The following is a 101578-nucleotide window of genomic DNA, read 5'->3' as shown; positions in this document are numbered from 1 at the left end:
TACCCTATTGAGTCCCCTCGGAATCTTGTATGTTTCAATAAGATCTCCTCTCATTCTTCTAAACTCCAGTGAGTATAGACCCAACCTGTTCAATCTTTCCTCATAAGACAACCCTTCTATACCCGGAATCAACCTAGTGAACCTTCTCTGAACTGCCTGCAATGCAAGTATGACCTTCCTTAAATAAGGGCACCAGAACTACGCAGTACTCCAGGTGTGCTCTCACCAGCACCCTGTACAGTTGTAGCATAACTTCCCTGCTTTTATACTCCATCCCCCTACAAATAAAGGCCAATATTCCATTTGCCTTCCGGATTACCTGCTGCACCTGAATGTTGACCTTTTGTGTTTCATGTATGAGGACACCCAGATCCCTCTGTACCGCAGCATTTTGTAGTATTTCTCCATTTTTTTATTTTTCTTCCCAAAGTGGATGACTTCACATTTTCCCACATTATATTCCATCTGCCAAATTTCTGCCTATTTGCTTAACCTGTCGATATCCCTTTGCAGACCCTTTGTGTCCTCATCGCAACTTGCTTTTCCACGTATCTTTGTATCATCAGCAAACTTGGCCACAAGACACTCTGTTCCTTCATCCAAGTCATTGATATTTATTATAAATAGTTGAGGCCCCAGCACTAATCCCTGCGGCACCCCACTGGTAACAGATTACCATTTTGAAAATGATGCTTTTATCCCGACTCTTTGTTTTCTGTTAGTTAGCCAATCCTCCATTCATGCCAGTATATTACCCCCAACACCATGAGCTCTTGTGCAGTAATCTTTTATTTGGCACCTTATCGAATGCCTTTTGGAAATCCAAATATACTGCATCCATTGGTTCCCCTTTATCCACCCTGCCCGTTACTTCCTCAAAGAACTCTAATAAATTTGTCAGACACGATTTCCCCTTCATAAAGCTATGTTGACTCTCCTTGATTGTATTATGAGTCTCCAAATGTCCTGCTACTACTTCCTTAATAATGGATTCTAGCATTTTCCCAATGACAGATGTTAGGCTAACTGGTCTATAGTTACCTGCTTTCTGTCTTACTCCCTTCTCGGAATAGGGGTGTTACGTTTGCGGTTTTCCAATTTGCTGGGACCTTTCCAGAATCTAGTGAATTCTAGAAGATTACAACCGATGCATCCACTATCTCTGTAGCCACTTCCTTTAAGACCCTCAGATGCAAGCCATCAGGTCCAGGGGACTTGTCAGCCTTTAGACCCATTAGTTTACCCAGTACTTTTTCTCTAGTGATAGTGATTGTTTTTAGTTCCTCCCTGCCCTTTGCCCCTTGATTTTCTACTATTATTGGTATGTTATTAGTGTCTTCTACTGTAAGGACAGATACAAAATATCTGTTCAATTCCTCTGCCATTTCCTTGTTTTCCATTATTATTTCCCCAGTCTCAATGGGACCAATGTTTACTTTGGCTACCCTCTTCCTTTTTATATACTTGTAGAAGCTTTGAGTGTCAGTTTTTATATTTCTTGCTGGTTTACTCTCATAATTTATTTTCTCTCTCTTTATTATTCTTTTAGTCATCCATTGCTGGTTTTTAAAGTTTTCCCGATCTTCGGGCTAACCAGTAATCTTTGCCACGTTGTATGCTTTTTCTTTTAACCTGATACCATACCGTACATTTGCACAATTTAGGTTTACAATGTATCTCACTTAATATTTTTGGATTTTGTCATTCGTATGTGAATGTGAGGAAAATGATGACATATAACAAACCTAAGTAGCATGCATAAGTGTCAGTTTGACTTAGGTGGTAGTACAGGCCTCTAAGCCAGATGGTTGGGGGTTCAAATATCACTTTCTGGAAATCTATAAAATGAACACCAAAAGTATGTTTTTAATATGGGAAGTTTACTTTTTCACTTGTCTCTTCTAACATAGAGGTTCACTTGTGTCTTATGACATAGAAGCACAATGGAAGGTTTTCATCAGCAACCATTAGAATATAGGATACGCAACTTGAGCCATCTCTCGGAAATTCTCTCCGTGCTATTTCACTCTGCGCGGAGGGATTTCCTGTACGGGCTGCTCCTGCGCCCTCTCCACTTCCTCGCCCTCGTCTCTCGCCCTGGCGTACCATCCTGCCGTCCAGCGGAGGCAGGGGTCCCCAGTGGAGGGCTCTCTACTCGGGGATCCTCCCATGTGCCATTGGGGATCTGGGGTGGAGAGTGTTGCACGGAGCAGATGCGACCAACAGGCATTTACGCCATTTCACGAACTCCCAGGCTGCCTGCAATTTCTGCGGCCTGGATGAGTCCGTGTTATCATTCATTCACAGGGTGTGGGAGACTGCAACCCCTGTTCCACTATTTAAGGGGGCTGCTCCTCAAGTTCTGGCTGCACTTCAGTCCCACGCTCCTGATCTTTGCCCGTGGGGGCGGTCGATCCAACTGTCTGCCTCTCTTCCGCGGCATTCTCCGCGCTCGGGGTGGCCCTGGAGAGGGAGCACGCGGTGTCTGCCGGTACGCTTGAGGCTTTCCGCGACCGGCGGGCAACGCAGGGACTGCAGTGCATCCTCGACTGATATAATAAAATTAGAATTTGACACTTATTTTGGTTTTATTGAGTTGCTGCACATAAACACACCCTAACCCCCCTTATAAAAGGGGGGGCTAAAAGGAAGATAGAATTGTATAACCTGTCCCATCCTCTGTCCAGTTTCAGACCTGATAAAAGATGAGAAAACTAATAACAGGTCCACCTGAAGGTAGTTCAGCCAATTTGATCCCTGCTTGGAAAGTCTACACAATTACATTTTGAAAAGGATAAGTTGGACTGCCAAATGTTTGATTCATTTCCAATGCACAATTCAGGCTGCTGGCGGAAGTGACGCACGGCGGGCGCCTGCGCAGTCTCTAAAGGGATAGTCGGCCGTCGCCTTACGGGAGAGGGTTGGATGTCGCTGGAAGGAGAGAGCCAAGATCAGCACGTACTCCGGGAGTGGGAGAGGTAGACTTAAACCCTTCCGCTTTTTAAAAAAAAACACAAGGGATAAAATCACACTCACTCACTCACACACAAACAGAGCGCCCGACAGCTGACGGTTACCGCCCCGGGGCATCACACGCACCAACCGTCAGTTTGACGGGGGGGCGGGGCCTTCGATCGCACTGCATCCTGGGAGCTGTAGGCAGGGAAGCGCGAGAGTGAACTACAACTCCCGGAACACCGCGCGACATCAGCCTGCATCCACTTATTGACCCAGCTGAGCTGGTTGCAGATGAGAATCATAGGATGATGCGGCACACAAGGAAGGAAGGAGGGAGGACAGTCGCGCCAATGCAGGCTCTTTGCGAGAGCCGTCCAATTAGTGCCCACTCCCCTAATATAAAATTAAAACTGGAAATGCCCAGCAAAGGCAGGCAAGCATCTGTGGAGAAAGAAGCACAGTTAACGTGGCCCATCGTCAGAACTGGAAGATCTTGTAGATTAAACAGTTTTTAATCAAGTATAGAGCCAGGGAAAGTGTGGGGAGGAGAAAGAACAAAAGGGAAGGTCGCTGATCGGTTGGAGAGCAGGAGTGATTAAATGACAAAAGGGATGATGGTGCAAGGCATGGAGGGTGGGAATGGGACAAGTACAGAAACAAAAGGTGCATCTAGAGGAGCTGTAAATGGCAACGTCAGAACCATTAATAGCATTTGCTGTCCGAAAAAAATGGGAGCAGTGGTTATGATCTGAATTTATTCAGTGTTGAGTCCAGAAAGTTGCCTAATTGAAAGATGAGGTGCTATTCCTCGAGCTTATGTTTAGCTTCATTGGAACAGTGTAAGAGGTTGAGGTCAGAGTGGGAGTGGGTTGGGGAATTAAAATGGCAAGCGACCGGCAGGTCAGGGTCAGGCTTGTGGACTGAGTGGAGGTGTTCAGCAAAGTGATCACCCAATCTGCGTTTGGTCTCCCCAGTGTAGAGGAGACCACATTGTGAGCAGCGAATACGATATACTAACTTGAAAGAAGTTCAAGTAAATCACTGTTTCACCTGGAAGGAGTGTTTGGGGCTCTGGACGGTGGGAAGGGAGGAGATGAAAGGGCAAGTGTTGCATCTCCTGCACTCGCACAGGAAGGTGCTGTGGGGAGGAGAGCGGATGTTGGGGGTGATGGAAGAGTGGACCAGGGTATCGCGAAGGGAGCGGTCCGTTCGGAATGCTGAAAAGAGAGGGGAGGGGAAGATGGTGGGATCGTGCTGGAGGTTGTGTAAATGCTGGAGGATGATACGTTGAATGTGGAGGCTGGTGGGGTGGAAGGTGAGGACAAGGGGGACCCTATCATAGTTCTGGGAGGGAGGGGAAGGGGTGAGGGCAGAAGTGTGGGATATAGGATGGACATGATCGAGGGCTGTTCGCCATACAACAACACGGGAGTCCCACTCCCCTGCTCTTTTCCTCATAGCCCTGCAAATTTTTCCCCTTCAACTGGGATGGGATCCAAGGGAATGTGGCAAATTGGATCCAAAATTGACTCAGTGGCAGGAAGCAAAGGGTAATGGTTGACGGGTGTTTTTGCGACTGGAAGACTGTTTCCAGTGGGGTGCCGCAGGGTTCGGTACTAGGTCCTTTGCTTTTTGTAGTATACATTAACGATTTGGACTTAAATGTGGGGGCATGATTAAGAAATTTGCGGACGATACAAAGATAGGCCGTGTGGTTGATAGTGAGGAGGAAAGCTGTAGACTGCAGGAAGATATCAATGGAGTGGTCAAATGGGCCGAAAAGTGGCAAATGGAGTTTAATCTGGAGAAGTGTGAGGTAATGCATTTGGGGAGAGCAAACAAGGCAAGGGAGTACACAATAAATGGGAGGATACTGAGAAGTGTAGAGGAAGTGAGGGACCTTGGAGTGTATGTCCACAGATCCCTGAAGGTAGCAGGACAGATGGATAAGGTGGTTAAGAAGGCATATGGAATGCTTTCCTCTATTAGCCGAGGCATAGAATATAAAAGCAGGGATGTTATGCTGGAACTGTATAAAACACTAGTTAGGCCACAGCTTGAGTACTGCGCACAGTTCTGGTCACCACATTACAGGAAGGATGTAATTGCACTAGAGAGGGTGCAGAGGAGATTTACGAGGATGTTGCCAGGACTGGAGAATTTTAGCTATGATGACAGATTGGATAGGCTGGGGTTGTTTTCCTTGGAACAGAGGAGGCTGAGGGGTGATTTGATTGAGGTGTACAAAGTTATGAGGGGCTGAGATAGAATGGATAGGAAGGACCAATTCCCCTTAGTGGAGGGGTCACTAACCGGGGACATAGATTTAAAGTGATTGGTAGAAGGATTAGAGCGGAAATGAGGAAAGAAATTTTCACCCAGAGGGTGGTAGGAGTCTGGAACTCACTGCTTGAGAGGGTGGTAGAGGCAGAAACCCTCAACTCATTTAAAAAATACCTGGATGTCCACATAAAGAGCCGTGACCTGCAGGGCTACGGACCAAATGCAGGAGAGTGGGATTAGGCTAGGTAACTCGTTTCTCAGCTGGCGCGGACATGATGGGCCGAACGGCGGCCTCCTATGCCGTAAATTTTCTATAATTCTAACTATTTATCTAATTCCCTTTTGAAAGTCATTATTAAATTTGGTTCCACTATACTTTCAAGCAGTGCGTTTAGAATGGATTTAGAATTTCCCAAGCTCTTTGGGCAAAGCCTTTCCTATGTCTAGCCTGGTCAAAATAGGGTGCAGGGCTTATATATTACAAGGTTTGCCCAACACGGTCTGGTTTGGCCCACCACGCCTCGTGAGCTATGGGTGCAGGAGTACCTCCACCTTGGGCATAACCCCATTTTCACAAGAGCGGCAATCAAGCACGTTTTCACGTAAGGCCAGGAGTGCTGGAAACCTGAAATGAAAACATTGCTGGACGTGCTCAGCAGGTCTGCATCTGAAACAGAAAAAAGACAAAACTACAAACGCTGGAGATAGGAAATAAAAACAGAAAATGCTGGAAATACACATCTAGTCAGTCAGCATCTGTTTTAAAAAAAAAAGGCGGTAAATTTTTCCATTGTAAAGTTCTGAGTGTCTTATACCTCAAATGTTAACCTGCCTTTTTTTGCAGATGCTGACCAACCTGCTGTGCACTTCCAGCATTTTCCATTTTTGTTTTGAAAGAGTTGGATTAACGTCTCCTGTGGGACCTTTCATGTATTTGCTTGTTCCCACAACACATTTTCTTGTCATCATCCATCTGAAAACACAGTAGTAGAAATATGAAAATAATGACATTGCAAGAATGTTTTCTAGATAATAAAAAGAATGCCCAAACACTTAATTGCCTCACATCATCATTGGGTGACCCATGTGATTTGTGGCATCATTCTGCAATTGGCAGAAAAAACAAGCTTCCAAAATTCCCTGATTATGTATCTTTTATTTCCCAACTACAATTCAGATCTCTTTCACCGTCCCCCCCCGCCCCACCTTGTGAGATACACAAGTCCATATAGTTAATGAAAATCTGTTGATTTGGGAATATTGAGCAAAACCAACAACTATTTTGTATATGACAGAACATTCCCACATGTTTGCTTATATTAAGCTGAATACATGTAAAGTCAGCTGGCCTGTATTAGAAGTTTGTTTTTAACATTTTTTTAAAAAGGAAAAAGTTAATTGTGAGCCATCACAATATTTTCTGAAATGTTCTAATTCTTGTGCTTCAGTGCCATTCTCATCCTGCAGTGTTCTGATTTTCAGATTCATGTGCCCAAAAAAATTCTGAAATATGTCCTCATATTTTGTAAAGAAAAAGTCCTCCGTTCACAGTTACAACAGCACTTTCCTGCCAATGAAGCATATACACTTGCAGCATTTAGAGATTTTATCTACACCTTTTTTCTTTTAACTTCAGCCTGCACAGAGCATTTGCTCAGCTGGCATCAATGAATGCTGTGTAGTGGCATCGAGGTTACAGGCCTTTGCTAATACATTGGCTGCCTTCTCCAGATGGGCAGCAAGGAGCAATCAGGAAGAGGGCTGCAAGCAAAGGGAGTGGAATGCTGTTGCATTATTAAAATTCATCACTCCGCATATCTGAGTGATTAAAAGAACCCACAACACCACACATGCAACAGGAGCTAAGCTGCTCTGCATTGGCTTGTACTGACCCATGGCTGTATTGGTCCACCAGTTTTGGCAAGTTTCTAAATCCATCATGTAATTTTTGATTGAATTTGTTATCATGAATTATTTATGGTTTTCCTGTGTTGCTTAAATATTGACCGTGACTTCCTTCCAACAGCCGGCAGATAGAGCTGAAGCAGCAGATGATTGACCACAACACTGAGGACTGGCAGAGTAATGAGGGCTTTGAAGGTTTAGACCGTGTCGGAGGTGTGGATTTATCTTTCGTCAAGGGAGATGAAGTCAATGCTTGCGCCTCATTAGTGGTTCTCAGTTATCCTGATCTTAAGGTAAAATCAGACAGAAAACTTGGAAAGTCCATAGCTGATTTATATACAAAATTTAATAAGTGATGATAGCCACACGCAAAGACCAGTCTCATTCACTTTGGTAAAACAAGTAACTTACAACAGCAACTTGCATTTATATAGCACCTTTAATGTAGTAAAAATCCTAAGGCACTTCACAGAGGAGAAGCAAGTGGTGAAACTTAGTAAAAGATTTAGGGGAACTTGGTAAAGATGAGAAGAAAGGTGGTGGTTTTGAGAAGGCTTTTAACCACATATTTCTGTGTACAGTCCCATGGCGGACCACAAATTTTCAAACCCCACCCTGCTGGCCTGGTACTATTATGTTGTCAGCCCATATTGAAGTACGCAAAATTAGAAGACCATGCTAGAGGGGCAGTAGTTTTACCAATGAGCGTGGGCTGTAGTCATTAGCCGTGTGTTCCTCACACATCCGGTATTGACTGATGTAATACGTGAAGATATACCAAGTCTCACTGATTTTTAGCAAATCACAGAGTTTGATGCTGTTCTCTTTAAAAATATACCACAGTTATGTGGATAGACTGGAGAAGCTGGGGTTGTTCTCCTTGGAACAGAAAAGGTTGCGAGGAGATTTGATAGAGGTATTTAAAATCATGAAGGGTCTATTGATGGAGAGAAACTGTTCCTATTGGCGGATGGGTCAAGATCCGGCGGACATAGATTTAAGGTGATTGGCAAAAGAACCAAAGGTGACATGAGGAAAAACTTCTTTATGCAGCGAGTGGTTAGGATCTGGAATGTACTGCTGGAGGGGTGGTGAAGGCAGATTCAATTGTGGCTTTCCTTTCCTTGAAAGTAAAAAATTTGCAGTGCTACGGGGATAGGGTGGGGGAGTGGGACTAGCTGGATTGCTCTTGCATAGAGCCAGCACGGACTCGATGGGCCAAATGGCCTCCTTCCATGCTGTAACCTTTCTATAATTCTAAGTCTCACTGATTTGTTAACATATGACACTGTTTTGTCCTTGGAAGTTCATCTTTGTGTTATAAAACTGTGAATATATACTGTACAATTCAGAATTTTCCCTGCCTGAATTAATGCATTTAAACAACAATTTAATTCTTTCTTGTGCGGTGAAGATAAAGATCAACTGGGAGAAGAGGAATGTGGTCCAGCAGGCTCAGTAATTTTCTTAAAATGAACTCCTGGGAATTGTTCTACTTCCTGTGCTGTTAATCAGGTGCATGTACCTACCACTGCGATCTGTGACGTTTTATTTATTTTATTATCCAGTCACCCAGATCTGCATTGTATAAACAAACTAGCTGTATCAGTTGTACCTGTCGAGTTAAAAGCCTTCAGTATGAGGACAAGTGGCTTACTGGTTGCAGAGGCATGAGCACTCACTTCACAGTTAATAAGGCGATGAATGTTTTATGTTTGATCGGACCACAAGATGCAGTATTTACAATGGTACTTTACCGCAGTGGAGACTTTTGTCAGGCACCTCTGTGTGCACAGTTCCAACTAAACAATCACAAAGTAGTTTTAGTGCAGTCATGCGGAAGCCATCATCTCAAATTGCCCTGGCCTGTGATCTGTAGCAGACTGTATGGAGGAGAGCAGCTGTACATGGAAAATCAAAGAAACAATTTTTAAAAAACGACTGCTCATGAGTTCTTACAGCTCTGCAACAATGTATAAACTCAGTCTGCTACAGCAGCAATAACTTGTATTTATATAGTGTCTTTAACATAGTAAAACAATCCAAGGTGCTTCACAAGAGCGATTATCAAACAAAATTTGACACCAAGCCACATAAGGAGATGTTAGGACATGGTCAAAGAGGTAGGCTTTAAGAATCATCTTAAAGGAGAAGAGAGAGGCGGAGAGGTTTAGGAAGGGAATTCCAGAGCTTAGGGCCTAGACAGCTGTATAGGGGATGTGCAAGAGGCCAGAATTGGAGGAGCGCAGAGATCTCGGAGTAGGGCTGGAGGAAGTTACAGAGATAGGGAGGGGCAGGGCCATGGAGGGATTTGGAAACAAGGGTAAGATTTTTAAAATTGAGGCGTTGTCGGACGAGGCGCCAATGTAGGTCAGCGAGCATAGGGGTGATGGGTGAAAGGGACTTGGTGCGAGTTAGGATACGAGCAGAAGAATTTTGGAGCAATGTGTTGCCCAAGGATTACATAAATGATTTAAAAGTTTGTTTTATTCCTAAAGAACAGTTTAGCAGCTGTAGTTTAAAGAATGTGGAAGGGCTGACAGCTTTAGGGAAATGTTAGGTGTGAGATTGATGATCAGAAAGAGAGAAGTGCATGTGAAAGGGTCACAGTTTTAAACCAAATGAAGGCCATCACACTCCATTTTGGGCAGATGTTTCTAACATCAACCTTTTTACCGATTGGCTTCATTTGCTGAAGACCCTGATTAAAAATACTTACTCACAGGTGACAGCTCTAAAATCCATGTTTAGCTTTTCTAGTTCAAGGGCATACAGCGGTCATGTTAACTCGCCCTGTGTCAGTACCAGGAAATGTTATGCAATATGTCAATTAAAGAGGATCACGGACAAGCTAACAGAATTGGACCACATGTTGCTGTTTCTCTGTGACTTCTTGTGATATTATATTGGTGGATATCACTCAGACTATATGCAAGTGATTCAGAAATAGCAGGAAAGGGAGATGATGAAAAATACAATTAGCTGACTATAAACTAGGTAAAAAATTGATGCATATAAAGTATAAGCGACAGTATAAGCAAAAGTGATATAAATAAACATGATGTTTCATGGGAAAGAAGGTAATTCATTTCAAAGATTCAGATGCAAACAGAGCATGCAATAAAATGGCCTGCTAATAATTGAGTTACTGTAATTACAATATGCATGCATCAGCATTATTGGTCAAATATCAAGAAAATCATGTGCACTATTTCTTAAGAGACCACTGGTGTCAACACTTGCAACTGGTGCTGATATCAGTGTTTACATTAACCTTTGTTTCTCGTCACAGTTGTAGTTTTAAATCTCCAGTTTCATCTTAGCCAGCAGCAGATGGTGCCAAACATAGAAATGTTGCGCATTTCATATATTTTCAGTGGGGGTTTTTTGTGCAAGTTACTGGTCTCCATAGAAACTATTGGTTCCAATTTCAGAGTCACTGGTTCAGATGCAGTAAATACAAAATAAACACTGATTTTTATTTGTAAATATTTCAGTTAACAAATTATTTTTTTTTCTTATTTTAATTGGTTCACTCCAACCAGTGCTAAAACTCAGCAGATTCAAAGCAAGCTTTTACTAAATATTTCTACCACTCATATCGCAAGATAATTACTTTGGAATGTTTTATTACCATATAATAAACTCAAAAACAGCTAACATCTGTAAAGAGAAAAGGCAGGCTGTGACATTTTGTTTGAAGGTGGCACACCCAAACGTGATAGCCTGTCTTTTCTCTTTATAGTTGCTGACTGACCTGCTGTGTATTTCCAGCTTTTTCTGCTTTTATTTCAGACTTCCAGCATTTGCTGTTTCCCTTTTTATTATGACATGCCCTTTAGCACAGATTTTAAAGATTATATGAAACCACGAGAAAATAAACTGTTTTTCTTTTACACCGCCACTGCCCTACTGCGTCATTGTTAAAAGGCGCCGTCATCCTGTGAGAATGAAACATCGAAACTCCTGCATGAGGTGCAAACCCAAAACAACTAGAATGCATCATATATACGTATATCATACCCTGCATAGCATTACAGACAGAGAGAGTATGCAGCTCTGCTCTCATCCAGAGTTGGTGCTTGGTACAGAGAAGAGAATTATTTTTTAAATGAAAGATAATAAAACAAGAAAATGTCTGTATCTTGAAAGCTGTAAATAACTTTAAGTACTAACAGGGTTGATCGCCATTTGCTTCTTATAGGTCCTCAAATCTTCAATAGGCTTTCTGCCTTCAATGTTTTAAAACTGTCTAATGTAAGGAATCTTACAACACCAGGTTATAGTCCAACAATTTTATTTTAAAATCACAAGCTTTCGGAGATTATCCCCTTCGTCAGGTAAGACTAATAAGCCAATATATGCATTGTAAAATAAAATGCAGCAAGAATCTGTTCATAAATTCAGTTCTCATCATTCATGTTTCCAGTGTTTTTTTTGCTTTGCTCAGGTTGTCCATGAGGAATGCCAGATGGTTTGTCTGAATGCCCCTTATATCCCAGGATTTCTGGCATTCCGGGAGGCACCCTTCCTGGAAGAAGCTGTGAGAAGACTGCAGCACAAGGACCCCAGTCTTCTCCCTCAGGTAAAAATATGAAACTGCCCTTGCAAACGTGTGAATATGCTTGATTAAATTGTCTGGAGTAGATCTCATTAGCACAATTGCAGCCTTTCCAAGATAGTGAAGCTGTACAATGTCATTTTAAAACGACTGGTGTATTCAATGCTTAGTAAAACACTAACCACAATCAAAACCGAATTTTCAAAATGATAAAATCAAACCATATTCATTTATTTTACTTTGAATGACCCATAGGTTCTTCAACATTTGGAATAGCTACTAACTCTTCTTTTCTGAATGTAATTAAAAATGTTGATTTTGAAGCTATTCAGGAAATTATGCCGTTTTTACTGTCAATTTCATGTATCCATTCATTCTAAATCATCCTTTCAAAAATCAAAATTACATATGATAGCTTACTTAATAATTAAGAATTAAGTTTTGAGAATTCCTAGAAAAACAGTGCAGTGACCTCAAGCTCACAAACATGTGGCGTCAGTTGCAAAATGTATTTTAGTGGCATGGGTTTTGTCAATATGACCTCTGTCAATAGCACTAGTACTTGGTTAATTTTTTAATAGTATATATTTTTTATGTGTGCATCTAGGGCACACAAAGTGAGTCCTCACTGATAAAGGTCTCTAGTGCTTTAACTTCTGAATGGAAATGGACCCAGAGTCAACAAATTAAATCAAAATCATTTTAAACAAACAAAACAGTAACATGCAAACAAACTAAAAAAAAGTGTCCAGTAAAGCTCTTGCTAACCACAGGAAAAAGTTGGTAGATAGAAAATAATGGAAAATGAATTAGAAGACACTAAGGCAATTGAAGGGTTAACACAATGTGATTAAAATATAGGATGAAAGCTTGAGTGGTTTGTGAACGTCATTTGAACCCTGAAATTGGATTAGTGCCTTAAAGTCACCTAGAGGTATGTGTCATTATTTATAAAAAATGTAGAAGACAGTGACTTTTTCTGGTTTAAATTCGTTTTCTTGGTGATGTGAAGCTGTCCAGCAGTCCATTTGTTTGATGTGGATGTTTTATGATGCTGTTTGAAGATGAAAGTAATGACATGTGACAGAAGGCTATTATTGATTTCATGACATAGGACCTGAAGGTGTAATGGATCCTGCGAGGAGGCCTGCAGTATTACCACATTATTTTTAATAATATATATATCGCAGGAAAAATCATTGTGTTGTACATATTACAATACAGTGATACAAGGCATAAAGATTTCATATGTGATCAAATTATAACAAAAATAACAAGAACATTCTTTTTGGAAAAGTTGATCTAAAGAGTAAAATTAACTGTTTAAAAATACCTTAAATGTGCAACATTAAGTTTGGTTATACTTATTGAAGCTCACAGGTCCAAAGTATATTTAAAAAATAATTTGTTTCAGTATGCAAGCTTACCTCTTGTAAATTTTTTAAGGCTGTTAATATAAAATTGCAGCAGTGCCCTGTCAATCTATTTAATTAACATTATTTATTGATATTCCAGGTTATTTTTGCAGATGGAAATGGGATTTTGCACCAGCGAGGTAACCAGTCCACTTCTCGTGAATATGTATTAGTTATTTACACATCATTATATTGCGGTACCAGCTATATGTACATCCATCTGAACACTAACCTCACCACTTTAATGATTCGACAATTATCCAGATTTTAAACAAATTTCATCACTAAAATTCTTCTCACAATGACAGTGGGTTTCTTTTAAAAGTGAACATGTTAGGGCCTGTGTGAATGTCGCTTTCACATATCTGTAAAATATGAAGTGTTAGCCCATTAATTTCAAAACTAATAATGGTATTTTTGCCATGCTTGCCAATATATTTCCATTAACCTCTGCATGCTGGGACTCATCAATCTGTTTCGGTGCGTTTAATCAGTCCTTTTTTTAAAACAGCAATTAGTAGATCTCCCATGATGTTGCTCACTGATATTCTGGAGCCAGAAGCACAGTTTCTGATGATTACAGTTCTCCTGAGACACCAGAACTCCCACTCCTGCTTTGAAGCAGCAACCCCATGTGTCTTTGACTCAGGTGCTTCCTTGATTGGTTCTGAGCCGAGGACTGGGAGGGAGGGAGCAAAATGAGAGCAGTCAACATTTGTCATGCAGAGACTGACTAAGTCCCTGGCCTCTCTTTCTGGTCTAATCTCTCATGAGCCAGTTGTGTAGTTCTACTTCCAGAAAGAGCACCAAGGCAGCTCCAGTATAATAGAATTGTGCATTGAATTGGCATGTTGCATGCTGGGAATTGTAGTCCCGCCTCTTTAAGGAATTAAAGTAGTGAACTGTTGAGTTACGGGTGATTGAGCTGATCCCTAGCGCTCAAATTGGAGACCAGTGGGAGTTGGGGCTGACGGGTACTGACTATGGGGGAGGCTTGGAATGAGAATAACTGTCATTTTTAAGGATATATAGTGAGGCGGATGAGAAACCGTCAGCAGTTTTTTTTCCCCGGAACATGAATGGGTAGATTTTTTTGATGGAATGTGATTGGAGAGAACATTGAAAGGTTTTACACAAAGATTGGTGAACAGCAAAGTAGAAAATAAGCAATGAACAACGAAAAAAACATTGAGCGTTACCCAGTGAGGAAGAAGCAAATTGATAAATGTTGAAAAAAGAAAATTGCTAGCCACTCATGACAAGACAAAAACCTTATTATATAGAGTAGCCTCAGTAACTTAAAATTGTTCTATTGAATGTGTGACAAATTTATTGTTACTTCCTATAAATAGACTCTCGGGGAGAAAGGTTCAATTTATGGTAGCCTGTTTTGCGCCTGTAAAATGGGCATTAGGCCTCCGATGCCACCTGTCATGCCCAATCTGGACCAGAAGTGCGCAAGCCGTGTATTGGTTCGTATGATCTTTAGTGGTACAGGATGCCTGCCTGAAACAGGTGTTAGGCTCCTTAAATATGCAAATTTGGGTCCTGTGCTGGTTGTCGGACCCCTAATGCAAAATTCTGGTAATAAATGAGCGGGGCGTGCTCTGTGCATACTTGGCCTAAATGTACTAGGTCTTGAGCGGCCTAATCAACTCACTGAAAGTCAAATGAAAGCACCAGACACTGAATCCCTACTGTAGTGTTGAGCCAAGTGATGAATTTGTATATATATATATGTATGTATATGTGTGTGTGTTTTCCCAATAGACATTCCAGTTACACTTTTAATGTTTTAGGAAGGAGCTACTTGCCTGTACTTGATTGGTCTGTATTAAAACTGTAAGTAAAAGTAATAACACTCCTTGCCTTTATCATGCAACAGCATCAACATAACTGTTTCCAACTCAAACCTTAAAGTGTTGGGAGTCCAGCTATGTGTGTGAATGTAATGGGAATGCATTCAGTTTGAGGCATGTTGGCCTGGAACTTGTTTTTAAAAAGTCACACTAAGAAAAAGCAAACGTGAAAGAAATCTTAAGTTTGTACATTTTACACAGTCATCTTTTATTATGCAATGAGATTTTGGTATCGGCATACATTTTATTCAGGTTATATTTTTTAAGGACTTTCCAAAATACCTCTGTTCTTTAAAGGTTTTTTTTAGTAAACGCATAAACACATGAATTAAAATTATTGTGTACAGGCATATACTTCTAACTCCTCAGACAGCAATCTCTGCTTGGGGCATCATGAGGACGTCTAAGATGTTGGCTAGGTGCTTCCCCATAAAAATAACAGCTCATTCTTAACTCCTTGTGCCTGATAATAGAGCAGTGGGAGAGTACCAGAAGATAGTTACCAGCCTGCTATTGCCATCAGAGAATGATGTATAAGAGTGAGAGAGAGAGACTTAAAGGAAGAGGAAACTTCATTCGTCAGAATGGGGACTGTGAACAAGAAGTTGAACCAGAATGGGGACTGTTAACAAGAAGTTGAACCTTTAAAGTTTAAAAAAATGTCAACTTTGTATATCCACAGATGTTAGGCATCCTCACTGTTAGGCTGCCCTGGTAACATTCCCCCTGAAGCCATGATTTCAGTTTGGCCTCCGAGCTAAATCAAAGCACCCTGTTCCTGGGAAACCACAATTGTGTGTGGTGGGTCTCCACAGAACTGATAAAATTGATGTCTTTTTTTAAAAAGATCAAAGACTATTTTTGAAGGGTTATTTTTTGCAATATGTAAAATGAGAGAGTACTTTGAAAAGAAAAGCATCGTCCCTGGATTTTTCTTCTGTACAGGTATGTAATTGCAAAAGTCAGAATCCTCTCCATTTCTTATATAAAAATGCTAGGTTGGTGGCGAGCAGAAGGCTACAGTGACTCACCCTCCTGTTATATGCTTACGGCCACAGTGACTCCAGTTACACGTATAAAGCCAAGTTGACTCACCCTCCATTTGCTGTTAGTGTACTCCTCGTGAGAGCCACCTGATTGTTTTTGTCAAGGCTTGAAGTGACATGACTTTGATGGCCTGATTTGTAATCAGTAGTTTATGCTATATCTTAGTACTTTCAAGGTGTATAGTATGCTCTAATGACAACTAAAAGGGGTAGTGCTTAGTTACTCACAGATAGTATTCTACATAACTATAACATTACATAAGTTATTTATTACCTTTTTGTTATTTTTGAACAACAGAATTTGGCATGGCCTGCCACTTGGGTGTACTCACAGACTTGCCCTGTGTTGGGGTTGCCAAGAACCTCCTGCATGTGGATGGTCTGGAAGAAAATAATCTGCTCAAGGAAAAGGTAAGGAAGAACTATCCACCTTGCACCTTGGAGTTCAGCTGCATTGAAACATCACATGGATCAGCTTTATACAGCTCTGAAGTTAGATACCCTAAAACCATCTAGACAGGAATTTCAATTTGAATTCAATCTGACTGTTACATTTTTTATAGTTACAAAAGCAATGCAGAAGAAAGTAGTTCCTTGAAAAGAGTGACAGCATTGATACCCATAAGGAACAATAAATCCAAATACTGAAGGAAGGATTTCAGCACCAACATTAATAATATAATCACACTGCAGTTTTGCAGTTTATTCTGAGAATATAATAAATGAAGAAATCTTCTAACGTTCTTTATACCACGCCTGTGGTTTGGAAACAGCAGAAATAAATGTCATATTTCCCCACAGATGAGGTCCGAATTATTCAGCTACAGAGACTGAGGCTGCTTTCCTACTATTTCCTCAGTTCCCATAGCTAAATACCATTTTGTTTCAAAATTTAGTGTTGGCTGCTATACAGAAATAGAGCTTGCTCTCTTCCTACATCAGGCTACAAGTATGTCAACGGTCGATGCCTTATCTCCAAATAGAACCTAAAAGTAAATTGGAACATCTGTTTAATTTGTTTCTATTTGGGTCACAGAGCTAAAAATTCACATTAGCTCCTGGTTCACTGCTAAATAAGTTGTATTTGGAACTGTAAGGTTGGGTGTTGCAGCAGATTAATACACTGTCCTGTTACCTGCTGGATCTTTGTTCAAATCCAGTCCAGGCTGATGAGATGACAATTGCCTCTCCCAACAGGTTGCAGTGATCCAATGTGAAATGAATTTGGGCAGTTTCAAACTCTCAAAATTGTCAGGCTCACTCACAAAGACAATCGGCCACTTCTATGGCAATTGAACATTCTGCTGCAGCAGGTTGGGACTGAGTTAGGATCGGCCTAGAAAAGGAACTTTGCTCTGCGTCTGTTAGATAAACGGAGTAATAAACACCCGATGAGATCAAACCGGTCACATGAAGTAACAGCTGAAAGCCAGAAGGAAGTCTAGAATACGATACGCGACCTTCTGTTGGCAAGAATATCTGCACTGTAGGAGCTTAAAAACGTTCAATGAGTTTTTTTTATTTGCATTGTGGATGCTACATTCGCGTATCTTTGTAGGAGGGATATGCATAACAGCTGAATTTTCATTTTTACTGCCAATGGAAACAAAAAATCAGGAGTTATGTAAAATGGGCAACCAATGTGCCAACATCTGTTTTCCGCTTGGTGTAAAAGTGAACACTCACCTCTGTGTTTTGGGAGACATATTGGAAACGATTTGGATTGAACTTAAAAAAGATGTTACAGACTTCCTAGACAGCAGGAGAAACTAGAGCAAGAATTTTTTTTTACAAATATAAGGCAGGCCTGTGAAAAGACCAGACCGTTAGTCACCAGGATTTCAATTACCTACAAATTGACTGGAATTACATGAGAACACAGGATAAAACTGCACCAACCAGTGCCGTATGAGGAATATATTTGATTAATAACAGCGTGAGCACAAGCCCAACAGTACTGCCCACTGAGTGGAGAAAACAGAGCTCTATCCATCAACCTTTGACTGCCAATGTGGGCTCAGGGAAAAGGCTGACTATCCAGTCATTTAATGATGACACAGAGACCATTCACTGTACACTGTAGACAAAGCATAAAAGAAAGCATAGCTCATTTAAAAAACTATAGCCTGGTCAGTGAAATTGTGGGATTAGGGCAGCAAAGTTGTATGGAGGAAAAGTGTGAAGATGTGCTTAAGTCTGGGATCAGATTTCCAAAGACAGCAAGGAGAAGCTTGGCACTGTGTGGATGATACAGAAATTATTCTAAATAGATCAGGTGTTCTTAAAAAAGATCTACACCAGTGAGTTTTATGGGATCTGGGGATAGTAGTAATCGAGGCTTTAACTAACATGTTTTAAACTTCATTAGATTTAGGAGAGATCCCTGAGCATTGGAAAGTGACAAATATAACTCAATAATTCAGAAAAGTGTGAAGAAACATACCAGGAAATTACAGGCAAGTCAGTTTATCATCAGTTGTAGGGAATATTAAGGAACTGGTGGGGGAGCATGTGGGATATCTATGTTCATTAAAGTAACCAAGCGTAGATTCAGGAAGGAGTATTCTAGCTTATCTAACTTCCTGGAGTTATTTTTAAAGATATTACTGCCATGGAGGACAAAAGAAATTCAGTGGATATTAAATATAGTTAATTTTTCAAAAAGGTTTTGACAAGATCCCACACGGCATTATATCGTTCCTCCTGCAGCCTCCTCTCCATATAGGTGTAATCTGTTAGCAGTGCATGACATGCTAAAGAAAAGAGTGAAGAGGAAGAAAGAGGTTTCCAAAAAATAAACTTAAAAAGCATCTATTTAAATTTAAGCTGTTTTGCTTAACTTTTTTTCCTCTCTCCTTTTAATTTCTGCTAAAATTGCACTATAATGGATATTTTAACAGAATAATTTACAAGTTGTAACCAGGATTGTAGGCCTCATTTGTGCCTATCGACATAAACATATGGTTTACACATATACCACCTGTAGAACCCACATTACACAGCTTTCTCCAAAACTCTTGCTGAGCATTACCTCACTGAAATGCATTTTATAACACACGAGGCATATTCATTATTTATTTAACGTATTGGACTTTTTGTTTATTTTCGCTTTTTTTGTCAGGATAAATCAAAATGAGCTAAGTGCTAGTATTCGTTGGCGTGTTGACAGCAAGGTTTTTAGAATATTATTAACATTACACTTTAGATAAACCAGATTAATACTTAAACCCGAGATACATAGAATTACATAGGAATGACAACATAGAAACAGGCCATTCGTTTTGCTGTTTATCCTCTACTCAAGCAATAGTCTTGTCCCATAGTATGGTAGTCTTGTCCCTACCATAGTCCCTTTTCCTTCAACCACCTATCGAATCTATTCTTAAATGTTGACATGATCTCTGCTTCAATTACTAACTCCGGTAGCGGTAGTGCATGCCACAGTCTCACAACCATCTCACATTTGCTGACATTGAATTCCATCTCCCACTTTTTTGCCCTTTCCACTATCTTATCAGTAACTCCATCCTTTTGTTCCTCAGAACTATTTTCTATACCTTCTATTTTAGAATTGTCTGCATATTTGGAAACCGCTCCCTCCAGCCATAGGTTCAAATCATTGATGTACACAGTGGACAGAAGTGATCCCAGAACAGAATCCTGTTGGACACTGCTACCCGCTCAAACCACTGAGAAACTGTCCTTAACTTCTACTCTGTTTGCTCCCTTCTAACCAGTTTCTAATCCTCGCCCTAATTCTATACCCCTTAATCTTCACCAATAGTTTCCTGTGCGGTAACTTGTCAAAGGCTTTCTGAATATCCATTGAATACCGCATAAACTGTATTTCCCCCATCCACAATATCTGCCACCTCCTCACAGAATTCTATTAGCCAACACAATCTTCCTTTCTGAAATTTGTGTTGGCTGCTTCTGATTATTTTCTCTTCAATTAGATATTTAATAATTTCATCTTTAATTAACGATTCTAAATTTTTTCCTGCCACAGATGTTACCTAGGTTAGCTCTGTCTCCCTTTTTGAAAAGGGATATTACATTGGTTACTGTCCATTTTTCCCGGAAGGACAGCAGCCTCTGCCAGTTTTCGTAAACTGTTATGCTGTTGGACAGGGCCTTAATGAATAAAGTAAGCTAGTGTTCAGAGTGAGTAAGTGAGTGGTAGTGATAGATCTGAGTGGGCTTTTTCTACAATACCTTTAGCCAAATAAAAATAGATAAATGTAAATGTAAAGGAAAAAGTCCACATGCCTTAAGGATTTACAAAGTACCTGGCAATTTTCATCCTCGAGCCACTTCGTAATAAGATCTTGTGTTTTATTTCCCATGTTTTTTCCAGTAATGAGTTTCTTTACAAGCCCGTTGGCTGGATTGTTTAATTTAGTCTTTGTTGAGAAGTAGCAATATCTCTGAGCTGTTGATTACAAATCATGATTGCCCATAAATTTACTGTCGCCCTTTAGTAAAATCTTACTTTAACGCTGTTATTACAGCAAGGGAAATGGAAAGAAAAATAGGTTACGGTGAAAAGAATTTTCAAAAATTCAGAAGCCATCTCAACTAGAACACACACACATCAATTATACAAAGCCATTTATGTACCTAATAGTTAATCTTTAAGGACATATGAAATGAATGAGAAATGACTTATTTTGCCATGGTGGACAATCTTAGAGGCACAACATTTTTTTTATTGTGCTTTTTCACATTTCCTTTCCTTCCTTCTCACCCACCTGCCTGCACAATTAATGTATTTGTCTCATATCTTTTTAGGTTCCCCATTGACCAACCATTGGAGTATGTCGACTCCCTGGCCCCCTGTCTCAACCAGTGTTGCCTTCCTTTACCAGAGTGGCCCTTCTCTTGGTTCTTTCCTGGTCTTGATTGGGTTGTTGTCAAGGGAGACACTGGACTGTAGGGAGGAGAATTTGAATTAGAGTCACCAGGTCACCCTAGCTGACTTTATGTATCTATCGACTGTGATTGAAGACCAGCATTGGCAGGGACCGAGGATCAGTTTATCTGTTTTCCCTCTTAGCCGGGAGAAGGTATCACTGTAAACCTAAATTGTACTCCTTTTAGAAAAAGGAGTTGCACTTTCACCCTATTCTTACCTGGACCATATTTGACTCTGCACGTATAAGTTTTGTAGTTATTACATCTCATGGAGATTGCTTATCCCCACCCCCTCCCCTGGCCATAATGGCCATTTCAGGCTTGGATATTAACTCCTCCCATTCCTAATTCACTTTTTTTTCTTCTGTGATTTAAAGCCAGGCCAGAAATTACCTGGACACATACTCCTGCCAATAGTGTGACAGGACTCTTGGAAAATAAGTGACGCAGTCGTTTGGGAAAAAATATCCATTCAGTCGGATATTGGATAGCTCTTTCAAAGAGCTGGTACAGACACGATGGGCCGAATGGTGTCCTGTGCTGTAACATACTGTGATACTATAATGCAATCACATTTTGAAGCAGTGAATGAATAATAAATATTCTGTTTCAGACAGGAGAATGACAAATTGAGATACTAGAAGATTCAAAGCTAGTGGTATTAGTGCTATGAGAAGAGAATTTATCCATTGTTGCTTAAATCAGTCAGTAATGTAATTATGAAATAGAAGTTACTTACTGTAAAACCTTGCTTTTATTTTAACATATTTTTGTTTTGTAGGTCAAAGACCTTCAGCAAGGAGGAAGTACGTTTTCACTAACTGGAAGCTCAGGGAAAGTTTTAGGCATGGTAGGTCTGTGTTTATAAGCTGCAATGTGCAGTGCAAATTTTAAAAAATCTTTTTTTGTGTACTGTAGTTCCGTAAAACCCAGATAAAACAAAGCAAAAGTCACTCTTAAGTTCATCTTATAGTTTTAGAAATTGTTGTGGAATGCTTAGAAATGCAAGGCAGTCATCTTGATGATGTCTCAGGAAGGGCCTTTGGCATTTTGATAAGCAGAAGCATTCATGTATAAAAACAGAAAATGCTGGAAACACTCCAGGTCTTTTCCAGTATTCCTGAATTATCAGCAATCACTGATCGGATCTTTTATTTTATTACAGTTCTATCACATGGTCCCCTGTAGCAAAAGTGATGTACTGCATTGGTGCGTCAGTCCACTATGCCATGTAATGGATAGGATGTGGAATTGCATCCATGGTTCGCCACATGGTCTGCTCTTTTCTGTACTCAATCATACAATCAGACTGGGCCATGAATGAAACTTAACTGTTTCTTCACCTTTTACTGGTTGGTCACTGAGCAATATTCACCTCGGAAAAGATGCCTTCCCACTTTCCCTGCCAGAAAAAAGTGCATGCTTCTAAGAGAAAGGAGATTTTAAAATAATTTTAAAAGAAAGAAAATATTAAGTGATGTATTTTAAATCCACAAGAAGAGTGTAGAAAAGTGAGGCTGGCAGTTACAAAAAAAGATCAGGATAAACTAAGTAGGGTTAGCAGTCGCAGGCCACTGGCCTCTCAGAATACTTTCACATGTTTGATTCTAAGTCTGACTGACTTTCCCACTTGCCTACATGCACTGGGTTACATTGATCAGCAATCAAACAACCTCTCAGCTGTAGTAATATACAACACTCGGGTCCTGCATGTAAGTACTACAGATCAAGTATCATATAACAATGCCTTTGTGGTGAATATGAAACAGCCCTTTGGCAGACACTTCTTGCTAAAAGAGGAAACACGATGTACATTTTACATATTTCTGCATTTATTTGTGATCAAGTAACTACTAATACAAAATGTACAGATTAGATATTTTAGTACTTAATTCAGTTAATGGGATTACTCTAATTTTATATCTTTATTTACTTGTGGCAGGCTCTTAAAAGCTGTGAGAGAAGCACTAAGCCCATTTATGTATCTGTGGGTCACAGGATTAGTCTGGACACTGCCATACGCCTGACTCATTCCTGCTGTAAATACAGAATACCAGAACCAATTAGGCAGGTATGTTTTTATAATTCACTGTTTGGTTTGCATATCAAGGAGTGATGCTGTGATTATAAAGATTACATAACTTTCATATAATAACGCTAACTTATTATTGTGATAATACATTTTGTGAAAAGAAAAATTTGCAGTTATATAGCTGATTGTCATGTTGAAACATCTCAAAGCATTTCACGCAATGAATTATTTATGAAGTGTAGTGATTTGTTACATTGGCCAATGTGACATCCATTCCAAACCATCAATATTCTGAAAAAAGGAATGAAATGAATGGCCAGTTAAATTGTTTGTGTGGTATTGGTCAAGGGAGGTATGTTGGCCAGAGCACTGGAAGAACCACACAAACAGGTCTTTGGTTTAACAACTCATTCAAAGAAATAAACACAGATTTTAAAGACCACGTGGAATAGCGTAACAGAAAATTTTAATGCAAATCTATGTTTATTTTATACAGTCCGCTGTCCTTTTTACCCAAGTCTAAATATACACAAATTTTGTACTTGCAAAAGATATACGTGAAACACAAAAAGTCAACATACAGGTGCAGCAGGTAATCTGGAAGGCAGACGGAATATTGGCCTTTATTTCTAGAGGGATGGAGTATAAAACAGGGAAGTCATGTTACAACTGTGCAGGGTGCTGGTGAGACCACACCTGGAGTACTGCGTACAGTTCTGGTGCCCTTATTTAAGGAAGGACATACTTGCATTGGAGGCAGTTCAGAGAAGGTTCACTAGGTTGATTCTGGGTATGGAAGGGTTGTCTTATGAGGAAAGATTGAACAGGTTGGATCTATACTCATTAGAGTTTAGAAGAATGAGAGGAGATCTTACTGAAACATACAAGAGTCTGAGGGGACTCAATAGGGTAGATGCTGAGAGGATGTTACCCCTCATGGGGGAATCTAAAACTAGGGGGCATAGTCTCAGAATAAGTGGTCGCCCGTTTAAGATGGAAATGAGGAGGAATTTCTTCTCCCAGAGGGTCATGAATCTTTGGAATTCTTTACCCCAAAAAGCTGTGGAGGCTGAGTCATTGAATACATTCAAGGTTGAGTTAGACAAATTTTTGATCAGCAAGGGAGTCAAAGGATATGGGGAAAGTGGAGTTGAGGTAAAAATCAGATCAGCCATGATCTCATTAATGGCCGAATGGCCTACTCCTGCTCCTATCTCTTATGGTCTTATAACAGGAGCTAACTTAAAAAGCAGGACCTCGAGGGTGGTAATCTCTATTCGGGGTACACCACAGACTACCGAACAGTGAAAAGTAAGTAGAGGGAGAAATATGTGGGAAAATCTATGGAACGAGTAAAAAACAGTATAGTCATGGAGGATTTCAAGTACCCCCAAAGGCAGAGGTAGTGAAAGACGAGAAGAGACTGGAGTTGTTAGTGTGTACATGACTCCTTTCTGATCCAATATGTAAGAAGCCCAACAAGGGAGGAAGCATTGCTAGACCGAGTAATGGGAAATGAACCGCAGCAGATAAGAGAGTAAGTGTAGGAGGACATATAGGGAGTGGTGATAGCATTATAATAAGGTTTAAGATAATGATTGAGAGAGAGATAGATATTACAAAGACCAAAGTAATAGATTGGAAAAAAGCCAACTATGAGGGAATGAGGATGAAGCTAAGGGAGGTAAACTGGAGAAAAATATTGACAGATAAAGAAGTAGAACAACAGTGGGCAATATTTAAAGGAGAGATCAGTAGAGTTCAGGAGAAATATATTCCATTAAAACATAAGAACAAACTAGCCAAGAATGTAATGTCGTGCATGATACAATTGAATCTAAAGAAAAAGGCATATGCAAAGGACATAAACAATAAAGAAGAGGATGGCCAGAGGGAATATGACGAGCAAAGTAAAGAGGTTAAAAAGACAATTAGGAAAGCAAAGAGGACATTTGAAATGAAAATATCAAAGAATATAAAAAGATATAGCAATGTATTCTATAGGCACATAAGTAACAAAAGGAGAATTAAGATGGGGATAGGTTCGCTGAGGGATGAGCAAGATAAACTCACGAGATGATACTGAAAGTGCAGGGATACTGAATACTAGAGATATAGGCCTTGAAATGTGCCCCCCCCCCCCAACCCAGCAACCGATTCTCCCCTCACTAGCTATCGTACCCCATCCCCCTCCCGTCAACTGATCCCACCTGCCACCAGTCGCACCCCCCGGCCACCACTACCTCCCGACCCAGTTGCTCCTCTTACTCACTTACTTGAGGGCCTCTTACTCTCCGCAGCTGCCCGCTTCAGGGAAAGGAGGCCCGGGGCTCGATATCAGGGGCGCCACAGGCCTCACCGTTCAGGTGCAGGGAATGAACCCTGCGCCCCCGCACTCCTTTAAAAAAAAATTTGCGCGCCAAATTTCTAGGCCATAGTATTATTATTTGCAGACGATACCAAATGGAGGGGGGTATAACTAATAATGTGGACGACTGCACCAAAATATAGGAAGACATTTACTGGCTTGCAGAGTGAGCGGATGAAATTCAATTTAGCGAAATGTGAGGTGGTTTATTTTGGTAGAAGGAATAAGGAGGCCACTTTCATTGTAAGGCAAGAAATTAAATGGGGTAGAGGAGCAAAGTGATCTGGGAATACAGATATATAAATCGCTAAAAGTAGCAACACAAAGGAATAAATATCGGATTGCCACTAGCGGATGAAGAATTTAGGAGTAATTTCATTACACAGAGAGTGGTGAGAACTCACTGCCACATGGAGTGGTTGAAGCAGATAGCGTTGATGCATTTTAGGGGACGTTTGATGCATACATGAGAGAGAAGGAAATGGAGGGATATGGGAGCAGGGTGGGAAGAGGTAATTAGGGTGGGAGGAGATTCATGTGTTTAAACACCGGCATAGCCCAGTTGGGGCGAATGGCCTGTATCTGCGCTGTATATTCTATGTAATTCTATATTTATCCAGAATATGCAGCCAAAGATCTCAAACCACACTCGAGCAGTAAATTAGCTGCAGCTTTGGCACAGTGAGCTAATCTTTCCTCTGTTATAGTGAGGGTTGGCAGTGTTGAAGCATCTAACACTCAATACTGCCAGAGGCCACTTTCTGTCCCTGGCAGTATGAAATGCCACTGCATCCTCCATCTTGTAGGCAGTAATACAACTAGAAATAGGTTCGACAAGCTGGGCTAAACCAGTGCTTAACTCAAATGTCTTTCTGTTGTGTTTCTTTTGCGGAAGGGGGGGCTCAGGACTGGACTCGAAAGCAAATGCCATTTTCCATGTGAATTTAACAGCTGCCATTATATGATGAGCTTTGTTTTCTGAGCTAAACTGAGAATCTGTTTCTATTGGTGAAAGTGAGAAGCATTAAGTCGCTGCCTGGCGCTCCTTCCATTACGTGCTGATATTTAGTAATTGAGTAATAAATTATTTTTTAGACAACATGTCTCTGCTGTATAATTTAAGCATTGCTATTAGTTTGATCTACAGTTATCGTCTAGAATACTGCAAAGAAAGAAGAAAGCCACAAATGACTGTGATCAGGAGTGGTCTTAATCAGTGTAGGTTGTATCTACCTCTGACATTAACTGTGCTAGAAATACATTTATTGTAATCTTTACTAAAAGGCACTTCCAAGTACTAAGCAATGCTGAAACATTACAATCAGTAAGTAAAAGGACAACTACGTATGAATGAACAACACTAAATAATTTATGAAAATGTATGTAATGTGCAATAACGTGTACAGTAATTTCAAAGTGAAAAATAGTATTTTTTTTTAACTTGAGTCTTAGCTGAAAATATACGTGGGAAAAAACATCAGATTCAGAGCAAAAGGACTCGAGTAGTAGTGAGCATTCCAAATGACTGTACCTATCATACACACTCAAGTATACACCACTGTTTGGGAATAAAATTAAGGGTCATCTTGCTCGGAGCCTGGGCTGAAGCCTGGCATTAGGAGCGAAAGTTGCTATTGAAATGTCACAGTGGTGTCAGAGCAGAGTGATGACTGTTAGGAATGCACTGTGCTCTGCTGTGATATTTAAATGGAAAATCTCCCTCCCAACTTCAGTCTGGGTTCTTCTTGCAGTTTAAAATTGAAACAGCCAACAGGATAGGTACCTAGAAAGGAGATTTAAAATCAGCTGTGGAGCCTGGACTGACGTCGAGAGAGTGTTGCCATTTAATTATTGGAGCACTGGGAAAGGGGAACATGTTAGTGTCAGCTATTGTTCCACTTCTCCATTAGAGTTCGCATTCCAGGGCCTTTCTGTGCTGTAATCTGCCTCCTGCAATTGGATTGAATTTTTTTTCAGTTCTTTTCTGGGCCACTTGCAGTTAATTCCTTGCAATAGAGGCAAATAAAGAGAAAGAAAAGAGGGCAAGCTGGAGAAACACATGAGGGAGAAAGGAATAGAAGGTTATGCTGATAGGGATATATGAAGAGAGGTGGGAGGAGGCTTGTGTGGATCATAAACACCAGCATGGACCATTTGGGCTGAATGGCCTGTTTCTGTGCTGTACATTCTATGTAAAACTAAAGAGGTACTCAAGAGAGCACTTTCCTGCTTTTCTTTCTGCTCTTGTGCCCCTCCTGGTGATTTCAAATCAGAGACACCCCAGCAGGATTGAGATGATTTCAAATCAGCGATAGGAGTCAAGCCTGAAGTTGGGAGAGAGAAGAGCCATTTAATAACACAGCACCAGAGGAGCCCAGCTCAATATCTGACAGCAGCAGGTGAACAGAATATGCTGGTTGAAATAAGAAAGAACAAAGAGGAAATGTATTTGTGGATGCCAGCCAGCATGAAAATGAAAATGTTGGTGGATGAGAAGGTTTGTAATGTTGACCCTCTTTTGATGTGAGAGTTATGGATTCTTTGAGTGGAATTAATGGCTTCAGGATGGTGAATTATGGATAACTTTATATCACACTATTGTAGAACAAATTAAGTTCATCATTTTTGATAAGCTATAACTTTGATGTGAAATAACTGGATGAAGACTGAAAGAGTCTTCCCATCTGGACTATTTTAATAATGTTAGGGAAGCTCAGAAGGGCCTGTTCTTCCGAATTATTAAATAGTGCACCGTGGCCAAATTTCGTCCCTGTTGAGAACACAGTGCATCCTTTCTTCAATTTGATGTTCAGAAGTGATGAACTAATATAGAAATAACCAGACTGAGAGATGCCAGTCCTTCTAAAACAGCCCTTAGACTAGTGAGTGCAGTTTTTGGTTCAAAGGGTAGTGGGGGGTGGGAATTATCAACAAGGACATATTGATGCAGTACAGTGTAAGCTAAATCACAATAAAGAGTTACCTATAAGAGGTGTAACTTTATAAAATTTTTACAGTGCTAGAGCAGGTTGAGAACCTTATGGTATTCTGCTGCTTTACAAAAGAGAATAAGTACCAGTACTGCCTTTGTTGGTATTCTGTATAATAAAACCCTGCTAGCTCTACATATTGTGCCTGCAGTAATATTTTGAATGTTTCAGCACAATACCTGTTTTGATACTCTGTATAACTTACACAACTGCTTCTAGTCCTGCAAAGGAAAACTCTGTGCTTCAAATAATTGCCATTAATACACAGAACACTTCGATATCAACTCCCACCTCAAATTAATTTTCATTGTTTTATCCATACATTGAAAGGATATTTTCAAACTGCACGTTTTCCAATTCCCAATAGCAATCATCAACTACCCTGGAGAAATCATTAGCAGCTTATAGGCACTATGTGATAATGATGTCAGGATCTTGGCTGTTATTGGACATGGTAAATTACAAATGTCAAAGTAGGTGGCATATTTATTAGACTTCATAAAGATTATTTGTTTTGCTTGTAATTGAACCGAAAAGGTTGGTGTTTTCTATGCGCAAATACTGCAATCCTACGCTCTAATGAGAAAACAAACATGATTTAAAATGCAGTCACTAATTTCCCATGTATTTCTGACAGCTGAAGTTGGCTTCTCGAAATTATTGGGAATGTGAATCATATTAAAAAATACATAGGTTAATACAAACCTGGTCCACTCGCATATAGTCAATGATTCACTCAAAGAGAGCCCTGATGTACTGGCCTAGTGGGAGTCTTGCGATCGCACCAAAACAGAGGTGAGGACATCAAAAGACTCCTGCAGCTCTGTTTCAGTACTACATCAGTGCTCCTCCCACGTGGATGTTGCATCAAGACTCCCTTTCAGTGAATCATGAGTATTGTTGACAGTGCTGCTGGGAGTAAAAAGCAGGCATGAATTTACCCCTGCCCACATGGGATTCAGGAGGGGGGGAAATGCCCGCTGCTTTGCCAGGCCTTTGACACCATCTCAAATAGCCAGGGCGGAGTCTTTTCTCAATGCTCCACCCTAGCAGACAGTCATATCTGGGTAGGTTCTCACCTTAACCCATTCTTTTGTTTAGTTTGAAATGAAGAGAGTTTATATTGAAGCTCGCTGTCTGACCAAGACAGCCATTTTTCTTTGCCAAAGTGCATAAACAGTATGTATCCACAGAGTATTGCCTTGGCACTGACCCACACTAGCTCAAGAGAAATCTCCCACGAAACATTCATTGCTTGGAAAAGCTCCAGCTTATCCTTAGTAAGGGAAAGAAAATTGGGCTTTCTTAGCGGTGATGCATTTGTCCACCTAAGTGACAAGTTGCTGACCTATATTGTAAGACATACTTAAAGTAGTGTTCAAAAGCATAATACATTTTGTAGCTTAATGCTGAAGTCTGTGTAAATGTTCATGGGAATAAAAATATAATCAATATATGAATATATTGGGGAACAAAATCGGCTGTGAGGGGAGAAAAAACATGAATGTCCATTGAATAGTGTGCACTACAAAATCTCTCGCACTAGCTTTGAACGTTTCAGAAGTAGACCTAAATATTGTATTATTTAAACTTATGAAAAATTGGTTACATTTTTATTAAGCCATATCGAAACAAATGCGATGGGATTTAAAGACTCTGGGGTTAATTTTCACCTTCACCACCTGGGCAGCAATCTGGTGGAGCAGATCGCTCATCTCATTTGATTTCAATGGGATGAAAGTCGGATGGGTTCAACAATGCTGGTGAATGTGAAAATTGCCCCCACTGAATATCAGGCAAGAGATAGGATTGTACTGACTTACTCTGGCTATTCACAATTCTTAAAATTTAGCAACAAAAAATATAGCTTGGAGTTTTTAACAACAATGAACCAGACACAATTATACTTTGTAAAGTATAATCTTTAATCACAATGAAGTGATGCCATACCAACTGATAAGAGTGCATTCTGCATTTCTTTTACAATTCCTGTTCACAATATCTGTCATATCATCTTCCGCTGGAGAATAGATTCTTAACAGAAGCAGTTAACCCTGTCTTTCAAAAATTCAGTACCAAATTTGAATTCATTCATTACAAAAATGTTTCTTTGTTACCGTATTTCAGTCCATGGTCCCACAAGGCACTGTGTGATGTTACTGTATCTTTGCTGAGTGGGATGCATGCTAAGTGATTAAGTGATTTGTACTATAAAAGTAATATGAAAGATGTTAGAAGTGTTGAGATCAATTAGAGACTCCAATGACAACCTCAATGTGTCTGTCATTTTAATATTTTTAAAGATATTTGGAAAAACAACCAACAGTGCTGATCAGATGATAGATGATTTCATACAGCGAGAGTTTACTGCTACAACCCTAGGCACAGGTTGCCAACCTTATTAGCTGGGGACAATGAATGCAACAGGGATATCCAAGAATGAGGACAGGGAGAACATATCTTAAAAAGTAGGAGGCTCACCTCAAAAAAAAAAGCTCGGCTCTTGCCTGCTGGATTTATAGTCACTATAACTAAAAAAAACATGTCAGCTTTTCTTACCAGCTGATGTGTACAGTGCCAACTGTCAAACTAATCTGTGTTTCCCTCTTCCATATTACTTTTATAGTACAAAGTAACATTTGAACACCTAGCAACTGCATTTGTGACACAATAATGCAATGAAATTACTATATTTTCTTTGATATATAATATCATTTGTATCTTAATCACACCTGGGATTGTAATGTTCATTATATAAATTGCACAGATTACATTTTGCGACAGAACTGTAATAATGCAGCAATTTAATATATGACTCTGCCATATATTCAAAGCCGCTGTTGAATTTGACTGCCTTAAAAGCGTTCATATTATTCAAATAGATGTATGTACTGTTGGGTTCAATCCAGATCCAGTAAAGTCAACTGGCAAAACTGGTTTGAACCAGTCCTACGTTGTAAAGACTGGAATCCATAGCAAACATCGCATTTTACATCCGTCCCTTTATTCCAAATCAAAATGCTCAGATTTGACATTTTCATGAGTTTTATAATTTAGTGGTGCTTTAAATAATAAATTTGCTCCAACGTCATTCTTGGCCCTGGATTCGAAGGTCCTGATTTGTGCTTCCCACCTTATCGCACAAAATAAAGGGCTTTTCTACCCTGGTAGAAAAATTAATTTTTTCACTAAACTGTGCAAAACCCGTACTTTAATCATATAAAAGTCAGAAGACTGTGTAGTTCTACTTTCTCCATGGTGTTACATAGGAGAAATGGCTTCAAGACGCCAATCGCAACAGAAGTAGAATAAGTGAGTTGTCTCAGTCTGACTTTCTGTGACCAGTTTGTCCGTGCAGGGTGATTTTAACCCCGAATCACTTGATTTTCTGAAAGAGTCTCAAAGCCAGTGAAAGTGACACTTTCCAGTACCCTTTCCTGTTGTGGCCACTCCCGTCAGTGATCTGGCAATTAGTTCATGATGTAGGCACGCTATTCCTTGGTGCTCAAATCTGGCCAATAAAATGTTAGCATGCCAGATTCTATACCAGGTATGCGCACCATGGGAGCAACTTGAACATGAATTGTGCACTTACATCATGAATCCTGGGCACTTTCCAGTAGCAAATCAGGTGCAAATGGCAATAGACTTGTTGATCATAATTTAGAAGCAAGTAAGAGTTTAGTGTGGCGCAGTAAGAACATAAGAAATAGGAGCAGGAGTAGGCCATACAGCCCCTCGAGCCTGCTCCACAATTCAATAAGATCATGGCTGATCTTCTACCTCAACTCCACTTTCGCACCCTACCCCATATCCCTTGATTCCCTTAGTGTCCAAAATCTAACAATCTCATTTTTGAATATACTCAACGACTGAGCATCCACAGCCCTCTGTGGTAGAGAATTCCAAAGATTTACAACTGTCTGAGTGAAGAAATTTTTCCTCATCTCGGTCCTAAATGGCCGACCCCTTATCCTGAGACTCTTCAGCCAGGGGAAACAGCCTCTCAGCATCTACCCTGTCAAGCCCGCAAAGAATTTTATACGTTTCAGTGAGATTACCTCTCATTCTTCTAAACTCCAGAGAATATAGGCCCATTGTTCTCAGTCTCTCCTCATAGGACAACCCTCTCATCTCAGGAACCAATCTAGTGAACCTTCATTGCACCCCCTGTAAGGCAAATATATCCTTCCTCAGGTAAGGAGACCAAATCTGTATACAGTTGTGTACACACTTGTCTGCCCCAGCACCCAAAATGGTGAGAGTCCACGATTTATACTCTCAGACCTACTGCCTGTATGCGTTTGGTGTACATAGTGAATAGGTGCTTCACCTGGAAGATATAATTTGATACATTCCTATTTTGTTATCAAAACACTACAAATAGTCAATAGCATTCATCATTATTTGATATGCATCCTTACATTCATTTTTGTGGATCTTGAAATTCCCCACCACTATGATTTTTGGCATGTTTCACCATGACAAATCATTTACCCTCAACATAAGCAGCAGTCACTCCTAATTTCTTTGTTGGGGGAGGTGGGCTTTGTTAAATCATCAAACCAAGCTTTGCAATCATGATTCGAATTCAGTCTCCATGGGAACAGGTTTCCAAGGTTTAATTTTTTTCCCCCTTGATTGCTGAATTGTTTTTATAACTGTGCATCTATCAGGCTATCTTTTCAGATAATGGTCAGATCATCAAGACCAGAGATGTCTGTACGGGGAAAAAGGCACACTTTTCAAATTTTTGGATCCAGTTCTAGCGCCAGGCCAGCTTTAGCACGGGAAGTAAAGTTCCTTCTATTCTGTCCCAACAGCATGCCTTAACTACAATCTCTGAAGATCACCTATTTCACTGCACTTACGTTAGTATTTTCTTTTTCCACACTAGCCATTCTGTTGATTTATCTTAAGGGTTTTGATTTCAGCTGCAAGAATACCTTCATCCCATCAGTCTGGGTGGATATATATGCGGGTCCCAAAGATGAAGGGTCAGTGTTCTAACTTTCTGTGCTACTCAGTTCTGCCTCTTTCATTTGTCTTACCTGCATGGTTTTTTATTTTGCCCTTTTTGTTGAAAGGAAAAGAGCTAACCGCTGGAAAGACAGATATGACCCAATTATAACCTCTCCGTAATGCCACTGCGTTGCTGTCCGAGCAGCTGTGTTAGCCTCAGGGAGTTAAAGTTTCAAGAACACGGTGATGGGCAGAAACCCTGTGTCAGAGGTTATGTTGGGGGGGAAAAGCATTTTGCATGAGTACAAACAGTTTGCATTTATGGTAAAATTGGGCAATATTGTACAACCACGCATCCATTACACAGATATCATTTGCTAGTTAGGTTGATGGTTCCATGTAGGAATTTCAAACATAGTGTGCACTGCAAACACCTCTTAATTCGGATTTACCAAACACAATTATTCACCAGACATTTATCAAAACCTTAATGGAAAAGATTGCGCTTAGTCAACATTTAGGGCCAGAAATTGGATCACCCGGGCCCATTTTTCAGGCGTAAAATGGGCTTCTAAGGTTACACTATGAAGGGTGGCCTGCAGGCAATTGTCCCGCTCTGGAAGTGCGCCCCCTGCCATATTGGATTTAGCAGCTCCACATGTGTCTGGGGTGCACGCCCGCATCATTCATGAATCTATAATATTTAAATAAGGGTCCCACGCTAGTTGTAAGAAATTTGTCTGCCTCATCACCTACCTCGCCATATGATAAACTCGCGCAGCAACTCATGGCGCTAACAGTCATCAGGGACCCTGGAGGCACACAATTTAAAGGGCTCCCCCCCCCCCCCCCCCCCCCCCCATACAGGTTAGTTCCTGTTTTCTCCTCTTAGGCTGCCAGTTAGCTTCTGAGTCTTTTATTGGCTATTTTCTGCATTCCACAAATGAATTCTGACCCACTAACACCTTTGTGTTGGTGCTGGACTGCTTTTGTCTGCTTTGGAAAGAGTTTATTCCAGTCATGGATGGCCCGTTAGGTCTATCTATGGGGCTGGAGGAGGTGGGGGCGCAACAACGAAGACAGGAGAAAGCATGAGCAGCTAGGAGAAGAGTGTTGAGGAGGCCATACCCACAGCGGGTACTCAGGGAGCACTTCTCATACTTCATCTTCAACAAGGAACAATATGAGGCTTCTGCACGTCACCAAGGAGGCAATCATGGAACTATGTCACCTGCTGCAGCCAAAGCTGGAGCCCCAAACCAGGTGCATGGACAGCACTGCCTGTGGCTGTTACGGCCACCGTGGCCATTAACTTTTACTTCACAATGTCGTTCCAGGATGTGCGCTTCTGTATCAGGTAGATGACCGAGGCGCTCTACACCAGGAAGAACACATACATCACATTACCCAAGGACAAAGGGAAGCAGGACGAGAGAGCACTAGGCTTCACCCACATTGCAGGCTTCCCCACGGTCCAAGGCGCGTCAGACTGCACCTATATGGCCCTGGGTGCTCCCCATCACCAGCCTGGCCTCTTTCTCAATAGGAAGTGATACCACTCCCTGAAAGTGCAGCTTGTTTGCGTCCTCAGGCAGTACATTGTGCAGGCCCGAGCCCAATTTCCTGGCAGCAGTCACGATTCAGTCCTCTGTGCCGCCTTTATTCCAACCAGGCTGTCAGTTCACAGGCTGGTTACTTGGTGACAAGTGATATCCCCTCCGGTCATGGCTCATGTCTCCTGTCAGTAACCCGGGAACAAACGCAGGACTCGCCTACAACGAGAGCCATGCCACCACCAGAAATATCATTGAGCATACCAACGGCGTACTTTACTGAGTGACCAGTCCTTACCACCACCTGGGCAACAAGAAGTGGAAGAGAAGGAGGAAGAGCAGCTTGGAGAGGAGAAAGAGCAGGAGCAGCAGCCTGGGTCCTCAAAGTCAACATCTGAGTCCTCTACAGCAGAGTAGTATATGATCTCACCCTCCAGCAAGCTGGCACCTGTGGCATCCTATCCTCCTGCACACTGGTGCCCAGTGACTCACCTCGTGAATACCCCTCCTCTAACCTAGCCTCTAAAGTACACACAGTGCCAGTCTCTAACGCTGCATGTCCTGGAAGGTTGCTGTACTGCCCCTGCACTGGCACAGGGGCCTCGACATTTTCAGGACCTGAAATGAAAGAGAGGGACAAGGGCTGGCCTTTAGAAGGGAGAGCAGAGAGAGATGAGTGAGATGATGCTAAAAGCAGCTGCAGTTTGTCATGCATGGAAAGAGGGTAGGGTGTGAAGACACCCAATGCAACATCTCCTCCACCATTGCCACGCCCCACGAGCATGACTCACTCCCTGCCCACGATGTCCTGCGTGTCCTCCTCCAGTGCGGAGAGGGTATGCAGGCGATCGCCATCTGCTGCCTCATGTCGTGTGTGACCTTTTCCTGCACGAGAGAAGGAAGTGTGTGAGTGACCGCCTTATGAGCTGTTTTGAGAATGTGCCTGTCATGATAGAATAGTGCAGCTGTTGTGTGCAAGATGTGAGGTGTGGAGAAGGGAGGGTTGCAATGCGGGTGAGAGTAGGAGTTGCAGAGTGTGTGAGTAGGAAAAGGAGGTGGAGTGAAGTGTGGTGCATTGACTGTAGGAGAGTGAAGGGAAGCGGGGGAGGAGGAGGAGGAGTGTTGTGAGGAGTGGGGTTGCCAGTGGTGCAGGTGTGAGGAGAGCATAGTTGAGCTGAGAGGTAGGATTCTTACTTTGGTAACTCTGCTGAAGTCGTTAAACTTTTTTCAGCATTGCAGTCACATACTGGGAGCTAAGCTCCTTGAATTGAACTCCTCAGCAAACCTCTTCCCACTGGTGGCGTAGGTGTTGCCTGGAGGGCTTTCTGTCCCCTGAAGGGAAGAACATCTCTCTCCTCCTGTCCATCGCCTGGATCAGGGCCTCCAAAACAGAATTGGAGATCCTGGGGGGTCCGATCTACATATCTCGCGGCCATTTCTCTGCTCACAGAGCACCTCCCCTTTAAGAGGTGCAGGCTGCCTTTAAGTGGCGTCAGAGAAGCCTGATTTTATGAACCCCCTAAACAGGTACGCAGCCGATAAGCAACGCAGGTGGCGCTGGCTGCACGCCTGACCCATTATAATGAGCTGTCGACCCCAATTTCACGTGGTCCCTGTGCCCAGGTGAACACGCACTTGCCCCCATCCTGCATGCACGTTTTCGGACGCGATCAAATTTCTGGGCCTTAGTGTTTGCATCAGCTTAAGTATTTGACACCTGAATTTATGGGGGACTTGAAATTCTGTGGGGCGCGGTTCTTCCTATCACTCACCATTAACACCAGGGAAACGGTTGAAAATGGCAATTTACACCAATTTCCTGACGGAGGACCCCAACGGAAATTCCAGGTGCGTTTTTTTTTTAAACAATACCCAAGAACTTTGAGTTAGTGGGCCAGTCCCCTTGGGATCGAATCAGCAAGCAATCATCCAACGCTTTAGAACAGCTGCAGTCATGTTGCTGACCATAAGAGGGCAGTGAAGCATTTCCTGCTGAACCATCAAGCTCAGTAAATATTTAATAATATAATTAATCTTGTAAAAAAAAATTCCGCAGTTAAAGAAAATAAATCCAAAAATGTCCGATGACTCTAATTTCTTCTTCAAGACAGAAATGACGGAGACCATTAAATAAAACAGATGTCCTTTTGTGAAATATGAAGAACAGAGATTTCAGACATAATCAACTCTTAAAGTCATATCCTCAGGGAATCTAAACGCATTAAATTCCAGCATCTGTCACTTCTGCTGCACTCATTGCATTTTTAAATTCAATAATTTATTTTGCATATTTCTGTAAAGTGCTGCACAAATTTGTGCAGTGCCTGCAAATTGAAGAAAATTCAACATAAACAGAATGCGTAAGCATTGTGTATGTATTACATTAGTAAATATAACTTATAACCACTACATTAGTATCCTTTGGGTTTAGAAATGGTATATTGCATAAAGTCTTGCTTTCATAGCTTCCACTATATGGGTAAGCATTTACCAAACATGCATTAAAACATGCAGCACTAGTTTAAACCTCTATCTGGTCAGGCAAAACTATATGTAACGAGGAATCTGAGGTAAATAAGCTATTGAAGTGGGAAACTCAGTCTGTTCACTTGCAAAACTATCACATTTAAACCATAAGATGCAAATCCAAAGCTTCCATAAGGCAAAGATATAATTTAGGATTGTGAAGGTGCTACATAAAATGAGTTTTGGCCGCCTCCACCCAGTTCCCAGTGGCTATGGGACACAGCACAAAGCTGCCCACAAGTGACATTAAATTGGCAGTCTCCCTCAGAAAGGCAATGGTGTGCTTATGTAGAAAGTGGAAAATGTTACACTACTGTAATAATAGCTGCTCTTCTGAGATTGAGATTAAGGCTTATTGTTTGGGGTAAAGTAAAGGGAGTTTCACTCTACCTCTGGCCCATGGTATGCCTCACCTGGGACCGCTTGACATCAACACTGAATGCCTGAAATGAAAAAGCGATATATGTCTCAGTGCTAACATCCCTCACCTTGATGAGCACAAAAATAATTACCATTTTTTTTGTATTGATGATTAGTCATAATTACTGCATGTTTTAATGATCAAATAAGGAACTTCTTGAACAGGTTTCTCCCACATTTGTATGTTATATCTGGAATGGAGATTAATCTCGTTGATCGCAAATTCTGGATGTTTCAATTATCATAGCACTCTTTAATGAAGACTAAATATTTATAATAAAATTAAGTTGTCTAATTTTAAACTGTTTTACAGTCAGAATACTGTAATTGTCTTATTTATTGTGTTGGCTTCCCATTAATAGGCCAAATCTTTAATTTTAGAATAGCAAACTGGATTCATAAATATGCACGGTTGTACTTTAATGACAGATTTATATAATAGGCAAGGCCCTATTAAAACCTCTGAAATCTCCCCTAGTCTGGGTTACAATTGAGACAGTGACAGGATTAGTCATTTTTTGAGTGTTACTCATAGAACATGATAAATCAGGCAATGCCGCCAACAGGATACGTTATTATTATTTTAGTTGTGTGTTCAGTTTTGGATGTTTTTCTTTTTGAAATTAGAAATATGGCAGGAATTGAACAAGAAAATTCTACCTTCTGCTTAAAAAAAAAACGTAAACGAATCACTTTTTCTCCCTTTCAATCTTCTCCCCTCCCACACTGAAGACATTGACTCTTTGCTGGAGGACAGTTCCATATGTACCAGCCATCCTCCAGCATCTTGCCCAATTGCCCATTCTTCGCATGTGAGCCTAGACAGGGAGTATTGGCAAGCTGTTCTAACGTGCAGCACCACAGCCAGGCCCGGCCCTGCTCACAGCCAATATCTACACATACACATGTTTAGGCAGGAGTTAATGCATAGTTTTCCGGAGAAGGAACCCTGGCTAAGCTTTCCTTCCCCACCTCCCCAGGTTTGCCTAGGGATATTGAAACCCTATTGTACCACCCTAACTGCTACCATGGCTAAATCACCTAACTCCACACAGACCATGAATCAAATCTGAGACCTTGCGATCTATGCAATGTCTTTTCCTAGTTTTTTTCACTATTTTAAGGATATTGCCAACCAAAGCCATAGTACGTGCATAATTTAACACATTGAAAATGCAGATTGCTGGTAAGTTGCTGGGGGAGTAAGTTGCTGGGATCAGTTGCATTTATACTGCTACCTTAAGTATTTGTGGTTCTTTGCAATGATCAGTAGTCACAAGACATTCAGGCAGTAAATCATTTCACACTGGGTCCATTCGTGGTGACAAGGAGCCTTCATGGGTGATTTGAATTAATCAGTCCTGCTGCAGTCCCCCTGATTAACCCTATCCATTCTAGACTCTGACATTCACCCAACAGTAGTGAGATTATTCTTAATAATAAAGAGCAATTGATGCTAAGGGCCCGATATGAGGAGAGAGGCGGGTTGCCAGCGGGGGGTCGACTGGGCGCGTGAGTAACCCGCCCAGTAAAATCGGTGGGTTCCCCACGCGATCGTAAGTAAATTGAAGCCACTTACCTTGGCTTCCGGGTTTCATGTTGGAAAGGCGCACTCGCATCATAGGCTGTCAGCTGGAGGAGCCCTATTTAAAGGGGCAGACCTCCACTTACTGATGCTGCAGAAAGGAGCCAAAATTACAGCATGGAGCAGCCCAGGGGGAAGTCTGCTCCCAGGTTTAAATGATGCCTCACTCCAGGTCCTACTGGATGGGGTGAGGAGGAGGGGGAGGGCAGAGATCTTCTCCCCGGCGGACGGGAGGAAGTGGCCTGCCCCTGCCACCATGAAGGCCTGGCTCGAGGTGGCAGAGGAGGTCACCAGCACCACCAACATATCACGCACCTGCATACAGTGCAGGAGGCGCTTCAATGACCTAAGTAGGTCAGCCGAAGTGAGTACACTTACTCATTCCCCTACATTCCGTCTGCCACAGCACTGCCCCCACCCCACATCTCCTTCTGCACTGCCAACACTACTCTATCACATCACTCCTCACACCCACTAAACCCTCATCCTCATCTTACCTGCACTTACTCACCTCGCCAGTACTCATCCCACCATTACCACTCAACTCAATCCTCATACAATCTCATGGCTCTATCTCATACTCACCCTCTGATGCATTTCTTTCACGGGCAGGTTGGGTGAGGCTGACACTACCTGTGCTGCAGCCACAGGGCAAGCATCACGTATGTGTAGTAGGAAGCATAAGTCAAACGTTTCGTGAGCATGCAGGGGATGCACAACGGTTCTTTGAGGGTTTGTCATGGTTTTTACTTATATTTAATTTCTGATCAACTCACATTACATATTATTGTCACCACTACTGCCACGTCTTGGCCAATTCTTGACTGGCTTGTGCAATAAGGCCCTTTCATGAGGTTCTCCATGAGCACCCTTGATGCCATCCATTGGGTCACCCTACAGTGGGTGTATGTGTAGTTGTACGACTATCTTGTGCAGGTGCCTGTTGCGCAGCACTGTGTTGTGAAGCTCCACGTGGCGGAGGTGGACGGCGTGCCTGGCGAGGCTGGTGATGTTGCTCATCCTCAAATGGAGTGATGAATGCAGCAATGGAACACCGCCCCCCCCCCCCCCCCCAACATCCTGACGGTGAGAGTGTGAGGGGGTCTGCAAAGTAGGTAAATGTGTTTGGACAGCAGAGTTTAGGGTATGATGTAATAATTTGGAGTGTGGAGACAATAGTGGTGCAGGCAAAACTTTGTCTGAGGTGACAGAGTGCCCAGCTGCAATGAATGAGGGTTTACCCCGCACCTGTTAAATGGACCTTTGCAGCTGCTACTGGCTGCTGGCTGCAAAACGTCTGTTTAAACAGGAAGCGTTTCCCCCAGCATGGGAAACACGCTCTGGGTAGTCCAAAATCCGAATCCTCCTAAAATCTCCAACTAATGAGGTCTAAATGACCTCAAGTACCCAGAAAATGATCTTAAGTGAGATCCCGCCGGCTTTAATTGCAGGTGGGAGTCCCGCATGCGGGGGCTGCGCGCGCACTGATTCGCGTCATTGGGGAACACGGAAGTGGGCGGGTTGGAGCCGGGCTCCGGACCCGCTCTGGGAATCCCCAATTTTAGGAGCCCCCCGCCACGAACGCACCCGCTCGGCCATCCTAAAATTGACCCCTAAGTATTTTACCATCTGTATACAGATGCTTGGACCTTTCTGCAGGTGGAACAAGCTGATGAGAAACCGCTCCTATTCATTTAGTTTAAAAATAAAATTTAAAATTAAACTTCTTTACCCAAGGAGTGGTTAGAATGTGGAACTCGCTACCATAAGGAATAGTTGAGGCGACTAGCATAGGTGCATTTAAGGGGAGGCTAGATAAAGACACTAGGGAGAAAGGAATACAAGTATATGCTGATAGATGAGAGGAGTGGGAAGCGGCTCGTTTTTTGTAACTGGAAGGCTGTTTCCAGTGGGGTTCCACAGGGCTCAGTACTAGGTCCCTTGCTTTTTGTGGTATATATTAATGATATAGGCTTGAATGTAGAGGGGGCATGATTAAGAAGTTTGCAGATGATACAAAAATTGGCCGTGTGGTTGATGGTGAGGAGGAAATCTATAGACTGCAGGAAGATATCAATGGACTGGTCAGATGGGCAGGTGGTTAAGAAGGCATAGGGGATACTTTCCTTTATTAGCCGAGGCATAGAATATAAGAGCAGAGAGGTTATGCTAGAACAGTATAAAACACTAGTTAGGCCAGAGCTTTGAGTACTGCGTACAGTTCTGGTCACTACGTTACAGGAAAGATGTGATTGCACTCGAGAGGATGCAGAGGAGATTTATGAGGATGTTGACAGGACTGGAGAATTTTAGCTGTGAGAAAAGAAGATTGGATAAGCTGGGGTTGTTTTCTTTGGAACAGAGGAGACTGAGGGGTGATTTAATAGAAGTGTATAAAATTATGAGGGGCTTAGATAGAGTGGATAGGAAGGACCTATTTCCCTGAGTAGAGAGGTCAATAACAGGGGGCATAGATTTAAAGTAATTGGTAGAAGGATTAAAGCAGAGCTGAGGAAATTTTTTTTCACCCAGATGGTGGTGGGGGTCTGGAACTCTCTACCTGAAAGGGAGGTAGAGGCAGAAACCCTCAACTCATTTTAAAAAGTACTTGGATATGCACTTGAAGTGCCTTAACCGACAAGGCTACGGACCAAGTGCTGGAAAGTGGGATTAATCTGGGTAGCTCTATTTCGACCGGCACAGACATGATGGGCCGAATGGCCTCCTGTGCTGTAAATTTTCTATGCTACTATGAACACCAGCATGGACCATTTGGGCCGAATGGCCTGTTTCTGTGCTGTACATTCCATGTTCAACACAGGAGGACATCCTGAAGGTGCAGTTTGTTTGTTTGTGTCAGTACATTCCATTTTAGAACATTAAAACTCTGGTATGCGATTCTGAGTTCTGTGTTTGAGTTTGTTCTCTGGGAGGGAACAGCAAGCACTCCTTAAAGGATCCAGAGCAAAACTCGCAGACAAGAAACCCACCCCACTCTCTCAAATCCCATTGTAGTTGGCTCATTATCAGTGTAAATAGAGTTCTGGGAGGAGTTTGCTTGCCTGATCTCTTGATGAGGGAATGGTGTGCAGCAGAGCAGGGAACTTTTATCAAAAAGTACATGATGTTCTAAATATTCAAATGACAAAATCAAATAACCAATTAACATGGTGACTGCTAATTCAGTGCTGTATCAGATTTGCAAATGTTCTTCATTAAAATATGCTGCATAATCAGTGGTAATTTGTGACTGACTCCAGCATTCCTGTAAAGATGCCCAACTGCTGGCATTAACTTTAAATTTGCTTCAAAAAGAAGTCATTAAGATCGGGGTTGCATAAAAAGCCTGTGCATTTTCACCCCACTGCAGCATGCAGAAGCTACATCAGACTGTTGTTATTAGGTCCAATACTCTCAAAATTTAAGGGCAGTGACTGCAAAATTCCATGAGAAGCAAATTCTATTTGAAGGACTGTTTGAAGTTTCTTCCATTCACAGGACTTGCCTGTGTTTCTTACATTAACATGACTGCCTGCGTTTCTTCCTTTGACAGGATTCCCTGCATTTCTTCCTCTGACAACACTGTCTGTGCTTCTTCCTCTGACAGAATTGACTGCGTTTCTTCCGCCGGCGGGGCCGCCCGCGCTTCTTCCGCCGGCGGGGCCGCCCGCGTTCCTTTCTTTGCCGGGGCCAACGTTGTTCAGGACCACTGGAAAACTGAGGGCAGATTGTAGCATAAATTGCAGGGATTTTCTCTCATTTCTTGTGAGAAATTATAGCCTGTTGTGGATGTATTTGGTTCTCACTACTTCTAAATCTAAATCTGTTTCATAATTCCACCTCCTTTCTCAGTTTACGGAGCCACTCTTGTTCACCCCTTCTCACAGTTTGTGCTCTTCTCCTTCCTCACCCCCCACCACCCTCCCCCATATCACTTTAGCACTCATCCCTCCCCCAAATTCACGTTACACCCTTCGTTCTTCCTTCCCGGTTCTTCCTAATGCTCTTCTCCTCCCCCCCCGCCCCCCAATGCCAGCCTCAGATCATCACTGGCAGTATTGAATCTTCTCTCTTCCCCCATGCCCCTAGTTCATGGAACCAAGCTTCCCTGATTTTCACCCAGCTCCTATCCGATCTGCAATCCTGCTCCAAGCAATCGAACTACGCTGTGCACCGTGGGCAACAACTCCAATTTCTAAAAACTATTGCAAGAATTCCCAGCCGCGGCATCCACCGTGATTTGATCCCCTGGAGCAGGAGCAGTAACGAGGGCTGAGTTGGGGAGCGGAGCACAATGTTCTTTTGGTTGGGTGTGATTTTCATGGGTGGGGCCATTTTGATAGATTCCATGCTATCTCAGTGACCCGGCCTGCGTTTCATAGACATGCCCACTGATGCTTTTATTTTACTCCTCTGTGAGCTTCTGCCGATGTCACTCTTGATCAGTTATTTGGAAATGTGATTCCGACAGGGCAAATCACACCCCCCCGCCCCCCCCCCCCCACCCCCCAACCATATCTCCATTTTTCCCATTCCTAGAGGTGCAGCATTTCATGTTGATATGTTGCCTCATTTATCAGTACAGCCGAGAGCTGATTAAACTCAATCAATTGAGAGAAGCAAATTTGGCCAATGCAGTCCCTTGGGCCTCAGCCTTCTGACCTTTTGATTCAGGGCTGATTGTTCAGATGTTGAGTCATCAAAGTGACCTTTCCTGAAACATAAATTCAGGCACCGTGTGCCACTGCCTATAGGTCATTAGTGTTCATTTTGAACCTGTGATTGGGGATTTAACCTTATCAGTGATATAAATCTACATGTGAATTTTCCATGTTTCCTAGGCGTTGTACTCTGTAAATTGTTACTTCTGTGTAATCTTCTTAGACAAAGGAGCAGATTTAAGAGAATATATATATATATATATATATATATATATTCATGAGAGATGAACTGCAGAACGGGAACCCACCCAGAGAACCGTACACGCTGAGTTCCCTGCCTCAGCCATGCCAGTGTGGGCAGGTGGCAAGCAGGATAGGCACTTCTTTAGAAAGAGAGAGGGAAATCAGAGGGAGCATCACCCTGAGCTGCTTTCCCAAACCTTCCTGCGGCTGGCTTTACTGTAGCAATGGTAGCACCTTAGAGCAAAGCGAAGAGACCAGGAAATCTTGAATTCTCTTCCCATCAGATGCTGGGTCTATTGAAATTTTCAATACTGAGATTGACACACTTTTATTAGGTAATGGTATTAAGGGATATGGATCAACGGTGGGTAAATGGAGTTGAGGTATAGATCAGCCATGATCTAATTGAATGGCGGAACTGGCTAGAGAGGCGGAATGGTCTACTCCTGTTCCTATGTTACTGTACCTTCAAAAACCAGAGGCTTTTCAAGAAAAAAGGAAGTATTTTCATTAAATTATAAAAAGACAAATCGAATCAAATAGCAAAAAAAAAGAATGGTTCTCAATAACTAGACTTAGTACCATAGTAAAAAAAACTTCTCAGTTAATGCAAGGGAATAGCAAGGGAGCTAATTGTTAAACTAGTCAGATATTAGAGCTCATCATTACTGCAGCATCATCATTTATCAAAGGAAGAGAGTATTGAATGTGTAAATTCATTAGGATGTGATTAACCCATTTATCATTGATTCATTTTATAGTATAAGGCAACTATATTGCAAATACTAATTAACCAAAGACAAATATTCAAAGCGTTATTTGGTTGAAGTTATTAATTTGGTCTGTAAGAGAATGGGAATGGTTTTTCAATGTGGGGAACTCGCCTACTGCTACTTACTGCTTGATGCATTTGTGTAGAGTTCATTATTATTTGGCACACATCAGGATATTACAGGCGTACATATCAATATGTGTGTATATACGCTCAAACTCTCAACCCTGAAAATGCAGTATCAGCTACTATGGCTATGGGAAATAGTAAATTTACCTTTTAGGAACATTACCTTTGGAGTCAAAACATTTCCATTATCCAGTTCTTAATAAGTAATCCATGTTAAAAGGTGTACAAATTATTGTACCAAGGAACAGTAGATGCACTCAGGCTCACAGTTCCCCACATGGTGTGCTCCCTATACCAGCTGGACCAAAAGCGTGGAGACTTGGAGGGGGGGCGGGAGTGGGACACTCTTCTCTTCGTTCCAGGAGGTGGGAATTCTGTTCCTCCCCCTGTATCACCGCCGCAACCCTCACCCATTTTCCTGGGTCAGTGCTCATTGAGTATGCACAGCGGTGTCCGGGCAGAATTCCCGCCGTTAAGCGGCGACCCTCCAGTGCAGAGGCGGAGTATCCCAGCATTCCCAGTGAAGGCCTCGACCGAGCCCAGGGCCATCAACAGGTTGACTATAGGGAGAGGATGCTACTACAAGGCCCACTCTCACCATGGGGACACCTCAAGACTGTTCCTGCTGCTTCCCAGGGTCCACTGCAACATGGCGATCCCGGGAAATGGTGGTAATACAGGCAGGAACCACGGGAAGGAGTGGACAGTGGCAGTCCCCGTGGGGGGGAAGAGAGAGGCAAATCCCGGTCAGGGCGATAGGGCGGGAGTGAGCCTCATCACCCTATTTTTTCCTGCTGCGTCTGCCACGATCCCACCCAATTTCAGACTGGATTGTGAAGGAAAATCCTCTTCACTGAGTGATATTTGCAGGCTTCCCATTGAGGCAGTGAAAGTGAAGAGTGGATCAACTGGCATTTTAGTCTCCTAGCAGTTGGTTCAAGCACTCCATTAATAGAAGCCATGGGTAACCTGCCAGCCTGCCTTCCCAGCAGGACCTAATGCATGGATTACTGAGACCAAAAAGAAATGGAGAAAAATATATCTTTAAACTGAGCAGAAAAATACTGTAACAAATGAAACTGAATCAGTTTCTATTCCATTAGCAAGACTGTTTTATTCCACCTTTGCAACATTGCCTGTCTTCATTCCACCGCAGTAAAATTGCAGTCCGTGCCTTTGTCACCTTGCATCTCGACAATTTTAGCACTCTCCTGGGAGGCCTATACACTTCATAAATTAAACCTCATTCGGAACATGCCCTCACTTGCACATAGTCTGGACACCCATCACCCTGTCCTTTACAATCACCATGAATTGACTTTAAAATCCTTATCCTCCCTAATTATAAATCTGCTCCAGTCATTTTTGCCTGCATGCGTCCTGTGGTCCTCTGAAAACCGAGCTCCTCCTTATTCCTCACACCCACAGCCCCAATTGGTGGCCACTTTGTCAACCACTATGTTTCTTCCCCCAGAACTTTCCTAGATTTCTTTGTCTTGCCACTTTCCACACTTCATTCAAAAACTTCCTGGAAACTTTTCTGTTAGACCATGCCTTCGCCACACGCACACACCCCCTGCAAACTTTCCTCATTTTCCCTTCTTCCTTCCATCATTTTTTTCTCTCCAGTGTAAAGAACTTTGAGATGTTTTCCTGTATGTGAAGAGCACTGCAGAAATGTAAGTTGTTATTGAATCATTCCTAAGTAAAATGTTCTCTTTCAAAGATTGCCCCCAGGTAAACCAGTAGACACGCGCCTTGATGTAACAGAAGGCTATGCTCAGAAGAGGTAGACTGTGAATTTGTTTCTCCACGCAATTCTCAATCACAAACGAGCTGTCAAGCAAAGATGTTTTTAAAGAGGGAAAGAAGGAAATGAGAGGCAGAAGGAGCAGCTTTCTGTTGTGCACCTCCTAACACAATGGACCCAGAGCAGTCGTGACCTCAAAGTAGATTTCTTCCCCTCAGTCAGCAAATGTTACAATTTGCAGGGACCTAAGGGAGATGAGAGAAACTAAACAATTCAGTTTGTTCCAATTTCGAGGTGTCAAGTGACTGTACTGTGTTACATTTGGATATTTAGTGGGAGCCTTAGTCCACGCTGGAAACTTGACAAAAAGAATTTGCATTCTATTGCAGTACAGTGGTGACAGAAACCACTGTAACCGGTTGGCTTGAGGCAACATTTCACTGACTGTTTTCTTGTTAATGACTTCAGTGAATAAAACCAGGGTCCACATGACACTCACCTTCATGCGTAAATCTGCTGCATGGAGTTTAATGAATCACTTTGCTTTACACCCAGTTGTTTTTATTTTTATCACCCATCTCTGAAATGCTACCAGCTCAAGTAATTTGTTGAGCTCAACATTATCCAACTTCACCTGAATAATACATGAAATGCGGTGATGTATGTGTTCTGGTGGGACTAGCTTTCTATATATTTGTGACATCCATGAGTTTGTAGTGAGGTTCCTCACAGTAAATCCCGTAAGCCAGTGAGTACAAAATTCAAAACCCTGTGCTGCAGAAATGGGATCTGTATGGATTTGGCCTCAGTTTAATGTAGGATGGTTACAGACCCAATTCCCACAACTTGTGAACTTATCACCCTCAGAGGTCCAAGGCGTAATGTTGTTGAAATCCCTGTGATGAGTGAGGCCTAGTTAATGATTGTAGAGATACTGTGAGGCATGGAGTGAATCATTTTTTCCAAGTAAACCCAACTTATTTGCATTTCAAAAAGTCAGATTGTCAAGTGCCTGAATAGATCATATTTATTATATCAAAATAAAAGGACTAGTATAGGCTTTGGTTGCCAATGCTGTAGACTTGCAGCATTCAACCATACCAGCACCAGATGTTAAGTCATTATCAGTGGTCCAGGCAAAAAAGCTTATCAGAAATGACACCATTTATTTTTAATACTTTGATTATGGTGTTGATATCCTTCACAAATACCACAGTCTTTCACTCCTGCTACCTTTGTGAGTTTCATTGCATTGCTTACAATTTTGAGAATAGGGTAATCTCTCTGCATCTCATACGAAGCTCCTTGACCTTCCTGTTTGATTCGTGCTTTTGGTCTGACTTATACAAAAACAAAAGATTGCACATGAACTGGATTGACATTCCTGATCCTGACCTCTATTAAGTTGTGTCATATTATATGTGAGTCTGAAGATACTGCTATCAACTGAAATGTCAATAGCTATATTACCAACGGTTTAGAATTACATTTGTTTGGGCTGCCCAGATGGCTTAGTTGGTAATTGCACTGCTTAGCTATACAGGCCAGAAAGATCCCCTGTCCAACCCTTGGCCTCTGTTGAAATAGCTGCTCTCAGCAGCGGCGGTAGAGGTGCTATGGTGAGCCTCGATGCCCTTGAGATACGCTGCGGAGAGATTAGCCAGGGTACCTACACCTAACCACTCTCCAGCAAACCCTGCTTAAAAGTATGAGCGTGTTGAGTGAGGACAGAATCGGGCTCAGCCGTGATGCTCCCCGTGATTGAATTGCTTGTTGACACTTACGGACTGATTTTAACTGGGGGTTGGGAGTTGTGCGGGTGGGGACCCAGGTGGACGCCAAATTGCCCATGGCATAATTGGAGCATATTTGGCTGCATGTTTAAAGAAGGACACCTCTGCCTTCCAGTGGTGTCCCTGTCGCCTGCTCAAAAGAGCAGGTTAAGATCACAACCCGCGGGGGTGGGGGGGCAGCGGGATCGGTGCGGGTAAGTCATACGGGCCATTTTAACTGCCCGCCTGCCCAATTTCCCCAAGGCGGGCATGGTTAAAATTGTCCCTTTAATGTCTGGCCTTACACATGAAGGAGAGTCATTTGGGCGATGCACCAGAGGGCTGCTGGCACCCATGAATTTGTACTCCAGCAAGAGCCAGTACCTGCAAGAGAGAAATGGGGTAAATCTTTTTAAAATATTTATCTACCTAAGCAAGTGAAAATAAAGGCTGTAGATTAGCAATCCTGCTTATTCGAGCCAGTCTCACTGGCAGTAATCACACAAGCAGGGACCAGATAATTATGGCTTGCTGAAGTTGGCAGGTCCCTGCTTGTGATTTGCATTGTGCCATTTTCCGCCAATGGTAATAACTCTCTTGAGCAGAATGTATGAGAGCCTCACTATTTATGTAGTCTATGTAAATGAGGCATTGCCATGCAGCCCTCCATTTTCCGAGATTCAAGCAGATGTTCGCCGAGCGTCACATGCTAAAAGGGAGCTGTTAAAGATACACTTCGATTTTTCTGTGTATGTTGAGCTTCCTTTCAAAAACACTTATACCATGGGTTTTTATACTCAAAGGCAAAGACGACATGCCAGGAAGATCAGCTGGCATCAAATTCAGACTGCCTGCACCCTCTATTATGCCACCAACTGTATCTGCAGGCCTTGACACACATCCTAACAATGAACAAGGAGAACTGCCTCTTCAAACTCTGGGTCACCATGGAGGCAGTTGCAAAGCTGTACCATCTGCTAAAAGTACATCTGCAGCCAACCTCTGCCATAGAGATGGCAGTGCTAGTGGCAGTTAAAGTCGCTTTGTCCCTCAACTGTTATGCCTCCACTTCCGTGCAGGTTAGCATGGGAATCATCTGCAGTATTGACCTGTTTACTGCCCACATATGTATCACACAAGTGACAGATGCACTATTCAGTGCAGCCAGTGAATAGCAACAGCAGCTTGGCACAGCTACCCAATTTTGTCACACGGCTGGATTTACCAAAGTGCAGAGGAACACTGATAGCATTCATGTAGCCACTGTAGATCTATGTTGTGTGCCACAAACTGAAATCGGGTGTGTTAGAAGGATTTGCTGTGAAATCATGTTGAGGTTTCAGTGCAACAACAGTTTTATATGTAAGTGATGCCCTGTATGTGAACCATGCTACTATATAGCCATGCACGCTAAACATTCAGAGTGCTGTAGGGGGAGTGCAGTACGACCGTAACAAGTTCCAAGGGCATACTTTGTGCCATGCATACTTGGGATGGATACTTGCTATAGGAATGAGTTAAATAACAATATCTTGGCACGTTCCTTCATGTTACCATCGTCCACATTTGTATCCAAGTCCTCTGGGTGAGATAAGGAACAATCATCCTGTCAGATCTTTTGGATGAATCTTTTCTGGGGAGAAAGCCCTTAAGTGCAAACCAGAGCAATCCTTCTTTGCTCATTGCATGCACCAGAACCTCCAGGGCAACACCCGCAAATGTGCCCAGGCACTTTCAGGAACCTTCCATTGGTGATAAATTAAATGAATCTCTCAGTTCATATATGAAAGGAGGAATGAACTTACATTTATATAGCGCCTTTCTTATCTTCAGGATGCGTTTTACAGCCAATGAATTCCTTTTGTAACGTAGGGAAACGCAGCAACCGTTTTGGGCAGAGCAATTTCCCACAAACACCAGTGAGATAAAATGACCAAATATTCTGTTTGTGATGTTAGTTGAGGGATAACAATGAGAATCTAGTTCATAGGACTTATTGATTTGAATTTCAAAATATTTCCAACTTACAACAACAAATTGTATTTGTAGATCATGAGGGAAAATCTTAAATAACATTTTTGCTGCAGCTTGTTCACAACTGACGTTGACTTTTAAAATAAACCTCTCCATTTTCAAATTTCTCACCTGAAAGGATTCAGCTTTTCACTACAAAATGCAAACAAATGATTTTCAGTAATGGGAAGATGCTGACCATTCAACATAAATACAATGCAAAATTACTGGATCACTGTGTTTACAACCTTGTGATTTGAAACAGTAGAATCACTTTCCTTGTTTGTGAACTCTTTTTCCTACTGTGCAATGTGCCAACTCTAATTTGATTTTGATCATCAGTTACATAATGCAATCCATTTGCACAATATGGCAGGTGAAAAAAAAACATGCAAAGAGCTGCAGTAGTGCTTGAAATCCCAATTTTCTGAGGGCAGGCACCCAGAGATGGCCTTGAATGTTTAATGAGAGCCAAACCCAGAACTTCATGCAGAAGCAGCCATGTATATGGTTCCTGATCCAGGAGTGCCCATAATAGAAAATCTACTCTTATAAATCCAAGCCAAAACAAGTCTGTGAAAGCCTTGTGATGCTTAATAATTAGCTTTCTTGGAGAATGTAACAGTCAATGAAGAAGGGTTAGGTAGTGGGTATTATGTAACTTGTCTTTCAGAAACTGCTTATAGCTCCCTCACTAGAGTCTTTTGTCTAAAGTGAAAACTGTTAAGATTGAAGGTAAGGTTGCAAAGTTGGATTATTAATTGGCTAAATGATACATAACAGGACTGGTGTCTGGTAGTAATTTTAATTGGGCTCTGAATCCAGTGGAGGGTCCCAGGGTTCATATCAGTTGTTCATTATCTCGAAGAAAATACTGTAAGAATATCAAAGTTTGTAGATGACACAAAATTGTGCAGGACATCAAATTATTCTGAGGAGATGGATATCATGAAAGAGACCTATAGACAATTGAGTAGATGAATGACAAAGGGCATTCAACACTGAGAGACATCATGTGAAGCATGTACTGCTGAGAATAGTGAATCGATTTCACAGTGAAGGGCATATCATTAAGTACAATCCAGCTGCAAAAAGACTTGAGTGTGCTAATTGTCCCAATGTCAAAAACATCATTATGTTGACAGTAATTGCCCACAGCAAATAAAACATTAACGTGGAAATAAATCCACGGACTACTAATCCAGGAAGGTAATTCTGATACTATGAAGCATTTAGATTGTTTCATATAGTTATAGTCATTGTACTTACGAAAAGCCATGAGGCATTGGACCGAGTTGAACAGGAAAATAGAGCCACAATGGAGGCTTGCAAAGACTGCGATTGGCCCATGGGCCATGTGATGAATACTCCTGCCCAATGTTGAGAAATGTAGCTGAAGGAGGAAAGCATAGTGCAGGACATCACTAAAGTTGAAAAGAGATAAATCAAAAAGCAATGATTGAGCAACACCAAGCTTGGCTTTTAAAAGGCTGAAGATTTCAGGAGGGAAAGACTGAGAGAGGCAAAGGGTTCCACAGTTCTGAGGCCCTGGGAAAGAAGAGTAGAAGACTGTGCACTTATTCAATTTAAACTGAGTAAGGATGCAAAGAGGATGAACTGTGTGTAGGACATGTTATGGAGTTTAGGAGGAAAAGGATTAAAGACATGATACAAGCTTTTTAAATCATGAAGATAATTAATGAGATGACTATGAAGAAATTATTTGCATTTAACCAGGGAAAACTAAGACAACATTGGAAATCATAGAAGGCTTGAAATAAACATAACTTAAGGAGTTGTTAATTTATGGACGAGATCACAATGTAGTTCAATTAATGCGGAATTGGCTGAAGCATTCAAAATAGATTCTTGATTCAACAGGAAGTTAGGGGATATAGATAACACCAACAACTTGCATTTATATAGCGCCTTTAACGCAAGTGCTTCACAGGAGCGCAATCCGCCAAAAATTGACACCGAGCCAAAGAAGGAGATATTAGGATGGGTAACTAAAAGCTTGGTCAAAGAAGTAGGTTTTTAAGGAGCATCTTAAAGGAGAGGAGAGAGAGGCAGAGAGGTATAGGGAGGGAATTTTAGAGCTTAGGGCCTAGGCAATTGAAGGCATGCCCGCCACAGTGGAACAAAGGAAATGGGGATGCACAAGAGGCCAAAGTTGGAGGAATGCTGAGTTCTTGAAGGATTGTAGGGCTCGAGGAGGTTAGAGAGCTAGGAAGGGGCGAGGACATGGAGGGATTTGAACACAAGGATGAGAATTTTGATGTACCGGGAGCCAATGTAGGTCAGCGAACAGAGGGTTGATGGGTGAGCGGGACTTGGTGTGGGATATGATATGGGCATCAGAGTTTTGGATGAGCTTAAGTTTAAGGAGAGCATTGGAATAGTCGAGTCTGGAGGTAACAAAGGCATGGATGAGGGTTTCAGCAGCAGATAAGCTGAGGCAGGGCGGAGATATTACAAAGGTGTAAATATACGATCTTTGTGATGGATGGGATGTGGGGTCAGACCCTCAGGTCAGGGTCAAATAGGATGTTGAAGTTGCAAACAGTCTGGTTCAGCCTGAGAGCGACCAGTGAAGGGGATGGAATCGGTGGCGAAGGAACAGAGTTTGCGGCAGGGGCTGATGACAGTGGCTGCGGTCTTCCCAATGTTTAGTTGGAGGAAATTGCGGCTCATCCAGGACTGGATTATGGACAAGCAGTCTGACAACAAAGAAGCAGTGGAGGTGTCAAATGAGGTGGTGGTGAGGTAGAGCTGATTGTCGTCAGCGTACATGTTGAACCTGACATCATGTCTTTGGATGATGTCTCTGAGGGGCAGCATGTAAATTAGAAATAAGATAGATCCTTTGGGGGGTTCAGAAGTAATTATGGGAGCGGGAAGAGAAGCCTTTATAGGAGATTCTCTGGCTACGACTGGATATGTAAGAGTGGACCAAGCAAGGGCAGTCTCACTCAACTGGACAATGTAGGAGAGGCGTTGGAGAAGGATGGAGTGGTCGACCATGTCGAACGCTGCAGACAGGTCATGGAGGAGGGATAGTTTACCAGATTTGCAATCACAGAGGATGTCATTTCTGACTTTGATAAGAGCCATTTCAGTACTGCAGCAGGGGCAGAAACCTGATTGGAGAGTTTCAAACATATTTTACGGAAAAGATGGGCAAAAATTGGGAGGCGACATCATGTTCAAGGACTTTGGAGCGGAAAGGGAGGTTGAAGATGGGATGATACTTTGCAAGGACAGAGGGGTCAATGGTGGGTTTTTTGAGGAGGGAGGTACTGACTGCAGATTTGAAAGGGAAGGGGACAGTACCTAAGAAGAGGGAACCATTTACAATATCAGCTAACATAGGGGCCAGGAAGGGAAGTTAGATGGTCAGCAGTTTAATGGTAACGAGTACAAGAGAACAGGAGGCAGACCTCATGGACAAGATGAACTCGGAGATGGCATGAGGGAAGATGCTAGAGAGGGGGGAGCCTTGGGGGGAGCATGACTTGATGGGCAAGGGGAAGGGAGGGATGCAGCAGAGTCAGCTGATGAGATGGTCTCAATCTTAGTGACAAAAAAGTCCATGAGTTCCTCGCATTTGTTGGAAGTGAGGGTGAAAGGGGCAGGGGAAAGGGGTTTAAGGAGACAATTTGTATTGGAGAAGAAAAACATGTACGGCTCTTTAGCCTGGGGACAGAGCCATTATAATGAGCCAAGATGCATTCGGGTGCAGGGATCGATAGACAGGCGTATAAGAAGAGGAAATTCGGACATAGTGTAATTACTTTGATAACATACTCACGAGTTTCCTTGATTCTTTGCGCTGGGTATTTGCTTTATACTCCGATTACACCTGTCTCTGGAGACAATTACACAAGAAATTCCACCCAATGTCTTTTTCTAATTGTTACGTCATTATGCTCTTCATATGTAACATCGTTTATACATTACGATTTGTTAATGGCCTCTGATGTATATTCTCCAGTATTATTACTGAATAACCATCAATCACACCAGCATTGCAGTTAGCTTATTATTGTATCTTGCAGTCTGATTCACATTATAATTTAAAAGGATCTGCAAACAGCCATCAAGTTTCTTTATTCACAGTTTTGTCATGATGTGTCTGATATAAATTCTCTTCATTAGGCTGTGGACAGCAGCATAAAAGTGTATTGAAGAAAAGTTCCTTTGCTCAGCACAATCTCTATCATACCTGTCAAGTTTGAAAAGCTACAGTATCAATTATTAAATGCTAGTGCCATTCAAAGCTTTCCTATGCAATGTGATGTCCCTTTTAGCAGCATTTTAGGCGGTTAACAGTCGAACTGAAACCTATAGAAAAATGTCTTTTTTATATAAAACTGTTATCTGTTGCCAGCCCCGTCCATGAAGAAAAACGTTCCACAATTTGATGAAAGGCTTTTTTCAAATGTTGTGCTTTCACACATATGCTTAAGATCGACCATTTCATTCTCCTATAACAGGCAGGTGGATTGATATATATATTTTCTTTTAAATATAATCAATAACCTCTTTGGTCTGATTCATAAACACTGTATTTCACATTTTACTGAGTGTCAAGAGAGTGGCACAGTAGGAACAGCTCTCGTATTACCTCCTACTTTGAGGTCCAAACTTGCAGATGTAGTCATGGCCCACTTTAACACACATGGACCATGACCATGAGAGAGGGATTCTAGGACCTCATAGATGTCCACTGTTCTGTGTTGAGTCAAATCAGTGGGAATGGTGAGTCGATGCCCTCCAGCATTGGCATGTTTGGAGTGACACAGAAGCAGCTGGTTTGCACTGAAGTCAGTGGCTGTTCTGTGTCATTACATAGCTCTGCACAAGTGACATTAGGCACCACCTCACAAAGCACCGAGCCCACAGAGACTCCAGCAAAGGATACTCCTGGCACTGATACAGGTTTACCAGAGTTTGTCGCAAATACATGTAGTGGGCCTTCTGTACCTAATATGAGAAGCCAATTAGCTAAACGATGATGCTCCCACTACAGAATTTAATAACACTGATTCACTTTCACTGTATCTTACAATCTGTAATTCTTTCCTTGTGTAGAAATCATCAGCTAGCAAAAAGGCAAACAATCTGGCTCACACTGGATGTCCTCATAGGGTCCTGATGTTAAAATTGAGGGAAGTGGTGATCTTTATTGCAATGAGTAGTGAATTGCAGATGATTGTTTGGACCATGTGGCACATCTGAAGCACAGTCTGTCTGGTGACATTGAGTCTCCTTGTGCACTGCCCCTCCACCATGCTCAGGTAACTGACTCTGTTGCTGCATACTTGCTGCTTAGGGTAATACCCACTATGAGTTGTGATCCTCCAATGCCCTCTGACTCCCTGGTGCCCTCATGTTGTTTTCCTTCTCCACTTAATACTATACCCACGCTTTTTGAGAGAAAAAAACTACTATTCATTTCCATCAATGCTGTGGTAATACCGTTTGTTCAAGTCACTAGCAGCAGGCCTAATGTGGACTAAACTTTTCGATTGACTGCAGAGCTGTGAAATGATGCACGAGTTCATCCAACAGTGCATAGCTTTGTCAATAATGGTCTCTGCAAGCAAAAATTTTTTGTTTCATTAATCCATATTTGGAGGGATCCGAATAGTCAGGGTGCATGAAATGGCCGAGTAGCTTATTAGAGCTTTCTGCCAGCATTGCACCACATTGAACTTATATCTACTTCTTCACTAAAATTACAAAGCAAACATAGACTGTAAAAAATAGTCATAAGCTGTGTTGTTGAAGCTTGTAAGCCTATTAATTTAGTCAACTTGGCATATCAGTAGGACTCAGAGTAATTAAAGTGAAGTTATTGTAGCCAAAGTAAGAAGATTACATTTGATTGGATCACTGTGCACCAGTAATTTGATCAAATCCTATTAGTACAATGTCTGGATCCTTCATTTATACCGTCTTGACACTCAGTAAAATGTGAAATACAGTGTTTATGAATCAGACCGAAGAGGTTTTTTATTTTATTTAACAGTAAATATGGAATCCAAGAAAACCTATTTTGAAGCACTTAGTTACATTATGCCATCGTTATACTGCAGCTCTCGTGTTTGCCGGTCTTCTGTTTGATGCAGTCTTTTCTGCTGCTCTGACGTAAGTCTTGCAGTATAACTTTACTGATCCGGCATAATAAAAGTGCTTGGTAGCTCATGGAACAGGGAATATTACACCACAAGCAACACGCACCAGCTATATTATAACTGTAACCAGTGAATAGCAAGCATTTAAGTTTTTAAGTTTAAATTTAAGTTGTAACGTTTTATTTTTTAAAATCACGTGACGTGGTTCCACATCTAATGAGCTGACTGTCCTGTCATCTCTTTTCAATGACTGGTAATTTCATTACAGTCGAAGGGCAGTGAGCTAGAGTTTGGCACCTGCGTTTCAGTACACGTGAACAAACCTCTTCCTTCCACCCATTCCACAGTGATGAGAGTACACAGTGTGACTCCAGTTGCTGATCACCATTACTGTTAAGATGACATTAGATTCATCGTCAAGAAATTCCACGTTGTTTTCAGGATGATTTCAGCGTATAAGCAGGGCAGCTAACTTTTTTTTGGCAGTGCACAGGGTGCTCTGATATGTTCCCTATTGACGCTAGGGCTGCAGACTGTGCATCCATGGAGGTTGAGACACTGACTGGTCCCTGGTCATGTCTTGGGTCGGGGTCTGCTGCAGTTTCCAAATAAACTGCCACCGCTGCACTGATGCCTGCAACAAAGGAAAAGTTTCCCTGATGTTCCTACAAATGGGAACTGTAGACTCATGCGTCCACATCCTCGGAGACTGACTGGCTCAGAAATTCTGTCGCAGGGTACATTCCCTGTTAACCTTGCCTGCCCTGGTCAGGCTATTGAACTTTTTGCGGTACTGGTCTGCAGTCTAGTGAGAGAGGAGGGACTCAGTGCCATCTCCCTCCGCATGGCACGAATGACCTTTTTTTGGCAGGTTTTCTGTTATGGACACCCAGTACTCTAACTCTCCCATGTTCTGTTTCATCCAGAAGGGTTTGCAGATCAGAAATCTCTTCTTCATGCCTCTGTGTCATATCCATGTCCCTTCATTGGCTGCCTCTGCCAGGTTGCCCTATGCTGGACATTTTTGTAAAGTAGCACAAAAACAGTCATGAGACATCCAGTCAAGCTCGTTGACAGTCAACTCATTGAGCCAAGAACTGTTCCTTACTTACCTGCTGCTCCCCTAGCTTACTTCTGCAATCTTCAGCCAGAACTGGAATTTTAAAGGCTAAATTCTAATTTCCATGCTTTCCAGCAGATTCCTCCCGTTTTATATAGGTTTTGCGCCAATCGCTACTCTAAGGGATATGAAATTCGAGTGTAAGTACCTCTCCAGACCATCAGATTGGCTTAAAGCGGTGTAACTCAGCATGTGGAATTTTTAAGCCATCATCACTTAATGCAGTAAAGCTGGAGAATGAGTCAATCTAATGATCCCGTTTTTGTAACAAGCAACATTACAACATTATGTTACCTTTAAGTCTGAGTTTCACTCTGCTATTTTCTCATTCGCTTTTCAGGCTGATATAAGGTCCAGAGAACATATTCGGAAAAAAGTTAACGTATCCTGACAGTTGGGGAAATACTAGTTGGAAGTTAATCGTACAAGGTAGGTGCGACTGGAAAATGTGATGAGTGACTGGTGAGATTTACACTGAAGTCTGGTCCCGGAATGGACTGCGGTAATTGTATTATGTGGGCAACTAAGGTAATCATGTGCAATGCTGCAAGCAATAGGAAAAGAAGGATAAATTAGTACATTTAGTTAAAATACTTCAAATGTAAGCAACTCCGTCAGACCCAGAGAAAACATAGTTTAATCAGCTATTTATACTATAAATGTCATGTTATCGCAAAACAATTTCATCTTCAAATCGATGCTTCACACTAGGGAGGACAGGAGGGGGAAAGAAGGGAGGGAGAGAGGTGTAAGAGAGGGCCGATAATGAGCCATCCAGCCTAATCCCACTTTCCAGCATTTGGTCCGTAGCCTTGTAGGTCACGACACTTCAGGTGCACGTCCAGGTACTTTTTAAATGAGTTGAGGGTTTCTGCCTCTACCACCCTTTCAGGCAGTGAGAACCAGACCCCCCACCACCCTGTAGGTAAAAAAAAATTCCTCAGCTCTCCTCTAATCCTTCTACCCCAATCACTTTAAATCTATGCCCCAGGTTATTGACCTCTCTGCTAAGGGAAATAGGTCCTTCCTATCCACTCTATCTAGGCCCCTCATAATTTTGTACACCTCAATTAAATCACCTCTCCGCTTCCTCTGTTCCAAAAAGAACAACCCCAGTCTATCCAATCTTTCCTCATAGCTAAAATTCTCCAGTCCTGGCAACATCCTCATAAATCTCTTCTGTACCCTCTCTAGTGCAATTACATCCTTCCTGTAATGTGGTGATTAGAATTGTACATGGCACTCAAGCTGTGGCCTAACCTATGTTTTATACAGTTCTAGCATAACCACCCTGCTCTTATATTCTATGCCTCGACTAATAAAGGCAAGTATTCCACATGCTGCCTTAAGCACCTTTTCTACCTGTCCTGCTACCTTCAAGGATCTGTGGACATGCACTCCAAGATCCTTCACTTCCTCTACACGTTTCAATATCTTCCCATTTATTGTGTACTCCCTTGCCTTGTTTGCCCTCCCCAAATGCATTACCTCACACTTCTCCGAATTGAATTCCATTTGCCACTTTTCTGCCCACCTGACCAGACCATTGATAGCTTCCTGCAGTCTACAGCTTTCTGCAGTCTACAGCTTTCCTCCTCACAATCAACCACACGGCCAATTTTTGTATCATCTGCAAACTTCTTAATCATGCAACCTACATTTAAGTCTAAATCATTAATATATATCACAAAAAGCAAGGACCTAGTACTGTGCCCTGTGGAACCCCACTGGAAACTGCCTTCCAGTCACAAAAGCACCTGTCAACCATTACCCTTTGCTTCCTGCCACTGAGCCAATTTTGGATCCAACTTGCCACTCTCCCTTGGATCCCATGGGCTTGTACTTTTTTGACCAGTCTACCATGTGAGACCTTGTCAAAAGCCTTGCTAAAATCCATGTAGACTACATCAAATGCACTACTCTCATTGACCCTCCATGTTACCTCCTCAAAAAATTCAATCAAGTTAGTCAGACACGACCTTCCCATAACAAATCCATGCTGACTGTCCTTGATTACTCTGTGCCTTTCTAAGTGACGGTTTATCCCATCCCTCAGAATTGATTCCAATAATTTGCCCACCACCAAGGTTAGACTCACTGGCCTGTAATCACTCGGTCTTACCCTTTTTAAACAATGGTACAGCGTTAGTAGTCCTCCAAACCTCCAGCACCTTGCCTATATAGAGTGAGGATTGGAATATGATGGTCAGAGCCTCCTCCATTTCCTCCCTTGCTTCTTTTAACAGCCTGGGAATCATTTCATCCGGCCCTGGTGATTTATCTACTTTCAAAGATGCTAATCCCCTTAATATTTCCTTTCTCACTAAGTTTATCCCATCTAATATTTACCCCTCCTCCTCCTTAACTACAATGTCTGTATCGTCCCCTCTTTTGTGAAGACAGATGCAAAGTATTCATTAAGAACCATACCAACACCTTCCGCCTCCATACATAGGTACCTTTTTGGTCTCTAATAGGCCCTACTCTTTCCTTAGTTATCCTCTTGCTTTTCAAGTATTTATAAAACATCTTTGGATTTTCCTTGATTTTACTTGTCAATATTTGTTCATGCCCTCTCTTTGCTTTCTGAATTTCCTTTTTAATTTCACCCCTGTACTTTTTATACTCCTCTAGGCTTTCTGTAGTATTGAACTCTCGGTGTCTGACATAAGCTTTCCTTTTCTGCCTTATCTTACCCTGTATGCTCCTTGACACCCAGGGGGCTCTAGATTTGGCAGTCCCATCCTTTTTCTTTGTGGGAACATGTTTACTTTGCATCCCTTGAATTTTCCCCTTAAATGCCTCCAACTCCTACATTGATTTACCTTCAAGTAGTTGTTTCCTGTCCACTTTTGCTAAATCACTTCTTAGCTTAGTAAAATTGTCCTTTCCCCAATTTAGAACTTTAACTCCTGTTCTATCTTTGTCCTTTTCCATACCTAAGCTAAAACTAACTGAATTATGATCACTACCACCAAAATGCTCTCCCTCTGATATTCCTTCCACCTTCCCAACCTCATTTCCTAAAACTAAATCCAGAACTGCCCCCTCTCTTGTTAGCCTTGCTACATACTGGCTAAAAAAGTTCTCCTGAATGCAATTTGAGAATAACGTTAAAAACTCCTATCACAGCACCACCTACACGCATAACCAGTACTGCAGGTACCATAATGGCTACCAATCGGAGCCAGTTTCGTATGAAAGTTTTTGATGAAAGATGCATTCCACGTACTGAATGTAATATATAATAGATTATCTTTGAGATCAAGAGCAGTTTAAGAACTCACTAGAGAATTCTCTTGTGTACTACATTATACATTTGTCTTCCTACACGATGTAACATAATCACCAAAGTTGGATGTTGTTTACCATTTTGCTATTGGAGCAATTTGTGAAGATTGGGGACAGCAGAGGTCCAAAGACTGATCACCGTAGAGTTCCTCTGGTCACTGCATTACCATCTTGGACAGTTGCTGTTTATAAACACACTCAAGTTTTCTGTTGCCTGTTCAAATTCCTTTCCTGTTTGCTACCTAATTCTTTATTTTGCGCATTATCAGCAAATTTATAAGCGCCTTATAAAGGATTCTATCAAATGTTTTTTGAAAGTCTAGAATCAAGTTTATTTCTCCATCGCATAGAATTATATCTTCAAAGAACTCCACTTAATTTGTATGTTATAACTCCCTCTTCTATATCCATTATATTCCACTCTGTCACTTTGTCTTCAATTTGATCCTTTATAAGAGGTTTCAGTATTTGTGTTACTACTAATGTTAGATTTACTGGACTATATTTCCGCAGTCATGTCTCTGACCTTTTGTGAAAATCTGAATTAGGTTTGCTAGCTGCAATGGCCCCTTCTCGTTCATTTTTAACTCTAACTCGATAGGATCTATATGTGTATATGCCGTCCAGACCTGGTGTTCCATTAGTCTTCAATGCCTCAATTTTCTTAGTTTCATTTCCGCTACTACCCTGGTTATGTTAGAAATCCTGTTATAAGCACGTGGAGTTTGACTGCAGGGTTAGTATGTTCTCAATACTGATGAGAAGTTATTTAGAAGCTCAGCCCACAATTGTGTCTATCGCAAGTCTTCCCACTTACCTTTTAAGGGCTCTCGCAATGTCAGCAAATTGTATACCTGAAATTTCTTTTTGGCAGTTTGTAGTAGCTTCCTCTTCTCTTGTCTAATTTACTTTTTAGTACTCTTCAGGTTATGTTTGAATTTATTTTCTGTTCCATATTACTTTTAAATATTTTGTATGTCCCTCATATTTACCCTTACTTCCACATTTGCCCACTTTGACTTACACATTGCTGCATTCTCCTTATTTCTCAGCAATATCTATTTATGTGTTTGTTTTCAGACTGTTCCTGAAAACATGTACCTTTCCAGCGTTTGCTGTATCTTAGCGATTCAATCTTTACCAGCTTCTCATTTATAGGGTCAACTGTAAAGATATTGGCCCAGAATTTACTGTGAAAATAACAGTGAGGCTAACAGCAGTCAACGTTATTTATGCACAAATCGGACAGCAACTTCCAGCGAGTGCACATGCACAGTTAAACGTGAAAGTCCGGAAGTTGCTGTCCGGGAAGCGCAGCTCCTCCATCAGCTTCACGTAAACTGCATCTTGCTGTCTGACTCACCGTTCAAATACATTGAACAGCGTGAAGTTCCTGTACTTACGTGGTAGCTACAGACTAAACTCGCCACAAAAAGTTAGGGCTTGTCCATTCCGGTCTAAGTACACTTTTAACGACATGATAAGTCTTAATTACTGCCAAACAACCTCTCTGGCACTGAACATTAACTTTTACAAGTGTGGAGTCTCATTCCTTCAGCTTTTAATTGTTGTTGGAGATTTTTTTAAAATTTAAATTAAAAAGATTTTTATTTACTTTTTCTTTCTGTCTCTTTTATTTCTCTCTCTTAATCCAATCTTTCTTTCTTTCCTTCTCTGTACCTGATTTGACATTGAATTCACTATTCTAACTTACACTTCCTGGTTCAGACTCTGCGTTGTTTCAATCTGATTGGTTAAGGAGATACGCAGTTGCTTGCCCTGTTCACACAGGTCCCAGATGCCCTGTGGAGGGCACCGTGCTGTTTGGATCTCTAATTTACAGCATCTTCCAGCGCAAAAGCTCATGAAAAGTCTATGGGCAAGTGCAAGTCTATTGAACGCCGGGCGCGTTCGTTTGCCACTCAGAGTAAATTCTGGCCCATTGTTTTCATTTAATAAAAAATCAGATATTATGTTATACTGTTATTTTTAGTTCCAAAATATTTCAAAACTATTGGATTATTCAGATCTGACAATCATTCGTATGTTGTTTAAAGTTTATTCTTTGTGACACTATTTTGGATATTCTGCATTTGCAGCAGGACATGATACCAAACATCACTCAACAAGGGTAAACTGTTAAGTAAGCATCCTAAATATGGTGGCTACTTAAATATCACATTCTGTAGAGCAAGATAATACAAATCTCAGTTTTGCTATTAATAAATATTGATTTTAACTATTAGCTTTAGGGCATCACCTATATCCAGTGTGAATAAAGGCATTCCTGCTCCTTAGAGCAGCTAGCCGTGGGTTGCTATTCATAGAATTACATTTCTGTGTTGTGAGGTTTGACACTTCAATTTCACTGTATCTAGTTGGCACCATACCAGAATATTAAATCTATTAATATTATGAGCTCTTGCAATCAGATGCTCTCCTATCACTGCCTTGCCCACTATTGTTGCAAAATAGTATGATGTAAAACATGGTACTCTGAGAAGCAGTCTGGTATAAAAACTGTGGGATCCAATTTTCCAATTGGCTGTTTCCCATTAATGTGCATTATTGAGGCATAACCAATGGAAGTGTGGACAGAGATCACTTACACCTGATCTCTACCCGTATGTACATGACGCGCAAGTCTGGTTGGGGTTTTCAAGGGCAAAGGAAGCTCCTTTCGCAAAGGGAAGGGAGCTTCATTTCAGTATGATAATAGACCAGATATGAAGTCATTCATTATTTCATCCAAATGTTAATTGCATCCATGTGATTTTTATTAATTAGTGTTAATTGTATTCAGGTGGTGCGTATCAATTGGGAATTCTCGTATCCATTTATAAGAGAGCTAATGCCGGATGTGGGTGGGTGTAATGTTGATCTCTGAATAAAGGCTTGGAAGCAACTGAAGACTAGGCTCTAGTATTCTCTCCTTCACCACCTGGCTATCAAATTTATAATACCAAATAGGGGTCCAGAGTTGCTCGGCTGTTCCTTTGATCAAAACTAATTTAAAGGGAGAGACAGCAAGTTACATTAATGCCTTTGTTATAAGAGAAAATTTAGCGGAACTTTGTGCCACCAGTGGCACCTCACATGGAGCCAGCGCATATCGGAAAACTACAGGCGGTGCAGGCATGATCTTCCGATATGCTCTGGCTGCGTGCAAGCCTCTAATGGCAGTGTGGGACATCACAAAATTGCCCCTTAAGACATTTTTCTTTTGATGCATTTTTGTTTTGTCGAACTCAATTCCTGAAAAGGGCTTGTGCCACAGGTATTGGGCACAGCCATTTTTTGTTTGCTTGTCACTTAAAATAGTGTCAGTGGGTGTCCTTAAAGAAATCCCACTTTATTTGTTATTTCGAGAAAGAAGGTGAACATAGGAATTGATAGATGAAAAAAGATCTAGGTCCCAATTCCACATGAGGAAATTTTTTTTCACCCAGTGGATGGTGGGGTCCTGGAACTCACTGCCTGAGAGGGCGGTAGAGGCAGAAACCCTCAATCATTTTTTAAAATACCTGGATGTGCACCTGAAGGGCAGTGACTTGCAGGGCTACGGACCAAATGCGGGAAAGTGGAATTAGGCTGGGTGGCTCGTTTCTCAGCCGGCACAGACACAATGGGCCAAATGGCCTCCTTCTGTGCAGTAAATTTTCTATGATTCTATGTCCATCTAGTTTGCCTTCTACCATCCTGGCGGTAGTATGATACAATGATAATGGAATTGTTGACTAATCTTAGCAATCAATCTCTTATCAATTGGTCTACAACAGACCCAGAAATGGCACAAGGAAAACCACAGTGGTGGAGAGCTTTGGGAACCATGGGTCCAAATTCACTTTTTCCTCCCAAGCATGCTACACTTACCACATGTCATGTCTCAAATTACTCATATACTATATCCCAAAATGTTATTTTCTGAAATCTATTTAATGAAGAGGGATGTTAGGTAGGTGAGATTGCCCACACAAGGACTTTGCCCACTCTGTTACCCTCCCAACTCCACATACAAGCAGAAGTGCATTTACCTTGATTTGTTGGAGAAATTCTGTCTGTGTAGGCTAAGATTCATCAGGAAGTCTGTGTCAGAGTTGTGCCACATACACATGAGCAAATTGGCTGCCACGTTTGGTTACAGGACAACAGTGACTACACTTCAACATGCTTGTGCTGACTTTTTGTCACCAGTCAGATCTACAGGCGATTTGTCATCAGGCATTTATGCTAGCTTAATATGAAGCAATAAGAACAATTGTTTGGCTTGATGTAAGAGTAGAACCTCTGATCGATGAAGTTCACACACAATGCTACATTTCTGTATGAATTATTGTTAAAATAAATGGGTTGATGCCTGTGTAAAAACAGCACACACGATAGTATTGCCACACTAAACATTCGTATATTAACTTCAATGATCGGAAGTTTATCCTGTAATCCTAGCAGGTGAGCATTGTTTTTTGTTACTTGGTTAGTGTTTATTCCACTTTCTGTGAAGTTCGGTTTGAAGTTTTACCATTTAATACTTCCGTCATTTTTTGCATTATTTTTTATTGCCTTGCAATCTTTTGATTTCCAACACAGACTGTAATATAGATATAAGGGCAGGGAGTGGGACTAATTGGATAGCTCTTTCAAAGACCCAGCACAGGCACAATGGGCCAAATGGCTTCCTTCTATGCTGTACGATTCAATGGTTCTATAAAGCTGCATTGATTGCATAGAGAAAATAAATACATGGCAATGCAGCTTAGATACTGGTTCTGCTGTTGGAATCCAAATGTAGGCTAGTACTGGTGGAAGGAGCATGTAATCATAATATATTGAATTTCCTTTGCATTTGGCAGCATACAAATCTGTTTTCTTTCACAGCTTATCAGATCAAAGATTCTGTGAATTATATTATGCAGGAAAAGTTTGGAATGTGTTGTCAATTGTATTCTCAAAATAAATTGAAAATCTCTCACCTTTTATAGTTTTTGGATGTGCTACAGAATTGACTTTGTACACTGCTCTAAAGGGTTATTAATCTACACTGATGTTATAACGTGATACGTGCACTGCAGATCGCTATAGGCTGGCAGACTGCCATCTTTTGCCTTAAAGAACATCTTACTGAGAAAGTTTCCACTAAGCACTGTTTGATGTGTTTTAAAAATTAACTGTGCAGGTTCCCTAAAGATTCACTGGATAAATGCATCATGTCGTGTACTACTGAACTGTGCTGAGTTACCCTATCTCAGCTGAGAGATGCTGCAATTGACCTCAGTGTCCCCTGTCTAGGAAAGAGAGAAAAAAAAATCAGCCAGTGTTTCTGCTCCTGATCATTATTATCCTGTGGCATCTGCTGTTTAGATGTCAGGTGAGTATAGGATTGGGGTCAGTCGTAAAACTCCTCCCCCAAGAGTCAAATAGACTGGTGACATTGGCGTCTAGCTCACACATGAAGACGGCCACTTGTGTGAGTTACTGAAGAGTGCCCAGGACCTGTCCAACTATGCGCCAGCAAAAGTCAGAAGGGACAAAAGGGTGGGAAATTTGTTTTACATCATCTCTAAATATATTAAAAAGCTTTTGTTTCCTGTCTACAAAGCTTTATTTCCTCTTGTCACATTTTTGTCACACTTTTTCTATTATAAATTTCTATGTCACATTTATAATAAAAACTGCCCATTTTAACCTATCATGATGTAATTAAACCTTCCTGCCACTCGTCGTGCCTCACATGCTTCTCCAACTCCTCAGCCTTTACTGCAGAGAAATTCCAGTGCTTCAACCAACTCCAGTTGTCTGCTTCCCATATCCATTTTAAGTTTTGCTATTTCATTATAAATAAGAAAAACCAAACCAAAGTAATATATTAAAATAAGAAAAGAATATATGACTTTAAAATGGGGGACTATGTTCCCACAAAGAAAAAGGGGTGGGAATGCCAAATCTAGAACTCCCTGGATGTCAAGAAGCATACAGAGTAAGATAAGGCACAAAAGGGAAGCTTATATCAGACCCCGAGAGCTCATTACTGCAGAAAGCCTAGAGGAGTATAGAAAGTGCAGGGGTGAAATTGAAAAGATTAGGAAAGCAAAGAGAGGGCATGAAAAAATACTGACAAGTAAAATCAAGGAAACCCCAAAGATGTTTTGTAAATACATTAAGAGCAAGAGGATAACTAAAGAAAGAGTAGGGCCTATTAGACACCAATAAGGTAACCTATGTGTGGAGGCGGAAGATGTGGGTATGGTTCTTAATGAATACTTTGTGTCTGTTCAGAAAAGAGGGGGATGATGCAGAGATTGTAGTTAAGTAGGAGGAGTGTGAAATATTGGATGGGATAAGCATAGTGAAGGAGGAAATATTAAGGGGATTAGCATCTTTGAAAGTAGGTAAATCACCAGGGCCGGATGAAATGTATTCCAGGCTGTTGAGAGAAGCCAATCTTCTCTGGCTACAGGAGTGGTGCCGGAGGATTGGAGGACTGCTAAGGTACCGTTGTTTAAAAAGGGAGAAAAAGATAGACCGAGTAATTACAAGCCAGTCAGCCTTACCTTGGTGGTGGGCAAATTATTGGAAACAATTCTGAGGGACGGTATAAATCGTCATTTAGAAAGGCACGGATTAATCAAGGACAGTCAGCATGGATTTGTTAAGAGAAGGTCGTGTCTGACTAACTTGATTGAATTTTTTGAGGACATATCAAGGAGAGTCGATGAGGGGTAACGTGTTTGATGTAGTTTTTGACAAGGTCCCATATGGCAGAAAAGTAAAAACCCATGGGATACAAGGGTAAGTGACAAGTTGGATCCAGAATTGGCTCAGTGGCAGGTAGCAAAGGGTAATGGTTGATGGCTGTTTCCAGTGGGGCTGTACAGGGTTCAGTACTAGATCCCTTTTTGAGATATATATTAATGATTTAGACCTAAATGTAAGGAGCATGATTAAGAAGTTTGCAGATGATACAAAAATTGGCCATGTGGTTGATAGAGAGGAGGAAAGCTATAAACTGCAGGAAGATAACAATGGACTGGTCAGGTGGGCAGAAAATTGGCAAATGGAATTCATTCCGGAGAAGTGTGAGGTAATGCATTTGGGGAGGGCAAACAAGGCAAGGAATACACAATAAATGGGAGGATACTGAGAGGTGTAAAGGAACAAAGGGACCTTGGAGTGCATGTCCACAGATCCCTGAAGGTAGCAGGATAGGTAGATAAGGTGGTTAGAAAGGTATACAGGATACTTTCCTCTATTAGCCGAGGCATAGAATATAAGAGCAGGAAGGTTATGCTAGAACTGTATAAAACACTAGTTTGGCCACAGCTTGAGTTCTGCTTACAGTTCTGGTCACCACATTACAGGAAAGATGCGATTGCACTAGAGAGGGTACAGAGGAGATTTACGAGGATGTTGCCAGGACTGGAGAATTTTAGCTATGAGGAAAGATTGGGTAGGATGGGGTTGTTTTCATTGGAACAGAGGAGGTTAAGGGGTGATTTAATTGAGGCGTATAAAATTATGAGGGGCCCAGATAGAGTGGATAGGAAGGACCTATTTCCCTTAGCAGAGGTGTCAGTGATCAGGGGGCATAGATTTAAAGTAATTGGTAGAAGGTGGTGGTGGGAGTCTGGAACTCACTGCCTGAAAGGGTGGTAGAGGCAGAAATCCTCATTTCATTTAAAAAGTACTTGGATGTGCACATGAAGTGTTGTAACCTACAGGGCTATGGACCAAGTGCTGGAAAGTGAGATTAAGCTGGATAGCTCTTTTTCGGCCAGCATGGACACGATGGGCCGAATGGCCTCCTTAAGTGCCGTAACGTCCTATGATTCTGTGACTAAATTACGCCTGTGTCCCCAGTCCAATTTTCTCCCTAACCCTGCTTCACCTAACGACTACAACTGGTCTCAGCTCCCCTTGTGCAACACAATGAGAGATCAACTGGAGTTTATAATATTTTGATGTTTGCATACTGATTACCCTCTGTTACAGTAAGTTTAAATCAACTCCTTCCTTTCCTCTCTGCCGCCATTAAAATGCATGAAAATGTGTGCCAGTGTAATTTTTAGGTTTACATGAGGCTGTACGCTGGCAACCTGTGTTGACAGACATAGCAATCAAGCTTGTGTAGGCTGTAAGTATTACTAATTGAAGGATTATGGGCTGGAAGGCAGTGAATATTTATGATGGCAAAAATTCTTTGCTCATCATAATGAAATGTTAATTCAATATTAACATCATAACGTCTTGTCATCGCAGTCAACATTTAAAACTGTCAGAAACGTTGACGGTTACAAATACAGTCTAGTTGTGGGGAACACCAAACACGTCTGTCAGTTGTCAGGCTGCTTATGGTGGCGAAGGCCCACTGGCATTGACTGCCTTGTTTAGAGAGTAATTTTTGTGTACTATTTTAAAAATAATTTAGAATCAACTATCTGAAGTTTTGTAGCAACTGAATGTTGGGTTCACTTTTAAACACACCTGTGCCCCCTCCTCCACCCCCCCCCCCCAATAAAAGGAGACTTTGGCAATAGCACTACAGGACATGAATGTTGTAGCTCTTAGTGCTAACCCTGACCCATCCTCATGTCCACACTGGCAGCAGAGTCTCACAGTGTCTGCCCATCATCTATGTAGACATTTCTATATTCTTTCATTGCATTTTTAAAAATTGAGAAAGCTTACTGAAGGGACAAGACCTATAATACAGGACACTACCAGAGTTGCAAAGAGTAAGACAGGAGACTTATAATGTTGGTTAAATAAAGACAAAAAAAGCAGCAGACAGGAGGTTGGAGGTGAAAGAGAGATCACCTGCCAATGACAAATTTTTCCTTGTATCCGAAGTGTGAGATGCAAGGACAGTTATCTAGTCCTTGGTCAGACTTGGCATTCTTAGAGAATTAAGAGTGCTTGAGAGCAAAAGACATGTTAGACACAAAAGGGAAAGTCAAGCTTCTTTGTAGCATCTTTATACCATTATTGTTATTACTTTTTCAAAGATGGCAAGGTTGAAATTACACCAGTGCCATTCGACCCCTGGAAGTGCAGCAAAGTGGAACTTCCACCCACGGCCTTGTTTCTGGCATAACCCTGCCCCAAACCCAGGTGTAGGGCTGTTTACATGTTAGAGTGGAGGCCCATACCATTCCCATGTTACAAGGGCACCCACTCGAAGGACTTGCAGGGATTTCAGAGCGGCTCCTTGTTGCTCTGTTGGATGTGAAATGGGTGTGGCCAAAGGCCATGGTTCCTCATTCTCCTTTTAGATGCTGCTTCCTTGATGATGAAGAACCAGACGGGAATTAAAGTATTTTAAAAGCTTTACTCTTTGAAAAAAGTATGGGTGGAGTAGCCCACCTGTCCCTTTGTCCGGTCCTTATTTATTGTGTTATTTTGCGGGGCAGAGAGTAGCTATTTTGTATTTTCAGGCTTCCATCCAATGTATCATTTCCCACTTCAGAGTGAGGCGAGTAATTTGCACCTCAGCTTTTACCAGTGCTAGTGCTAGGAAGTGAGGACAGGTTATGTGATGCCTTCCACAGTCATTTCACCACCTGACTTTCTCTCCTTCCCTATGGGGAAGTACCTCGATAACACAGTACACCTCCCCTGAAAGCTGAACTCACACCAACCACTCTCTATGCAGGGAATCAATTGCACATTCGGTAACACTGGGCCCTAGCACTTTGCAAATCCATTTAAATTTGTTTCATTACTGGATCATAAACCACTGCCCTGAGAGAAAAGTGGGAGAATTTGCCAGAAATTGGGTGCAAATGGGAGTAGAATAAGAGATCTTTATACTGACTAGGAATATGGAAGATGAAAGTGCCATAAGAGAACTTTATATCAGCAGGTAGAGTATAGGAGAGAGAGAGGACAGAAGAGTGCAATAAGAGTTTTATACCAGCTGATGAAGTATGGGAGAAGAGAGTACAATAAGAGAACTTTATAGCTGCTATCCTGGCCAGCTACTCTGATGACTATAGCACCCAGCCAACATCAGACCTTTGGTCCTAGTCCAAAACACCAACTTCCATTTAATAAAATGGAGCTGTTCCAGGATCGTGTTAAAACCACCCCTATTAACTTGGACATCAGGACACCTTCAGGTGCAAAAAGAAAACCGAAATGTCAGGGCTCCATGAGTAGGAAACATATCCCTCAATTTTATTTGTAAATTATACAGATGTAGGAGTACTTTGTACTGAAAGTACTCCCCCTAGGCTTTCCTTATCCTTTAATTTCTAGTATATAATGTATTTTCTTTTATTATGTTTTTTGCAGACTCAAACCAGAAATCCATTTCAATCCATCATTGTTGTGTTTAAGCAATAAATAGGAATACTGAGAGCACTGTTCATTGCTTTTCAGTATCATCCCTTATGATTACAGAAGTATTGCTTTCTAAAAATTTGCTGAACGCACAAAACAACACAACACTTGATTCTTCAGAGAGCAATATTTCCGAATGTAATAACGTTACAAAACTCCAATTTGGCACAGTTCTGTTCATGTGCGTGCTCCGTTCACTACACCAGCTTTTAAAGCAAATCTGAGATGAATGGACTAGATCTTGCTAATATACTGGTGAAAAAGACATTGGAGTGATCCATAAATACTGCATAACAGACAAAAGGTTTAGTCTGTTTGATGAAATGCAGCTTAAGATAAGGACAGTATTCAAAGCTTACATTTACTTTTTTTAACAGCAACTACCACAGATTAGCTACTTTTATTGCACCAAGAATTTACAATTATGCTTAATCCTACGAGCCGATCTGCTTGTACTTTCAACGATGATTATGGCCGCTCATGCATTGGACCAGACAACCTCATTTTTTTAAATAATGTAAAACCACATTTAAACAAGAGGTGGCATGCGGCACCCAGCTAGAGGATGCCACAGCACGGTTAGGGAAATAGGATCATTTTCAGATTTGTAAGGTTATCGGTGTCAAGCAGTTGAATGAAGAATGCGATAATGTTGTGGTATGTTCTGAACAAAAGTAGGCATTTTTCGTTCGGTGAGAGGGATTAAGTTTGAGTGGTAATTTGTGCCTGTGGTTTAAAGTTACAAAGAAAAATGACAAATACTGAAAACCTGAAACAATAACACAAAATGGTGGGAATTCACTGCCGGTCAATCAGTGTCTGAAAGAGAAAAGACAATTTTTAATTAGATTCTGATGAAGGGTCCCACCTGAAATGTTAACCTGATTTCTCATTCAGTTGCTGACTAACCTAGTGTGCATTTCCAGCATTGTCTGCTTTTTCTTTTATCACTTTGCAGGTTATTGCCATTCTTTAAAGGCAATGAAAAGTACGTAGAATTACATAGAATGTATAGCACAGAAACAAGCCATTCAGCCCAACTGGTCCATGCCAGTGTTAATGCTCCACACGAGCCTCCTCTCACCCACCTTCATCTAACTCTATCAGCATATCCTTCGATTCCTTTCTCCTTCATGTGTTTATCTAGCTTCCCAACAGATATTTATTTGACAAAGAGGTAACTTCCCAGGAGAGCATTCCAGAGAAGAGGCAGGGGGCTACAAATTCAGAGCAGCCAGGAAACCCTGCTGTAATGTCAGAGTGCAGCCGCTCTGGGACACATGGGGAGCTTCCCCAGAGTTAATGTCACTGGAACAGTGCAGCAGAAAGGGAGAGCTTACTCAACGGTATCCAGGTAAATATTAAAGCAGACCTTTTAAACAATATCCAAGAAATATATCTGTAAAATTATCGTTTCCTTTTTATAAAAAGGGAGAGTACTTCTGGGGAGGCGAATATCAGAACAACTGTGTGTCCTTCTCTTTCTTTTTATATTTGTGATGCTCTTTGTGCCAGATGCTCTTTGTGCCATTGTATCATAACATTTGAAAACGACAAGGGAAGAAATGGTTTGCAGGACTTTTCAATAAATTTAATGCATCTTAAAAGTGCCCTTTCTGCTGTCACTGGCAGATTGGGCTGGAAGACGGAAAAAATCAGCCAGCTTTCCAATCCCAACCAATGTCCAATATTGGAAAGTGCCCACATTCAAGTATTGGGTTGAGGATAGAATCAGTCAGGTGTAATTGCTTCTCACAGGTTAATGGCTCCCTGACACTGTATATTCACTGGATTGTTTACAAATCCCTCCATGACCTCGCCCCTCCCTATCTCTGTAACCTCCTCCATTGCTAAAACCCTCAGAGATCTCTGCACTCCTCCAATTCTTGCTTCTTACGCATCCCCGATTTTAATTACTCCACCATTGGCGGCTGTGCCTTCAGCTGCCTAGGCTTTAAGCTCTGAAATTCCCTTCCTAAACCTCTCTGTTTCTCTATCTCTCTCCTCCTTTAAGACACTTCTTAAAACCTACCTCTTTGACCTGTCCTAATCTCCTTATGCGGCTGGGTGTGAAATTTTGTCTGATAACGCTCCTGTGTAGTGCCTTGGGACATTTTACTACATTAAAGATGTTATATAAATGCAAGTAGTTGTTATATACTCACGAAGAGTGACCACTTTGATGAGGCACCATTGGAATAGTTGTGGTGCATATTCAATCTTTGGTGACATCAGTTTAGTTTGGAAACAGTTTGCCAGTTGGTACGCATGTTATACAGATCATACAGAGCAATTATCATGTAACAGCAGCTGGAGTTCTGCCTTGCTCAAGGAAATAGTACAGGATTCCTGGATAAGAGTCTATGATTGCAGTTCCTGACAGCATCGCTTAAATTTAGAGAAATTAATCACTATTTTTGTATGTTTTGGGTTTTTAAAAAAAAAGTTAGTAGCTCTCCTAAGGTGTTGCTCATGCACAGTTCAGGATGTGGAGCGGTGTTTCTGATTCAACCTTAGTCCCACTCTAAAGTCCCAGGTGGACACTTGTCCCCGACTGTTGACACTCACTGACCTCCTGCCAGTATTGTTTAAGTGGGGGATGAGAATTCCACCCGATGCAGGAATTGCTGCAATCTCCAATGTTTTTCTCTAGTTCTGTGTTTTTTTGAAAACAAACAGGAATCCTATTTAGAATTGCAATTATTCATTTTGTTATGAAAAAAAATAGTTTAAAACAGCAGAGCTGTAATTCTAAAAAATCAATCAGAAAGGAGATAGATAGCATGGAACATGTTTAAAAATGACCATTAATGTGTGCCATCACTGAATGATTTCATTAACAACTCCCCTTTGAGGCATGGTGGAGAAATTGGACAAGTCTATAAGCTGCAGAATGAGACTGGTGCTGCTGACAGCATTGCACAGCGTGTGCAGGAAAAAGAGGACAGTAGAACGTCCTCTGAGCCTTGTCTGCCACAGACTGCATCTCAGTAACCAACCTACAATAAAGGATATTGGCTAAAAGAAACATTACCCAGAGTTTGATATCACACAGACTTGGTTAAATGAAAGAATTTATAATAAAAATTTAAAAATCAGAGGTATAGCTTGTTAACTTTAACTGAATGTGCTCATTGATATTACATATCCTCCAATGCTACAATATAGGACAGAGGCCAAAATTTAGATGTTATTAGTTAAACATTTTTAAATCCTACTTTCCAACTCCATCTAATCATTAAGATTTGGTCCTACGGTAATAGTAGAGTTTGGAAGAGGATGTCATGGGATCACTGATAATTAACTCAAAACATATTGAACAAAAATATATTATGTCAAAATATATTATCTGCATCTGTCCTATAACTTTTAAGAAACTCACTTTCACTTTTGTTTTCTTATTCACATTCAACTTACAAATAGATATCCAGAGTTTCCTCGACAGCTCAATTGGGAATTGTTTTGCCCAATCTGGAACTAAGCCACACAGATCAGGAAGGTCCCTAATCTGTGCTGAGTTAGCTGATCTTACCCTGAAAGTGGTCCTGGCACCCCTGAGATAGGGAGAGAAAAAAATCAAGCACAGGTCCTAGCAGGAATCATTGATTGCACTTCAATGATTCCTGCTAGAAAGTGATGGTAATTTTAAATTTGGGCGGCGGTGTAAAATGGGCAATATCGAATTAGCTGTCCATTATACACCAGGCCCAATTTTCCTTCCCATTGGTAGGGAAAGTCAGGTGAGCATATAACAGGTGGCCAATTCGATAGTGCCCATTTTACACCGCCGCCCAATGTTACAAATACCCCCAGTGTGTGTGAATGTTGGGTGAGGAGAAGATCGGGCTTGGCTATGATGCTTGCCACAGTTGAATAGCTTGCAGACACTCACGGTCTGGGCTTACACATGAAGGATGGCACTTGGGTGAGAAACCAGAGGATCAGTGACACCCATGGAAAGATAAACCAGCAGGAGTCAGCACTTTCAGGAGAGGGGTGGGTAATTAGAGGATATAGATAATTTAAAAAAATTGTCCATGTCTTTAAACAATGGTCTTTCTTTGCCAAGAAAGGTCAGTGCATTGCCTCCATCCTGATGACAATTTTGTGATATGATGTGTTCTGATGCAATTTATACTACCATCTTGTGTGTTTGGAAATAAATGAAGAAAAATTTGCCAAGGATTTTTACATGAAGACAATGCCCTTTTAAAATTCCTCTGACTATATTAGTACCCAAAGATCCATTCAAATAGCACTTGCAGAATTTTACTGCAAAGTGAGTTGTATCTTGTCTTTCCTGTAATTGACAGAAACGGTGATAGTCATTTGCCTTTCTCCAGACATTTCTCAGAGATTCATCACAATGCTGTTCTTTCTCTCCAGTACTCACCGTGATTCTGACATTCCTTACAGAGACTTAGCGTTGTTTTTATTTCGGGAATTTGTTCGCAGCCTCATTATTGCAGGATTCACTAAGACTGTCTTGTATTAGTGTAGCTTTGTTCTGACAGTTTTGTTTGTCATTGCTAGAATTGGCGTCAGAGCTCTCTTAACTGGCACAGATTTACCACATTGCGAAAGTATCACGTTCTAGAGAAGGGAGGCAGCAGATCTCTGATAACACATGCAAGAATGGTTAAAGTCAAACATGGTAATACTGCTGAAGCACATGCTCATTATATAAAAGTGGACTCTGGGAAATTCAGTGTAAGTAATATGTATAATGCCGATATCACGATCAAACCAATACAGCCTACTTTTAATTCAAAGTCACTTCATTCAAAAATATTTTAGCACTAAATTCCCACTTTGCTGAGTTATTTACGTGACTTAATTCAAATTGTTCAATAATTCTATTTTTTTAGTGAATAAAAAACTACTTTGAATTCTCAGGAGTAGACTGTATAAACCTAGATGAAAGATAGGTGTACATAATGAACTGTTAATATATTCTCCCTCATCCCCATTCCCACTTCTCCTGAAATAGTGCAGTTCACTGTCAAGCTTGCACATGAAGAATGGCCACTCGGATAGGAAGCTGGAGGCTGGCCATCCTTCATGAGTGTTGTGGGGAGGGTATCAGTCAACCTTAATCCTGTCCTCCCCTGTCATTCACATACATTTCCCAGTAGAAATCACTGAATAGTGTTCAGAGCAAAGACTTTGACAAATATTTCCTTTTTCCTAGCATAGGCCAATTACAGACTGCCAAGTTGGTTAAAATTAGCTAGGTCAGCACAGACATGGGATCAAACCTGGGTCTTTCCTGGTCTGTATGGCTCAGTTAAACACTGGGTAGTCACTACCAACTGAGCCATTGGGGCAAGTGATATTCTATCTTGTGTTTAAGTTACTTGCTGTGCTCTTCATTATTTTTCCAGCCCAGATGGAGGCACCTGCTACCAAAAATCTGCCAACACTAACTGTGTAACCAGTTGCTTAGAGTATGCAAGAGCAATCCAGGGAAACATAACCATCAATTTTTCCAGTGGGGAAGTCCCAAGGCTTTTACTCAGACCCCAAACAAGACAGCTGAGGTCAGAAATCACCCAGATGAGGAGTTGCAGTTTGTAATTCTGCTTCTTACTAGGACCTCAAATCTGTGGAACTCCTAACCTACCTCAATATTAACTTACTCCTACAATCTACAGGCATTCAAACCAAGCTTGACACCACTTAACCACTACCTCTTGATTTATTTTGTATTCCCTCTTTCCATTTTCAACATGAATTGGTGATGTTCTGCACTGTGGATTTTGGCCCTCCACCTAGGTTTCTCAATAAAAAAAAGACATAACACTTCAATTGTGACAAGAACTGCTTTGCTTTACTGAAGAAAAGATGCTTTTAGCTAACATTTTGCAGTGTTACATGATTTGGAATGTAATATACTAAAGTAATATATATGTTTTTAGAAGATCTCCTTTGAGCATGTATATCCGAATGTGGGTGGATGCCTAAACTCAAGGCTGCTACTTTTCAATGTACTAACTGGATTACTTTGCTAACAGCATAAAACAAGGGAAGTAACTCTGGTACTTCTAGTAAAGATATGGGGAAAGAGCTGGGAAGTGGGATTATAATACGTAACTGCAGCTGAATAGACAATACTACCACAGACATGATGGGCTCAATGGCCTCCTGAGCCAAAATTTCAATGATTGTGTAATGTTCAAATTTCTGAAAAAGTGTGTAGTTAAAATGTCACGTATATCAGCATCTCTGAAACTGGGGACATGTGAACACAAACATAAAATCAGTGGGAATTTTATATGAGCGCATTGAACATTTGTACAGGAACAGTATCAGTCAGAAAATATACCCCACAGTCTCCACTATCCTCCATGTGAGTGTTATTCTTTATATAACTACTGGTTCTCCGTGGCAATACACTGTCATGTCAGGTACATAAAACAAACTCGCTTTCAGAGTCAATAATGGCACTTACCAGTGGCAAAAGAAATATGTAACCAAAGTGAAATAAGAACACTCCCACCAACTCCTTATAAGCACTGCTTTAAGTGCAGATACATGGGCATCACATTATTCTGAGGGTGTAATCTCATCTCAGGACTCAGACAGTAATTAGAAACTGTAGCTAATTATATTATCTAAACCCCACAATTAGATTATTTTGTAATCTCTCCTGTGTAAACATTATTCTCTTTATTGTAATTTTCAGAAATAAAAATATACACTCTTATGTAATAATGCAAATGGAGTATTATTTATGCTAGTATGGCAAAAAAAAAGTAAATTAATAATTTAACAAGGTGTCCCAATTAATTCAGTAGATAATATAGCTGATTGTGAACTTTCACCCGAAAACACAAGAATTACTGCGGTATTACAAAATGTATTTTTCTAGGTGTTGGGGGAGGGGTGGGTGCAGTAGTTTACTGATTTATCTAATATCTCGAATAAATTATAATCTTTTTACCTGTAGTTTGCTACAGCTTCTTGTTGTTTCTTTTCTGTCATTTTTCTGTGTTCCTGAAATATACTTGCTCACCAAAGTATTACGGGTGAGATTTGTAATTATATCCTTGGAAAGAAAACAATGACCTTATTTGGTGAAGACAAATCAGTTGTCCGTTTTTTAAATCTGCATGTCAATAATTAGTGCCTTCAAAGCAGGTCTTTTATATGTGAATTCTTAATATATAATGAATTCTTTCTGTTTGTGAATTTACTGCATTTGTGGCAGCACCACAAATCCAAATGGCTTTTTTAAGTAAAATATTGTATATAAGTTTGTACCAACTTATTTTGCCATAACTTGTAATGCCAACATGAACCTTCAGATGCAGCAATATTAAAACTGCCCTAAATTTACACTAATTGGCCTTTATATAATTTAACTCCAAATAATTTGCATTTATATTGTGAAGTAGGACATAATTGGAGGATAATTGAGTTACACTGGGAAATTTTTGCATCCAACAGGAATAAAAAACAGCGTAAATAAAGTTTATTTAATGGTACACTTAACTCTTCTATTATAAAAGTACACATCTTGTATTAATGAGCCTTTTATCTTCCTTTTACAGTTTTCTCTCTCTTTCTCCTCCTTTCCTGAATGTGTTGACTCCTCATTGGGACATGGTTCCACAGGTAATGGACGCCCTATTTCTTCATTACCATTCTTCATTTGTGAATTTAAGAACATAACATAAGAAATAGGAGCAGGTGTAGGCCACGCGGCCCCTCGAGCCTGTTCTGCCATTCAATCAGATCATGGTTGACCTTCGACCTCAATTCCACTTTCCTGCCCGATCCCCATGTCCCTTGATTCCCCTAGAGTCCAAAAATCTACACAATATTTGAGGCTATTTGACTTGAAGGGAGAGGGCCTCACAGCCGATCCTGATCTTTCCCTTACTGGTGACACTACCAGTAGAAGTCACCAGATAGTAAGAAGGTGCATGAACCTTGGCTAATTTTCCCCTCCCTAAACCAGAGGACAATTGTAATGCTCCTACTGCCTCCCCAACTAATATTATCTAACCCAGCACAAACCATGGCATGAACCTGGGACCTTTCTAGTTTGTATGTCTCAAATACTCAGGGGGCGAAATTGGGCCATGTAGCGCCCATTCTGTGGGTGCCATGCAGACACCTAAGCCCCGAAAATGGTGTCCGAGATGCGCACGTGCACTTCCGGCGTGATGTGTGCAGGACGCCACCTTGATAAGCGTGCATGCGCAAACACCTTTAACGAATGCCAGCAGCATGTAGAGTAGGGAGATTATGACGTTAATCAGTGTGCAACACTGATTTAAAGGGACTGCTGCTATTTTGGACCGAACGCACTGCCTTAACCTCACACAGCTGAACAGGTCTTAAGCAGCATGGAGGATCCCCCACCAGTGCTATTTAAAGGGATCATGCAAGAGTTACTGATTAGATGCTGGATTATTTGTTCTGGCTGCTGATGCATTTGTACCTGTTTTTGGGGGTTTCATATACATGAATAAAGTTGCAATACTCTAGTGGGCTGGCTAGCTGACAGACAACAGCAAGGGCACTGGCGGAGTGGCAGCGATGAGACAGGAATGCTGTTATCCGAGTGAGGACAGCAGATTCATGCTCCATGGAGCCACTGCCACTTGCTGCCTTCTGTTATGTGCCCATCTTCTCCTGCAAGAAAGCGAGATGTATCAATGAGTGTCCTGCAGCATGTTTGAGTGATGTGCCTGTCATGGTTGAATAGCTGCCTGTGTGTGTGAGACCTGTGAGTGTGCAGCTTGCAACAGTGGTAATGTGTGAGGGTGAGATGAAGCATCTGCTTTGAAGAGTTGCGTACTGATTGAAAGAGTTTGTTGGTAGGTGGGTGAATGAGGGCTGTAGTGCGTGGAGCAGTGGATGCGGCTAATGATGCAGTTGGTAGAAGATGCCACTTGACAGTTGACCTCACTCACCTTGACCATTCGTGTCAAATCATTGAACAATTTCCTGCATTGCATCCATGCTCGTGGTGCTATGCTCCTGGCATTGACCTCGTCCGCCACTGCCTCATGGGCATATGTCTGAAGGGCCTCTTGGCCCCCTGTAGATATAGGATGCACTTCCTTCTGTCCCCGTCTTGCAACAAGGCATCTAGTGCATCATCTGAGAATCTTTCGCAGGCCTGGTACAAACTCAGATCGGCAGATTTGCCGGGACAGGCATGCAGATTGGAGGATGTGGGATGTAGTTTTGAGAAACCTTTATTCAATATTTTAAAATGTAACAACAGTTTTTAAACGTAAGGACAAGATCTGCATAAGTGTTTTTACTTGTGCAATTTCTGATCTCCGTTCAGACCCGTATCTCATATTTTGAAAATATAAGAGTCCCGCAAGCTTTGAGCTGCCAAGTTGTTGCTCATTAAAAATTCCAGAGTTCCCATCATCACCATGCTTCAGTATATTGCAGCACAGATTCACTTCACAATTGACTTCCACCACTACCTGCAGCCACAGTGCACTTCCCCTTTTAAGAGGTGCAGGCTGCCTTTAAGTGGTGCTAGCCACTCCCGATATTTGGGTTCCCTGCTGCTGAGCAGCCACTCAAAAGCGCAGGTAGTGCTGGCTGCACACAGCAATCATTGAAATCACCCAGGCAGCATGTATGTTATGTGCTGCCTGCATCGCAAAGGGCGCGGGTTAATCGCCTGAATTCGGGGGGTTAACCAATTTAACCCTCACACTGCATTAACTAGCTGAGCCGCTGTGGAAGCCGTTTATTAACCGGACTTGTTTATATCGTTCAGCGTTACATTTTGAAATAGTGAGGAGTTGCTTAATGTGAAATTTGGAAACAAGGTGCACCTCCTGCTAGTATTAAGAATATCTGGACGAGTCATTTCTTAAGTCCCATCTTACACTGAATGTGTGTAGCAGTGCACGTTGCTGCCTTGTGCTTGTTAGGAATCTAAGATCTGGTGGTGAGGAGGTTCTGCCATGTGCTGCTTAGACAGCAGGGACTTTTATAGCAACAACTGCAGTCATGTTGAAACCCCTCAATAATTCCACAGTGTAACACTGCAGAGAGGAACTGTACTATTTCATTTTCTTTTGGAATAAAGTGTTAGACTAATTAATCAGAGTCCTCTTGAGAATTATACCTCTTTAATTGTTCTTTCAGACAATCAAGCCATTGTTATTTCTGGTGCAGAGACTAGCTGCACTAAATTATTTTGAATGTCAAGGTTTGAAAAATATATATCTATTTCTAAACTGAAAACACTGACTGTAATTTTAACGGCCAGTTTTATGAGTTTGCAAATTTCTAGCATGGTTATAAATGATCAGAGATAAAGGAAATTCACATTTTTAAAAACATAGTAGATACGGTCACAAAATCCGGAAATTAATTTAGCTAAATGAAATGTACAAATTCACAAAATGACTAAATAAAATTACAGTTGGGGAAAAATATCTATTTTTGAAGCTCTAAATTTAAGAGTTTAAAACTTGGTCAGCATTTGTAGGGAAAATATTCTCAACAGTAGTTTTAATAAAATAATCTTTGGATTGATGTAATAGCTTCGCTTCATTCACATTGTGTACGTGCACTGTTTGTGTAACAGGCTTTATTTTAAATCTGCATTATCTAGCCAGAGATCCTCACTTATTATTTATTCATAGAGCTGCTCCTTATGTAATAATGAGGTGCTTGCACAAGAGTGAGTGAAGGATGAGACCCCTTGTTTCTCCTCAGTTAAAACATCTGTCTGACTCTCCCATGGAGAAGCGAAGGAGAAAAGGTCACCTCAGATAATGTTTGTTCTTAGCATCGATGAGTAAGTCTTCATTTCCACAGTACGTTCGTCACTACACTAGTGTGAGAGAGAATCCTTCAGGGTCCGTTGTATCCAGCTTTTTGATCTTCCTGTGTTTGATACACATCAGTATCTGGTCTCACAGACACTTGCTCAACCCTTTCACTGAAATTTTTTTTAAAAAAAAAACTAATCATGAAAATTCATCAAGTGCCATTTTGTTACAGGACTGAATTATTGATGAGAAATCAATTAAACATGAATTAAGGATCATTTTTACTGTAAATGAGGTAAGGACAACAGTTGATATGACTGTCAACGGAAGGTTTTGTGCAGTACCCAGGGGAACTGATCTAATTTTAGAGAAGTTCACAAATGGCCATGGATGATCAATAAACAAGAATAATTCACAAATTACTGGAATACTTTACTTAGCCTGAAATATAAACAGAAAATGCTAGAAATACAAAGCTGGTCCATTAGCCTCTGAAAGAGAGAAGACAGGTTAACATCCCAGCTAAAATCTCCACCCAAAACATTAAGCTGCCTTTTCTTTTTTGGGGCATCTGCAGGCCTCATTCCAGCATTTTCTATGTTTATTTCAGATTCCCAGCATTCATAGAGTTCTTTAAATCCCTGCTGGATTTAGCCTTTCTAGTCTTAGAGGTCAGCAATTATTAATGTTACACAGAACAGGTGCACAATTACATTTTGCTGGGACCAGTCCATATTATTCAGTGTTGCAACCATACCTATAAATGAGCCCCTTAAAGACAATGTAGCACTCAGTCCAGTAATGGTAATGCTTATCCAGTAACAATTCGTGATGTTCCAGATTGCTAGAGGCTGTTTCAGACAGACTCTATAAGTAAATTGAAGTGTGCAATTAAGTATTTGTGTGGGTCAGATCCTTCTGAAATGTTTGGCCGTCCAAAAAAGCAGCCGAAGAACATTTGTGTACCCTGTGATAGGATGTGTTCTGCATTCACCAATAAAAGGCAGCAAGAGGAATATTCTATGCCATAATAAAGCTGCAGTATGTGAGGGGAAGTTGTACTGAAACAGGGATGGAGCTGACCAAAGCAGAGAATTAGGCAGGTGTTTTATACTGCTGTTATAGTGCAGAAGCACTACCATCCCGCTGACTCCATATAATTAGAAGGTTAAATTATGAAGATAGGTTGCATAAACTTGGCTTGTATTCCCTTGAGTATAGAAGGTGTGATCTGATCGAGGTGTTTAAAATGTTAAAAGGATTTGACAGGGTAGATAAGGAGAAACTATTTCCACTGGTGGGGGAATCAAGAAAAAGAGGACATAAAATTAGAGCTAGGCCGTTCAGGAGCGAAATCAGGAAGCACTTTTTTTACACAATGGATAATAGGAATTTGGAATTCTTTCCCCCCCACACCCCCTTCCCCATCAAATGGCTGTGAATGTTAGCTCAGTTGGAGCTTTCAAGATTGAGATAGATAGATTTTTTCTTAGGTAAGGGTATCAAAGGATATGGAGCAAAGATGGGACAATGAAGTTGAGGTAAAGATCTGCAGGCTCAAGGGGCTGAATGGCCTCCTCTGTTCCTAATTGAAGCAATATTTAACCAATGCTGCTTCACTCCTGCCTGACTTGCTGTCCTTGACGCGTGCCTCGGTATGTGCAGTTGTGCTTTTGGATGAAACCAGAGTACTCATGGCTTGTTTCACCCTTCCAAGGGGCACAGTCATGAACCTTGGTACAAGCGCCAATCTACCAACCCTAATGAGATTGATTCATGTGTTAGGTTCAGCCTTCATACTGGAGCAGCGCAACATGAAAACATATTCAGATCAGGAGGAATTCAGTATTAAGCACGGCATTAAAAGTGCTCAAAAATCTTGTTTCACAGTAAATCCTATTTAGTTGTACACTGAAAACAAGACGTACTTTCAACTAAACCATTTTATTCCAATTTTATTTTTTTGGTTTTGATGAATTCCTACTGATTGTTAGCTTATTTTATTCATTGAAGTTGCTTCAATATACATTACTCCCCATTCCTATGTGGCAGCAAAATTTCTTCAAAAAGTGTCTGCTCTCAGGCTACCTCTAGCCAGCAGTACTAAAGCATAAACTGGGACAGCAGCAACAGAAACAACTTGCATTTATACAACAGGACGTGACTGATGGAAAATATGATGTACAAATATTGCCAGTTATAACATTTAAGATTATAAATATACCCACTCTTCGAGGGGGAAGAAAGCAAAATAAGCTGTAATGAAATGAAATTCTGCAGTGATTTCAAATTTCCATAATATCAGTGTTAGTTTATGCTCAGATCTCCTATTACATTGCATCTCTAACTGCCTCAACTTTGATTTACTTAGGAGCAGTTTTTTCTTTACTACCCTCAGTAAAGATGCACAGAAATACATAGAAGTTACAACAGGGAAACAGGCCATTTGGCCCATCCAATCCCTCCATGGAAGCAAATAGTTCTAATCACATTTACCCACCCTGTTCCCATATCCCTTCAACACTTTTTCCTTCATCCACCTCTCCACTCTAATCTTGAATGTTGACATAGTTTCTGCCTCAACCACTAACCCTAGAAGTGAATTCCACAGCTTCACAACTCTGCATGAAGAAGTTTCTCTTGCTCTCTGTTCTAAATCTCTCACATTTAATCTTGTATCTATGGCCCCTCGTTCTTGACTCCTCAACTACAGGAAACAGTCTACTTTGATCTACCCTGACCCATCCTTTCATAATGTAAAAAACTTTTATTATCTCGCCCCGTAATCTGCATTGTTCCAACAAAAAAAGACCCAACCTTTCAAGTCTTTCTTCGTATTTGGACGTGTATCAAAACAGGCAGCATCCTAATGAATCTGTATTGTACACTCTCTAAAGCTTCAATATCTTTCCTGTAGTGTTGAGCCCAATACTGCACACAGTACTCTAACTGAGGTCTTATTAAGGTTTTGTATAGGCTCATCATTACCTCTTGGCATTAATATTCTATACCTCTTGAGATAAAACCTAGAATTCTATTAGCTTTTTTTACAGCCTTATCAACCTGAGGTGCTGCCTTTAATGTTCTGTGAACCTGCACCCTCAAGTCTTTCTGCTCTCGCACAGCACCGAGTCTACTTCCATTCAGAGTATAATTACTGCTGTTTTTTTTTACTAACATCTATCACCTTACACTTACTGAAACTGAATTCCATCTACCACTTTTTAGCCCACTTCCCCATCGCTTTACAGTTTCCTTTTGGTGGTGGCAGCTTATTTAGCTGAGCCAGGCACTGCCATGTACTCACACACACTAGTGATTCTTTTAGCTCATTGGTAAAGAGAGACACTTAAAGATCTATAATTATTTTGTACTGAATTTGAGACTCGGGTTATATGCAGTCAAAAATTGCTGTCCTTGAACTGTCTCATATTCGATAGAGAGCAGATACTTAATTAAGCAGGCCATTCATCACTCATCCCAACATGGCACTGCATATATCTTAGTCATAGTGATACATATATAACTTTGCAGTATTTTATCTGATGAAAAATGCAGAGTGAAAAAAACAAATCCAACTTTAATCCATTTCAGTGTTGAACATATGCTGTTTTTTTTCCAATCCAAAAGGGTCTTAAATATTAATGCTTTAAGTATTACATCTGATAGGCAGCATAAAATATTGAATTTGGCATGCATTAGATGCTGAAACAGCACAGTCTTGCAGGCAGAAGCTTAGTGCTTTAGTGTTAGATTTTGGCTGAAAGCCCGGAAGTAGCCATAGTTACTGAAAACCAATTGGTTCTAAACTATTATCTTTATTTGTGGTGTGGAGGATTCCATTGGTCTGCTGCCTTGCTGCAGGCTGGATTTCTGTACAGTTCCCCAGTATTGTTACAGTACGGACAGGGCGTGGAGATTCTAACTCATTTCTTGACCCTTTTGTAGTCAGCATATTGTAATTTTTGATGCCAGTTCTTTCTTGAACATTTCAGCCGTAACCCTTGAAATTTTTAGAACATAAGAAATAGGAGCAGGAGTATACAGCCCCACGAGCCTGCTCCACCATTCAATCAGGTCATGGCTGATCTTCGACCTCAACTCTACTTTCCTACCCGATTCCCACATCCCTTGATTCCCCTAGAGTCCAAAAATCTATCTATCTCAGCCTTGAATATGCTCAACGACTCAGCAGCCACAGCCCTCTAGGGTAGAGAATTCCAAAGATTCACAACCCTCTGAGTGAAGAAATTCCTCCTCATCTCAGTCTTAAAACAGCCGACTCCTTATCCTGAGACTATGCCCCCTAGTTGTAGACTCTCTAGCCATGGAAACAACCTCTCAGCATCTATCCTGTCAAGCCCCTTAGAATCTTGTATGTTTCAATGACATCCCCTCTCATTGTTCTAAACTCCAGTGAGCATAGACCCATTCTACTCAACCTCTCCTCATAGGACAACCGTCTCATCCCTCTAAGGCAAGTATATCCTTCCTTAGATAAGGAGACCAAAACTGTACACAGTACTCCAGATGAGGACTCACCAAAGCTCTGTACAATTGTAATAAGACGTCCTTACTCTTGTACTCCAACCCCTTGCAATAAAGGCCATCATACCATTTGTGTTCCTAATTGCTTGCTGTACCTGCATGCTAACTTTGTGTTTCTTGCACGAGGACACCCAAATCTCTCTGAACACCAACATTTAACAGTTTCTTACCATTTAAAAAACATTCTGCTTTTCTATTCTTCCTACCAAAGTGAATAACCTCACATTTCCCCACATTATACTCCATCTGCCACCTTCCTGCCCACGCATTTAACCTGTCTATATCCCTTTGCAGACTCTGAGTCCTCCTCACACCTTACTTTCCCACCTAGCTTTGTATCGTCAGCAAATTTGGATAAATGACACTTGGTCCCTTCATCTAAGTCATTAATATAGATTGTAAATAGCTGAGGCCCAAGCACCGATCCTTGCAGCACCCCATTAGTTACAGCCTGCCAACCTGAAAATGACCCGTTTATCCCTACTCTCTGTTTTCTGTCCGTTAACCAATGCTGTATCCATGCTAATATGTTACCCCCAACCCCATGAGCCCTTATCCTGTGTTACAACCTTTTATGTGGCACCTTATCGAATGCTTTTTGAAAATCCAAATATACTACATCCACTGGTTCCCCTTTACCTACCTTGCCAGTTACATCCTCAAAAAACTCTAATAAATTTGTCAAATATGTTTTCCCTTTTATAAAACCATGTTAACTCTGCCTGATCATATTATGATGTTCTAAGTGCCCTGTTACCACTTCCTTAATAATGGATTCCAGCATTTTCCCGACGACTGATGTCAGGCTAACCGGCCTGTAGTTCCCTGTTTTCTCTCTCCCTCCTTTCTTGAATAGCGGGGTTACATTTTCTACCTTGCAGTCTGCTGGGACCGTTCTAGAATCTAGGGAATTTTGGAAGATCACAACCAATGCATCCACTATCTCTGCAGCCACCTCTTTTAGAACCCTCGGATGTAGGCCGTCAGGTCCAGGGGATTTATCGGCTTTTAGTCCCATTAGTTTCTCCAGTACTTTTTCCTCTACTGATATTAATTACTTTAAGTTCCTCACTCTCTAACCCCTTGGTTCCCCACTATTTCTGGTATGCTTTTTGTGTCTTCTACTGTGAAGACAGATACAAAATATTTGTTTTAACACATCTGCCATTTCCTGATTCCCCATTATAATTTCTCCTGTCTCAGCCTCCAAGGGACCAACGCTTACTTTTGCTAAACTCTCCCTTTTTACATACTTGTGGAAGCTCTTACAATCCGTTTTTATATTTTGTTGGCATTTTAAAAATGAAAGAGCCTTCCACCCTACAGTTTATATAAGACACAATAAATATTAAAACCACAATCCACGGCATGTAGCATTTCTATTTTTATGCTGCGTTCCTTAGATCGTAACCCATAAATTTCCTTCAAAATGCACATCTTAATGGGAAATTTCCCACACTAGAAATTATAGCATTGACCATTATTTTAATGTTGAGCTATTAAAAATACTTAATTAATTTCAATCTCAAATGACTAACTAAAAATTATAACTTTTTGTGTGTGTGATTTGTTTGTTCATTTCAAATAATCAGCTTCCATCTCTTTTTTTTTCCATTTGAGCTCTGAGCTCATCGATAAGACACGTGCAACGGACATCGTGGGGGTGGGGGGGGAATTGGTCCTCATTACGCCCTTTTGCCAGGTGTAAAACGGGCAACGAGGATCAATTTCGGGGCGCAAAGCCCCCCCGCCCGATCTGGGGTATGGGCGCCGCCATATTGGTGAAGGCAGCTTCCCAGGCGTCCATGGTGCCTGCTTGAAACAGGTGTTAAGCTTCTTTCATATGTAAATGAGGAGCCCAGCGTCTGTTTCGGAATCCCCTCCAGGAAATTCGGCAGTGCAGAGCACGCAGACGCCGGGCTTGCACCGCTCATAACCTGGTCTTCATAGGGCCTAACCAGCGGTTCTAAAAGGACATCTAGAGGCCGCCACCAAAAATGTACATTTCTTTTTACACTTACCTTGACCTGGAGCAAGGAGGAACAGGAGTGCTCTTCCCAACTCTGCACTACTACTGCCGTCCCATGCTCAGCTCCCCCCTTTCCCCCCGTTCTCCTGCCCCTCCTTCAGGACTTAACTGACGGCCGCTAACGGCGAGGAATCGGGTCCAAATTGGATCCCGGCAAATGGGCGTGCTGCCTCTGGATGTGCCGGCAGCTCGCCACTGTTATTACAATGAAGCCTGATTTCTGTCGAGACTCGGGTGTCCCTGTTCGGGCGCACGTTGGAAGCGCCCCATCAGCTATGCACCTGACAACAGGCCATGACAAATAACTAACTCAAGCACTGAACCAGCCGTGTTATGGGGATACTAGCTGGTTACCTTCAGACTGACATTCTCCTCTCAAACTCCACCCTATGCAAACACTAACTCAATCAGAACTCTGCTGCTCATATCCGATCCTACACACAACCCCTCTCACTTGAGAACCCTATGTTTACCAAGCTCCTCTGGCTTTCTGCCTCCAAGCACATTAACTTCAAAATCTTCATTCTCATTTGCAAGTCCTTTCCCTTCCTCACTGCATCCTTGCTCTGCAACTTCCTCATGTCCCAACTTGCTTCCTCCACTCTTCTAACTACTGCACATTCCTCCACTTTACTCCATCCCTCTGCTCCATTATCAGTAGCAGGGCTTTCAGCCCTCCACTCTCAAACTCTAACTTTTCCCTCTCATCTTGCTATATCTTTGCTCACTTTCGAAAACCTACCTCTTCGATTACACCTTCAATCACCTCACCTAACTCCTCCTAATTCCTGCTCGGTGTCCAATTCCCGCCTCCCATCCTTGCGAAGTACTTGGGGATGTTTCACAATGTTAAACCTGATTCTTAAGTTACTGCGGATCCTTTCCACTCAGCATTTGTTTTAAAAATAAAATTGGGACCTGGTGGAGCAGAACCGTAAAAAATAAATTTGGTTTCGTTCTTTTTAAAATAGACAACCCACAGAGCAGGGCTGGGTATAGATTGACCTCCCACTCCGTTCAGTTCCGATCTGAGAAAGTGCTACGTGCAGACCATTGCCTGAATATATTTGCAGGGAGTATTGATGGCAGCCTTGCAGCAAGCCGTATACTCACCCTCTTGGCTGCAAGGTGTAAGTCTGGGCATAAAGGAGAGAAAAAATGCCCAATGAAGAAAAAAGTCACAAACTAGTTTGTAAAACTAGATTTTGTACAATACAACGAGTACAATTGACAGCATGATAGTTCACTATGTTCCATGTAATTCATTGCTTATTCCCAGAGCTGCCTGTGTAATGTGACCCATGTATATACTGTACTTTGTAAATCGCAGAGGGTGATAGAAGCAACACAGTGAAAATACTGGCAGGTGTTGAATTAGACACAGCGACAGGTGTTAACAGTCCTTACAGTTAAGTAGATGTTTATTTATGTAATTTCACAAGGCGGAAAGGTGATGGATTCCCAGGTTGCTTTCAGTGATCCTGGTGGATTGATGAGCAGCAATAAAAAACGGCTTTCTAAGCAAGGAAATGACTAGAAATATACCATGAAGCAGCAATCTGTAATTAAACAATGCCATAAAATTGGGAGAGGTAAAGATAATTGAAAGATTCAGGAAGAAAAGAATGTTGTTGTGAAAGTAATCATTTTAGTTACAGAATATGCTATTTAATTGTAACTCAGGGCTTCTTTATGTAATACTCATGTTGATGTACGCCACCAGTAGAAAATTCATGGTCTAATATTTGTACATGTGAGCAGTGTTGAAAAACACTCAAGTTGTGGACTGTACAGTGACACTTTGTAATGCTTTGCAGACACCCTACACACAACTTCTTCAGAGACTTCAGCCAGTGTAGACTTCGATTTTGCAGAGTTGTCTGGCTGTGATGGGGGCACAAATGTTTGTGGGTAGAAGGTAATCTTTGTGAAAGATTTGCTGCAACCAATCTCAATTCCTTCTTTCTTTTTTTTTCTCCCAACACCCGGCCTCCGATCCCCCTGCCTGGCCTCCGATTCCCCTTCCCCGCACCTTCTCCCCGATCCCCCTGCCCGGCCTCCGATTCCCCTTCCCCGCACTTCCTCCCCGATCCCCCTGCCCGGCCTCCGATTCCCCTTCCCCGCACCTTCTCCCCGATCCCCCTGCCCGGCCTCCGATTCCCCTTCCCCGCACTTCCTCCCCGATCCCCCTGCCCGGCCTCCGATTCCCCTTCCTCGCACCTTCTCCCCGAACCCCCTGCCCGGCCTCCAATCCCCCTGCCCGGCCTCCGATTCCCCTTCCCCACACATCCTCCCCGATCCCCCTGCCTGGCCTCCGATTCCCCTTCCCCGTCCCTCATCCCCGAACCCGCCGCCCGGCCTCCGATTCCCCTTCCCCGCACTTCCTCCCCAATCCCCCTGCCTGGCCTCCGATTCTCCTTCCCCGTACCTCATCCCCGAACCCCATCCCCGGCCTCCAATCCCCATGCCCGGCCTCCGATTCCCCTTCCCCGCACCTCCTCCCCGATCCCCCTGCCCGTCCTCCGATTCCCCTTCCCCGCACCTCCTCCCCAATCCCCCTGCCCGGCCTCCGATTCCCCTTCCCCGCACCTCCTCCCCGAACCCAATCCCTGGCCTCCGATCTCCTGCCCTCCGGCCTCCAATCCCATATTTGTGAGCTCTACCTAGTACCTGTCAGTTCTTTGGGTAAGCAATAATGTTCACAATAATTCATTGTTATAATGCACAATGTCTGTCCCACATATCAAGATTGTTACCATCTATTCCAACTTCAAGTTTTCCTCTCTCAATGGTTTCACAGTTGTTCCTGTAAGCAGACTGCAATCCCTATAATCCAGAAGCCGTACTGTTATGTAATCTGTTCTTTCACTTTTGTGCAACCAGAAGGATTTTCAATTACCGTTACTTACAGTAAACTGCTTACTGAATTAAATATAGTCTCGTGCTACTCTATCGCACACACTTCAGAAAAGCAGAAATTTAGTCAGGCGGGCCAGAATAGTTAATATATTTAGTTGCAATTATTAAGTAGTGATATGAAGAACAAAACATTCTGACAAATACCATTGAAATCATAGATACAATTATTATTTTTAAAGTCCATAATAGGTTCATTACCCTTTGTAAGACCAGATTCTGCAGAATTGAAATGGCCTTTGGCCTCTGCAAAGACTGATCTATCAGAATGTGCTCCCATCAACTAATCTGAAAATCCAGGTTAGCGGACCTTAACAGTAAAAGGAAGCTCTTTTTTATATTAAATGACCAAAAGATAATCTAAATTGAGGATTTACCCAAATGAATTGGGACACAGGACTAATGACCTCAAAATCAGGAATTATTCATATACAGTCAAATGCCAGAGGGATGCTATTTCACAGCTGTGCATCTAGCTATAATAACATATTAAAAGTCTTGTGACTAGTGTGCACCTCCTGCTTTTACACTTACTTCCTTTTGACATCTTTTTCCCTTTACACCTTGGTGATTGGCTCAAAGTGAAACAGCAGTAAATCAGAACTTGAAGAGGTGGGGAACTTCTTCCAGTGTGATGCCAAACCCCAGCCCCCTCCCACCCCACCATGCTGCCAAACCCCAGCCCCCTCCCACCCCACCATGCTGCCAAACCCCAGCAACCCCCCCACCCCACCCCACCATGCTGCCAAACCCCAGCACCCCCCCCACCCCACCATGCTGCCAAACCCCAGCACCGCCCCCCACCCCACCATGCTGCCAAACCCCAGCCCCCTCCCACCCCACCATGCTGCCAAACCCCAGCACCCCCCCACCCCACCCCACCATGCTGCCAAACCCCAGCCCCCTCCCACCCCACCATGCTGCCAAACCCCAGCACCCCCCCCCCACCCCACCATGCTGCCAAACCCCAGCCCCCTCCCACCCCACCATGCTGCCAAACCCCAGCACCCCCCCCCACCCCACCATGCTGCCAAACCCCAGCACCCCCCCACCCCACCATGCTGCCAAACCCCAGCCCCCAGCACCCCCCCCACCCACCATGCTGCCAAACCCCAGCAGCCCCCCACCCCACCATGCTGCCAAACCCCAGCACCCCCCCACCCCACCATGCTGCCAAACCCCAGCAGCCCCCTACCCCACCATGCTGCCAAACCCCAGCAGCCCCCCACCCCACCATGCTGCCAAACCCCAGCAGCCCCCCACCCCACCATGCTGCCAAACCCCAGCAGCCCCACCATGCTGCCAAACCCCAGCAGCCCCCCCACCCCACCATGCTGCCAAACCCCAGCACCCCCCACCCCACCATGCTGCCAAACCCCAGCACCCCCCACCCCACCATGCTGCCAAACCCCAGCAGCCCCACCATGCTGCCAAACCCCAGCAGCCCCCCCACCCCACCATGCTGCCAAACCCCAGCAGCCCCCCCACCCCACCATGCTGCCAAACCCCAGCAGCCCCCCCCACCCCACCATGCTGCCAAACCCCAGCAGCCCCCCCACCCCACCATGCTGCCAAACCCCAGCAGCCCCCCCACCCCACCATGCTGCCAAACCCCAGCAGCCCCCCCACCCCACCATGCTGCCAAACCCCAGCAGCCCCCCCACCCCACCATGCTGCCAAACCCCAGCAGCCCCCCCACCCCACCATGCTGCCAAACCCCAGCCCCCCCCCCCCCCAGCACCTCCCCCACCCCACCATGCTGCCAAACCCCAGCACCTCCCCCACCCCACCATGCTGCCAAACCCCAGCCTCCCCACCCCACCATGCTGCCAAACCCTAGCAACCCACCATGCTGCCAAACCGTAGCACCCACACCCTAGTGCTGCCAAACCCCTGGACCCCCCCACCCCACTTCTGCCAATGCCAGGACCACCACCCAAGTTTTGCCAAACTCTAGAACCATCTCCCCAGTGCTACCAAAGCCCAGGACCACACCCCAGTGCAGCTAAAACTCATCTCCCTCCCTAGTATTGCTAAGTACCAGGTACCTACAGTTACATTTTGCATACAATCTTGCAGTGTATCTTCAGCTTTACAAAAGGTATGGGATAAAATCAAATGCATCAGTAGATATATATATATTTTTTTATTCGATCATGGGTTGTGGGCATCACTGGCGAGGCCAGCGTTTATGGCCCATCCCTAATTGCCCTTGTGAGCTGCCTTTTTGAACCGCTGCAGTCCGTGTGGTGACGGTTCTCCCACAGTGCTGTTAGGAAGGGAGTTCCAGGATTTTGACCCAGCGACGATGAAGGAACGGCAATATATTTCCAAGTCGGGATGGTGTGTGACTTGGAGGGGAACGTGCAGGTGGTGGTGTTCCCATGTGCCTGCTGCCCTTGTCCTTCATATATACATATATAATATAAAATAAATACCACTCACTTATCGTTTTTGAAGAATAATGGACAGGGTGCTTTTATCCCCAAAGCACTGGTGAAAATCCAACACACCATGTAATAAAAATACATTTTGACTTATTCAGTCACCGTAAGTCAATAGCTCGAATGTTATGCCCTTCACGTATAAAACAGTGAATCATCTGACTTACTGTGAGCAATGCCACTTAAGATCTGCTGGTTTATATACTAAAAGTCTTGTGCATAGCATGCACTTCCAGTAAATGTCACAATTACCTCCTGTCACACTTGCCCTGCTATACTATTCCCGTCACGGCTTGTTGGTAACACCCATTATAAAACAGCATATCTTTTGCCTCACTGTGAGCAATGCCACTGGAGATCTGCTAGTAAATGTCTTGCGTCAATTGCAAGTCTGTAACACCCCAAACATCACCCACCAAGTGTCACACTTCATTACAAATGCAAGATAAAAGAAGACAGACACTTCATCCTGAGTTTGGATCTGAAATCTAGAACTTGCAAGCAATTTACTGTTTTCTAATTAACCCCTAGGAATTTGCAAGCAGCTGGATGGTCACCTGATTGCCTCACGAAGTACTTGAGCGTTGGTCTTAAAAGGACAGACCAGGTTAGCAACCAAACATCAGAACCTTGTTCCAGACCGTTCAGGAGCAACACCACGAGGTTCAGTCGTGTGAATTCAAAAATTACCAACAGACTTTAACAAAAAAATACAGCAATGGTCAGTATTGTCATGTAAACATTCTGTAACTTGACATAAGAAAAAAGAATTTGCATTTATACAGCACCTTTCACAACCTCAGGACATTCCAAAGCACTTCTCTGCCAATGAAGTACTCTTGAAGTGGTCACTATTGTAATGTAGGTAAATGTGGCAGCCAATTTGTGCACAGCAAGGTCCCACAAACAGCAATGTGATAAATGACTTTATAATCTGTTTTTTAAGTGATGTTTGTTGAGGGATAAATGTTGCCCAGGACACTGGGGATGAACTCACCTGTTCTTCTTTGAATAGTCCCATGGAATCTTTTATGCCTACCTGACAGGGCAGACAGAGCCCTGGCTTAACATCTCACCCAAGAGGCAGCACCTTTAACAATGCAGCACTGCCTCAATTATGCATACAAGTGTCAGCCTAGGTTATGTGCTCAGGTTTCTGGAGCAGGGGGCTTGAACCCATAACCTTCTGATTCTGGGGCAACAGTGCCACCAGCATGCCAAGCCCAAGTGTATATCCACACTCTGTCCCAGTGCTGATGCTGAAAGCTTTCATTTCAGGAAATGCCAAAATTCAGACGGGCAAAGCTAACTTGTTTTTTTAATAAAGCTGGAGATCGGACAGGATGAACAAACCAGAAACCAATATTCCTGCTCAACACAATCTTGAAAATACTGGCTAAAGTATTACCTAAGGTTGTAATAAAATAATAAATACTGATTAAATTAGATTTATTAAAGGAAGATGATGCACAGCCCACGACATAAGGTGGCTTTTTCATCTAATCTTCCTGGCCTGCAGTTTAAACACCACAATAGCCCTGATTTTATTAGATGCAGAAAAACTATTCAACATGTTCAGCAGGAATTGATGATACTAATGAAAGGTTCAACCTAGGCCTGCTGTTTGGACACTTACTCCGACAGTTATATCATGTTAAAGTTGTTTGGTACTAGAATTCTCAAGCAGAAAAAGAGATCGAAGAGTGAATTCCAAGTCCTGTAAAAGGAGTCGGGGAACATTGCTACTCTTGTACATGGAGGATGCCTCATTTTGAGTCATTAATCCATTTGACTCTATTCTCACATACTTTTATTAGTATAGTTGTAACTTTGCCATGGACTTCACAGAAGACACAGATGCCATGAACTGGTGTTCTGTCTGATTTTCCAAATGTTGCGTTTTTTGTCATTCCACAACTGAAGGAGAACCATGGTAGCAGGTGGCAACACTAGAGAATTAATGGGGTAAGTATGGAGTGAGCAATGCATAGATTCATTTTTTAAAGGCTGCAATTATAGTAAACTGTTATCTGTGGACCATGATGCAATCAGCAGAACCAAGTTATACCACTGACTGCAAGCACACAGGGGGTTCTGTACTTGCATGCTTGGACACACATACGAGTTCTGACCGCCCGGTGACTCATTTTTAATGTTATAGAGCACAGGCAGCAGCATTCTGCTAACATTAAAACATTTATAATGCACTGACTTGGCACTTTTAAATCGTGGCTTAGATCTGCGTTGGACTGAGATCGATGTAAGAGGGCCAACTAGAAATGATCTCGCACTGTTTGGGTTAGTGCACACAGGAGACAGATCTTAACCCAACTCCTGAGTTAGGCATCATTGCACACGTGAAAATGCTTCACTTTGACACACAAATGGCAATGTAACTACAAAAATAGTCATTATTTGACCTTCAGTAATTGCCTTCTTATAGAACATTTCTTATAACTCTGTTCACTCGGACTTATGCTTTAATGAAGTCAGACTTAATTATTTAGTTTGTAACCCACATTAATTTTTACACACTTCCAGAATTTATGTGGATGTTGTGTTCAATGAATCCCAGTTTAATTTACTCAACAGCTTAGTCTGAAATAAATCAGTTAATTTATAGCACACGATTCAGAATTATGGATGCTGAGACTGTCAAAGTAAGATGCGTCACATTGAACTTTCACCTGGGGTGAATTGCAATTTTATCATTGCGTTAGAATTTACTGGCAGCCATTGGAAAAAGAAGCATATCAAGTATGTCCCTTTTGCCAGGGCCCAGCAATGCAGCAGGTTGGAGTTTCACTGTGCAACAAGTTCATATCCACACATGAGGAATTTCTAATCTTCTTGAGCAGGTGCCTTTTAAGAAAGAAGTTAATTTATTCTCATCCCAGAACTCAGCAACCACTACTCCCATAACATTTGAGTGTGGCCTAACTCGCAGATCTTTCACTGTGACAGACCACTTTGGAAACTGAAAAGAATTCTTGTGCTGGGCCAGCTCATTACTGAGCATATTGTTGTGGAAAACTAGATAAAACCAGTGCTTTACAGATATGGCAGATCAGCTGCCAATTGAATAATTACCTTTTGTTTTGCTTAAAAGAGGCGCCCTTTCATATACTTACCTTTCTTGTGTAGTTATGGATTCCTGATAGTCTTAGATTACTCCTTTCACCCAACTATCAAGTATTCGAGTGCCTTGTGATTTGAATTATGTGTCATTCCCCTTGGGCCCTTAACTCACTTTATATACTGTTTCTCTACCTATATGGCCTTGTCTAGAATGCAGAATTTACAATTAATTTGTAGACGTAGGTCATTTATGTTGAATCATCAACATTTCGTTTGAACTTTTTTTGTTATTTTGGGGTTGTTTGTTTCACTGTCAGACATCCCAGAGCTGGCCGGTCGACTTAAGACAGTAACAATTTCTTGCAGCCAATGATGGCTAAATTGTCTAATACCAAGATTCACAACTAACTATTTCTGTCTACATTTTGTGGAATGTTGAGCCAAGTATAGTTCTGATTTCAAGTATAAAGTTCCTTGCCAAAGCAGTTGTGTATTCATATAGAATAGACTATTCTCCTTACTTCATGTACAAAGTGTTTAAGTACTTTTGAATGACTAGCCTTTGTGATGTTGCGATTCTTTACAACTTACCATTTGTGCAAGTTCTAAGACAAAATTGTGTTGCATTTTCAGTAAGAACATTGTACCCAAAATTCTAATATCAAACTGTAGCTGGATACTTAAAACCTATTTTTAATTCAGTAGCACATTTTATAGATTAAGGTAATAAATCCTCGAATATTAGTATCACAACCTTTCAGTCTGCCTTCACCTATCTCACCTGTATTGAGTGTACTCAGTGTAGTTTGATTGAATAAGGTTGTTGGGCTAGAGATTGCTCTTGCTGTAGGAGAGAAATTCTTGATGAAAATTTATCTTTAAAAGCAACAGTGGAACCAAGTCAATTTTAAAAGCACAATCTTTTGCAATCGTTCCTTTTATTTCCAGTTATCATACTAGATTTCCCACTGTTCTGTGGCTGAGAAAGTGCTCACAGTGGCTGTTCCCAGCCTCCACTGCTGTTATTCTGAGTACTGGGCACTGCATGGGAGTGGCAGGGGGTAATTCACCCCCAAATCTTCCCTCCCTTCCCTTTGCCTTCATTTGATGTCTTGCAATGACGACTGGGCCAAAATCAGTAACTCCTTGTGTGGTGAAGCACCCAGATGCAAACTTAGTTGCATGGCAATTTATTGTGCTGTTGGACTCCATTCAAAGCATATACTGTTGATATTTAGTGAATAGCTTTGCTTTAAATTATGGGACTCACAAGGAATATTCAATACATTTGATATTATACGACAGAATTTATTAAAATCCTTTTCCAGACACACAAAATCTAATTTATTCCTTCTTAACAGCTTAAATACAGTTGATGATGTTGAATATCTGTAGAATTGTTGACATTAGAAGAAGGAATAGGTTATCTAGCCTCATTACAAATTTGAATGGCACCACTTAATCCTCATCTCTGTTGTATCATAACTTGTCTTCATGTAGTGACTGCAGTGGTTCCGTATATTTAGTAAAAAGAACCAGAAGCCATATCACTGAATGTACCTGCAGTTAGAGGTGACGATCCACGCACATGAACATTCATAAATAAGACCCATGGTCTGAAGTACCCAAAAATCATTCAGAGATTAATAAATAGTGACATAAACATATTTATACCAGGCCAGAAAGATCTTTATTTTTCATGTTTTAAGTTATCACACAGGTGGCAAGCCTCTGCAGCTTAACAAGTTGTGCTAAGTTTTATTGAAATATTGTTTGACTGAAAAATAAAAGGCTTTATATTATCTAAGTAATGTATAGCACTGCAACAGTCAAATTGAAGTGTGGGGTATTTTAAACTCACTGACTCTGAATCTTAAATCTCTTACCTTTAATCTTATATCTATGTCCTCTCTTCCAATGATGATGTTTAGTTGACAGCATGAAGGTGGCCAAGACTCTGTGTTGACTCGATATTTCTCCCTCCTGTGTGGGGAAAGTGTCTGGACCCCACTTGGGATCTTCACTTGACAACACAGCCAAGACTGGCGATTCTCACGGGAGTGGTGATGGAAGGGACATCTTAAGCACAAAATAAAACCTGCATTTCATAGAGCACCAACAGACTGCACATACAATAATCTTTAAAATGAATAGTCCAATGCAGACCCGCTGTGAATTGTAGATTACAAGGTGTTTTTCAATAGAATTTTTTTGCTTCTAATAATTAGGATTAATGGATTAATGTGCTTTCTTGGTTAATTATTCCGAATTGGATGAAGCAATATACCATATGATTATTGAGAAGGAATTGTTTTAAAATTGTTTGGCAGAAGTGTATAATTGAATACCAGACTCTCACAAGAATATAATTTAATTCACAAATTTAAACTTATACAGTCCTTGATTTATCTGCAGCAAAGTATTTCTAAAATTTTAGGTACTAATGTGATCTTCTGCATGTCTCTAACTCAATCGAAAGCTTCCAGTGATTTTAAGCATTTCATCTCACTTGAGATGATGTAAATGATCACTTTTGGCTTCCCTATTTTAATTGTTGTTACCCTTTCTTTAAATGTATTGTCTCATGCTGGCCTTGCTTAGTAACAGTTTAATATATCTGTGTTTTCAGTGCATAACTGAAGAGTATTTGCATACTTATGTGAGCTCAATCACACCTGTGAATGTTATTACTTTTAAAGGGGCCACAAGAGTGTCCCATCAACTGTAAAAGACAACATTAATTGCAATAACATTTCACCAGACCTAACAACATAACTATGTGGAAAATGGAAAGGCAGACTGGCCTGAGTTCATTTCAAGACAGTAACTGTGAAGGTTGTGTGATCAGTGGGTCCTTGCTATGGATTAATTTCATTTTTGCATGGTGTATCAGAGGCTGAAATCCCCACTCTCCCAGCAATAATGCAAGCTGACTGCTGAAACAGCTGGATCAAAATTATTGAGTGAAGATGCTGGCACTTCAAACTCCAACACGATTTCCCCCATTCTAACCTTGAGACTTGTAAAAACTCTTTAATGTACAGCAAGGTGCTGACTGTACTCCTGTCTCCTTTCATATGCAGTTCACATACAAAACTATAGAGATGGCTCAGAAAATAAACTTCGCTCACAATAATGAATTCCCAAGACAGGAGATAAAGGAAAGTCAATGGCTGCTGAAGTTTTGCCAGGAATGCTGGAACTGAACTTTCTTTCTATTCATTGTTCTACCAGCACCGAACCATTGAGGTGTTCCAAGATCAACTTCTTTTTAACCTACCTTTGATAATGTTTTATGTAAGCAAATAGGACGGTAGTTTCTCAGGGTAAACATCTTTTAAACATTTTTTCTAATGAGACACCTCTATACGAATTAAAGCTGTCATACATCAAGAATGATGTGGAGATGCCGGTGATGGACTGGGGTTGACAATTGTAAACAATTTTACAACACCAAGTTATAGTCCAGCAATTTTATTTTAAATTCACAAGCTTTCGGAGGCTACCTCCTTCCTCAGGTGAACGATGTGGAAAATTTTCCACATCATTTTCCACATCGTTCACCTGAGGAAGGAGGTAGCCTCCGAAAGCTTGTGAATTTAAAATAAAATTGCTGGACTATAACTTGGTGTTGTAAAATTGTTTACAATACATCAAGAACTGTTAGTATGCTGACTTGCAATCTGCTTTAATGGTCAAATTAATGATTCAGTTTGAGTTGTTTATAATGTTTGTCCTGCTCATCCTAAATCAATACCACGTAAGCTTTGCAGTTACAATAGCTCTATATTTCTACCTTTTTTTGTTTTTAGGTTAGCAGATTGTGTTAAATAGTTTAAACACATTTTGTAATACTTTTAAAATAATATTTGTACTTTTTTTGTTCAAAAAAGTAACAACTTTTGCACAAATAGATTTAAAATAAAAAACCCATGAACTTAAACCATTCTATGTTGTATTGAAATGTGTTTTCAATGAACAATACTAGGTTTGAAAGAATAGGAAGTACCTGTTCCTCTGCTGGATCATTAAATCTGCATTGAGAAGGTTTTCATAATGTCCTCGTCATTCTTGTTTTCTTGTGGTTGCACTGTTCAACCGTTTTCAAAAAAGAAATCCTTTTTAAAGAGGGTAGCAGATATTTTCAGGAGCTAGCACCCATGTCCTCTATTCGTAAATTTTCTTTCGACATAGTTA

The 101578-nt window shown here is 41.7% G+C and overlaps 1 protein-coding gene across 9 annotated transcripts; it reads left to right on the top strand.

Moving 5' to 3' along the window:
* Positions 1–2878: 2878 nt before the first annotated feature.
* On the top strand, positions 2879–100809 carry LOC137341080 (endonuclease V-like). Of its 9 annotated transcripts, XR_010966953.1 has the most exons (13): positions 2879–2978; positions 7268–7439; positions 11597–11731; positions 13223–13262; positions 16326–16438; positions 21723–21791; positions 22884–23012; positions 58318–58406; positions 76137–76313; positions 79157–79220; positions 82599–82661; positions 94835–95024; positions 100465–100809. XR_010966953.1 is itself a non-coding variant. In XM_068003990.1 (9 exons), exons 1-8 carry the CDS (start codon positions 2926–2928, stop codon positions 58366–58368), a joined length of 762 nt encoding a protein of 253 aa, XP_067860091.1. In that variant the 5' UTR covers positions 2879–2925; the 3' UTR covers positions 58369–58406; positions 100465–100809. The 9 variants fall into 9 exon arrangements, 3 of the variants coding, with proteins under 3 accessions (XP_067860091.1, XP_067860090.1, XP_067860092.1); XR_010966952.1 differs by lacking the exon at positions 76137–76313; XR_010966950.1 differs by lacking the exon at positions 82599–82661.
* The last annotated feature ends 769 nt before the right edge of the window (positions 100810–101578 follow it).

Source organism: Heptranchias perlo, chromosome 23 (genome assembly GCF_035084215.1).
Source record: "Heptranchias perlo isolate sHepPer1 chromosome 23, sHepPer1.hap1, whole genome shotgun sequence".
Lineage (NCBI taxonomy): Eukaryota > Metazoa > Chordata > Chondrichthyes > Hexanchiformes > Hexanchidae > Heptranchias > Heptranchias perlo.
Note: the sequence above shows the minus strand (reverse complement) of the source record. Positions and strands in the feature narration are given on the sequence as shown.

What these genes read in the sequence shown, in the direction of transcription:
- LOC137341080 (XM_068003989.1), top strand. Translation starts at nt 2,926, where the DNA reads ATGTCGCTGGAAGGAGAGAGCCAAGATCAGCACGTACTCCGGGAGTGG. An exon ending in GTACTCCGGGAGTGGGAGAG is followed by an intron (nt 2,979 to 7,267) that starts GTAGACTTAAAC and finishes TCCTTCCAACAG; the next exon opens with CCGGCAGATAGAGCTGAAGC. An exon ending in TCAGTTATCCTGATCTTAAG is followed by an intron (nt 7,440 to 11,596) that starts GTAAAATCAGAC and finishes TGCTTTGCTCAG; the next exon opens with GTTGTCCATGAGGAATGCCA.